Source organism: Liolophura sinensis, chromosome 12 (genome assembly GCF_032854445.1).
Source record: "Liolophura sinensis isolate JHLJ2023 chromosome 12, CUHK_Ljap_v2, whole genome shotgun sequence".
In the NCBI taxonomy this organism is placed as follows: Eukaryota; Metazoa; Mollusca; class Polyplacophora; order Chitonida; family Chitonidae; genus Liolophura; species Liolophura sinensis.
The window spans coordinates 3,640,733-3,750,366 of NC_088306.1; the positions used below are offsets into that span (position 1 = coordinate 3,640,733).

The window sequence follows — 109,634 nt, forward strand, 5'->3', positions numbered from 1 at the left end:
CGCATTTTCTGATTATTGACGTTTTCTTAGTGACATTTCCTAGAGAGAACAAAGAGAAGGCCCGAGGGAAAGAAAAGTCAACAGGATGGACACACAAGAACACACGCATGAGAGAGGAAAGCAATAGCGCGAGAGAATCAAATTATGAACCACACAAAAAGGAACGAAGAATATAGATTTGAAAAGTAAGGCAAAGAAAATGAGAAAAAAAAAATACCGCAAGGTGTAGGAATGGTCATGTATGTGAGAATAACAACTAAAGGTATGTGTTCAGAAAACTGGGAGACGACAAATAGCGAAGAATCTGTGTGGGACATAGAAAAAAAAAGAAAAGTCGGGTTAAGTAATGTGCTTTGAGAGAAAGACCTTCCGGTTTAGGTGCATGGCCCTGAGAAGGGCCTTTTTTTGTCGTAAGCCCTGGGAGGGAAGGATGCTGAGGCTACGCTCTGCTGTGACAGTCGGCCTGGTCTGGATTTTTAACTAGTGCCTGCGTAGGCCTACTTGTTGTTTGTCAGCGTCTTTTCGTGTGCAACTTGCATACAGGATATCAGGGTGTCGTTTGCATTGCTCGCGTCATCTTAAGCGTCGTTGCCTTCTTCCGTGTCCTCGTCGGACGGGTACGTGATTTCCCTAGCCTCGTTACCAAACATCCGCCTCCTCATGGAGTTGACAATGACCGCCTTTGCTAGGGCGTACTCGTAGTAAATATGGCGGAGTCCCTGAACGACAGACAGCTGAAGGCGAAGGCTGTTTCGCGCTGTCCTTTTCTGTTGGCGATTCGCTCGCTGATATCTCTCAAATAAATCTTCCAACCTGTTGTCCAATAAGAACACCTGGTCGCAGGCTTTTTGGTAACGATTTTCTTCGCCTTCAAGGATGTGTTTATCCATTTTTCTTGAGGGGAAAATTAGTGAACTGCAGAATTCAAGCGTATTTATCAAGTATTTTTATCTCAGCTCCCTGTCACGCCAAATGCTTGCACTTTTAGTTCACAAGCTGCTAGTAGAAAAATTTTGCAGGAGGTGACGATCGGATGGAATCGATAGATCACAATGAACACAGGAGATTGGACGACTCGGTTATGTTGACCATGCCCACCCACTGGGGCCGCCCCTGCACGTTCTCTGCACGTGCAGGCACGCTGGTCACGATGTCAGCAGGGTCAGAAACGCCTTGACAACTGACTGACTCCAGATCCAAACTGTCATTTATGTTGACTTGTCATGCTGTTATGTGATTTGACTTCGCTAAGTTGTAAACAATGAATTAGACAGAAATTCTATGTTCAGTTTCGTAAAAAAAGCTATACGGTGAATGTCGCGTCGTCTTGTAGTTAGGGCCTATATATGCGCGAGAGAATTGTTGCAGATATACGATTACGTTTTTGCTGTAATAAAGAAAACGTTCACCAAAAGACAATGCTATCATGTATTATATAAATATATTTTGTCTGCATGTCAACCTTCCATTCACGTTCCATCAAACAATAAAGTACCCCATATAGAGTTTAAAAAGAGACGTTGCATAAACGAGATATCGTAGTTCAAAGTAAGCAAGATCGCACACTCTGAGAAAAGCGAAAAGCTGCCATGTTATCAATTTTATCCAAATGAGGCGCGAGTTATTTCTATCACGTCAGGACGCACCTGTTTTCGCTCACGCCACGTAAATTCTGTTTGGTCCCTTAGCCATATAAGCAACATGGTGTTTCCGGTTTCTCTAACCATGGCCTCGTAAGAATTCCTGATTAAAATTTGATTTATAGAGTCCCCAGGCACGTCAGATCTAAATGGCTGTGCCTAGTAGAAACCCTCTTCCGAAATAACTGAAGTTAGGGCCTATATTATTTGTTACCTATTCTGTTAAAGTGAAGATAAAGTCAGCCACTAAAGCTGAATTAATTAATAAAGTAGTATTTCAGAAATGTTATAAAAATATATTTAAACATTCTGCACCGCTTATCAACAAAATAAATAGCACACAATTGTCAGTACCTAGCCACTCATTTGGTGACGCCATTTTACCATGTTATAGCTATCAGAGTGACGTCCCAAAACCTAGGAGCTCTACTGTACCATCGGTATTAAACAATGTGACAATGAGAAAATACAAACTAAAACGCCTGATATCGAATCAAAGAGTATCAGCTCTATTCCGTGCTTAAAGGGCCGATGTTTCTTTTATTTTGTTAGATGTCAGGGAGATGTTAGTGGACACAGGCGTCATGTTTTAGCGGCACTTCTCGTCCTCGTCCTGCATGGGTGTATAAGCATTTTGCCTTGCTGGCTGTATCAATTTGAGGGAGTTTAGGGAACACAGCAGGACGGTCTGTTTGATGACAAACCCTTTCATTCAGATTTTGGGAAGACATTTTCGTAATAAATCTAATATTTTTCTTCAAGCAATGATTCTCCCGAGGCGGTTTTCTTGCCAGCTCACCCTAAAAAGTTATTACAGCATCTTCGGGCAGCCGTTCTTAGTTCCCTGCTCATAAATGTGTGTTCCAAAATGCATCAGTTTATCTCTTAAACTAACCCCAGTATCCAATTCATTGCACCGATATCTGTCTATCCACTATAAGAATCACACTAACAATCGAGAGCCAATAGGTTTTTTGACGTGACAGCCAATCATCACGTGACGCTTTCAGCGCTAGTGATTTGCAAGTTCATAAGGGCTTCTTCGACATGGCGCCTCGGAGTGAATTGTCCGTCAGTGCCATATCCCCAATGCTGAACTTCATCTTCTCGGCCTTTAAAACTTTATAGAATTTTTTATAGATTTTTCTATTTTAACTGTGTCTTTCATATGTTCCGGTACTCTCTGACCGGAGTGAAGGTGAGTTCGAATTTAACCTCCTCCTCTTTTGCTTTGGTTTATTCTTAGTTAAGTCAGACGTAGTAGCCGCTTCTAATATGCTGACTAGTCGGTCACTAGTCGAGGTGAGGTACCAGTAATCTGAGCAAAGTCAGACCTATCTAACCACTCCAAGTACTGACTAGAACTGAAGCAACACTAATATGAATACAGTTTGATCCCATTACTGACTTGTCGCTATAACTACAGATCATATGAAATACCTGCATCCAGCCAGTTAGAATGAAGAAGTCAAACCTTACAGAACCAATCAGAATCGCCGTTACTTTCCCAAATGAATAAGTCGACCATACTTCTTACATTGCATGTGCCGCTCTCTACGGTCGCTTTACACCACTGCCACCACTAGAAAAGCTTGACCTTTGGTACCTCTGCGACGCAAATGAGCTTGCTTGTACTCTGTTTAAATACAGAGACAAAGGATGAGGTAGAGTGTTTCTGTTTTCTAACATCACTTCCTGCCTCATCACCATCCCAAGTAACCTTAGCGTTGCTTAAGAATTTTGTACAAAATTTGCTAGTGGTGGTAGTGTGTAATGTAGTCTGTAAGGCGAGCGTAAGGTGTGGCACACAGTCATTATGCAATGTAATGTGTTGTACTGAAAGGCCGATAGGCCATACCTGGCCTACATATATTTTTAAGGACTGCCTCAATGGAACGTCATGCGAACAATATCAAATACACCAGACAGACATAAGTGCCAAGATTGCCAATTTTAATTGAAGTCTTAGGTATTTCATGACTCGGGATTGAACCAGCGGTTAATTCTCTTGTATAATCTAATCTCTACTGATACAACCAGGTGTATTTGCAATCAAGTCATATTGTGTATATACACCTTGTGAAGCGGCCATCATGAAGTCTGTTTGAAACTATATCAACATCTCTTCGAATAATTAACATACCTACAGTACAACCAGGGATAGTTGCATTCAAGCCATATTACGTACAGTTTGCTAGGCGAATCCCGTGTAGTTTGGTTGAAACTATATATCTATATCGAATGATATCACCATGATTGACCTATCACCAATTTAATGAGGTCACATAAGGGGCGGTATCGCTGTATTTGTATGTCTGTGTGCTGTGTAGGCTAAACTCATTACTCATCATGTTTACCTCTGTCTACCTGTGTGTTTTGCTTCTCTTGTTTACGACCCGACATGCCTTGGTGTCAGGGATGCCAAAGGGTGTCAACCTAAGGGGATCGATGCCCGGAGCTCGCGTCCTGCCCCCGACAGAACGATGGGTCACTCAGAAAGTCGATCAGCTGACGTACACTGACAAGAGGACGTGGCAACAGGTAAGGCTTAGAGGATGGCTGTGGCAGCGATTAGATTATGCTTCGTTATAAAAAAAGGACTGCAAATAGTATAGCCCATTTTAGGAAGAAGGAAGAAAAAAGGCCTAAATCCCTGGACACAAAAAGTCGCAGCAAATCCCGCGGAAACAGGATTCGAACTCGCGACCTTGAAATTTGGGACCAGGTTAGCTTCCTTATTTAGATATCTTATATCAGCAGAGCTATAGCCATTTCCACATTTGGTAATTCCCACTTCCAGCTTTTTCCTCCGCTCAATAAAGCTTTAGTGTGATAACATTCCAGTCCACTTCAATACGACTATATATGCCCAGTGTAGAATACACCGAACAGTTTTGGGATTCAGTTTTACTGAACTGATTACAGCGGTAGTTTTCACTCCTTAATACTTAATTCCAGCTGCACTTTCACAGTTCATTTGTCACTTACTCGTACATGAATTAAATCGTCAAAAATAGAAAAGAAAATATATATGCTTTGGGTTTTACTTCGTTAAAGGAAAATATAACACTAGACTAAATGTATATATGCATCGATTAAGTATCCCACATTTAATTTTATGATGTTGCATAACCGAGATATCGCTTTTCAAAGCAAGCAAACTCGCACGCACTGAGAAACCCGACAGCGCAGCAGTGTTTCCAATTTTGATCAATGAGACGTGAGTTATTTCCATAAACCCGAGAGCGCTTACGTCACCTGAACCCTGGTTTGCCTTCTAACCATACATGCGTGGAGTACGAGTGAGGCGAAATCGTGTTTAAGGCTGTTTTAACATGGCACATCCCATGGCCTGGTAAGAATTCCAGATTAAAGGTCTATTTATTTATTTATTTATTTATTTGGTGTTTCACGCCGTACTTAAGAATATTTCACTTATGCGACGGCGGAGAGCATTATGATGGGAGGAAACCGGGCACAGGGGGAATAAAGTTCTATTTAATGAGCTGCCCAAAAAACACTAGCTGGGCACAGCCGTTTAGATCTGTTACCGCTTCATGTGTAAGTCAGTTTATATTACTTGTTGTCTGATCTTTTAAGTGGTATCCGAGGTGGTTATAGTATATTTCTTTTAGAGAGTTTTCTATATTCAGCTGTCTGTAAAATCAGTCATATTCGCTACGAAAATTGCCTTTAGTCAGTGATACGTAACAACAGAAGATCTACACATTGATATGTTTTACGTTTACATTATTGTAAGGAAAAGGAAGCTTTTTATAATTCATGATGTTAATGTCCATAAGCTTGATTTCGACGGCAAGAACGCATTGCTTTGGGTGACGTCATAATTATTCAAAAACCACTGGCATGCTGGATATTGGGTGGAGTTCAACATGTTTTGATGGAGGCCGGCACCAGCCTGTCACCTAAATTTCTATCGATTTTACTGTAAACCCTGTTTCTTACACTGTCATATTTGAAATTGTTCACACATTTGAGTATAATATAATCTTAAATAAATGAATCTTATTTTATCTATTGTAATATATAATCTCACGGCATTATTGTTTTAAAGCTGGATGTTAGGAAATTTTGTTATAAGAAGCAATTTAGTCTATGCCGTGAGCGTGCAGTGTAGGCTGTGTTACTACGTGGAGTTTGTTCTAACCGCATGTTTGCGCACCTATTGTAAAACAAATTACTCTTCACGCCCATTCCCCAGCATGCAACTGTTTTTTTTTTTTTGTTTTTTTTTAAATAATTATGACGTCACCCGAGACAATGCGTTCTTGGCGTCGAAACTGAGCTTATGCAGTTTAACATTATGAATTAGAAAAAGTGTTCGAATTTGATTTTCTTTGCAAGAATATGGACTTTCAATATATCCATGTGTAGAGCTTGGGTTGTTACGTGTCAATTACTAAAGGCAATTTAGATACCAACTATGACTGATTTCACAGACAGCTGAAAAGGCGGCTCTCTAAAAGAAATACACTATAGCACGCCAGAGCGGCGCAATAAACCAGGAAGTATCACTATGCGGTCGCTGTGAGTTCAAGTCCAGCTGATGCTGTCTTCCTCCCCGACCGTACGTGGGAAGGTCTGACAGCAACCTGCGGATGGTCGTGAGTTTGCCCCGGGCTCTGCTCGGTTTCCTCCCACCATAATGCTGGCCACCGTTGTTTAAGTGAAATATTCTGGAGTACGGCGTAAAATACCAATCAAATAAGTACGTTTAAGTGGTATTATCACTATGGTCTCAGCTATAACGCAATAGCCGTAACCAAGCAACCAACCACACAACCAGTCAGTCATCTAACTAGCGAACCAGTCAATCAATATATCAATCAATGAATCTATCAATCAATCAATGAGACAGTTATCCGATCAACCTAATGGTTATTTTCCAGCGTTACTTTATCAGTGAAGAACATTACACAAAAGGTGGACCGATCTTCCTTATGCTGGGAGGGGAAAGGGAAGCGAACCCCGCGTGGCTTCAAAATGGGCAGTGGGTGCGGCAAGCTCTGCAACATAAAGCCATGCTTATTTACCTGGAGCACAGGTATTACGGCCAGAGCAGACCAACATCGTGAGTTTCCGACATTTTTGATCTGTAGGTGTCTGGGTTTAATATCCTTAAAGGGAAAGAAAAAATAAAGTAACCACCAGTACAAAAATTGTGTCTTTTATAGCTTTTTTTTCCCAGATTTTGTTCTCACTTAATTAAATGCACTCAGTTGTTTAGATTCTGAAATGGACTTTGTTGACCGTATATTGTCAATGACGTCACACAACTTTCTCAACACCTTTATGTTCAGGGCTGAATAAGATCTTCATGTCCTTACCCATACAGTGAGTGCTTGTGCCCGAAAAAAAACGGGTCAGATATTAAATTCCTGTTCGATAGATAGAGAGAATTAGGTGTGATAGTAATGGACATTTGTGCTGTAACTTATCTATTGATCCTTCAACTGGTCATTCGATCCGTCAACTGGTCATTCGATCCGTCTACTGGTCATTTGATCCGTCTACTGGTCATTTGATCCGTCTACTGGTCATTTGATCCGTCAACTGGTCATTTGATCCGTCAACTGGTCATTTGATCCGTCAACTGGTCATTTGATCCGTCTACTGGTCATTTGATCCGTCTACTGGTCAGTTGATCCGTCGACCAGTCTTTTGATTCGTCAACTACTCAAGTGGGTGCAGACTACTGTTTTCCCTAAAATGGTCAAAGCGACGGCCACTCATTCAAGTTCCCCACACACTCAGAGACACATGAGTAAAACCACTCAATCTTGGACCTAACCAGCCTCAAGGCATGTCCAAATATTGTTAAAACTGAAATGCATATACAATTCCACGTCACTATTAACTATGTGATTGTGTTATTTAGTTTTACACAGCCTGAATTTGCTGAAAACAGACAATTTCCATCAAAGAATTACCAAATTTTGGCACTCGGAGCATGTTTATTTTCTTCTCATCTATCACATAGCCTAACCATTCATCAACCCGAGGAGGAAAAAGATGTCTAGCACCTGACGAATGAAAGACCGTTAATGCAATAAAACCATCAAGCTTGGCACTTAAACATGGATTCACTCTTTGCTTATGGGCAAAGCTAGCAAAGCCACACTTGCCACGTGCAGGCTTGGCACAATTTGACGCCGGCTACTACTGCAATGAAACCAGCACAATAGATACAAACTTCTGAAGAGGAACCTTACCTGCCTGTGTGCTTAAGCCCAATTAACCGCCCCCCACCCCCTCCCTCCCAATTTCTCCCCAGGTCCCAACAGGTACGAAACTGTACTGATCTGCTCATGCACTTCTCTACTAATCCGTAAACCCATCTTTTCTTCATCAGGGATATCAGCGTATCAAACCTCCAGTACCTTACCGTGGAGCAGGCGCTAGAGGACGTGGCAAATTTCCAACGATACATCTCAACCAGCCTCTCACTGGCTAACGATACCACGTGGATTGTTTTCGGCGGATCATACGCAGGTAATAGCTGCGCTGGTTTTGCTGTTTTCAAAACGAAGACCAATGCCTGGGTAAAATAATGCCTCACTGGACGATGTATTGGTGTTATATGTATATTAATTAGTTACAACCATGCAGGAGGACAATAAATCACACGTTTAATGGCGACTCGGGTCCAAGCTGTACTGGCCAGAGTTCACGTATATATTGATACAAGGGTACGAGTTTGCACACAAATCGTAAATTGATTTATTTATTTGATTCGTGTTATACACCATACTCAACAATATTTCACCTATACAACTGCGCCAGCATTATGGTAGGAGGAAACCGGCCAGAGCCCGGGGGAAACCCAGGATGAGTTGGACTTGAACACACAGCAAGAGCATTGGTGAGAGGCTCCTGAGTCATGGTGCGCTAACCCCTCTGCCACAGAGGCCCCTCTCACACCCCACCCCCGCCAAAACGTAAAGACAGGATATGACAATGCGTTATACATAATTCGGACAAAATACGCTGAATAGGCATTTCAGGTGTCTCTTGACTTCCCGATGGTTTGGTCGAGATAAGGTGAGATGTCTCAAAAACGACGCGGCTAACGTACGTGATTTTACGACAGTTACTAGATAGAAAATACATTATGCATAATCCGGTCTGCCAGTTAAAAGCGCCAGCGGCTATTATGGCGTAAAGTCATGTTTTGAGTAGTTTGAAAGTTCCCCACACCTTGTCTCGCCTTAATCTGCGTGAAATTGCGAGACTCCTAAAATGTCGATTAGGCTGGAAAGGTTCCATGTTCTGCCCTATGAGATTTTCTCCATCCGGAAACCAGCTCTCGTTGTTTTGGCCACAGCTTTATGTCGGGAGGTTTGTCAGGTATATACCTGGCGAAGGGCGATTGTTGAGTTATGTCGGGTACCCCGGTTTTCTCCACCAAAAACCCTGAACACGATCGTAAAAGTGATACATTCTTGACTAAGACGTTGAACGCCAAATCCACAAACAGTATACACCGCTTTGTAAACAGCATGGAGAATAATCGGAAACGAATTCAGAGAAACAGATGAAGCGTTGTTTTGCGTACAGCGTATATTACTATAAGACAACCGGAAGTCTGATTGCGCATGATTCCTGCCATAAATATATCGGTACTTCTGTGTGTTGATTACCTTCTGCATCCACAGGCACCTTGGCCGCATGGTTTCGGCTGAAGTACCCGGATCTTGTGAACGCCGCAGTGGCCTCATCTGCTCCAGTCTTCCCGACAAAAGACTTTAAAGGTATGGTACATCTGAAATTTCTGAGAACCAAGTCATAGAAGAATCTCTTGAAGCATTTCCATACCTCCATCTTATACTTTCTTTATTAATTGTTTAAATTCGTCCCCTCCAGTTCAAGGTTCCACGATTGTCTGTGAAGAAAACGCTTTTTTAAAACCAAATTTGCTTATACAGACCAATAAATCCTGATTGTTTCTTGTTGCTTCACAGAATGCATGTACTAATTTCAGTTGTTTCATATTACCTCTCAGACTACTAAGTCCGGTTGGTTCCTGGTTGCTTCACAAACATCTAAATCCATTTTGTTTCATGTTGCATCACAGACATCTAAATCCATTTTGTTTCATGACATCTAAATCCATTTTGTTTCTTGTTGCATCTCAGACTTCTTAACCCCATTTGTTTCTTCAAAGGCCTCAAAGGCGTCTATATCCATTTTGTCTCTTTTGTCTCTTGTTGATCCCCCAGCAGACGTCTAACCCCAGTTTGTCTCTTGTTGATTCGCCGACTACTAAATCCAGTTTGCATCACAGACTTCTAAATCCATTTTGTTTCTTGTTGCATCTCAGACATTTTAATTTATTTTGTTCCTTGTTGTATTACACAGTACTAACCACTTTGTTTCTTGTTGCCTCGCAGATTTCTAAACTCAGTTTGTTTCTTTTTGCCTCACAGATTTCTAAACTCAGTTTGTTTCTTTTTGCCGCTCAAATTTCTAAACTCAGTTCGTTTCTTGTTGTCTCAGAGACTTTCTAATCCATTTTGTTTTCGTTTGACTCACAGACTCCTAAATCCAGTTTGTTTCTTCTTGCCTCTCAAACTTCTAAACTCAGTTTGTTTCTTGTTGTCTCACAAACTACTAAATCCAGTTTGTTTCTTCTTGCCTCTCAAACTTCTAAACTCAGTTTGTTTCCTGTTGTCTCACACACTACTAAATCCAGTTTGTTTCTTCTTGCCTCCCAGACTTCTAAACTCAGTTTGTTTCTTGTTGTCTCACACACTACTAAATCCAGTTTGTTTCTTCTTGCCTCTCAGATTTCTAAACTCAGTTTGTTTCTTGTTGCCTCACAGACTTCCCAATCCATTTTGTCTCTTGTTGCCTCTCAGACGCCTATATCCATTTTGTCTCTTGTCGCCCTACAGACGCCTGACCTCAGGTTGTTTCCGAATGCTTCACAGATTACAACTAAATCCACTTTGTTTCTTGTCGCCTCACAGACCGCTAAATCCAGTTTATTTCCTGTCACCTCACAAACTTCTCAATCGTGTTTGCTTCTGTTTGCCTCACAGACTACTACGTGACGGCGGCTCTCAGCCTGCTACTTCACGGAGGTGCTGACTGTTACAACACGCTGATAAACGCCACTATGACGATCCTGAACTACACCACGACAGACAGCGGCAGAGAACAGCTACAATATATAATCACGTATGTCTACAGTACCACAAAGAGTAAAATATCGAGAATCAGCCCGTTAAAAATCACTGTGATTTCTACATGGAAATTTCCCAATTTTAGAGTTCGTATATTTTTCACTGCGATGCCGCATTGCACACTTGTGTGATTATACCTATGCTTTCCAGCGGCGTGATTTTCCAGCTGCGTGATTTTCCAGCAGCGTGATTTCCCAGCAGCATATTTTCGGCATAATGGTGTTGTGGACAGCATGGTGTCTCCAGTAGCATAATGTTTCCAGCTGCATGGTTTTACCAGTAACAACGTGTTTCCTGTAAGACGATGCTTCCAGTGGTGGCCATTATAACATGGTGTTTCCAACTAAACAATGTTTCCAGCTACATGGTGCTTTAAGCAGCTTGGTGTTTCCAGCTGCTCTGTGTTTTCAGTGGTACGATGTTTCAAGCTACATGGTGTTTCCACTCAAAAATGTTAAAGTATCCCAGAATGTGCTGGTTGCATTGTTATTGTCACGTGTTACAGAATAGGAAAGATAGTACAATTTCTTTTATGCGGCTACTATATTTTCAATACACTGTCCGTATGTATACCCGACAGTCTTTAGATATGGAAACCGGATGAGTATATATCGTCCCGCGGATTGCGAGGCAAGGGAACGAGGAGAGTCACCGTTCGCGCGCGAACCAGTACCATCCTCGTCCCCTCATGTCACGCTCATGGCGTCCCCTCATGGCGCGAGGGTGGTAACATTCGCGCGATTTACGCCGCCCTAGTACCGTCGGCTGCGACCCGCCAGACGAGATGGCCTCATCCAACTTCCATAGTTAGAAGTGAAAAGAGGGAAAAATACAACTTATAGATGCAGAAGTTCAATTGCAAAGGTTGAACGCTTTCAGTAAATAAAAGATTACTAAAATGACTCCAGACTTCGTATAAGAATATCCCATAGGAAGTGAATTCGATGAGGCAAGATGTGAATCTGTTTTTGTTTTGTTTTTTCTGAGGTTATGCGAACCGATGACAACTGTGAATAAGCAGGACATTGCTAATGTGTTCTCCACCATGGCCTCGTACGTCGGGGAAGTCGTGCAGTTCAACAACGGCGCGCGCCAGTTTGAGGTAAGTCAAAGGTCAAGAACGTATACAAAAAACAAGTTGAAATAAGTGCCAGTTTTGACAGAAAAACGATGTCTGAAACAAAAGTTTACAAATTTTAAAATAAAACATGGTCATTTTTTTTCAATGGGAAAATTATTTCAAGCGTTGTCAATCTTTGTTTTAAATGTATTCAACAGGATTATTTCAAAACTTGTGAAGTTTTAGTCCAGAATTTTTCAGGTATTATTCCATGGGCTATTTCATTTAAAAGGTAAACTTAGTTCCTTCAGCGTCATTTGATGGACAAGATAGCTTGTGTAAACGTAGCCCTATATCACGCACTTTGTACAGCTCAGTTGCGCTGTTCCCGGGGACCTAGTTAAACAAAGTTTTAGGGACTCCTTTGCGCAGTTCCAAGCACCCCAAACCTCCCCAATGGCCGATTGCGCAGTATGATCATTCCAGATTTCAAACGATAGTATCAAAAGCTTAACTGGTTTATGTTCAAAGCCTTTCTTATTGTTATATCAAACACCATACCTATTGCTGGTGCTTTTGTTGTTGGTTTCATAACAAAATAAACTTGACATGAGAATGTTCAGCCTTGAATGAGTGGAAAAACCAAGGCGTCAGTAGACAAAAAAAAATAACAAAACTTTGTCAATATAAAAGCCTTATCGCATAGGGGGTATAATATCAGAGTAGTGACGACAGTATGGTAGTAGTCAAATGCTGATGATAGGTCCACTTGTCAATTTACCTCAGTTAAATAAATGCTCAGGACCCCCCCCCCCCCCCTTCCCCCCCCGGAACTAACTACAGAAAGCAGTTGTTTGTTCATAAACCCCCAATATCACAACCTGTGGGTGGTCCTGGGTTCTCCCCGGGCTCTGCTCGGTTTCCCACCAAACCATAATGGTGGCCGCCGTCGTATAAGTCAGATATTCTTGAGTATGGCCTAAAACTCCAATCAGACAAATAAATAAAATATATTACAGTCAATCCTTAAATCAATAACTTCTATCGAAATAATCATCTTGAGCCCAGTTGCTCCAACTGTCAGCGTTTTTATCGACTTTTTTCCACAGGGGATTAAAGGGTGGAATTACGGCATCAAGGAGTTTTGTACAGATATGTCTAGTGACGACCCGTACGCCGGTGATCCGATTTACCGCTACTCACGCTTCCTGTCCGCGAGACTAGGGAATTCTGGGAAGACTTGTTTGGAGCACAGGTACAGCCGAGTCCGAGAAAATCTCAAGGACACGGACTGGGATAGTGACGTGGCAAAGGGAGGTAGGTATATTTCTTTATTATTTATTTATTGATTTATGTTTCACGCCATTCTCAGTTATAGGATTTATTTATTTATTTGATTGGTGTTTTACGCCGTACTCAAGAATATTTCACTTATACGACGGCGGCCAGCATTATAGTGAAAGGAAACCGGCCAGAGCCCTGGAGAAACCCACGACCATCCGCAGGTTGCTGGTGGACCTCTCAGTTATAGGAGGGGAGTCAAGTTCAGGACTGGGAATAAATTAACAGAGCCCAAGTTAAATCATTGTACCGTGTCAGGTACCTGGCCAGTCTTCGTACATATAAATCCGCAGCTGAACCAGCCATGGTTGGATTCGATCTGCGACCTCGTTGGTCAAAGGTTACGGAATTGAGAAGCCATTCGAACATCTGCCAGCAAGGACCCCTTAGTATATGTAGACTGAGCCCATGCTGAACCAGCCATGGTGGGATTCGATCTTTCGACCTCGTTGGTCAAAGGTTACGGAATTAAGAAGCCATTCAAACCTCTGCCAGCCAGGACCCCTTAGTATATGTAGACTGAGCCCATGACACCTCCTCAATCGATATATCAAAGAATAACCGTAGAAAATTATCTGGAAATCAACAAATAAAGAAATTTACTCACGCGTGCACATTTTCTATGCATTGTTTACAGAAACGCGGGGAACAAACGATAAACTCAACAGCACCTCCTGCCCAATTCTTTTAGCCTATAAAGTTACCTCCCTTTATTGTCGTATAATATGAAACAATACGGCTCTCCGGGATCTAATATCATTTCAAGTACAAGACGGTCACGACTGATTTCATTGGACCACGTTTATACCTATTTAATAACCATTTGTATTTGTTCATTTATTTATTTATCTGTTTATTTGATTGTTGTTGAACAATCAAACTCATACTTGGAGTTAACAAGTGACTTTGCCAAGTTACTGGCGAACCCTCACTCTCACGTGCCACATACGGCATATTGAAAGAAAAACAAGTCGTTAACAGCGAACTTCATGCAATACTAAACAAGAGGGCGCTGCCAAACATGTAATACCTCCAGCCCATGAGAACAAGGGAAAAACAAAAGGGCGCTGCCAAACATGTAATACCTCCAGCCCATGAGAACAAGCGAAAAACAAAAGGGCGCTGCCAAACATGTAATACCTCCAGCCCATGAGAACAAGGGAAAAACAAAAGGGCTCTGCCAAACATGTAATACCTCCAGCCCATGAGAATAAGGGGAAAACAAAAGGGCGCTGCCAAACATGTAATACCTCCAGCCCATGAGAATAAGGGGAAAACAAAAGGGCTCTGCCAAACATGTAATACATCCAGCCCATGAGAACAAGCGAAAAACAAAAGGGCTCTGCCAAACATGTAATACCACCAGCCCATGAGAACAAGCGAAAACAAGAGCGCACTGTCAAACATTGAATACCACCAGCCCGAGAGAACAAGACCAAACAAGAGGGCACTGTCAAACACTGAATAAAACCAGCCAGTAAGAACAAGGGAAAAACAAGAGGGCGCTGCCAAACATGTAATACCACCAGCCCATGAGAACAAGGGAAAACAAGAGCGCACTGTCAAACATTGAATACCACCAGCCCGAGAGAACAATACCAAACAAGAGGGCACTGTCAAACACTGAATAAAACCAGCCAGTAAGAACAAGGGAAAAACAAGAGGGCGCTGCCAAACATGTAATACCACCAGCCCATGAGAACAAGCGAAAACAAGAGCGCACTGTCAAACATTGAATACCACCAGCCCGAGAGAACAATACCAAACAAGAGGGCACTGTCAAACACTGAATAAAACCAGCCAGTAAGAACAAGGGAAAAACAAGAGGGCGCTGCCAAACATGTTATACCACCAGCCCATGAGAACAAGCGAAAACAAGAGCGCACTGTCAAACATTGAATACCACCAGCCCGAGAGAACAAGACCAAACAAGAGGGCACTGCCAAACACTGAATAAAACCAGCCCATGAGAACAAGGGAAAAAACAAGAGGGCACTGCCAAACATTGAATACCGCCAGTCCGTGAAAACAAGGGAAAAACAAGAGGGCACTGCCAAAACATTGAATACCACCAGCCCGTGAAAACAAGGGAAAAACAAGAGCGCACTGCCAAACATTGAGTACCGCCAGCCCGTGAGAAAAAAAGGAAAAACAAGAGGGCACTGCCAAACATTGAATACCACCAGCCCGTGAGAAGAAGGGAAGCAGGGGAACAGAAGACAATTTCCTGACCCAGAGTGGTATTGCACCACATCTCACGTGACCTAGCCAATGAAAGGCAAGCATCTTAACCACTCTGCCACGGCCGGATCCCTGATGGATATTGAAATGTGACAGATGAGCACAAATATTGAGATAAAGTCATGGTAAGCAAACGTTAGCGCCGAATTGTGCCAAATGAGCTGAGAGACCCCAGGATTAAAATAAAAGCATAGTGAGTAATCGTAAACGCAGAATTGTGACAAATGCGCTGATGTATACCGGGATTGAGATATAAAGTCAGGGTGAGCAGGCGTGAACGCAGAATTGTAACAAATGATCTGATGGACACCGGGATTGGGGTAGGCCCCTATAAAGTTACGGTGAGAAAACGTAAACGCGGAATTGTGACAAATGATCTGATGGACACCGGGATTGGGGTATAAAGTCACGGTGAGCAAACGTAAACGCAGAATTGTGACAAATGAGCTGATGGACACCGGGATTGAGATAAAGTCATAATGAGCAAACGTGGGCACGGAAGTGTGATAGATGAGCTCATAATCACTGCTCTGGTTTTACTATGCTGTATATATGTCTTGCATATTATTTTCATTTTGACACTCATTCATTCATTCATCTTTACTCCTTTTAAACTTTTTAACTTAGAATTGTTAAAATTATCGTAGCTTACTGGACACAAAATTTAGCATCGGACATCTACAACAAAGTTCTATTTTCAGAACTGAACGAAAACCTGGTGACGTTTGTAATCTCTGCAATAAAAACTTCAACGTTGGTAAAATGGTCAAAATATTCTGATCGAGTTTTAAGTGGCTAAGGCAGATATGCAAATTCACAAACAAAATTATGATCCCGTGAGTAATTTGCCAACAGTCGGTAGTTTATCCCAGGTATTCGGGTTTCCTCCGCCCTTAAATTACACTGACCACAGTCGTTTCCTCCGCCCGTAAATTAAACTGAACGCAATCGTTTCCTCCCCCCTTAAATTAAACTGACCACAATTGTTTCAACCACCCTTAAATTAAACAAGGGGCCTCCCTGGCTCATGCTGGTTTCCTCTCCGACCGTAAGTGGGAAGACCATCCAGCAACCTGCGGATGGTCGTGGGTTTCCCCCGGTGCTCTTCCCGGTTTCATCCTACCATAATGCTGGCCGCCGTTGTATAAGTGAAGTATTCTTGAGTACGGCGTAAAACACCAATCAAATAAATAAATAAAAAATTAAATAAATCAAACTGACCGCAGCCGGATATAAAGTTAAAAGTCGGGAAAATGGCGTTATTTCCTGCGTGCGGCTTTGTGTCGGGAAAACTCCATGTTGTCGTTTCCTTCATACAATATACGGGTTCTTCACGGTTTTATCCCTCTCAGCGTCATATTGAGAACGAAGTTATGATGAGACAAGCGTAATAATCAAACAATCGTAAACATATACCTTTGTGTTCTGAACAGAACGACAGTGGCTGTATCAGTCCTGTACACAGTTCGGATTTTTCCAGACCTCGGAGTCGAACAACCAGCCCTTCGGCAGCAATTTCCCGGACAGGTAAGTTTCTAAACAGGAATAAGGCTCCATGGGAATGGACTTTAGCCTACAACTTGTATTATAGTTTGACATTTTGTCTTTACTATTCCGACGATATCTCGCTTAAAGCCTCTATTATCTGCCAAATACTTTACAAATATTGTTTTCAAAGATGTTTTATGTTATACAAAGATCAGTGATTCGATGTGTTTTTCTTTTTTTCTCTGTAAGTACGCAGTACGTTTATACCAATCGTTCGTATAATCATACGAACGCCAACGTCTAAAACATCGTTGTGGTGGAACGGATTCAACTGTCAGAGTTTTCTCAAGAATACGGTTCAACACCACTCCCTGAATGAATCACTGAAGCGCATACAATCTGTTTGGGTCAGATACCGGTACATATATAGATACATTTGAAGGAGCGGGTACTGATATAATTCCATGCGTACACGTCTATAACGGGGAGCCTTTCCCGCCTGTAAAGTAATATATTCGCGCCAAAGCTGCTTGTCTTTTATGTTTCATTCCTGTCTTTGCGACGACGATTTGTGGGCAAACTAGTAAAGTAATATTCATGTACAGGATGAGAACAGTGATCAATCCGTTTTGATCGCAAATCGCGATTGTGCGGGAAATGGTACCCCATGCAATGTAGCCTGAAAAAGCGAATGACCTTCAAACTAACCTCAGCAAAATTTCCTTTAGTTAGGTTCCACAGATGTATATAGAGATTTTTAATTCGTACAAAAGGTACTATGGAGTATTTTAATGTGATTGTACATTCAATGTTTTTTGTGGAATTCTACACCAGTGACGTCCAATTACTTGCAACTATTATCACTGCGTGTTTTTTTTTTATTATCTTGGTCTGATTAAACCATGGTGTTAGGGGACATATACGTTGCTACTCTTTTAAGCATTTACATGATTATTTATAATAAAAGCCTAACTGAGGTAATTTGACAAGTGGCCATATCTTACCAGTGTGACCATTTGCCAGCTATCACACTGTCGTCACAGCTCTGGTTTTCTCTCTAAGCCGTAGTCTACGTCTTTTCCGTCAGAACCTTCAAAATGAAATGACCTTCAAACTTACATCAGGAACCTGTCCTTTAGCTACTTCTTGCAGATGTGTAAAGACGTTTTCAACACAGAGGACTATGACCTAGATGAGGGTATCTACGAGCTCCAGCAGAAGTATGGTGGCTACTCCCCCAACATCTCACACGCCATCTTCGTCACTGGACAGAACGACCCCTGGGTTAGCCTGGGCATCACCAAAAACTTGCCCAATGACGTCACAGCAATAAATATCTATGGTACGCATACAATCATGCCAATAACAACGGTACTCAATCTAGGCTTCGAAACATACATTCGTCCTTCCAGCCGTCAACCAAAACAGAGTGACGTTCCGGGTCAATAATCGCAAGATCAATTTCCGAAACAATGTTCAACATAAACCACCAAAGAGCTAAGAAAGTATATAAAGCATGAGAAAAACACCCCATCGCTTATTAGATTGTGGATAAAATACCAACGTTCAGGACAAGCACAGGTTAAGCACTGTGCATTTACATTACATGCTTGAGTGAGTGAGTGATTGGGGTTTCGTTACATGCTTGAGTGAGTGAGTACTTGGGGTTTCGTTACATGCTTGAGTGAGTGAGTGCTCGGGGTTTCGTTACATGCTTGACCAACGCTGCATAGGCTTTAGCCTATGAAATCCTATCTCCACTACCCATTCCGTATGCTAATAAGCAAAGTACGCAAGCATAAAAAGCTATGTTGGTCGGTATTCTGTTATCCCTTATCTTAGTATTGAAAAAAAAAAAAAAACAACAACAAAAAACAATGGCCAGATCAAATGCGAGGAGATGACGGCTGGATAATTAGAAACAAAAATCAAAGTATTATTCACATGCTGAAAATATATTGATTGATTTATTTATTCGATTGGTGTTTTACGCCGTACTCAAGAATATTTCACTTATACGACGGTGGCCAGCATTATGGTGGGAGGAAACCGGGCAGAGCCCTGAGGAAACCCACCACCACCCGCAGGTTGCTGCAGGACCTTCACACTGACAGCCGGAGAGGAAACCAGCATGAGTTGGACTTGAACTCACAGAGACCGCATTGGTGAGAGGCTTCTGGGTCATTACGCTGAGCTAGCGCGCAAACCCACGGCGCCCCCCCCCCCCCCCCGAAAATATATGCTATACAACGTCCATCATATACATAACTTTCCGTTGATGACTGTAACAGGAGTTGATTACAGACAGAAGCAAACATGATTTTGTTTAAGTCAAAAACCAGCAAATTAGCATAAACCGAATTTACATTTTCCGGCAAAAATCAGAGCAGTGCGTAGGGACCTACATATTAAACGGACGGACGGACGCCCAGATAACCGGAGTGAAATAAACTCGATTTCGTGTACAAATTAAGCGAATGAACACAAAAATACTGTACAGCTAACTGTGTTCTGTGTAATCTCTGTAGGTGCAGCCCACTGTGCGGATATGTATCCCGATTATCCCATGGATACCTAACTGTGTTCTGTGTATTCTCTGTAGGTGCAGCCCACTGTGCGGATATGTATCCCGATTATCCCATGGATACCGTGGAGCTAGTACAGGCCAGGTTGGAGATAGACGCCATTCTAGCGGGCTGGATCTCCCGACCTTGACCTTTTCGTTTGATCTCCTGGCCTGGACCTTGGCGTGTGGACACCGCGGGTCAGCCCTGGGATAGATGCAATCATTTCTCTTTGAAATTCCCGACCTTGACCTGACAGCACCCTTCACGCTACATGTCAGCATGTCAGTCTTGGCCAAATAAACCCAAGCATACAAAAAAGATGTTAGCAATTTCGTAATTAGGCCTATATATATATATATATATATATATATATATATATATATATATATATATATATAGCTCCTGGGGCCTGTTTCACAAAGCGCACGTAAAGTTATGTGTACTTTACATCAGTGTCGACAGGACCCATTGGGCGATACCACAAAGCCCTTTATGACTTGAGTCAAAATTCAAAGACTCTGTACGACGCATAGTTTTTGGTACTTCAAGTCGAACTTTGGACACATTAGTCTTAAGGTAACAATGATGAGGGGTACAAAATTTTAATTTCTAAAACCCCAAAATAAGCTTTGAGATCGTATTTCAAATTTTTACTAAAGTCAGAAATGGCTTTGTTCAGTTAACGTGTTAATTGCCGAGTTAATACGTTAAATTTATTTCTGAGAGAAAACAATATAAAACTGCTTCGTACGTTTACAGTTTTGCTGATTAAGGTTTTATTTACTTACATATTTTTTTATTTGCTTGGTGTTTATCGACAGAGCCTGGGTAGTGCATGGTTTAACTATGTAAGTTTTCGGGTGGTGAAAACGACGGAAACCAGAACTGAGCAAACACCGCTCTCGGTCACACTATAGAGTGAGGTTTATATATGTCACATAAATAAGAAAAAACAAACAACTAAAACTAACAACATTTAGCACTATTTAGCACTGCTAGCACTATTATAATATACCAGTTAACAGATGCAAGAGCTTGGCATATTAACAACAATGAATTATCAATAGCACATGTGAAAAATGCGTGAAAACGTGTAGAGCTGATATATCATTCAAAAATATACATATAGCATCGAGACTTGCACTGCGTGCAGCTGAGAAATTATGAGATTTCTGAGAATTTGTCTTACAACCTGTTCTAATTACATGGTTACAAGCCCCATATATTTGTAGGAACAATCCAGGTGTAATATTTCTACAATAAATTAATTATGAGTACGTAAGCAATGACAACGGAAATTGTAGCACTACATTCGTATAAACAGACTCATTTCCTTCGAAAATAGGCATGTCTTTCAGCTAACTTAAAGGCATGGGCATACAAGCCTTCACCAGTTTGCCAGCTGCTACTATCTTTGAAGATGAATTTTTCTCTTTTGGACTGCAGTCATTTGGGGTATAAACCAACGACCTTGAGCAAGTTATCGAGGCCCTTTCCCACGTGTGACGTATAGACTTGCGACGCACACCGCACTGGTAGGCCTAAAAGACCTCTTCCACGAAGGTTAGACTGCGCAGACGGTCACATCAGAGTTGTCGACCACTTTTTTGTAACTAATGCTGTTCGATAATAGTTTTAGGTAACTACTAAGTGAAAAAATGGCTGTGCGACGTTAATTTAACCCTATTCAGTAAGACGGATCGGAAATTGGGGAGTCACGCGACCACCCTTTCGTGTCTAAAACAACATGGCCGTCTTGCCACTTTACCTTCATGCCTAGTTGTACAAAATAACATAACGAAAGCTCCGCAGAAATACTCAGACTATGTGGAAAGCGGAAAATGATACAAATCCAACGGATACAAGATCCGAGTTTGTACTAAGGAGATCACCTGGTCTCTAACTTCTGATCCGTCTTACAGAATAATAGTTAACAAAATGTGAATGCTACATGATAGTATCTTACAAAATGTCTGAATGATGAAATGACAACAACAACACTGCACAGCGTTTTGCTACCACATGAATGCCTGTCAACAATCTGAATATGATTCGAAGTGATAGGTAAATAAATATGTTACGATTCTTACGGCGCTATGCTTTCTTTGGAAAAGAAAAACAGAAATGCTTTCTAAACCTAAGGAATAGAAAAAACTACAAAGAACACCGCCAATATTTGAACAAATTGTTCACAACTTGCAGCTACATATATCTTTTTACACAGGAGTGTTTGTTCTACTCACGACCAACTTTCACAAAACTTAAAAAATCTTTTTCATTTTTCCAATATCACATTTAAATTATGCATTATCACCTAAATATCATTTCCAAAAAGGCAATGGAAAAACGGGCCATTCACATTGTGAAAGAGGCCTTTGGAACAAAAGTTGGAAACCTTTCCCAACTCGGCTGTTACAAATGTTAAATATGTAGAGCTATCACGTGCTTTCCATCTCATGAATCCTTTGCTCTGAATAACTTTTATTTTTATAATACAGGACTCTTCATGTTTCAATTTTCTTTACAACCGAAGATTTGTCAGGTTTCTTCAGCTACTGATAAATAAAATATTCACACGAAAAACGTACAACTGGTTTACGAGGCAATCAATGAAAAATCAATACAAACAATTTGATTCATAATTTTCCATATCATTCTAGTTTACCGCCGTTTTTACATGTACAAGACTCTTTCCATTGACGCGTTACCATTCATCTCTAACAGATGTCACCACAGAGAGACAAGTCTCTGATTACTGTAATTTTTCAACCTTTTTGCATAATTGCAAGGTGTTTATTCAAGTATATTCCGAAGAAATCATTCTGTGTAGAATGGTAACATTACACTTTTCGTGAAGCCCTTAAAGTGGCCAATCCAACCCAAGTGATTTTTATTTTCAAAATCAACTTTAAAATGTATATAAATTGGACAAAATAAGGCAATGAGGTATCCTTAAATCATTTTACAAGTTTTGTTTTGTGACTCACAACTCGTTTCACTCATGTTCGTACTATTCTATTCAGCAACACTTCGTCAATGGCTAAGCTTTCTTCCTCTCATGAGGCTTTATCATGATTTGTCGGACTGTCGGACTGTCAGACTTTGCCCATGGTAAGGCATTCAGTTTGGGTCGTGTATTCTAGTACTCAGCTTCCCTTATGACTCGAAGAATCTAAGTTTTTGGTTGGACCGGCATTATATCCCGTATAAGTCCAGTTCTTCAGAAACTCACAAAAGTTTCTTATTTATTTGATTGGCGTTCTACGCTGTACTCAACAATATTTCACTTATGCACCGGCAGCCATCAATATGGTGGGAGGGAACCGAGCAGAGCCCCGGGGAACACAAACGTTTTAAGACATTTTAGAGGTGTGGAGAGTTCACTTTTTCTGCATCAACATGAGCTGAAAAACAGTCAACTTCAACCTATTATTCCATTAACAACTGATTCTAAAATTCTTACTAATCATTTTAATGGGTTATCAATACTCTCACTGTTTACACCAACAGGGTTTGGGGGGCTGTGTGGTCAAAAAACAAACTGTCTTCATATGAGCTGGTTAGACACTTTTATAAAGTTACAAAAATTAAACCCTTCCTAGCAAACATGTGACAACCTTCAATAGTCTTCGAATCAGTTGTTGCAAACAAATGCGTAAAATTCGGTACTTCACACAAACTTAACACTAAGTTCAAGAACAAAGTTAAGCTGCCTAAAAGACCATCCACAACAACACAGAATCCCAAAAATTATCTGAGCAACAATTCAAACTTTAGAGCCATGGGATCATTTTACTCTCAGCTCAAAAAGGAGATAAAAATTTTGTGGACATTTTGGTATGGTCCAGATCAAAGAGGTCCAGTCTGCTGAAGGTTGGGTTTACATCTGAATGCAAGGGGGTCCTGTTAACTGTAGGTGAGGCCTCAATGGAACCCCTATAAAAGGAGCTTACTCCAGTTCAACCAGAATGTCATCTTCGCTCACCGTCTCGCCCATCTTAAAATTGACTTTTGCCACCTACAAAAACAGTAAACCACAAATAACAACAAAGACGTTCTACATTGAATTTATTTATTTATTTATTTGGAATAGTTCACTTATGCGACGGAGGCCAGCATTATGGTAGGAGAAAACCAGACAGAGCCCAGGGGAAACCCATGACCATCTGCAGGTTTCTGGCAGATCTTTGTATATTGTAATGTCCTAGCTATCAGAAACTTCTAGTTTCACTGTAAATAGGATGAATAATCCAAACTTACGGATAGTCATTCTATTAATCTATACATCTGATTGTTATTTGTTACTTTGCAAAAAATGTGGCGAACCAAATTCAATCCTTATCGATCACAAATTGATTTCAATGGTTTCTATTTGTCCACAATACGAATGTAGAGATTCGGTTTTTTTTTTAGGGGTTAATTTTTCGAGAATGAAGAGAATATACGGGAACAGTCCCTTACCTTTCCTGTCTTGCCAGCAACCAGACTGTTCTGCATCTTCATGGCTTCTAGAACACACACCTCCTGTCCCTCAGACACCTGTGGATTGAGAGATTGGGCATTGGCAGACCGGTTGGGTGTAGACTGACAAATAGGGCAGTGATTAACAGATTTAATTGACAAAATGGGCATTAAGTGATTGACAGAATGGGCATTGAGTGATTGACACATTGAGTGAGTGAGTGACAGACTGGGTTTTGATTGACAGACAGGATTGACTGACACATTGCATGACTGACAGATTGGGTGTTGATTGACAGACTGGGTTTTGATTGACAGAGAGGATTGACTGACACATTGCATGACTGACAGATTGGGTGCTGAGACGTTTTTTTATCCATGTTCTTTTGGCTCTGTATTCCTATCATTAACATCAAATTAAAAAGCGAGACAAAAACAATTAGCCACTCCACATTCTCACATGGACTTGCACATGAGAGGGTTTTAGTTTTGATCAATCTATTTATTTTCCCAGCAGTTTTCATTGTTTACGTGTTTGTTTTTGTCTTTCACTACACGGAAAATCAGCCAAACAATTCCACAATTTCTTTTTGTCCACATTTCCATCGGATAATATAAAATGATTTGGAGCAGCCATTGCACAAAAATCAACAACCAATGAGAATGACAGGATTTATCAATGCGCAATCCTCGGATCGGGGTATTTTCAAACTCTGAATTGAAGGAGCATGGATCTCAATTTATCTTTTTTGAAATTGGACAATATCTGGAGCAGTTATTGCATGTAAACAAAAGTGTGACAAACTGACAGACAAACAGACACAAGTGGGGGACAGACACAAGTGGGTGACAGACACAAGTGGGGGACAGAACCTGGCTTTTTTACGAGTAATGTGTGTATGAACATTTACTTACGGAGTCTCCTTCCTTGACGGACACAGACTTGAGCATGCCTGGCATGGGAGCCAACACTACATTGGCTGAGCTGATCTGAGTCTTCTCTGGCATGTACTTAGCCAGTTCGGCAGCCAGGCAAGGAATGATTTCTAATTTATACTGTGATACACGGAAAAAAACACAAATGAGTGATAATAAATTTTGAATTGTTTTACAGCGAGGACATTAATGGTGCTTCAGCAACAAATTTCAATACATCGATGATGTGAATTCTTTTCCACAACAGTTTCTTATTTTTTATTTATTTTTTTTTTTGAGGTATATTTGTTTATTTGAATAAATACCATCCTCTAGACATTTTCATGAGAATGATGGCCATCATAGGTTAGTGAAATTGGAGTGCCTCAGCAAATTAAAACTGGAGTGCCTCAGCAAATTAAAACTGGAGTCCCTCAGCATATTAAAACTGGAGTGCCTCAGCAAATTAAAACTGGAGTGCCTCAGCAAACTAAAACTGGAGTGCCTCAGCAAATTAAAACTGGAGTGCCTCAGCAAACTAAAACTGGAGTGCCTCAGCAAACTAAAACTGGAGTACCTCAGCAAATTAAAACTGGAGTGCCTTAGCAAACTAAAACTGGAGTACCTCAGCAAATTAAAACTGGAGTTTTACGCCCCACCCAAGAATAATTCACTTATACAAAGACGACCAGCATTATTGGCACAGCCTGGTGGAAATCCACAACACTCTGTACGTTGCTGGCAGACCTTCCCATGTACAAACAGAGAGGAAGCCAGCATGACCTGGTCTTGATATCACAACAACTGCATTGGTGAGAGGCTCTCGATTCCTTGTGCCGCGCTAGCATGCTACCCTCTCTGCCACAGAGAATGAATCCACACCTGTTGTGTTGTAGCAACTGACAGACGATCTCTGTAACCACTTGGCCACGGCCTGCTTCCCCAGTTCCCTGAGCCATTACCTAACTGATTTCTCAAGTCCTTTAGCTCTAATCTACAACTCAAATTTTCACTGTAATGACAGTTTTAGTGGACCACTTACCACTGTGCCCAGGTACTGCAGACTGACACTGCCACCACCATCTCTCTTAAATAACTACAACACAGAAGAGAACACAATATTGATCAATATTTGATTGGTGTTTTTGTGTCGTCCCGGTACTCAAGAATATTTACAACTATACAACAGCGGCAAGCATTAAGGTGAGAGGAAACCAGGGAAACAAAAAAGAAAAAAAAAATTTAACACATGGTTACAGCATTGATGAAATGTGCAGATCTAGCATGTACACTGCATATGTATGGAATATTTTCTGTTTGAGGGCCACAAAATCAAATTATTAGGATCTACAAATTCAGCTGGAATATTTTTGTCACTGTTAAATGACACGTGCCATACAGATTGTCAGATAAAATATGTGTGGTTTTATTTGGACCTCATACAAAAGCACTCAGCTGCAACGTCGTCATTTAGACACTGCAGTTGGAACATGGTCAAATGGCAGGTTCTCCTATGTGTACATGGTTTGGACTTGAACACAGCACTCATGTGGCTACGTTCACGTTCTTTACCATTTTTACCATTCACTGTGGCCTTCAGCAGAGGTGTGGAGAAGTTAAGGCAGACATGTTACCACAAAGCACTCACCTGCATGATGTGTTCTTTACCACTCACTGTGGCCTTCAGCAGAGGTGTAGAGATGTTAAGGCAGACATGTTACCACAAAGCACTCACCTTCATGATGTGTTCTTTACCACTCACTGTGGCCTTCAGCAGAGGTGTAGAGATGTTATGGCAGACATGTTACCACAAAGCACTCACCTACATGATGTGTTCTTTACCACTCACTGTGGCCTTCAGCAGAGGTGCGTATAAGTTAAGGCAGACATGTTACCACAAAGCACTCACCTGCATGATGTGTTCTTTACCACTCACTGTGGCCTTCAGCAGAGGTGCGTATAAGTTAAGGCAGACATGTTACCACAAAGCACTCACCTGCATGATGTGTTCTTTACCATTCACTCTGGCCGTCAGCAAAGGTGTAGAGATGTTAAGGCAGACATGTTACCACAAAGCACTCACCTTCATGATGTGTTCTTTACCACTCACTGTGGCCTTCAGCAGAGGTGTAGAGATGTTATGGCAGACATGTTACCACAAAGCACTCACCTGCATGATGTGTTCTTTACCACTCACTGTGGCCTTCAGCAGAGGTGCGTATAAGTTAAGGCAGACATGTTACCACAAAGCACTCACCTGCATGATGTGTTCTTTACCACTCACTGTGGCCTTCAGCAGAGGTGCGTATAAGTTAAGGCAGACATTTTACCACAAATTACTCACCTGCATGATGTGTTCTTTACCACTCACTGTGGCCTTCAGCAGAGGTGTAGAGGTGTTATGGCAGACATGTTACCACAAAGCACTCACCTGCATGATGTGTTCTTTACCATTTGCTGTGGCCTTCAGCAGAGGTGCGTATAAGTTAAGGCAGACATTTCGCCACAAAGCACTTACCTGCATGACATGTTCTTTACCATTCGCTGTGGCCTTCAGCAGAGGTGAGTAGAAGTTAAGGCAGACATTTCACCACAAAGCCCTCACCTGCATGATGTGTTCTTTACCATTCACTGTAGCCTCCAGCAGAGGTGTGGAGACATTTCACCACAAAGCCCTCACCTGCATGATGTGTTCTTTACCATTCACTGTGGCCTTCAGCAGAGGTGTGGAGACATTTCACCACAAAGAACTCACCTGCATGATGTGTTCTTTACCATTCACTGTGGCCTTCAGCAGAGGTGCATATATTTATTTATTTATTTATTTGATTGGTGTTTTACGCCGTACTCAAGAATATTTCACTTATACGACGGCGGCCAGCATTATGGTGGGTGGAAACCGGGCAGAGCCCGGGGGAAACCCACGACCATCCGCAGGTTGCTGCGGCCTTCAGCAGGGGTGGCCTTCAGCAGAGGTGATTAGAAGTTAAGGCAGGCATTTCACCACAAATCACTCACCTGCATGATGTGTTCTTTACCATTCACTGTAGCCTTCAGCAGAGGTGTGGAGAAGTTGAAATCATCAGACACAGTTACTGTTTCGCCATCACATGTCAGCTGATCAAGAACAACAATTCTGTGATTAATTCTGAATTTATTAAACAAATGAGGAGATTTGAGTTCAAACTCATTGGTTGTTAAAGGTAAAAACAGTCTTACTGTATCGTGTGACTTGAAACTATTACTGGTCCGTAAACACTATGTCTCTTATGTCACTAGCGAGGCATACTGACCATTAAATTCCCCAACGTTTCACACTTGCTTGAGTTGTGCTGATGTTTGTGCTTTTTAGCTTTTGGAAACATTTGGCCGTGTGACTTGACGGCCATAATGGATTTTGTGAGAGACCAACCAAAATCTTCATCTCCAGGACAACTAATGCAATTGAGTTGAAATTGAAACTTCCCTTGCATAAAGCCTTGGCATGTTGAGTTTGTTCGTGTGGAATTTCTCGGTTGTAAATTGTACAAGCTCACTACTAGGTGGAAATGTCATGTGACCAAAAACAAATTCGTATTATGCTAATAACTTCTAAACTTCTACAGATGTCGTTCAGCAAAAACTCCTATCTGATGCAGTCTGTTTTGGACGCTGATTCCAAAAATACAATATTGCAAAACCAGAAGTGATTTTCACATTTTTTAAAAGTTAAATGCTTCTACAGCTAAAAAGGCTAAACAGAAATTCATGAAACTTAGCTATGTGGTAGAACCGAAGATGTGCTCATGCGAGTAAAACTTTGTGTCCTCTGTCAAGTGACCTGGTAGCCACAGTGGGTTCAAGTGAAGACACTGGAGAGTCATTTTTCTCCACAATCACGTCTCATCAAATTTAGCACACATATTAAATGTTCCCAGAATGTTATTTGGAAGGAGAAAGAATGCAATGTTTATGCAAATTAGGTTGTAACAGCGGAACTGATTTCATGTGAAAACGAAAAATTTGAATTTGAGGATTCTTAACCTGTTAACGTACGTGGTTTGACATCCTGATCATGAATCCGGACTGTTTTTTTCTTGAGATACATACTTTTGACGCAAATTGTGAATAAATTGGGAAAAGCTGCAATTTGCCCCAATGTGGACGTCACGTAACAGAAAACTGTTATGGATGCAAATATGAAAATCGCTGTGTAAAAATATATGTACTGTATATATCCTGTAAATCCTTTATCATTGTTAAAAACCACAGGACATCCGTGGCTTCCAATACTATCCACAGGTTGATTCACTACATTTGGCACATATACATTTAGATGTTATATAGTGAGCATACAATCCACTGATAGCTACGAAGATTTCATTTGATTGGTGTTTTATGCCGTACTCAAGAATATTTCACTCATACAATGGCGGCTAACATTATGGTGGGAGGAAACTAGGCAGAACCCGGGGGAAACCCACGACCATCTGCAGGTTGCAGACACACCTTCCCATGTAGCTACGAAGAAAGTAGGCTTTCTAAGTAAGTTGGTTATACATATCAATGCATAGACACCGTTCAGTTCACCATAAGTGACACCACATAGGCTAGAAATAACAGCCTGAACACTGGCATGTTGTTTTAGCGCTACACCTTTGTTTGTTTCTTTGTTAGTTTTTCTTCTCCAACATGTGCAAGTTTGGGGACAGACAATGTAGATGATATCATCTGTTTCCCGAAATACTGATTTGAAACTATTCATGTAGGCAATTATTTCAAATACATACTACATGTATGATAAACATGTTTTTCTTGCTTTTTTGTGGTAAAAAGAAACTACCATATTTTGTGACCACTATTTTACCTATTGCCTATAAAAAGGCAAAGATAAACTGGCCTGAGTGACTTCCTGTTTGTCACCTCACCTCAAACTGGTGGCTTTCAGGTCGATAACGGAGAATGCCGTTGAGTTTTTGATCTCCCAAGGTCACCTGAAGGTCCCATTCCTGTGGCAAGCTCGGGTCAGGCTGCAGTCTAAACAACAACAACAGCAAAAACAATTTATTTATTTCTCTGACTGGTATTTAATGCTGTGCATCTTAGAATGTTTCAATTCCCCGAAATGAACATAAATTTTGTCCACTAACTAATTTTAGAAAGGTGTTTTTAGGTTTGCTTGGAACATGGGATGATATTCTACTGGAAAATTGTCATTTTCACCACCAAAAATTATATTCTGTGACATTTATTTGCCTCTGAAAATGCACTTTTGTGAGTGAAATTTGGGTCATATAGGGTAAATAAGGTACTGTGAAGTACTTTATTTCCGCTTTTAACAAAATTTCGCAGATTTTGCGGTCAACAATTTACCACAAAAATTAATTCCAGCGAAAAATATCCAGTATTGAATCATATACTACAGCTAGTAGTAATAATGAACTGAAATTTTTTGAAAGCTGTTGGGAATTGCGCTAAGAAAGTCTGATGAGCAAGCCGAATGTTTGAACAGCAGGGAAGGGAAATTATGGCTTAAATGTATACAAACTCTGGTGCTTGGTGGGTATAAAACAAAGTGGGAGTTTATTCGTCTTTAGTTTGATTAGTCTTCACTACATCAGTAAAGAGAAAGAAGAGTATATAACCATCACGTGCTGGCTTCTAATGAATGTTGCTCTGATACACGCTATCCCATTGGCTGTGTCTCTCCTGTGGTCCAATGAGTGAGCTTCTAACAAACTGTGAAGTGTGTACAACAACAAAGAATGACCGTTTGACAGCTATGGCAATGTTTGTAGTTTCTGACCATCTGATTAAAACCAGTCATGATAATACCTGTTTGACGTGCTTGAATGATTTTGGACATATTACAACTTGGAAAAATTTAAAGATTTTTTTTTTCATTATTCTATTAAATATGCCAAAATTAATTCCCATGAACATATTTTTTGAGAAAATCTGTGAAAATAAATTCCAGCGAATATTAAGTACTTTACAGTATATGGGTTGCACAAACTGCTTGGAGTAACCCGTCCTCCTTCCACGTCCCTGGCCATTGTGTCCCGCACATACACAACACACCATTTTGGGGGTGACCATAGTGTAAAAATATTCCAAAACAGAAGTTGTTTTTCTCTCTCTCTCTCTGTCTTCTTTACAATTCATATCTTTTTCATCAAAGAAAAAATTTAGGTATGAAAAAATAAAGAATCCCAAAAAGATCCCCTTTTCTAAAGAAAAATAGAAAGAATGTTTCAGGAAGGCCTCAATTACAGCAGTGTGTGTGTATTACCTGTCTTACCTTGACACGTTCAGGTATTGTCGTGACCTAAACATTACAGCAGTGTGTGTATATGTTACTGTCTTACCATGACATGTTCAGGTACTGTCGTGACCTAAGCATTACAGCAGTGTGTGTATATGTTACTGTCTTACCTTGACACGTTCAGGTACTGTCGTGACCTAAGCATTACAGCAGTGTGTGTATATGTTACTGTCTTACCTTGACACGTTTAGGTACTGTCGTGACCTAAGCATCACAGCAGTGTGTGTATATGTTACTGTCTTACCTTGACATGTTCAGGTACTGTCGTGACCTAAGCATTACAGCAGTGTGTGTATGTTACTGTCTTACCTTGACATGTTCAGGTACTGTCCTGACCTAAGCATTACAGCAGTGTGTATATGTTACTGTCTTACCTTGACACGTTCAGGTACTGTCGTGATCTAAGCTCATTCTTGGCATACACTGTGCATGCCACGGCCATTAACTCGTGAGTCTCGGGTTGGGTCAACTGCTTACCTGTGTAGTGAGATACAAAAACTTGGGGTTTTACAGTCATATAATGAGGAGGAGTCTCTAGATGTGTGCACATGTAGTGGGTCTTTCTGTGGCAGGTTGAGTCCGTGCTGCTAAAGTTATTCTGCCACAACATTAACATGCCAAAAACACCAGACATCCCACATCAAATGGACAACAGGCCTGGTTTCTTTGCTCTAGGCTCTCAGTGCTGAGCGCCAAGCGATGTGTCAGCAAGTACTATTTTTAAAGTTTTTGGTATGACACAACCGAGCTTTGATCCCCAGTGATTGAGGTGGACACTCTAACCATGAGGCTACCAAAGCCCTCTGTTGTTTAAAGATTTCTCTTCTGCAAAACGACCATAGCTGTCACCAATGTGCAGGAGTTGAAGCAGATTAACACTAAAACTTTGTGGCTGCATCAATTTATTCATTTACTTGATTGGTATTTTATGCCGTACTCAAGAATATTTCACTTCGATCCCCAGGTTGCTGGCAGACCTTCTAACGTATGGTCAAGATGAAGTCAGCGTGAACTGGACTTGAACTCACAGCGACCGCATTGGTGAGAGGCACCTGGGTCATTAAGCTGTGCTAGCGTGCTAACGAACTGAGCCCCCTGGCTGCATTGAAAACATTGCAAAGCACCACCATTAATTAATGAGCTATCCTCATTCCTCAACCTTGTCACATATGGAAGAGCAACTGTTAGTGCCTCTTATGTACATTTTAAATTAAGGCACAAAACTCCATTGATCGGATTGGCCAATTTCGGGCTTCATAAAAAGTCTACACAGAATTATGCCTTCAGAATATGCTTGAACCCCCACTGAGTACTTTCAACCCCATGACAGATTCCACTGAGCCATTTTTATAGACATCCACAGAGTTTCAGTACATTTACAACTACACTCCAAAGAGGGAATCAAATACTGCCATTCACATGCATGGATTTTTTATGCTTAAATAGTAATAGTGAGTATGATGAAAACTGAAACAACTCACAGCGATTACAATAAACTTTCTCACCAATTGCTAGATGTACGTACTGACTGTAACGTTTTGGAGTGCTGACCATCAACAGAATGAACGCATGATTATGGCTTAACGCCACATCAGCAATATTTCAGCCATATCGTTTATTTATTTATTTATTTGATTGGTGTTTTACGCCGTACTCAAGAATATTTCACTTATACGACGACGGCCAGCACTATGGTGGGTGGAAACCGAGCAGAGCCCAGGAAAAACCCACAACCATCCGCAGGTTGCCGACATATCTTCTCACTTATGGCAGCCATATCGTGGTGAGAACAAGGTTTTCGATATGTTGGTGAGAACATCAAAAATGAAACATAAATGTTCGGAGGTGTTTAAAAATCAGATAAGAACCACCAAAACAGTTAAAACTCGGCATCAATGAAGGTTCGAAATGAGCAACATTTAGTCTGGGTGTACACTGAGTGCCCCTTTGGAATTTCTGGATGTACTGACTGACTAAAAGGTGGATAAACATGGGCACCCATATAGCCTTCATTTCAAACCCTGATTAAACATTCACATCCTTACTTACCTTGAAATCCATCTGGATAGACCTCAGTCAAATACTTAGTGGTTATATCCCCCGAGACAAACTTCGGCTCCGTGATAATGTCTCGTAGCAGTGGAATGTTGTAGGTGACGCCTACGGATGGGGAAACAACATAAATAATAGTAAAGCAATCTAGAAAACCGTGTATAAATAATTACATCATTAGTTGTTGTAAAATTCCACAAAATTCTTTGGTTTTATATTTATAGTTTTATGTTCTTGGTTTTATATTTATAGTTTTATATTCTTGGTTTTATACTAATAACAATAAATACAAAGCTACACAATCATATGGAGACATCTTGGCTGTGGAAACATCATTCAACACAGGCGAGTCGAAGTGTCAGTACCGTAAACGACCTAAAGTTTCGTCCCTGGATTTGTAAAGTGTATCCCAGGATTCAATGCATCGATTGTGGTTGTTACTGACTGAGCATCGCAGGAGAACATCAGGGGCGCTCAGGGGATTATAATGACAGTTCAAAAATGTAATAAAGAGGCTCAGGCTTCACTGAGCAGTTAGTCCATGCTCCTACCACCAACAGTTCACGCTTCACTGAGCAGTCAGTCCATGCTCCTACCACCAACAGTTCACACTTCACTGAGCAGTCAGTCCATGCTCCTACCACCAACAGTTCACGCTTCACTGAGCAGTCAGTCCATGCTCCTACCACCAACAGTTCACGCTTCACTGAGCAGTCAGTCCATGCTCCTACCACCAACAGTTCATGTTTTCCTCAGGTTTAGTCATAATGATTTTAGTACATGCAATTCGCAACAGGTTGATTGTTTTATTATTGTTTTTCGTGATAAATGGAAATTTGGGAGAAAACTCTGTGAAAATTAAGCGTGACTAACCAGTGCCTTAATTTGAAATACCGTCAACTTCCAACTATTTTTTGTAAACATAAATACTTAATTTGCTTAATACTTAATCAAATCCCCCCGGTTGAAATTTTAGTCATACAAATTGCTTTTATAAATTGGTGTAGATACAAGCCACTTACATTCACAGGACTTGAAATTTACACGTGTCTACCCATCAATCATGTGATTTTTGCTGGAGAAAGGCTAAACAATAATCTTATCTGTTGCCGTTGACTTGTAAATCAAGTCTGGGCAAAACTGTACACCGAAAATCAGAAAATATGCATTGCCTGGAGACTACGAGTTTTACAGCCGTGAATTAGTGAATAAAGGACAAAATGATTACAGCACGCAAAGAATAATTAACAAAATCAACGAGAAATACATGAGAACACATAAAGTAAGATTTTCCAACATGAACACTTTTTTACCTCTAATGACATAAGAGTCGAGAGCGGCAGTCATTGTTGCCAAGGCTTCATCTCTGGTATCTCCATACGTTACCAACTGTCGGGGAAAAACACACTTGCAAAAATGTAGAAAACTTTAAAAGGTTTTAAACCATTGTGAAATTTGCATACATGAAACCCAAAAATTTACCCCCAAAATAGTAAAGAATGACAAAGACACTTACTCTCTCATTATTTAAACAAAAAAATGGGCAAAAGTTGAAGTTTCGAAAGCTTCAAGAAGAGGCAAAATGCATTCACATACCTTACATATCATGGGGTCATAGTAAATGCTGATTTCGCTTCCCTCACGAATACCACTGTCACATCGAACCTGGCCAAGACAAGTACAAATGTAATTCTGTCTGTAATCCCATGTTGGCTGAGCTCCCAAAGGGAGATTCATTGTAAAACAAAAACAATTGAAAAATGTGGGTTTTGTTATCTGGGACTATTTCAAACTGGAGCTTCTGTTAACCTCAAATGATTTCCTTTATGTAAATCTTTGTAGCTTCGTAGTTACATCCTAAATTTATTCATTTATCTGACTGTGGTTTTAACTCTGTGTTTAAGAATGTGTCACTATGGTCAGGCTTATGGCTGAAGGAAACCAGCAGAGCCCGGAGAAATCAGTAGAGCCTGGAGAAACCAGCACAGTCCAGAGAAATCAGCAGAGCCCGGAGAAACCAGCACAGTCCAGAGAAATCAGCAAAGCCCGGAGAAACCAGTACAGTCCAGAGAAATCAGCAGAGCTCGGAGAAACCAGCAGAGCCTGGAGAAACCAGAGAAATCTGCAGAGACCGGAGAAACCAGCAGCGTCCAGAGAAATCAGTAGAGCCTGGAGAAACCAGCACAGTCCAGAGAAATCAGCAGAGCCCGGAGAAACCAGCACAGTCCAGAGAAATCAGCAAAGCCTGGAGAAACCAGCACAGTCCAGAGAAATCAGCAAAGCCCGGAGAAACCAGTACAGTCCAGAGAAATCAGCAAAGCCGGGAGAAACCAGCACAGTCCAGAAAAACCAGAGAAATCAGCAGAGCCCGGAGAAACCACTGAAAAAAGCTTTATCTGAATGTGTCAGTGACCGCCCCAGGTACCACTGGAACTTAGTAACATGTTGTGATAAGTGAGAAATTTACCTTCTTAATATATGGATCAAAGTAAACAGAAAAATGCTCCCCAGAAATCCTGCAATAAATTTTTACACTTATATCCATATGGGAAAAAAAATAAAATTTTTAGAAATGGCTTAAGGAAATCTCACATTCCGAATGTACGTCGGCTCCACATAGGTAGACAGTCTCCCAATTGATGGCATGCCAAAATTTTTGTATGGGTCCTGAAAAATAAGAATAAATATTTACACAATAACTGATGTATTTAACTGATTGATTGATGCGGAATGCCCTTGTCAGCAGAACTATGGTTGCTTTCACCAGACACAGCTTTCTTTACTCGTGAAAAGGTACATGCACTTCCATGTTCCACATAATTGTCTCTTCTTCCGGGGCTATTTCCACAAAACTTTATCAAAGACTGTACATATATGCAATGTCATACGTGTAATGACATACACATAATGACATTTGTAATTACATACGTGTAATGGCATACGAGTAACATAGTGTTGGCTGGGTTACCTCCCTTGTTCTGCTCTTGCTGCTTTAGAGGTCAATTTTGGGGAGAGCAGAACTCCGTGCTGTTACTGGCGGCTTGGGTGGTTTACAACTGAGGGGGATGTTTTACTGTAATTCTTACGTGGTTTATGTGATATCGATATGTTGTATGTACATAGTGACTCTGATAATGTATCAGACGTCCGTTCAGCACCCTAATGAGGAAAAGCAGTTCATTTTTTTTACGTGCCATAATGAGCTGTTGAAAGCCACAGCCATAATGAGCTGTTGTAAGCAGCAGCCATAATGAGCTGTTGTAAGCAGCAGCCAAAATGAGCTGTTGTAAGCCACAGCCATAATGAGCTGTTGTAAGCAGCAGCCATAATGAGCTGTTGTAAGCCACAGCCATAATGAGCTGTTGTAAGCAGCAGCCATAATGAGCTGTTGTAAGCAGCAGCCATAATGAGCTGATGTAAGCAGCAGCCATAATGAGCTGTTGTAAGCCGCAGCCATAATGAGCTGTTGTAAGCCGCAGCCATAATGAGCTGTTGTAAGCAGCAGCCATAATGAGCTGTTGTAAGCAGCAGCCAAAATGAGCTGTTGTAAGCCACAGCCATAATGAGCTGTTGTAAGCAGCAGCCATAATGAGCTGTTGTAAGCCACAGCCATAATGAGCTGTTGTAAGCAGCAGCCATAATGAGCTGTTGTAAGCAGCAGCCATAATGAGCTGATGTAAGCAGCAGCCATAATGAGCTGTTGTAAGCCGCAGCCATAATGAGCTGTTGTAAGCCGCAGCCATAATGAGCTGTTGTAAGCCGCAGCCATAACGAGCTGATGTAAGCCGCAGCCATAATGAGCTGTTGTAAGCCACAGCCATAATGAGCTGTTTTAAGCAGCAGCCATAATGAGCTGTTGTAAGCCGCAGCCATAATGAGCTGTTGTAAGCCGCAGCCATAATGAGCTGTTGTAAGCAGCAGCCATAATGAGCTGTTGTAAGCAGCAACCATAACGAGCTGCTGTAAGCCGCAGCCATAACGAGCTGCTGTAAGCAGCAGCCATAACGAGCTGCTGTAAGCCGCAGCCATAATGAGCTGTTGTAAGCAGCAGCCATAATGAGCTGTTGTAAGCCGCAGCCATAATGAGCTGTTGTAAGCAGCAGCCATAATGAGCTGTTGTAAGCAGCAACCATAACGAGCTGCTGTAAGCCGCAGCCATAACGAGCTGCTGTAAGCAGCAGCCATAACGAGCTGCTGTAAGCCGCAGCCATAACAAGCTGCTTTAAGCCGCAGCCATAACAAGCTGCTTTAAGCCGCAGCCATAACGAGCTGCAGTCATAACGAGCTGCTGTAAGCAGCAGCCATAACGAGCTGCTGTAAGCCACAGCCATAATGAGCTGCTGTAAGCAGCAGGAAAAACGAGCAGCTGTAAGCCGCAGCCATAACACGCTGCTGTAAGCCGCAGCCATAAAAAGCTGCTGTAAGCCATATCCATGAATGTCGTATTAAATTTTGCACAATACATGTATATTTTTCTTACATATATTTATTACACTAAATGATTGGGAATGGAAAGTGACCTGTGCAGTACTGGAAGCCTCTAATACGCAAATGCATTGTGTTCCTTTGTAAGAGTAATGACTGTTGCATGAGACATACACTATCCAAACAATATTATAGTCAAGTATGCAATCTATCCAGATCTATGGCCAAGAATCACCTCACACATGTCCATGGTCTGCAGTGAATGTGACACGATTGGTCCATCACTTACATCTTGGTTATTGTTTTATTAGTTTAGCAGGGCAGGTATTGTGAGCAATCTGTACAGGGGATGAGAATGAATGTCAGTTATCACAACAAATCTTTGCGTGTGGGATTCTGGGATGAGATAACAGATGACTGGTCGTTATTTTTTATGTCGTTATTTATTTATCCTTGTTTACTGAATCATGTTTTATTCCCCATTATACATGCCCTTGTTGTTGTTGTTGTTGTTGTAGGACAGATATCTTCTCTAGTTACTGCATTGTACTGTTTCATCTGCATGGTTGTCCCTGAGGACATTATGGACTCAGGGCAAACGAAATAAACAACTGACATTCCTAACTAACTTCTTTGGCGTTACTATACAAGGATTAATATTCAGGGAATACGAACCTTCCGTTCAATAAAGTAAGATGGGTATGAAGTTTTATACATGAGGGTTTCAAATACTGACTGAAAACAATACTCTTGGTACAAAATCTTACAGAACATTTTAAGGAAAATGTATTAAAAGAGGACAAAGGAAAAAAAAAAATCTCGTACAACTAAAACATGAGTTAATATTTTGGTATGATGATGTGAAGCCATTAGGTGTGTGTACATGTAATGTGTCTTGTGGCAGGGTGAGTCCACTGAAGTATCATGCTGAAGACACCAGACATGACACCCCATCCAGTCACATTATCCCAACACCGGGCCAAACCAGTGATGTTTCCTTGATCTAACAACTCATTGCTGAGCACCAAGTACCATTTTTAAAATATTTGATAAGACCTGCCCCAGGTTTGATCCCAAGCTCTCGACTTTGACTGAAGCAATCGATTTTGACTGACTGACTGATTGAGTGGTGTCTACAACACAGTGCTTAATATTTTATATGAGTGAGCCCCCTTTACCTGTGAACACATAAGCTCATTGGTCAAGGGCTTGATGGTCACAGGGGGGACCTCCCTAGCTAAGTTGGTTAGCGCGCTAGCGCAGCGTAATGACCCAGGAGCCTCTCACCAATGCAGTTGCTATGAGTTCAAGTCCAGCTCAGGCTGGCTTCCTCTCCAGCTGTACATGGGAAGGTCTGCCAGCAACCTGCAGATGCTCGTGGGTTTCCACCCACCATAATGCTGGCCATCGCTGTATGGTGTAATATTCTTGAGTACGGCGTAAAACACCAATCAAATAAATAAATGATTGTCACAGGATGCTAGAACTTTAAGTATCTAAAAGGGCCATTGTTGCCAAGCTGTTAGCATCCTTGAGCAGCATCATGACCCAGGAGCCTCTCACCAATGCAATCTCTGAGAGTTTAATTCCAGCTCATGCTGGCTTCCTCTCCAGTCATGCACGCTACAGTCTTCCAGCAACCTGCGGTATGCCCTGTTTTCTTCCACCATGATGCCAGCTGTTGTTGTTTAAGTGAAATATGCATGAGTATGGCGTAAAACACCAATGAAATAATTAAATAAATCCAAGCCAGTGCTTGGCCCTGATGTTAAGGATTCATACCTCAGCATAGACACGGCACTCCAGGCCCCAGCCTTCCACCGGGATGTCAGTCTGACTGTGCACCAACTTGTGGCCTGAAATACAGGATGTGAAAATGGCTATACCTCAGCAGGTTGTGAAGAAAAGATCGGTGAGGATTATTCAAGTCTTCTTTCCATCCCTTACCCCACTCACCAGCCCACACCCACCACGGCCAACCAATGCAGTTGCTGTGAGTTCAAGTCCAGCTCATTATGGGTTCCTCTCCGGCCATACATGGGAAGGGTTGTCAGCAAACTTGAAGATGGTTGTGGATTTCCCCCCGGGCTGTGCCGAGATTTACTCCAACCTTAATGCTGCCCGCTGTTGTATGCATGAAACATTCTTGAGTACAACGTAAAACACTGATCAAATACATAAATAAATAAATCAATGACAAAAGACCTCGATGACAAAATCTCACCTTTGGCCACACGAATCATCTGATGAACAATGTCAATACCAGTGATACATTCTGTTATTGGATGCTCCACTTGAAGTCTGGTGTTCATTTCCAGAAAGTAGAAATTCTTCTTAGAATCTACCAAAAACTCCACTGTGCCTGTAACAATAAAATATGGAAGACATTTGTGTGACAACAAACTGTAAATGTTGGATTTGAACTGGTGACTTCTTTGGTTGTGGTTTAACGATCTTAGCTGAGGCAATCTACACTTACTGCATACTAGAATGAAAAAGGTTATTTTGCATTTGGTGGATTTGAACTGGTGACTTCTTTGGTTGTGGTTTAACTATCTGAGCTCAGGCCATCTATACTTACTGCATACTAGAATGAAAAAGGTTATTTTGCATTTGGTGGATTAGAAATGGCGACTTCTTTGGTTGTGGTTTAATGATCTTAGCTGAGGCAATCTATACTTACTGCATACTAGAATGAAAAAGGTTATATTGCATTTGGTGGATTAGAACCGGCGACTTCTTTGGTTGTGGTTTAACGATCTTAGCTGAGGCAATCTATACTTACTGCATACTAGAATGAAAAAGGTTATTTTGCATTTGGTGGATTAGAACTGGCGACTTCTTTGGTTGTGGTTTAACGATCTTAGCTGAGGCAATCTACACTTACTGCATACTAGAATGAAAAAGGTTATTTTGCATTTGGTGGATTAGAACTGGCGACTTCTTTGGTTGTGGTTTAACGATCTTAGCTGAGGCAATCTACACTTACTGCATACTAGAATGAAAAAGGTTATTTTGCATTTGGAGGATTTGAACTGGTGACTTCTTTGGTTGTGGTTTAACGATCTTAGCTGAGGCAATCTATACTTACTGCATACTAGAATATCAGAACAAAGCATTTAGTAAATTCATCCAAATACACAACCACAATTTACCTGCAGAGTCGTAGCCCACAGCTTTTGCCAAAGTCACAGCCTGATTCCCCATCTTTTTACGCATCTCAGGGTCAACAAACACACTTCAAAGACACAAAAGTAATCATTAAAAGCATAAAAAAAAATTTAAAAAAATATTGTTTACTTAAAGAGCTGATCTAGTTCTGAAAAGTCCTGGACTGGTTATTGAACATCACAAAGATTTATTATGCAAAACATCTTCTCAGTGAATGATGAACTGTCATAAAAACATTTGGGCTATGATGTGACATCAAATAAAACACTTTTTGGTGATGTTTTTTCTATTTATTTCATTAGAATAATGATTAAAACCTTACCCAAGAATTTTTTTTTTTATATGAAAAATGACCTGAGAAAGTTATCTGCCCTTACCTGGGTGCCTCTTCAATGACCTTCTGGTTCCTCCGCTGAATAGAACACTCTCTCTCATTCAGGTACAGAGCATTTCCATGCTTGTCACACAGGACCTGTTCAGCAAGGCATTGAACTCATTGTTTCTATTTAGTTAAGCCCTTGACAGGCCGCTGGGGATTTATTCACTGCTTCTGTAGGACATGTAGGATTTTACCCCATGACCTCTGACAACGCCCACAGGGTCTGGGTCACAGGGTGTATACAGTATCTATCGGAACACAAACTAACATCAAACACCATGATGCTAATTCCTCAACCTTTTAGCACATAAAAGAGCAACTTATTGACCGCGAAATCCGTGAAAATTAGTTCCACGCGAAAATTAAGTACATCACAGTATTCAAAAAGTGTACGGTAATTGTTGGCTTGACTGTTTCGCCAAGTAGACAGCTGTAGCTCGCACGTACATGTGCATTGTTCAATAGAACAAGAGTAACTTCCCTTGGAGAGAGAATGCACAATGTAGACGCGTTATTCTTATCCAACAGAAAAACAGAAGAAAGACTTTCATGTCAATATAGCGCTTCTCAAAGCAAGAAACCAAACGTTAAGAAAGTTACCTGCATTTCAATATGCCTGGGATTATCAATGTACTTCTCAATCAACATACGATCATCTCCAAAGCTCGACTTTGCTTCTTGTGACGACAGTCGGAAAGCGCTCCTAGAAACGGTAAGAATATGACTCTATTATGTGCCCCTACTACTCAGACTCAAAAGGCATGACGCGAGCCTTGCATGATTGAATGATTTAAATTACAAAACAGACCCCCAGTCAAATTACTGATTTTTGATTGGCTACTTCTTTAATAATATAAATAATAATATATAATAATATGTATATATATACAGACAATTTGAATGAAAGCTACTTACACCATAGTCTCATCAACTCTCTTCAATGGTTCATTAAATATGTGATAGACTCGTGTTCACTGATTTGTTAGATATATCTGATTGACAGGTAATATACACGACAAGCCCCACCATTAGTCACACTGGAATTCACTGATTGGTTTGATTTCTCTGAATGACAGCTAATTTACATGACAAGCCCCACCATTAGTCACAATGGTGTTCACTGATTGGTTTGATTTCTCTGAATGACAGCTAATTTACATGACAAGCCCCACCATTAGTCACACCGGGGTTCACTGATTGGTTTGATCTCTTTGAATGACAGCTAATTTACATGACAAGCCCCACCATTAGTCACACTGGGGTTCACTGATTGGTTTGATCTCTCTGAATGACAGCTAATTTACATGACAAGCCCCACCATTAGTCACAATGGTGTTCACTGATTGGTTTGATTTCTCTGAATGACAGCTAATTTACATGACAAGCCCCACCATTAGTCACACTGGGGTTCACTGATTTGTTAGATATATCTGAATGACAGTTAATATACATGACAAGCCCCACCATTAGTCACACCGGGGTTCACTGATTGGTTTGATTTCTCTGAATGACAGCTAATTTACATGACAAGCCCCACCATTAGTCACAATGGTGTTCACTGATTGGTTTGATTTCTCTGAATGACAGCTAATTTACATGAGAAGCCCCACCATTAGTCACAATGGTGTTCACTGATTGGTTTGATTTCTCTGAATGACAGCTAATTTACATGACAAGTCCCACCATTAGTCACACTGGGGTTCACTGATTGGTTTGATCTCTTTGAATGACAGCTAATTTACATGACAAGCCCCACCATTAGTCACACTGGGGTTCACTGATTGGTTGGATCTCTCTGAATGACAGCTAATTTACATGACAAGCCCCACCATTAGTCACAATGGTGTTCACTGATTGGTTTGATTTCTCTGAATGACAGCTAATTTACATGACAAGCTCCACCATTAGTCACACTGGGGTTCACTGATTTGTTAGATATATCTGAATGACAGTTAATATACATGACAAGCCCCACCATTAGTCACACTGGGGTTCACTGATTGGTTTGATTTCTCTGAATGACAGCTAATTTACATGACAAGCCCCACCATTAGTCACACTGGTGTTCACTGATTGGTTTGATTTCTCTGAATGACAGCTAATTTACATGACAAGCCCCACCATTAGTCACACTGGGGTTCACTGATTTGTTAGATATATCTGAATGACAGTTAATATACATGACAAGCCCCACCATTAGTCACACTGGTGTTCACTGATTGGTTTGATTTCTCTGAATGACAGCTAATTTACATGACAAGCCCCACCATTAGTCACACTGGTGTTCACTGATTTGTTAGATATATCTGAATGACAGTTAATATAGATGACAAGCCCACCATTAGTTACATTGGTGTTCACTGATTGGTTGGACCTACATGTACATAATCTGACAAACAGCTACATGTAATTTCCATGACAAGCCCAACCACTAGACGCACTGGCGTTCACTGATTGGTTGAATCTATATGACTGACAATTTGACTGATAATTTACATAACAAGCCCCACCTCGCCTCCTTGTCATTCCAGGCAATCCTCATCCCCTTCCCACCTCCTCCAGCAGAGGCCTTTATCATCACAGGGTACCCTGAAATAGGGAGATGAAACAAGATGCTGAATAGCTACATCTGCCTTAGACACAAGGAGAAGTTGGGAAGACCTGGAATCCGAGTCAGATCACATCAAAGACCTTAAGAACATGTTGGTTCACTGCAAGGTTGCAGCAAGGAAACAGGACTGGCTGGCAGTGTGTCAGCATACTGTGACAGGGTGGCCTTGTGTCAGTATAATGTGACCGGTTTGCCTAGTGTAAATATAATGTGACAGGGTGGCCCAGTGTCAGTATGATGTGACAGGTTGGCCTAGTGTCAGTATAATGTGACTGGTTGGCCCAGTGTCAGTATAATGTGACAGGTTGGCCCAGTGTCAATATAATGTGACTGCTGCTGGTTGGCCCAGTGTCAGTATAATGTGACCGGTTGGCCTAGTGTCAGTATAATGTGACAGGTTGGCCCAGTGTCAGTATAATGTGACAGGTTGGCCCAGTGTCAATATAATGTGACTGCTGCTGGTTGGCCCAGTGTCAGTATAATGTGACCGGTTGGCCTAGTGTCAGTATAATGTGACAGGTTGGCCCAGTGTCAGTATAATGCGACAGGGTGGCCCACTGTCAATATAATGTGACTGGTTGGCCCAGTGTCAGTATAATGTGACAGGTTGGCCCAGTGTCAATATAATGTGAGTGCTGCTGGTTGGCCCAGTGTCAGTATAATGTGACCAGTTGACCTAGTGTCAGTATAATGTGACCGGTTGACCTAGTGTCAGTATAATGTGACAGGTTGGACCAGTGTCAGTTTAATGCGACAGGTTGGCCCAGTGTCAGTATAATGTGACAGGTTGGCCCAGTGTCAGTTTAATGCGACAGGTTGGCCCAGTGTCAGCATAATGTGACTGCTGCTGGTTGGCCCAATATCAGTATGACGGTGTCATGTCTGGTCTTTTCGGCATGATATTTCAGTGGTGGCAATAATTTGGCAGCATGGACTCTCTGCCACAATCAGACACAATATTTGTATGCAGAAAGAATGACTCTTCATCGTCACAGGATTGAAAGAGTTTTATGAATGGACCAAAGAAAATGTTTGCAATTAACTTTCACAAAACATTCCTCCTACGGTGGGGACATAAGAATGACTCGGCATCAGGTTTTACTGGATTGCTGTATTACCTCTGCCAAAGGAGGTTATGAATTTCCCTGCATTTACTTCTCTGTCTGTCTGTCTGTCTATCAGTAACAATTCGGATCAGCTTCACACAGTGGTTAGCATCCTGCACAACCCCATCATGGCCAGAAATCATGCTGACCTTACCTTTGGTGGCGATGTGTTTACTCGTGGCCTACTGACTACTGTAAACATGCTAAAACTCACCTATTTCGTTGGCCAGCTTCACACAGTGTTCAGCATCCTGCACAACCCCATCATGGCCAGGAATCATGTTGACCTTACCTTTGGTGGCGATGTGTTTACTCGTGGCCTACTGACTACTGTAAACATGCTAAAACTCACCTATTTCGTTGGCCAGCTTCACACAGTGGTCAGCATCCTGCACAACCCCATCATGGCCAGGAATCATGTTGACTTTAGCTTTGGTGGCGATGTGTTTACTCGTGGTCTACTGACTACTGTAAACACACTAAAACTCACCGATTTCGTTGGCCAGCTTCACACAGTGTTCAGCATCCTGCACAACCCCATCATGGCCAGAAATCATGCTGACCTTACCTTTGGTGGCGATGTGTTTACTCGTGGCCTACTGACTACTGTAAACATGCTAAAACTCACCTATTTCGTTGGCCAGCTTCACACAGTGTTCAGCATCCTGCACAACCCCATCATGGCCAGGAATCATGTTGACCTTAGCTTTGGTGGCGATCCGTTTACTCTCGATTTTGTCCCCCATGGCATTAATAGCGGAGCTGCTGGGGCCGATAAACTCCACACCAACCTCAGCCTGGTAAGCAGAGATGAGATGATAAATTTAGTTTTGTTTGACTGTTTTTGGTTTCCTTAAGTCATAAATAAACAGACCTTCATTTTTGTTTTAGAGCAGCTACGTAATTGCCACACCCCTTGCAGAAGACGAAGGGTGCGATTTGCACACCTCTATTCAGACTCCCCAGATTCTTGCTTATATCAGAATTGAGTTATTAGCACACCTAAATTTTGTTACATGAGAGTGGAGGTGTGGGAGTGTAGTAGCATGTCTAAAAGTGCTACAGTATGTCTAGAAGTGTAATAGCATGTGTAATAGTGTAATAACATGTGTAATAGTCTTACGGTATGTGTAATAGTCTTATGGTATAGGTAATAGTCTTATGACATATGAAATAGAATGTGTAATAGTACAGTAGCATGTGTAATAGCATGTGTAATAGTGTAATAGCATGTCTAATAGTCTTATGGCATGTCTAATACTTTTATGGCATGTTTAATAGTCTTGTGGCATATGTAATAAACTTATTGCATATTTAATAGTCTTATGGCATATGTAATAAAATGTGTAATATTGTAATAGCATGTGTAATAGTGTAACTGCATGTGTAACAGCATGTGTAATAGTGAAACAGCATGTGTAATAGTGCGACAGCACATGTAATGGTGCAATAATATGTGTAATAGTGTAATAGCATGCCTCAAATTGGAAGGCCGGAATTAAAAGGAAGCTTCACAAAAATCACACATTCAAGCCAACCTAGATTTAAGAGGAAACAGTCCACCAAACTGAGAAAAGCATGTATCAGAAATGTATATGTATCAATATCAATGTGTTCCCTGAAGGTGTACTAGTACTTAGTAAACAATAAGTCATTAAAAAACATTTCAAAAGAAAGAATGACACACCCCTGAAAAGTTGAAGAACATCCGAATAAGAAGAGTATCAAAACACAAATGTGAATACCTACCAGTCTGGCAGCAAACACAGTGTTTTCTGAGAGAAACCCATAGCCAGGATGTACCTTCAAAAGTGGAGACAAAACACCTCTGTCAACTCAAATTAATGACTGTCAGACATAACTGGTACATTCGAAGTCAAACACTCTGGTTAGAAGAAAGTTTATGATCAGTGAGACTTACATGTAGTATTACATTTTGCCTGAAAAGTTCACTTGTATATAAATGTCACAAAATATCACTTTTGCTGCTGAAACTTGCAATTTTTCAGTCAGGATATCAACCTAGCTTCCAAGCAAACCTCAAACACAGTTCTAAAATCAACAGGGCTTTCAGAATCTGGCAAAATGAGTAAGTCAAGGGTGAAAGTTTAATACCATAGTGGGCAGGTGACCCAACGGGTGGAAATTGTGACGAAAACAATTTGTCCCTACCTTATCTGTGATTCTCGATTGCCAGTGTCTGATCAGGTGGGTTGAAATGTTGACATACACGTCAGAGCTACAGGCCACACCCAAAAGGGGTACATGAGATTTACACCCTGCACAGCTGAATTACTGCACAGAATGACGCCATTTTTATATGCGATGCTAAATTTAAACCCTGCGCAGCTAAATCACTACCTCGGCTGATGTCCTTTTCCTATGTGAGGCCGCATTCTGTGGCGTGTCAGGACGTCACGCCACAATACCAGCGCTGTATGCAGTTGACATAGCTACCATGACTTTTTCTTAGCTTTACAGATACGTGAGACTGGCTTCTATTTGATAAATGTTGTTGGGACAAAATTGTTATCGGCATATCCGTTGAGAAGGGTATATCGGAATTTAAACCCTCGGTGTAAAATTTTTAACCCACACCTGGGGCTCAGGGTTAAAATTTCACATCCAGGGTTTTAATCCCCAAACACCTTTCTCAACCTGCGGATAACTTATAATCTATTATAACTATTAAGGACAACTAATAGTTGGTTCAGATGAAAAATAAAAAAAAAACTTATGTTTGCTCACTAACTAGGGGAAGATACAAAAAATTCAAAACCTGATCAAAAAGGAAGAAATTTAATTTCCTTTGCATCTGATTCTTCGCTGATTTGAATCAGCTGCAAGCAGCATGGCCCATGAACAGATACATGTAAACTGCTTATCTTAACGGGCATAGGCTGAACTTTACGGATTATAGGCAGCATGTTTGGGAGTCATTGTTTTAATCATTGGAGGGCCTCCGTGGCTCAGTTGGTTAGCGTGCTTGCGCAGCATAAGGACCCAGAAGCCTCTCACCAATGCAGTTGCTGTGAGTTCAAGTTCAGCTCATGCTGGCTTCCTCTCCGGCCGTACGTGGGAAAGTGTACCAACAACCTGCGGATGGTTGTGGGTTTTCCCCGGGCTCTGCCTGGTTTCCTCCCACCATAATGCTGGCCGTCGTCATATAAGTGAAATACTCTTGAGTCCAGAGTAAAACACCAATCAAATAAATAAATAATGAAGAGATGAAACTTATATCAACCACTGTACAAAAAGATGATTTAAGCAATGGAAAGTGAAGCTTCATCCACCCTAGCAATGGTTCAGGTTATTCCAAAATGGTGGTTGATGAAGTTTGGAATCATGCAAGTTGATGTAAACACTAGCATTGGCTGTGACCCGGGATTAAGACAGACACCCAGCTGTGACATTATGATCACACTTATTCGATGCCGGACAGTATTATGGTGGGTGGAAACCGGGCAGAGCCGGGGGGAAACCCACAACCATCCGCAGGTTGCTGCCAGACCTTCCCACGTACGGCTAGAGAGGAAGCCAGCATGAGCTGGACCTGAACTCACAGCGACCGCATTGGTGAGAGACTTCTGGGTCATTACCTTGCGCTAGCACGCTAACCAACTGTACAGTTAATGAGGTGACATAAATTCAGGAAAACCTGCTTTTAAGGCATACAGCTTTGGCTACTTGACCACAACTCAGGCAACAGCACCAAGTTCCAGGTTAGTGATTTAATGTGGAAACTGATCTGTGAACACAGACAACCGATCTCCATACTAATATAGCCGACACTTACGGCCTGAGCTCCTGTAGACTTTACTGCAGACAAAATGGCTTCCATATTGAGATAACTCTGACTGGATGGAGCCGGTCCAATACACACTGCCTCGTCAGCACTCCGTACGTGAAGCTGTCATGACAGAGAATGACAAACATCATACGGTGGAATCTCTGAAAACTTTGTGAATAGGGACAGACATATGTGATAAAGTTTTTATCACCAAAGGCAAAAAAACTTAAGCCAACTTTTACAGGTCATATATACTATAACATTTCTGAAAAAACTCTCACAAAAAGTTATTTTGAGAAGGATAACAATGGATAAAATAGAAAAAGTGAAAAGTCTCTGAAAGAATGACGTGTCATTTCTGCCCATGGACACAGTGAGACAGGTGACTGGTAAATTTATGTCAACAACTGTTGCTTAACATTTTTTACAGGCCACTTGGCGTATGACCACATCCTTTTGGTGGTATGAAACTGGGCAGATCCTGGGGTAAACCCATGACCATCCACAGGGTGCTGAAACCGGGCAGGCCCTAGGGCAAACCCACAACCATCCACCGGCTGTTGAAACCGGGAAGGCCCTGGGGTAAACCCATGACCATCCACAGGCTGCTGAAACCGGGCAGGCCCTGAGGTAAACCCACGACCATCCGCAGGGTGCTGGGAGATGCTACACGTGAAAAGGGTTAAATAAGAATAAATGGGATGAAGAGTTACAGTATGATTGAGTGACTGATTGATACTTACAGCCATGGAGTCCACATCGCTGTGTACAGCTACCGTCTTAATGCCCAGCCTCTTACAGGAATTAATCACCCGACAGGCAATCTCCCCACGGTTAGCAATCAAAATCTTATCAAATTGCTGCCAATGACAATGGAAAAAAAAAAATGACCCAATGATCTGAAATAAGGCTCTTTTTCAGCCATGATATTTCTGGTCCATTTATTTAATTAATTTGGAACTTTTGAGATATTACGACATTGGGAAGACGTCACTTTGTGATGTGGGGTCATCACTTATATATATACAATAATTAATATCATCCATAATATTTTTAACATAATGTTTAACTGATATTTTACTAACACCCTAATTTCTCAACCATTTCACAACAGGAAAAAACAACTTTCAGTGCTATTCATGCACATTTTCGATTTTTGGAGACAAAACTATATTTACGTAGGCTAATTTCAGGGCTTCAAAAAAAGTATAACTTTATCAGACTTCAGAGGATAATGCCTTCAGAATATGGTTGAATATACAACATGTGAAATAGAAGAAGAATTACAGTATGTAAGACATTTCTGTACTGATTATCAACCTCCAGGGCCTTTCCCATCCAGAGATGGGGAATCAAATCAGAACATGATTTTAATCAATGTTCAAATGATTATGGCTTATCGCCACATCAGCAATATTTCAGCCATGTTGGGATCAGGAAACAAGCGCAATGTTAAGCCTCTCTTAAATGATTCTTGCCATAATGAGAATTCAAAAAGTATTTTGTTTCATTATCAGATTTGAATGGCAAACATGTGAACATTAAACTTTAAAATTGTGTTCTCGTCTTGCACTTACACTCTCACTGGGCTGGGTCTTGTCATTCCAATAGAAATCCTCATGCCTTAAAGCAGCAGATGTTGTGGAGATATAACAAGCCCGAGGCGAGTGTGATGCCTGAAACAAGATGCCACTTTCAATTTATTTATTTATCTATTTGATTGGTGTTTTATGCCGTACTCAAGAATATTTCACTTATACGACGGCAGCCAGCATTATGGTGGCAGGAAACCAGGGGGAGCGCAGGACCATCTGCAGGTTGCTGACAGACCTTCTCACTTATGGCCGGAGAGGAAGCCAGCATGATGCCACTTTCAACAAATTCTTAAGAGGAGTTCAGGTGAACACAACATATGCCTCAATAAATGCATCTGTTTAAAATGAATAATAGAATACCAGAAGCACTGTCGTGAGTATAACCCCTGAGGGGAATCTTCATCACAAGTGGACAAAGGTGTGCACCTCAAATCCAAATTTTATGCAGAAAACTGTTGAGTTATAGCCGGGACACAAAATCATATCTATTTATATAGTATACATAGGGAAATGGCAATCTGGTAAGCATGACAACTGTGGTAATGGACAAATGTGAGCTACGACACATTGTCATCTATGTATGTATCACACAAATATCAAAACTCTACACAGGAGTTACACCTCAGACACAAAATCATATCTACCTATATAGTATAGACAAGGAAAATGGCTATCTGGTTACCATGACAACTGCGAAAATGGACAAGTGTGTGTCACGACATGTCATCTGTGTATCCAACAAAAATGGAAAACTGTTGAAGCTATAGACCGGACATGAAATCATATCTATTTATATAGTAAATATAGAGAAATGGCAATCTGATAACCATGACAACTGCAGAAATGGACAACTGTGAGTCGCAACACATTGTCATATGTGTATGTACATATTCAGCAAAAATTAAAACTCTAAGCAGAAAACTGTTGGAGTTATAGCCCGGACATGAATATGGACAGACAGAATGACAAAATCGCCAGAACATAATGTGCTCCGCTTAATGGCCGGGCATATAAAAATGGTGAACTTGTCAAACTGCCCTAACCCATAATTATGTCATTGCTTAAAATTTATGCCAGTGAAATCTCAAGGATTGCCTCCGATATTGCAAAAAAAAATTCCTGACCTTTTCATAACCAATTCAGATCAAAATTCCTGACTTAATCTCACAAAATTATAAATATCATATTTGTTTCAGATCTGGTTTGTATAATGTGCAGCTTTTAGGACGTTTCAGGAAAAACAGCGGACACTTGGAGAGCTGATGCTGAATATCAAAGCAACATTATTCAACAACAATACCTTATGATAAACAGCTGATGATGTAACTAGGTTTTAGAGCTATTTTATAACAACATCTTTGCAAGTTTTAAGTGGTGTTAATTGCAAATTTATACCATTCTGGTGAATAACCTAGGACCTCATCCACGACTAAAATTGGGAACTTTTCCTGAGTCTGAGATGTCTATGATCTTAGAAATAATAAATTATAAAATTCAATTATTTGCAAATTATATTTAAAAATCGAAAACTGTTTCTAGTCAAAATGTATAAAAGAGATCAACCTCCCTTTTGAGCTCGACTCACAAATGTTGTCATGTCATCATTTTACGCTTTCACACGTGCCCCTCGCGCACCTGTGGTTGGTATTTTGGAGGTGAAGAAACTATAACTTGATGTCAAAACGTCAAATTCTTGTCATTATAAAAGCATCTGGCACTTCATACTTCTATTTCAATCTAGACATAACTTTCAAAACAAAACTGTTGCTCACCTTTGTGTGGTGAGCTGTTCTACTGATTGGAATACTTAAATAAGCTTGTGATCTGGATAATTTAGATGATGTCAGTTTCTCAAAGTGATTGACCTATGGTACCGATTGAATGAATGAATGATTATGGCTTAACGCCACATCAGCAATTATTCAGCCAGCTGAGGTCAATCGGGTAGACATGGTGTCAGGCAGAGAGCAACTCAAAACAGACCTTATTTTTGAGCTCAATTGGAAATGTCTGATACAGGTCAGTGTCATTGGTTGCAAAAGGTACATACATGTTTCAGCTTGTGGACAAACCATATATTAAGTGAACTTGGATGTTAAGTATCGCATATGCTACAAGCTTTCATAATGGGGTATCTAAATACAGATACAATTTGATAATCAGTTGCTCATGTTGCCCTGGCTAAAGATGGCAGCGGTCTCCTCTTATCACTGCCTTTATCTGTATGAACGTAAGCCATTCCATGAATTTTCGGGCTAGCAGTTGTAAAGACTTGAATGATGTTTTCTTAGGATCTGAGCCCCTTCTCAGATGTTGTGAAAAGCAGGTTCTTTAAGGAATTGACATCACTATGGCCTATGAGAGTTCTCTGAAGTTCTGCATGGGGGCACTTGCACATTTACCAGAAATTCGGGTTAGATTACATGTTTGGCCCTATGGCTGTGTGTGTTACCTTGTAGCCTGTTTCCAGACCCACACGCTGTAACCTTACATTGTGACACGTGGTGGTTAATGCTCAGTTAATCCATCTAGATGGATTCAGTGTGCTATTTTAAAATTCTGACGTTCATTGTAGCACAAGTCCATTGCCGCCTTTCAAACAATTCATGGCACATCTGCGAACACCAACTTGATGGAACCAACTTCAGTGAAGTCTGCGCTGACGGAACCCAAATTTACCTACTCTAAAAACACAAATTCTTTTTTATGCCTTTTTCGATTGAACTGAAAAGGTTGAAGCCCTTGCAGACGGCAGTCAAAATATAATAGTTATCTCGAGGATTTCAATGCCAAACCCAGTAGTAGGTCAAATAACACTTATAAATGGCTTCCAACGGCGAGGTACTTTGTACCCCCGAAGCTCTATCAGTCAATGTGACCACCACAGAGCAAGATCATTGGTGAGGATAGTAAATTAAGACATTCAAACATAAAATTACATATAAATGAGCAGAGTAGGTGAGTTAGATTCCCATAGGTGGGAAGGAGATGCGAGTCTGAAATCCACGCCATATTTGTTCAAAGGCATTGATGGACTCAGTGTTACAATGATTGTCAGAATTTAAAAATAGCACATCTAAATGGACAAATGCTAAGTGTGATCTAAATAAACTAGTGACGTATGTATGAAGATCACCACAAGAAAAAAAAAAGAAAATAAGTGATAAGCAAAGGTAGAATGCAGATTTTTTTTTTTAATTCATAAAATGCTCCACTCGCCCAGCACTCATATAAGCAAAGACTGTGTACCGCCAGGGTCCTAACCCCAAATTTCGGCATGTGTGCGAGCGCCCCCACGTGGAACTCCCGAGAACTTGCATCTCTCATAGGCCCTATATATTAGTCCACAGTTGGTAGAGCATCCGCTTCGGTAGCGGTAGATGCAGGGTAAATCCTGGGTCGAGTCACACGTAAGACTTTAAAAGAGGAAGTTGCAGCCTCCTTGCTTGGGGTTCAGCATGAAGGGGATAGTGCAACTACTGGTTGACCCGTATCAGTATAATGGTTCAGGCGGGGCACCTTACTTGCCTTCGGTAAAGCGTCTCAGTGAAGCAACACTAGATAGGAGAGCTGTGCAAATCCGTCCTGCAACAAGGAGGCACATTACATGCATTCTACGGATTCCTTCGTCGTCATACGACTGAAGAAATTGTTAAGTACGATGTTAAACCCCCAAGCACTCACTCACTCACTCAGTCCCGCATCATCCTTGTCTTTTCAACTGCATAGAGGATGTCTTCCAAATTTAAAAGTTAAAATTTTGAATTTTTAAATGTTTTGAGTTGACTGAAGGATATTTTACAACCATATACGTGCGTGGGCGTGGGCAGAAAGCTGCAGTCTTTATTTGTTTATTTACTTTCATCCTCACGGTCAGATAAGTTGGACTACCTGCGTGCAGTTGGAAGGTCATCGACCGGCAAAGAACTTCCGATGACCTTCATAAACAAGCATCGTGCCAAAGATGCAAAGTATAAAACAGCGAGTGCCAAATACAAAGTTCATGACAGCCACGTCTTAATAAAAACACTACCTGGAATGAAATATCTGCTGTAGCCCTTTTTAGGCCCGCCAGCAAGCCAGGCGCCCGTTTCGACATGGAGGCTGACATCTTGTATCCCGTTTTGACAGCCTGCGAGGCTGATGAGTGATGCAAAACTGTAACCCAGACGGAGAAACAGTTCCAAGGTATAAAAAAGTGAAAATCCACCGTTCGTATGACTACTACAAAATCAGATCGTGGAACGTTAATTGTCATTGTGAAGTAAAAATCATTTTATGGTTGTGACTGATACTTAATTCTCTTAGAAATATATTATGCAAATTCGAGCTAGTCCACACACCATTTCGTTGGAGGATAAATTGATATTTTCTGATGAAAACAAGTTTCCTTTACATTCCACATTTTTTGTATAAAATAATGTATAAATGGACAGTTTAACACTTTGCTATTAACTGTTTTCATTTCTCTGCTTATAAATTTGCTCTTTTATCAATTTCTTTTACAATTCCTGCTTTATTAACACAGCTTATGGCAATGAGGAACTCAAGGACGAGCTCCACAGCCGGTCAAAATGACAGTAGAATGCCACGTTTTCCTTTCTGACTTTGCTGTGCATATGTTCTTCATATAAGTTTTATGACCACACATACGCCGATAATTGTGACATAATAAAGAAAAGAACAAATAAGTTTACAGCTTTGAACCGACTTGATACAGGCGGGAAGGAGTTTTACGAGTTCCCCATTAAATCTGTTAAAACCATTAAACCATTATACTTGTTTAAATGAAATGTTCAGTTTTCTTTGAACATACCTAGCATGAAACAGTCAAGAAACCATGAGAAAGTTTCAAACAAAAAAGACACTGTCTGAACACAGGAAAAATTTCTTGACAAATTTTAATTGCCAAGTGTTCATGACCAAATTGTATTTGGAAATGTATTGCAAATTTGTCCACTTTCGAAACATTTTTCAGGTTATAGTATTTGTTCATGTCCACAGATTTCTTATTCTCGCGATAGCTGACAAAAAGTGCACGGGAATTGTTAACAAAAATAGTTCCTCAATCGCAATTAAATCAGAACGGTGCACATTGGTCTTTAAAATACATCATTATTATATAAGTGGTGTGATATTTTCTATAGCCTCCTCCCATACATATCTGGTATATTTCACAACATTTTTTCAGATTTCTGACAGACAGCTGAAACCTCATTACCATAATATTGTAGTCTTTCGCCAGACTGTGTTCATGTTTTCGAATGAATGTCTGCATATTTGAAAGAAGCTGGCTGTCTAAATATTTCCAAATGACAGTTTTTGGAAACGAGAGGGAGAAGAAAATACCTTGTTGATACGATTTCTGAGGTCTACCTCAGAGGAAATTTGTAAGTGGCCTGTCATTCATTACTCTCAATCTATCGTAAGTTTCGCTACTCTGAGGCAGCCATGTTTTTGGCATAGACAGTTTCGTGTGCATGTTTTACCTGTTTATGTATCATGGTTTTATCAGAAAAATGTGACCCGTCACGTATGTCGAGTGTTATGTCCATTATGCAATAAAACCTGTGGATTGTAGATCTGCTTAAGTTAAACGCTGAAATGAGAAAATTCCTGTCAAAAGCAGTGTTCTTCCGTAATGAGTATGGAGGGACAAAAGACCGCGTTCGACTGTCAAAATGCAACATGCGTGGGTAGTCATTGTCATACGGGGAACAAATAAACATCTAAATGGGCGAATTCTGGTAAAACAGTTGTCAAGCTCAGAAGTGCTAACTAAATTATCTTTGATTTTGACATTTCTTGTGGCATAAGACAACATGACAGATGCATGCATGGCATAATTGCATATCTGTACAGGAAGTGAGACTACACTAAATCATCACCACCCTACCCTGCTCACCTCCATCCAAATCTTCATGCCTACCTTAGACTACTCCACCTGAAGTCCCAACCTCCCCGTGACCTCCTCCTGATCACATAGCTCCTCCTGTACATCTGCTTGGAAAACATACCAATTTTGAATCTACAAAGTATTTGGGTGGAAAAAAAAAAGGCCAAGGAAACGTCATTTGATTGAGAATAGTAATCCTAATTGGCATATCTTTGCATTGTAGCTGTTGTTATAGGTCACACATCTTTAGCTCTGGAAGGAAGCAAATTCTGGCATGGTAATTGGTTACTAATGGGCGCTTAGGGATTACCCATTGAGTTCGACGAATGATCACAAGTTAGAGCAAGGATTGCAAGTTACTATGAGGAAATGTAATGAAGGCACCATCATAGATAAATATACAATAAAATTGTTTAGGCCAAGGGTATTGGTTATTGCATATTCTGATGTGTTTAAAGTTGCCGAAATAGGCTATGATTGTCATATTGATGAAATTTTCCCCCTTGATGCTGGCCATTTTGAAAATGCTAAGGGAGATAACTTAGTCTCATTGTCCCATCGATAAGGCAGATAAACCATTGTTGAAATGTTGAAAAAACAACACTTCTGAGTTTACACATTTAAGGTTTTGTTGACAGCCATTATGCTTTGGGTAAAGATGCAGTGAAACCAGGAGCCACATGTTATGTAACGGTTTTCAGACACATTTTATGTAATGATTATTGATTCTTTTTGTTGAACTTTCCAATGCGTACAGGATTAAGTCCAGATTTTTTTTTTTATAGAGTATTTCTTTTTTGAAAAAATAAAATCAAATTGAAATTCAATATGAGAAACTATAGGCATTTTGGGAAGACTTGTCACTTCACGTTGGATTTGTATTGATGACAGTTGCAAGATAGGATTACTATGTCTTTATTTTGACACTTATCTAGCAGTGCGTGACAGCATTAAAATGCATCTGGTACTTTATAGAAGGAAAACATGATTTATTTTCAGATATCAGTTCTTAACTGGTGAGTAAAATCTCATTAAATTGTGATATCCAGAGTAAAGTCACAGGCCTTCCTGAACGTATACAATCCTGTTGATTTTATGAGATTTACGCAGAAGTTGAATACTGCTAATTGTCATTTTTGCTGTGGCATAACTAATACTGGATTCCATGGCCAAAGTTGTTAAAATTTATGTCAACCCTAACCTGACTAGTTCACATTTTCAAAGGAGCACTCTACACTGAATTTTAATTGTCTATCAATTCTTCAGCTATTATGTTAAAGTAGCCTGCTATAAGCACCACAGAGCAGTAACCATTAAGAGGCCACTTGCATGTTTAACCCTTCGACCACCTTTGCAACCAATATTTTGAAACACGGTGAGCACTGTGGAGTGTAGAGAAATAAGTGGCAAAATTTTATGAAGCTTGCATCTTCATTGACAAAGAAATCATTTTTGTGTCATCTTTGTAGTAAAGTACAGCTTGTTGGACCTCAGCTTATTGCACGTACATGTACTGTTTCTACCCTTGGATCCAAAATTCTGCTGAGATCACGGGAACATGCCTAGCCTTATTTATCTCTTGAGGAACCAATCTCAGGGGATGCCATTAGGATGACAACAAATATAATTGTGGCATCAGCTACACTGAGCTTGTTTACATACATGTAGTGATAAGGTATTGATGGTTATATTCATAAAACTACAATTATATCAACTTTTTCACCACAAACCTGGGGGCAAAAGCTGAACACAGTTGAGTGACAACAACCCTGGTTTGTTTTTAAACAGCTGCTAAGCATTCATCACGGCAACAAGGAAAGAAGATCTGTTATTATGAGTACTATCATGCTTTTGGCAACCCAGTATTGTCATATTATATGTATAACTGTTATTATGGCAGTAGTGAAAAGTGGAACTGAATGTGACCAATATGGGAATTCCCCTCGGTTTTTCCAGGTCAGGCTAACTGAGCATAATGAAAGGTCAACAGGATGAGTCCTATATGTAAGATTTATTTACTTATCAGATGTTCTCATTGAACGATTCTTGCACCATGTGCTGAAAGGTTAGTCCCTAGTTATGATAATGAAATTTAAGAGTTGCTGTGGACAGAAACACTGGGTTTAAGTTGCCATGCATTTCAAATGTTAACTGAGCATAATGAAAGGTCAACAGGATGAGTCCTATATGTAAGATTTATTTATTTATCAGATGTTCTCATTGAACGATTCTTGCACCATGTGCTGAAAGGTTAGTCCCTAGTTATGATAATGAAATTTTAGAGTTGCTGTGGACAGAAACACTGGGTTTAAGTTGCCATGCATGTCAAGTTTTTTGCCATTTTACCGTTATGCCAAAAGACTTTTTCATTCCAATGAATATAATACATACAGGGCCATCCTTTCTGTTGGGCATTACCCAACCATATCAGAAAAAAGTGGGGAAATTTTGTTTTTATTCTGACCAGTGAAAAAGATAGGGATTTTAAAGAAAACTCTGATAAACAGTTGGGACGGTTGGCCAGGTTACCAACTATCAAGGCTTTTACCTCATACATGAACATGTAATTTAATAGGGAAAGCATATGGAAAGCCAGCAAAGCGTGATATGTGATGTTGCCAGTATAATGTAAAGGTCCTTGGTCTGTATGCTTTAGAAATTTCGATTTATCCCGTGTGCTCCTCTAAATGAGTAACGTAGCTCAAGGAATAAAAATCTGTTTTGTATGTGAGCACTATGTCATTAACATACGTCAGCCTGAGTACTATATGGGAGAAGTTTAAATAATTTATATAGGAAAGGTCTAAAACAAAAAAAGAATTCTATGTTTCTCAGGTTTCGTAAACTGGATGTGAATACTAGCTAGTATACTCGATCTTGTTACCATTATCCTGTGATTTTCTGTTTTTGTTTTATTGAGGAAGAAATATCCCACAAATGTGGGCGTATTGCGACCTGACAGAGGCCCAGCAGCAAGGCTCATATGCAATTTTATTGACAAATGTTCCTTTCCCAGCTGATCGTAATGCTATCACAAGACAGTATGATGGTTGTTAGAGTAGAAACTGATATATTGCAACATTATTACGCTAAAATCAATTTTTGATACAGCAAGTACTTAAGGTGCTGCTTCACGCCAGTGCCACCTCACAGAATTTTAAAAATACGCTACCTGCCTATTGAAGCTGTGATTGTATACAAAACAATATATATTATAGTAGTTTAAAGACTTGTGGGGTTCTGGTTCAAAGCCTGGTCTCATTCAGGGAATTTGTAGATTCACTCACTCTCAGTAGTTGTAGGGGCTTGATGACTCGTGTGGCTGTTTACAGTTTACGTTGTCTAATGTTCATTGAAGACCAGTTGTCCCCCTCAGCCATTCCATGGTAAAGCTACTTATCAGTGTTAATTTTTCAAACCTGTTACTGTCACAAAAAACTACTTTTTCCAGAACACTATTTTTTAAAGTTTGAGTCAACATATGTTTTATAAAGATGGGTAATCTAACATTAGCGCTGAACAAATATCAAACCAGTGATTTCCATCAGGGTGAAAATGTCTTTGTAAGGTTTAGTCCTTTGTGACTATAATGTAAATCTGTACTCTGTGGCAATAAAGGCTTGATAAACTGTGAGTGACGCTGTTTTCCTCAGATAGGATGGAACGTTCATCTTAAATTGTCATCATGGGAGTCACATATATGATTGCCAATTTCTGCTGCACAGAGAACTACATATACAGTAGTCATGGGCATATCCTTTGTGGTTGTAAAACTTCTGTTGTAACGCTGTCTAAATCCAAACAAATATGGTATATAAATATGTCATGCTTGTTTCATAATCTCTCCCAAAGGCTGTCACAGGAGTCACGTTTTAGTGTGTTGCATGAGTCACAACACACTAATGTTTATGTAACTTATGCAGACTAAAGGTTTAACTCTGCTACAAGCTTGGTATTCTATCTTTACTTCCTTTCAATAAGTTAAATAAAATGCAGCTGTCAGCTGCTGAAACATTAATTAAGTATTAATAGGTAATGAAGAAATTTCATGAAACCAGTAATATCCAGTCTAATATTGCGATTAATATATAGCACTCCACTTCATCTTGCATGGTGCTTTATGTTATGATTATTGAATATTAACCATTTGTGCATAATTAAAGAATCTTAACATTTTGGTTGTTAGAGGATGGAGATATATACATGTATCAAACAGACCCAGCGAAAATATCTGTGTCACTCTGTCTACCAGTGGTCAGTTGATGATAAACTTCGTAGAAAATGCATTAAAGATATACTCTGTAAAATGCCAAATTTTGACCTGTTAAGTAACAGGGCAGCTATACTTCATACCTTATCACCTTTAATATTGGGTATAGGAAGAAGGCACTGAACATTTCATAGGTTGAGGACTTTTTATATGAAATAGATATCTTAACTATGCCACATCCCCATAAGGTCCTCTGTGTTAGAGCTCACTAATATGTATATTACCATATTTGTTTGGTATACATGAAGGCACATACATCTATTACATAGATGGCATCTATTACATAGATGTCTACAGACATCAATACAACAGTGTATTTGATTAATTTTACATTAGAATTATATATACAGATCCATATATACAGATCAGTATCAGAATATTTAAAGGTGAAATAAATAGATAGTGAATTTGCTACTCGTCACAGGAATGTCATTTTCCTGTCAAAGGAGTCACGTCAGATCAACAATCTGTAAAAATCTCCAGCTGTACAGTTTTCCCCTGAAACATCTTATTGCAAACCTTCAAGCATTTTTCGAGGCAAATGTGCAAGACCAAATTGGTTGGTGCCACAGTGAGGCTAAGAATTAGATAATATCTATAAGCGGTCAGAATGTTTTTTTATTGTAGCTGTCACTGGAGTCACGGTTTACCTTATCAAACATCAATCAAATAAATAAATCAAAGACACGGAGACAGCCCTCTGGTTAAGCCTGCATGCTTGTATTGTTTTTTGACTGTTCACAGGAACAATTTTGATGCTCATGTGACTTCATATGCAGTAGTCTGTCTCATATTATTTGTAACGACCTGTAGTGCCTGTATATCTGAAAGAGGTAATGTTCTGGTTTGGATTTTATGTGAAGGGCTGGTCCAGATTTTCTTTCACCCATCCATATTTCTCAATGTATTACGAAAAGATATATCATCACCAAAATCTGATAGGAGTTATGATTAAAATCTCTTTAAAAAAAAATCTATGGAAATTCATAGGTACTGACTACAGTTACCTGGAATTTCAACTCATTGCCTTTAGGCAGTGCCTCTAGCAAAGTAAAAATGTGATACATTGACAGGCTTTGCATTGATAAAGAAAAGAGTTAGACAAGTACATGTATAGACATTAAATAGACATGCAGTGAACGAGATTATAAAAATAAAAGTAAATCCCTAACAAGTACAGGTGTTGGCTAGAAGAGTCCTACCCTTTGACAGTGGTTACAGATGAAACCATCCCCTGTAATAAAACAAATGTAAACATACTACAAACATGTATCTTTACACTGTTCAATTCTGAATAAAGCTGCTTGCATTGCTTTGTTTATATTTTAGCGTCGGTATTTTGCACATGTGGAAGGGTCTGTTAAAAAAATTTGGACTTGGTCTGCTTTTCATACAGTAACAGTCTTTGTAGTAATATGTCGGTCTTGTTGGTTCACAGGGTAGCCTAGGCTACTCCAAGGACAATGACCATCGCTATGCAGCGTGCGCCAGCGGGAGGGGAATCCCCGCCAGACAACCACCAACAGCCTCCCCTGCAACCCGGTCAGCCCACAGCTCAGCCCAACCCACAGGGACAACAACAACAGCAGCAGCAGCAACAGCAGCAGTTACCGGGTGCTCAGAACCCTCCTGCTGAGGGCACTGTCCAGGTACCCGTGGGTCAGGCGGCAGAGGCGGGGCAGGGGGACGGCAGTATAGACATGAGTGATGACCAGGAACCAGACTTCCCCCACGCCGAGCTGGCCAAGCTGGACGAGATGATCAACCGACCGCGCTGGGTCGTGCCCGTGTTGCCCAAAGGAGAGCTGGAAGTGCTACTGGAAGCTGCTATAGACCTCAGCAAGAGAGGTAAGACTGTTCTACTTGTTTTTGTTCTAGCGCTAGTAGATCTCCGAGCCCTAACTATGTAAGAAATTCAGCTGGTTTAATATTTCATGCCATCCCCTGACAGGCACTGTTTAAACAGATAGGCAAATTCAATGACTGCTACCCCTCCCCCTGTTTCTGCCACTTCTCTTTTAGGACTAGGTGATCTTCAAGCCCTACTTTAGGAAGGTACAGCATACAGCATCAGGGTCATTTGTGTTCCCAAACTTTTGGGAGCCCAAACTACTGATTAGCTGTGTTAAAGCTAACAAGTAAAATTGAAGAAGAAAATGGTTTAAAGAGTTAAGTTTTCATAAAAATTGTTTTCAATCACAGACTTAAAAGCTCTCAGAAAACATGGTTTTGGGTTACATTTATTAAAATGTCTTTATGCACAGTCACAATGTCACCTTTAAAGTTTGAGATCAGAACCTTGCATTTTTTTTCTGGATATCGACCTGCCTTTTTCTGATGGGCACAGTTTAAGAATAGAGGCAAATTGGTCAGTGATAAATAGAATCCTGCCCTAGTTTTAATGAAGTACTATACATGTAACAATTGTCTTGATTTCTAGTTAAAGACCTTTTAGGAGTACGTGTATTACAGCCATTTCTGTAAGTGTTCAGTGTAGTTTTGATCTCAAAGCACTATTACAGGTCACAGGTCACAGCGCTCACCGAAAAGTCATGCCAAAGGTGAATTCCTAAACAGGAAGGAGAAATGATTTTTCTGAAAGAACATGTATATTGCACACATGTATCTTGGGTGTTGAGTAACATATATAGGTAAACAGTTTTGTCTTCCAGTCATGTCATCTTTAATCAAACGAAAAAACAGAAAACACTTACACTTAATTGGATCATTGAGAAGTTTTTTGTTGCGGGTTACCTGAACGACCGCTAAAATCGGGCCAACTCAAACTTTTTTTTTTTTGGTCTTTACCATGATTTTGAATAAAACATTGTTGAACATGTGCCTTTGTACTGCTCCGACTTACTGAGATTAGGCTCAGCATTACAGGTCTGCTCTTGTAAGAAAATCCATTTTTATCCAGCTTGTTCGCATCAGAACATACACGCCTTACCAATGTAGGCTGTAACGATCTAACAATTTGGAAATTCTGGTGATGATATGTTAAGCATGGTTGACAGAGTGTATTTAAATATGAACAGCTATCCCAACTTCGCACAGTGCTGGGTATAGCCTTTGAAGTTCCAACATTGTTTGTGGCACCCTGTCAATCACAGCAGAGACCTGATCAGACCACCTGTTGTTGAAGTAATTGTCTTCTTCTTGCAGGTAAACAGATAAAGTGTTGTGAACATCATTAAAATAGACCTACCGATGCATGACTTTATGATAGCTTTACTGAAATGGTTTAGGAACAAGAGCAAACTCAGTCTCAAGAAAATGTACAGACTTCACTGATCACGTGACATTGTGTAAAATTTCCCATCTTCTGGTCTAGATTTGGCAGGAGATTTCACAATCTTGATGAATCATTATTCCATGGTAGGGGCTATTTGATCTAATTGGTCAGTGTTGAATTCTATAAGCTGTCAGTCACCAACATATGTATGATTACATTACACCTGTCTGTGAGTTCTCAGAAAATGTGAGTAGGAACGAAAATAGCCTTGCACTAATACAATGGTTAAAATTGTTGCAAAGTGAAGCTGATAATAGGCATCAAATACAATATTCAACCGGTGCATTTTGAGTTTATGATCACTATTTTATGAAAACGTAATTTTAAGCCGTATACAGATTCTGATCATCTTCAGGAATGGAGTAGGATGCCAAATAATGCGTTTTAACTGCGGAACACTTTGTGTTTAAAGCTATAACGGAAAGGTTTAACTCACAGAAGATCCGTGACTTGTAAATTACCAAGAAATTGTCAATTTAAATTTAAAGGCAATACATTTACGCTTGCTTTAGCTACACTGCCGCTAAAATAACTTTACCGGTCGTCAGGATCTAATCTGATTCTCTGCCAACTTGGGTTAATCAATGCCATAATTTGTAAACAGAAGTACTGTGATGAGTTCTTTAAAAGGAAAATGTATTCATGCAGTGTCGTAGAAATACAAGCCATTTGCTATCCATTTTCAGCATACATTACACATACATGTATCTCATTTGTGTTTTAAAATTGAACTCATGTACATGTATGTTTCTCTTCTGACTTTTTTTTTTTTTTTTTTTTTGGTAGCAATTTTATTCTAGAAACCACCAACTATAAACTTGCGCATGGTTTGAAATACATCAAAGTCGTTCATTGCTATTGTACTGATGCACTTCTGATCTTTTCCTTTTTCTGTCCCCTCACCGCCAACTTAGGACAGTGTGATAATAACCAACTTTACCAGGAAAAGAAACTCTAATCCATTTACCATAATTTATTTCACGCGACCAAACAAAAAAAAAAAATGTGCCAAATGACTGACCAACCCACAACTTTAAAACAGTGGCTTGTTACCAGACACAAACAACTTTTTAATGATGGTGTTTTTTCACAGAATTGGACACAAGGAGTGAAGCATGCCAGAGATTTTTCAGAGAAGGTTTGACCACATCATTTACCAAAGTGCTGACAGATGAAGCAGTCAATGGCTGGAAGTATGATATCCATGTGAGTGTTGATGTTGTAATGTTATCAGCGTCTGAAATAGATAATATTTGTAGTAGTTTTTAGTGTGTTTCTGTTGTTTTCTTCAAAAGAATGTGAGTTTAGTTTCTGGAGGGTGGTAAAATCATTGTAAAAATGTCCTGATGAACATTATAAAACTCTTTAAAATTAGGAAAAATATTCTGATCAGATGACCTAATCTATCGAACTGACAGTATTCGCTACAAATGGAAACCCATATGCTGTCTGTTTATAAGGGTTTCTTTGCGTCGTTTTTCAGAAATACATTTTACGCAACGCTGAGAAGCTGGTAGAGCTTTGTGTAGCTAAGCTGGCTTACGACTGGTTTCCCTTGTTAGAGTTATTGGCCATGGTATTCAATCCACAGTGCAAGTGAGTATTCTGATAGCTAAGTTGATCTAACCCTGTAATGCTAATCCTAATTATAACCAAACCTAAGTTCATGGCACTTAATCTTATTCCGCAAACAGGGCCAAAGACAGCTTTCAAATTTGAGTACCAATGAACAGTAGGAGTTGGGGATAGAATTTTTAGTAGTATACCCTGGCGCTGTTGAAATGCAGAAATGAACAAGAAACAATCTAATCAGTGATGTTCAGTCAGATAAATTAAAAAGTAAGAAGAGATTTGTCAATAAAAATTAGAAACTAATCCTGGGATTTAGGGATGTACAGCAGTGTTTCAGAATTTTCAGAATTTCTCCAATCTGTAAGTTGGAGTCTGTATTTGCCCCAGCTAATTCACAAGGGATTTCATCAAGGCACAGACTTGGTGTGATATCAAACAGCTTTCGTGTATAAAGAAAGGTAAATAAGTTTGTTTGAAAGATTTTGTTTCAAATCTTGGTGATGACATGACACATTGTGATGTTTTTTTGCACCAGGTTCCATGTGTACAATGGCACCCGACCCTCGGAGACTGTCCCTGCCAACTCCCAGCTGGCTGATGATGAACTGTTTGCCAGACCCCCAGATCACAGAACCCCACGGGTAAGGCACAATCTAGATGCACCTATCGTGGGGACACTTCGACCGGGAAATTAAAACGAAGAACGACTGGTTGAAATGAGTGGAATTCTTTTGTTGCCCCTCTTCTCTGGATTTTATTCAGGACAGGGTGGCCTGAGGGGGCAGAAAACAAAACTCATGCAGCCAAGTAATAATGAGTGTCCGCCAGAAAACTATTGCCGAATAGACAATATGTCAAATGAAATAAGGCAATCCATACAATGGCATACGATACCACAGGGGGCAGAAAACAAAGCTTATGCAGCCAAGTAACAAGGAGTGTGTGCCCTGAACATCCCTCAGGACTAGGCGTAGACACCCTAACAGAACACTGCAAAGCTTCACAACCAATCAGCATCCAGATTCACAAGTCCAGCATCCATGTAATAAGGCACAAAACTGTTACCTCCTGCATCCTTAGACTTTCATGTATTACACCGCGAAATTGCAGCTAGATCTTTCAGTGAACATTAGTCAAAATTACCAAAGAGTGGTAGGAAAAAAGAAATTTCAATAGGAGCAAGATGAACTTGTGAGACATAAATCACAACATAGGAGAACAATGGGAGCCTGCATTAGTCCTGGCCATTTTGATGCTTTTAATTCCCATCAGCTGGACCACCAAATTCTTGAGTCCGGACTCTCCTGCATTGGTTTTTGCCTCAAAAAAAGTATCGCTAAATTATTTAATGAGGAAATCATGATGAGGTTAAGGTGCCGGTTAAAAGTTTATGTGTGTTTTAGATGCCTGCTCATCCCAATACGTGATATATGATTACATGTAATGCGTTGTTAATACAGGCAAGTGGGTATTAACTTCGATACCAGGTTTGTGACATAGATCCAGATGTATTTGAGAAATGTTGACATGACACCTTCTGTACAGTGGATGAAACTTGTTATTTTCCCTGAATTGATGCCCTTTTTTACAAAATGTTGTAGCATCAACACACACACATATATATATATATATATATGGAAGAGTATTTTGAGACAAGGATCAGATGTTGTTGGTGGTGGCCATTCAAAGGCTTGCAGTTGCCACTCATAGTACATGGATTGCCAAATGCAGTTTGCGATTTGCATAGCAAAGACTCCTGCGGTAAATTTGTCCACAAACTCTTCACAGTGTCTTTTTACCACCACAGTGATTTACGACTCCATGAGTCACTGATCTGCAATCCTTACACATACAATAAACACGTATAGTTGTAACAGTATAGTAATTTTGGTCTTTTTGTTGATTTATTGACAAGATCTTAGCACTATCTAATTAAAGAATAATGCGTTTGTATCCCATGTCAATCATTCCAGTTTATTTTGGTTTGAAGGTCAATACTTGAACAATATCACATGAAAATTATGCAGTTTAACGAAATGCTCAATCAGGCGAGCTACTGATGTTCCCTGAATACCTTATTTTTTTTTGTTTTCGAAAGCCTGCAAAAGTGAAGTGTTTTATGCAGTTTACACATGCCAAATTGATGACTGTTGATATTCTTTGATAATTGTCTCTTTTTTTTGTTTTTTGTTTTTTTGATCTACATTTCAGTGATGTGCATGGGGATAAGCTGTACTAACATGTAGAAGGTTTAAGTTTGTTTTTTAAAGTTGGTGCTTCTGTTTTTGTTTTGTTTACTGATGTGAGTGTTTGTTTTTGTTTCCCTAGGGTTGGTTGGTAGATCTTGTGAATCGGTTTGGAGACTTGGATGGTTTTCAGATATTGCTGGACAGGTTCCTTCAGGGCCCACAACTCTCTGTTCCAGTCATAGCTGCTCTTATCAAGTAAGTTATGAAATATATCCTTGTCGATGGTCATCAATTTAACTTGTGCTCTGCCAAGTTTTGTCCTACCATCACGCTGACAACTGTCACATAAGTAAAATACTCTTGAGTTCGGCATAAAACACCAGTCAGATAAATTATATGGTTTTCAGTTTCATGATCCTCATTAAAAAGAGGATCACTGATTGATCAAAGTCTGATATTACTGTCCTGTTGTGTTATTTCTCTCCAGGCCATTTGGACAGTGTGCTGAAGTTCTAACGCCTCATACCATACAGAAATACTTCATGCCTATCGTGGTAAGTGAGCACTGTCAGACATGTGCCGATCATTTCATTCTGAATGTAGCTGTACATTTCCTGTGATATTTAAGTCATGTTTTTGTGTTTTCTAAAGCCCCTTCTAAACTACCCAACATCACTCAACTTTTGTTGGCTCAACAAGAGTAAACTTGAAGTTGAGTCAATAAGTTGATCTGTGTTGAGCAGTCTGGACGAGTTCTTCAACTTCATTCAACAACACTCAACACCGTCCAACATTGTTGAATCGGAAATGTGCATGTGTATTTTTTGAACAAGTTGAGTCTAGTTTAGTAAATGTAGCTAATCAGCAGGTGTGTTGAAATAATGTGACCATCTTAAAGCACCTCTCCCGGGCAAAGTGGCGGCGCCAAAGGCGAAGGAGAGAAACTGGCCTTAGGGTCAGACAGTTTCGTTGATACAGGAGAATGACCATGGCAGTATATTCAGCCAATAAACCCATGGCAGGATTCTTCGGGCTGCTTGTCATTGTGTCTCGTGTATTGCAGAGAAAGCTGGAAATTTCCCTCCAATTTATCGAAGGTTTCGTAAAAAAAACACAGCTCAACACGGTTCACCACACAAGAACAGTGTTGGACAATGTTGATCTATCTGATTTTTACTGTGGATGGGACAATCAGCTTACCTCAACAGCATTCAACTTGCTGTTGAGTCAACAAAAATTAAACCATGTTGGATGGTCTGGAGGGAGCTTAAAGCTTCACAACCAGTTGTGTGCATACCAAGCTGTACTACGCAATTAGACTTTACATATCCACATTAACTGCTACATTTTGAGATCTACATCTGCAGCTGCCCTAAATGACATAAAATTTTGCAGACAAAAGTACATTGTTAGAGGCATATAAATGTCACAAAATATTATATTTGTACTGAAACTTACAATTTTCCAGTAGAAAATCATCCCATGTTCAAAACAAACCTCAAAACGCCTTTCTAAACTCAATAGAACCCTCAGAATAAAGAAAAATGGACAAGTTAGTCATTGACAAAATTTATGGTTTATTGATAAACGTCTCTCCCCAACTGTTTTGAAGGAGACGTGTAGTGTAGTGTAGTTTGGTTTGAACCTTGGACTGATCAACTTCACATGAAATCTGTCCGTCTGCTCATTTATTTGTTTGTCAGTATCTGGACTTCGTAGCAGACCTTGACTTTCTCCATGTCATGGCTTTCTGGAGCCTGTCAAAACCAGTGGACACAAAGCAGGCTTACTTTTCCCAACACCCTTAAATTGGGCCGCATTTGTTATGGAGGGAATACTTTGACTAAAACAGAATTATTTTAATAAATGTTTTTTGTATGGAAGAATATGACTCCTGTAGTTACCGGCTGCTGTTGGTTTATTTGGTACTATAAATATCTGGATTGTTTGTGAAAATTTCTTTCTTTCTCTTGTATGAACACAGGAAATTGTACCAGAGTTTTTAGATTCTTTGACTGATGAGGAGCTGAAGAAAGAGTCGAAAACGGAAGCGAAGAATGATGCCCTGTCAAGTATTGTGAAGGCCTTGAAACAGCTGGTAGCCAGGGTTCCGAACCAGGAGGAGACTGTGAAAAGTTTGGAGATCTTCCGCCTCAAAATGATCCTAAGGTCAGAGTTGTCTCCCTTTGATGTACATTCATTCTCATACTGTTACTTGTCAAACATTTTTTTGTTTGTTTTTTTTTATAACCTGTTTATGTGGATATTTTTGAACATGGCTTAATACACTTTATATCTTTAGAAATTTCCGGCATTATGTAATATTGTAATCACTAACATGTTTAGACGTGTCAATTGTGTGACACTAAGTAAATATGATGTCCGGAAATATTTCCCAGTCGAGGAGAGGATATATTTTTTAATTTAGTAAAGTGTGAAGCAGTACATTGAATCATTGTTATGTCAAAAATTGATTGTAAGGAACGTCTATAGTGTTACAATGCATCTATTTCTGCTTTCATGCTTTTCTGCTACATTGTGACAAGAACGTGGTGAGCTGAGAAAGCAATGGTTGAAGTATTTAGAATGGCCTACTGAAGGGCCAGGTGCCCAATTGGGTAATGTAAACAGTAGGCAAATGGGTCATTCCATTAGAATGATTATGTGCAAATGAACAGTTCTTTGTTGTTGTTTTTTTCAGGCTTCTACAAATTTCCTCTTTCAATGGCAAGATGAATGCCCTGAATGAGGTGAACAAGGTAATAGCCAACGTCTCATTCCACGCCAGTAGACAGATTGAGGAAGATGAGTGGTTGACAGCTGTTAAAATGGCGGTATGTAAAGAGTCATTTCAAGGTTGTATTTGGTGATCCCTGGTTAAAAAGATTTGGAAATATTTTTGTTATGTAGCATAGTTCAAGCACAGATCACATCAGTTTTTTGCTTGCCGTTCATAAGGAAGCAGAAAACCTAAATATCGTGATGGTTACGAAAGTTTCACCGTCTGTATCTAGTTAGAGGTTTTTGTTGAGGTACGTACATGTATGAATGTATTTACTGTGGATTGTTTTGTTCCGGGTCAGAAGTATATCTTGAAGGCTGGCCTGCCCCTTGTATTATATTTATCAACCATTAAATCTTAGATGTAGAAATTTTTAGGTTGAAATCAAGGTGTGTCACATTCTCCTATATTGCCCATGCCTCCTACGTTAACTTTGCTAGATGGCTAGAACATTGGCTATAATGGCAAGTGTAATTGTGTATCTGTATGTTTGTATGTAGGAGTGGATCCAGGAAAACAATGTGCTGTCGATCGTGTTGCGAGACAGCCTGCACCAGCCTCAGTATGTGGAGAAGTTAGAGAAGATTCTCAGGTTTATGATCAAAGAGAAAGCTCTCAGTCTACAGGATCTGGATAAACTATGGGAAGCTCAGGTAAGAACAACTTTTACTCAGTCTTGTTCTCCTGTTGGTCAGCCTTGAGTATATTAATGGTCTAGTTTAGACAAATACCTACTCCTAGACCCTATACCTCATATGCTGTAGGTTTTAGGCCCTGTAGATTACAGGTGAGATATAGCTTACCAAATTACAGGGACATTCACTATACAGATAAAAAAATGAAGCATCGGTGACACTCTTATAAATGATAATCTAGAGATAAGATTAATCATATGCATTTACAACCGTGATTTCAAATTCCAATTTTAAAACAGAGTAAGACATGTACGTTGTAGCCATTGAAAGTTTTTCCTCCTCTCTTTTCAGTCTGGCAAACATGAAGCCATTGTGAAGAATGTTCATGACTTGTTAGCAAAGTTAGCCTGGGACTTTTCCCCAGAGCAGCTTGATCATCTCTTTGACTGTTTCCAGGTTTGTATGCTTTCCTTATACTTCTTGGTCAAGCTGTTTATTCATTGGACTTTTGATTCAATAAAATCCCTGAGAAACTAAATCCAACTTTGTGCTGACTTAATTGGTAAAAATGTGAGATTGGTATTTATGATATTTTTGTTACAGGGAAGTTGGGCAAATGCAAGTAAAAAACAGAGGGAGAAACTGTTGGAGCTGATCAGGAGACTTGCAGAGGATGACAAGGAAGGCATTATGGCACACAAGGTAACTCTTTGAAGAGAGCAAGCCACTGCCTTTTTGTTAGTGGTACGTTTCCTTTCACTTGCTGGAACACATCAAGTGGAGGTTTGAACCTGGCCTTGGGAGAAAATTTGTAGGTTCCCCTGTGTTCCATCAAGCAACAATGAATTAAATATATAATAATGGTTCGTAGGGATATTCTCAAACAGGCAATCGGATCTGCTGTACGCTGGAAAAAATTTTAAGCCTTTAATGGAAGAGCTCTAAATTTGCAAACAGGTCTTCTAGTGTCAATATACAAGGGTGTCCACCTATCTTGGACAAGCTGTTAACCGGTTAAACAAAACATTAACCAACAATACACAATCCACACAAATATAATATAAGAAGCTGAAATGTAACATACGAAAGCAATATTCAACTTTATTGTGAATCTCTGTGATTGTTGGTTTAATGTGTACCTGAGCCTCTATCCATATCACAGGTAGATCTCTTCCACAAGGGAGATAACCATGCGTTGAACCTGTGTCTGCTGTGTGTTTCAGGTGTTGGGCTTATTATGGAACTTGGCCCACAGTGAGGACGTACCCACAGATATCATGGATCAGGCCCTCAGTGCTCATATCAAGATTTTAGATTACAGTTGTTCTCAGGTTTGAACAAAAAACAGCAGTTGTAATACATTGAGATGGAAATAGATTATAATGTTGTGGACATGATAAAGGGGGGCTTTTGTTTCCTAGTGGCTCATAGCCTACTAATACAGAACAGTGACCCAGGAGCGCCTCAGCAGTGCTATCACAAAGTCCAGCTAATGCTGACTTTCCTCCAGTCGAACGTGGGAAGGCCTGCCAGCTACCTGTGAATGGTCTGGCGATTCCCAAGCTCTGCCCGATTTCCTCACATCCTAATGCTGGCCACCGTTGTATATGTGATATATTCTTGAGTACAGCATAAAACTCAAGTCATATAAATAAACAAATAAATAAATAAAATATGGCCATGATGAGATCTGTAAAAAATGGTTAGTTTAACTTGCTTGTATCATGTAAATTGTAAAATGTATCAGTTTTAACTGGTGTGTTAACGACCAAGCACTTGCTGTGGTTTGGTTCCTGCCACCCATAAACCTATGGTAACCATGAATAGAGCGGAATCTCATACAGTTAAATATATCAGGCTGGTGTCCATTTCTCCTTAAGGATCGAGATGCTCAGAAAATCCAGTGGATAAACAAGTTTGTGGAAGAACTGAAGAATGACAAATGGGTTCTACCATCTCTAAAACAGATTAGAGAGATCTGTCAATTGTTTCAAGAGGTATGTAGCCCTTCCATGATATGTATGTATTGACTGATCTCTGTGCTGTTGCCTTCAAAATAATTTTAAAAACATCATAGAATCTCACAAGTTTTTGTGGCATTATTTAATAGCCTAGACCTTATTTGATAGATTAGATTTAACATCAGATGATGTAATTTAAGTTAAACAAAAGAAATCTAGGAAAAGATCACAATTTGCAATACTAAGTTTCAGTGCAAGTGACTGTAGAGGGTTAAAGGAAAATACCTCTAAAAGAAGTAGGCATCACTAATAAGACCACTTAAAGCTATACATAAACATACTTTCATTTATTTTTTTAGATTTTTGTGAGTTACAGGCGCACAAACATTTCAGTTTTAAGGTGGGCTATATGGATCCTACTGCCTGATGTGACAGGAAGTTTTTTCAACTCAAATTACGATACTGAATGTTGGAATAACTTTTTTTAACCCAGGAGTTCCTAGATACCATCAGTATGGCTCATAAGGCCCACCATAGTTTTCAAATATTTGAATGCCTTTCAACACTGAAAAAAATCTGAAAAAGAAATGAAAGTATTTTTACACATATTTTTCAGTTGTCTGTATGATGAACTTCATATTTTAGCTTTCTTTTACTTTAAATTTTCTATTTGAATTTTCAATTCCTAAACTTGTGATGTCAAAAAACATATGTGTACCCATGTCTCCAATCTTAAAGACCAAGTACTTTTCAATTTATGCAGGTTGTAACTTTTTATGGGAATGCCCAGGTAGGAAAAGTCTTCAAAATAATGTATACCACACATAAAATGACAGTCATCAGTGTCTCTTCATGTTCTGTGGTTGTCTCCCTTTGCAGGCCCCTCAGAACTTCCCACACACCCAGAGGACTCCCCATGTGGTGTATAGAAATCATGTAATAAGTCAGCTTCAGTCTCAGCATGCAATTGTCATGCTGGTGGCACAGAATTTGGCTGGTTACATGAACAAAGCCAGGATCTTTGCCAAAGGTGAGCCAGCTGTTACTTTATAGATCTAGGATGTTGCCTTAGAAACAAAAGCTGAAAAGTTGCATTGCATATCAAAAAGCAAAATACTTACTGAAAAAGATGCATAAAAAATATAATCATATGATAATAACTTAATTAATCATGATAGTCATGATAGTTTTAAGAAACCTTGAAGTCAATATATTTTTGTCTAGTGAGCTTTTATGTCAGTTTATGTTATAAACGAAAAACTTCAATTTCAAGTGCGTCAAGTCGTAAGAGTGCCTATGTTATGTTTGTACAGATCATGTGGACTCGGAGCCCAACAACATTTTACCTGACGGCAGGTTTAACCATGTTCAGCAGGTGCAGGAGCGACTGCGCTTCCTCAGGTGTGTCAGTTTGTTAACAATGGTTACTTTTATTTCTGAGTTGATCATAATTTTTGTTTATTTTCAGTACAAATAGTGCCCTTGATTCGTGGAATGAGTAATAGTGTTTTGCTCAAGTATTTAAATGTATACCCGGGCTTGTGGTGAGTGCAAGAATAGCATCTGGCACACCTGGGACTTCATGTCAAAGTATGTGGTGTAATCGACAAGATACTGTGATCTCCATTGGGGTCTGTCTGGTTTCTCCTGGGCTCTTTATGGTTTCCTTTCCGAATACGAAAAATGAATCTAATAATTGATATGGTACTGTAATTGAAGGGCAGGTTGTCAGTTATTCAACATTATTGCCACAGTTTATTTATTTATTTATTTCATATTTTTACTGAGTTTTATGCCGTACTCAAGAATATTTCACTTATACGACTGCAGACACTATTATGATGGGAGGTAACCGAGCAGTCGTGAGAGAGCGTTTGTGGAAAATACTTGGGCAAGAGAATTGAGTGTTCCTGCTTAAGCTTTGTAGTATGTTGAGTGTCATGAATTAAATAAGGAGAAATAATTGAACTGTTGTATCCTTTTTGAATTTAAGAACAGTAATATTGCTTTGTGTTTTAGGTTCTTGTTAAAAGATGGTCAGTTGTGGCTATGTGAACCTCAGGCCAGACAGGTGAAGTATTTTTTGCTTTATCCTCAGTATATTTTGTACTACTTAAATGTAAATGAAAGTTATTGCTAAAAAATGTAGTTTTGTTGTTTCGAACTTGGAAAGGTGTATGTCATAAGAAAAGGTTGTGTATAAAGTGTTAGGAAACTATTCATGAGAAATTTTGTAGTGATTGCCTCAAAGTGGGGAGACCAGGGATCAAGCCCAGGTCAGGTCCTACCAAAGATAACATACTTTGACATATTTGTTGCTGCCTCGCGGCACTCGTCACTGAGAGATTAGATGGAATGAAACATGACTGGTTGGCCTAGTGTCAGTATTATGTGACTGGGTGGGGTGTTGTGTCATGTCTGATAAAATTGTAAGCACATACCCTTCAGATTGGGTAAGAATTTCTGATGAATTATTGAACTGTGTATCTTTTTTCTCTTCCAGATATGGAATTGCCTGGCTGAAAATGCTATCTACATCACAGATAGAGAATCGTGTTTTAAATGGTTTGCAAAGGTAAGAATTAAGGCTATTCTTTGTTTAGTTTTGAACTTGCAATGAGGTCACTACATATACTGGTCAGCCTTGTGTTTGTAGAGGCATACAGCTCCCGTCAAAAAATCAATTTTATTAATGGAATGAATACGGAATGATTATGACATGTTATGACATCTGTGACATCATTTTTTTACAGCACTTTAGAGTTTATCGATGTGGTTTAGTATGGGTGGGTATATACCTTATTGGAAATTATCCACGAAAGATCACTTTACTTTTTTATATTATCTTAAAAATCCATTGAACTAAATATTTTGGGAAATAAGTCATCAGTCATGGATAATTTGAATTAATATTAATAAAGTTCTGTTAAGTGACGACATCATGGCACAAATGGAGCTCATTATGATGTTGTGACTTTGAATCTCGAAAATCCCTTATTGAACTGTTCAGCTTGACAATTGTTTTTCTTTTTCTGTATCTCTGTATCCTGATCATTATCTTGCGGCATCCAGTGATTAACTGCTTGATTGTTTTACTTACAGCTCATGGGAGAAGAGCCAGATTTGGATCCAGAAATCACTAAGGACTTTTTTGAAAGCAACATCCTTCAGCTAGATCCGTCACTTTTGACTGAAAATGGCATGAAGTGAGTCATCAGTTCAAGACTTTGAAACCTTAGGAAAACCTCGAATTGTAATGTATGTCATAGTGGACCACAGTACTTTATACAAAAAGTGTTTACCATTTGAATATGCAGGACCTGTTGCTAATTTAGCTGAAGAGAAATTGCATAGTGAAAATGAAGAAAGTAGGCATAATGTTGGTTATGTTTTTAGTAAATTTTGCTCTGTTAATTGAAGTACTTTGAGAAAAGTAGCTCTCTAGAATGAGGTACTGTATACAAAAGTATTTGAAACGTCACACATTCAGTGGCTCAGAATTCTTCAACAGTTTTATGTATCCACAAGCGAAATGGTTTGAACAGTGATGCATGTGCCTGCAAGATTACAGGATTAGGATAAGAAGTATGGATTACACGAACTTTCCTTTCTTTGTTTTAGCTGCTTTGAGAGGTTTTTCCGACATGTAAATGTCAAGGAATCCAAGCTGACAACAAAAAGGCGTGGAGGACATGTGATGAATGATTTGGAGCTGATTGGCATGGAGTATTTATGGAGGGTAGGTGGTGCTTGTTGTTCATGTAGGGAACACACACTTATGTATATCTTCACAATATTTGTGTCAGTGATAAAGTATTAATGAACACATTTCTTTTTTTTTTTTTTTTTTTTAGGTGCAACCGTGCAAATTGACTTTATTTTTTCAGGTCCAGTAAAGATCATTAAATATTCCTTGGGCACTGAAATTTGCATTTTTCTAGTAAGACGTCATATTACCATACAAAAAAAGAAACTCAAAACACCTTTTGAGGATCAGTAGAACTCTCAGGTGAAATAATTAACTTAGTCTTTGACAAATTTTTAGGTCCAATTCAGAATACAAAGTCATTGGAGATCCATCGCAGGCTCAGATTGAAAATACACTGGCAGTTGTGACTGTCAGACCCTTAACCAATGAATAGGCATGTTCATATCCAGCTCAGTCTGCTTTTTCTGTGGCTTTAGGTTAAGCTGTTCATGGAAGTACCTAACAATGTTCATTGGTTTCCTCAGGATGCTTCGATTTCCCTCTTGCGGATGGTTGTGGGTTTCCCCCCGGTCTTTGCCCGGTTCCCTCCTACCATAATGCTGGCCGCCATAGTATAAGTGAACTGTTCTTCAGTATGGCGTAAAACACCAATCAGATCAAATCAAATCAATTTTACCCACCCTTAAACCTAACTGCTATCTTACATTAAACCAAAAAAAATGTTTAGTGTGGCATGAACAACAACAACAACATATAATATGATTGACTTTCCAACCAGATTTTACAGCAAAATACACCAGCCCTTCGTCAGTTAATGTCATTGATTTATACTTTGTTGCAGGTTGTGTTGTGGAGTCCAGATGAAGTATCAGGGAAGGCCATAGCATTACTGAAAGACACTTATACTAATCTGGGTCCAAGATTGCAATCTAGTCAGGTAAAGCTGGGAGATCAAATCTGACAAGTGAAGTTCATTCTGGAAATGGTCGTAAAGATATAGGAGTGTTTTGAAGTATTATGTTAAATGATATTAAAATAAATCCAAAACTTTGGTTGCATTGATGAACTCTTGCTGTTATCTGAAAATTTATTTATAACCTACCAGGTTATGTTTGTGCTCAAGCTAAAAATGTTCCCTCTATTACAAATGATAAAAAAATATCTTGGTAGACACAGAATTTTTTGTATCATTGTAATCACGGCTATGTCAACTCTTTTATTTCACACCTGATTGCACACAAATGGCAGGGTTGGAAAAAAGCTATTTATATATTGACAGCGGTTAAGTTGTTGATTGAAAACAGTTACATTCATGTATCACTGTGAGTGAAACAAGAATGGAAGCTCTTAAAATGTTTGCATGCTGGATAGCTTTATCTTACTGCGACTGCGATCTCCTGTCTCTATACCAAAGGTTGATATCCATGAGGATTTTATTGGCACTTGTGTGGATCGATTAAAAGCCTCATACGACACAATCAGCATCCTGGACAAGGAAAAAGACAGTACAAACCGTGTGATGCAGGAGGCGACTAGGATGGTGCGCGTGATCACCGTCCTGAAGGAGTATGTCGCTGAGTGTGATGACGCGTATGGTGAGGAGAGGTCCATCCTGCCACTGAGCAGGTGAGACTTGGACGGTATTTCAGTCAGGCCCTCTACCACTGTGTAAAGGGAAATAAACCTTGTAATGCTTAAAAGTGAAGTGCCCTCCGCCCTTTTGTAGCAGTACAGGTAATTTCAATAGCAATACAATTGGTTTTGAATAATTTTATCTGGTATTGTTAGTCACCTGAGGTTACCTTTGTAGATGACTATTGATTTACTCATTGTCTGTCAGTCAATGAATAATTTTTGGAAAGTTTTGTTTTTGTTAAAGAGTATGTTGTATGGAATTGAAACTTAGTGCATGCCTTCACAATGATGATGTTTTTCAAAGAAATGGCTGTTTGTTCATTCTCACAGTTTTCTGTTCTTTTATTCACCATTGTTCATCACATTCAATTGAAAATTGGCATGTGATGTATGAAGTTATGTACGAAGTGTGAGCTTTGGGCCGTTTCCTCCATTTTCAACTAAGTTGTGTCTTGTTTTGTTGTGTTGTGGTTGGTTGAATGAATACTCCAGGGATGAAGACTAGGAAGATTGTCATCTTTGGTAAGACAGGGTAGTATTTTGTACCATAAGGATGAAAGAAACAGATACGCTAATATTTGATTGTGTTTGTCTGACAGGGCTTGTCGTGGTAAGCTGGTCACGCTCATTGTGCGGTTCCCAAGTCAAGGAAGACAACTGGAGGATCTGGACGTCTGGTCACATACAAATGACACTATCGGTTCTGTCCGAAGACAGATTCTACATCGGGTCAAAGCCAACAATGTTAACATCAAAGTAGATCTCTACATCAATGGAGAGCTGTTAGATCCAAGCGAAGATAAAAGACTTATATTACAGATGCAGCTGAGGGATAAAACGGTGAGATTTCTGTGATTTTGATTGGCTGAAGCTTGTTAGTCTGCCTGAGTGGCATTCTCAGACAGTAGTTAGAAGCGGTTCTAAAATTTCTTTTTGGCAACATTATCTGCTTTCTGTTCATGAATTTTGTAAGGCAAGTTGATTTAAAATGATTACTTGTATGTTCTTTTTTGAAATCGAAAAGAATGCATGATCATTACCATTTCAGTTTGAAATCAAAACTGGTAAGCTAGGTTATACTGCAACTTGAAAAACAATCACCTCAGCGTTCTCTAAATTGCGTGTCATTGCATAGATCTAAATGTGTTTTTGTGTACATTGTTTCCAGATGATCACAGCCAAATTGGTGCAGGTGGGCAGTAACATGCCATCTAGTCCAGACAGTAGCTCTGACAGCTCAGCAGGGTCCCCTCACAATGCCTACGATGGACCGAATAGCGAAGCTGAGAGTTCTCTGCCTGGAGTGGTGAGTTGTTGTGATGCTCAGAGCAAATCTTATTCACTTCATGTCCTTACCACCAGAGCAGAAGCTTATTGGGAACAAGTCAAATCACTTTCAAAATTTACACTGTTATTGTATGCCCTTTTCATGATATGGTAATTTTTATGTCAACATTTGAAGAACTTGTTCACATAAGAGTTTCAAGTAGGACACTCCCATGTTTTGAGCATTAACACCTAGCAGTATGGCATTGTCTGTACATTTTGTTCATGTCTGTTTTAGATTATTTCCGTAAACCTGTTGGTACCAGATGTGCAATAATTTTGGTCAGAGGTAGGGTTTTGATAAGACATTTTGAGAGCTGATAAACTTTTTTACTGACAGGTCAAATGCCTGATATTCACTTAACAAAGCACATTTGGTGTAAGAAATTTTCGTTGAAATATTTCTAATTTGTTTCTCCCTAGCTGATGTCTATGAATCAACGGTATGCCCAGTTTCTGTTTCAACTGTCTGACTTGGGCTGTCGTCTGTTGTTGCCAAAGCTCCGTGATACAGCCCGACAGCTGCTCAAGTTGATGCCTGCAGGTAAGATTTGTCTGTGAATTTTGTGTAAGATATTTCAGAGAAGTACTATGATGCGTTGAAGTGAAATTGTGTGATTATTACTTTTAATTCATGTCATTTTAATGTGAAGGGTTAAATTTGTCAAAATACTGAGGCTTCTGCTTGTGGTCCTAGGCTTAAGCATAACAAATGTAGCTGATGAAATTCTGACTTCTTTAAAATGTTCTCACAAACTGATTGGATTTGTTTTCATTTGTCTTTATTTTAGACAAGAACATTGTGGACAAATTACGCAACATCTGCTCAGAATCCCTCAAGTCTGATTCCAGCTCAACAACATTAGAAAGTCTCTTCTTTGGTCCATCACCTACACAAGTTCTGTACACATTAGAGGTAAGACAGCCGTTACCTGTGGTGTGAAGAGGTGGGAAGTCAGCCCTGTTATATAAAATGTCTGCATTTCTGGTAATGGTGAGATAGACATGACGAGAGAGATCTAAATTGTAACTGGCCACGAACAGAGTGACCTCCCTTTGTAATTGCTCATTGATAGCACCTTTTCCCTGGCTTGGCGTTTACACATAGCACTTGGAGCATTAAACTGGGATCAAGTGGGAGGTGCACACTTGGATTTAACCCACTATAGACTCTCAATTCATACAACACATTAATGTGTATGAAAATTTGAGCTGGATATTGATTAGTAGATTGCCTTGTTTTAATATCAGACTAATCTGGATGAATAATACCTAAAATTGATCAAGTAAAACAATGCAAAAGAAAAACATCGTGAAACTATTTTACAGAAAAGATATTCAAGTCAGACGGAGAGTTTTGTTGGGTTTTACTTGACACAAGAGTTACGTGTCCTTTTGACCCTTTGTTATTGCTGTTGTGTATTTATTGTTTCTCTTCTTCAATCCTCACACAGGTGTCGTACAGTATGTTAATGCCGGCCCAAGACCCACTGTCAGATGATGCCTTCGACTTTCAGGTGTGTTGGCTTTCTTGGTTTGCAAAGTCTGTCACTCCCTAGCCATATCGTATGCCTCATTTAGCAACTAATGTACATGATTGATCGTTTTGAATCGTCGTATAACAAGGTATTTGTGGCCTGAGCTGTGTGCATGTATTTGTTCATTCATTATGAGCTTTGGTGTATTTATTTATTTCATTGGTGTTTTTTGCCATACTCAAAAATATTTCACTCAAGCATTGGCATTATGATGGGAGGAAACCAGACAGAGCCCTGTAGAAACCCACAACCGTCCGTAGGTTGCTGAAGACCTTCCCATGTACAACAGGAGAGGTTATGAGCTTTGATGGAAAGATTTATGTGAATTTAAAATGTAAATATTTCTATTTCTCTTTGCAGTATAACTTTGTTCGAGCAGGAGGGATTTCGCTAGCCCTGAACATGTTGACAAAGAACAACTTTTTACCAACAGCAGACTTGCCTACAAGACGGTTAGTTTTTATCATACATGTACAGGTTTATCTCACCTTAAAATATGAGCAGTTAAAAAAAAATTTTTTTGTGGTGGCCACCAGTTTAAGAATGTTCAGGTAATTTATGATAAACACACTCTTTTTGCTCTTTCTATCCCTGAAAGTGTCAATCTTATTATGTTGACAGAACTGCCTATGTGACCGTGTTAAAGATCTGCAAACTCATGCTGACGACAGTGGGGCATGCTAAGGTACAAGTGGTGGCTGAGGCGTGTCATGCGGATTCCCAGGGTCCACCCATCACAGCGTTTGAGCACAATCACGCAGTGATCCTCCAGCAGGCTCTACACAGCATCCCTAACCCTAGCGCTGAGTTCACAACAAGAAACGTGGCCATGAGGCTGGGACAGCAGCTCGGAGATCAGGTGGGTGGATTTCGTCATTTGACGCTCTGTCCGATAAGTTGTTGCAGTGGAAAATGCTGGACGAGAACTTAGTATTTAACAGGACGCACAGTAAATTACCCAAAATTTCAGGCAATTTTCACCTATGTATCACAGCTATGTGAACAGTAGTACAAATTGGTCCCCGATGCTGGCTTCCTGTCTGGTGTCAAGGAGTCAAGTCAAAGTCAAGGAGATATTTGTATTGGTTGGCAAGTCATTGAATGCCGTCTTGATATGTGTAATGATCCCTCCCCCAGTCTCAGTGAAGTAGTGCTAGATAAAAGGAAATCCGTCCTGCAACAAAGAGGCACATTATGTGGACGCTAAGGACTCCTTCATCGAAATATGAAATAAATAAATAAATTGTTGAGTAATTAAACCCTAAGCACTCACTCACTCACCCGTATGTATAATGTAAAAAATTCTTGAATACTGTGAAAAAACATTTATGAAACAATCTGTTAAGTGCAGAGCATGGTAACAGCTCCTATGATCTCCTTACTTCCTCTTGAGTACAATATCTGATGAGTTTAAAACTGCACAGCATGCGATGTGTTGAACTTTATCTGGACTTCTCGGGGGTATGTTTTCAGGCTACAGGTGTAGTGCCTAACCTGGACACAGTTGAAGGCTGTACAGAAGATAGCCTGGTCAGCCAGCAGTGGCTCTCTACATCTGGTCCATGCCTCTAATGAGGATATTCACAAAGCATTTGAAAAGGTCAGTCTCATTAGTTTTTGCTTTTGTTACTTTGCTTACCTTGTTTGCTTTATTTATTGATTTATTAAATGATTTTAATTTGTTGTATTGTTGCCTTATGGCTGGTTGACATGTTTCTTCATCCACACTGCGTTTTTTTTAATGAAATATAAGGAATATGTGACAAGTACTTAAGTATGTAATGCAACACAAATGTTATTTGGTGTTTTACACTAAAATTTAAAAAAAAAAAAAAGAAAAAAAAAACAATAAAACTAAAGATTGAAAATTCATGGTTCATTTATTGACAACAACAACTATAAGTACATGCACGTGTCATTGTGTGATTATATAAGCCGACACGAAACCCTGGTGACATGCTAGCCCGAAACTGTGGAAATCTATAGGTGCTTAAAATAAAGTTATCACTGTATATTACCATTTGTAAAGATGTCAGAATTTAAAAAAAATTTAAATCAAGAAGAAAACAGAATCATTTACATTCCTGCTGTGTGATATTGTGGTCCTGATTGTGTCGCGACTAGTAGTTCGTAGTGGGAATGACAACAGAGAATGAAGCATGTTGTATTTCCCGGACGTCATGGACTGTTGTTGGAATGTCCAATGTGAATTGACCTTCAGCGAGATTTGATATGCCCATGCTTTGTGTAGCTTCAGTTTGTACGCGATTCATAGGGCTGTTATTTTCATGTGTTGACAGTTTAAGAGAGCAAACCCAGGAGGGTGAGGACATGTCAGTGGCCAGAGAAGCCATGGAGGTACTGACCATCTGCTTAGCCCTCTGCCCTTCAGCCCTAGAAGCCCTCAACAACAACAACAAGGCCTGGCAGTGCTTCGATAGTCGACTTGCTCCTACTCTGTAAAAATAGGTCAGTATGTGTAAAAAGAAAATTTTAATGTGTAGAAAGTAAACCACTTGTCTTTCACCAGTATGGTGTGCGTATCATTTTGTCACATGTGGAAAAGTTTGTCATTAACTTACCAATGCTTGATGGTTTTAATACCTCAAGCACTCCAGTTTCCTCCACATGTACAGCATTAAACAATGAAGTAAACAAATAAGTACAAATAATATGCTGTAATTATAGCTTTCTTATTTTCATAGCATAATGCTCCCATGTATAAAGTGAAAGGATGTGATGCAGCCCATGTGTTGGCCACTTAATGAATTGTTACTTTTTACATGATTGAAATTTTCTGCATTTTCAGAATGGTGAGAATGGCTGCCACAGAACAGTTTTTCCTTGTGGCCACCAAGTGTAGTTCTGGAGACAGACCTCTTATCTTCTTTATCCTTCTTCTCTTTACCGTTTTAACGGTGAGTGCTTTATTAACCAGTATTGTTTTCATTGGAAGTGGAAGGATTGTCCCGGAAATCATTGTTTCTCACCAGGAATGATATTTTTTTTAAGGAGGCATGTGTATGTTGTTCTATGAGGCAATGCCATTTGTCTAAAGTGTTAAGTACACCATTTGCATTAGACAGCCTGTTCAGTAGTGACAGACCATCTAAAAATTCATCAATTACCTGGTGGAAGACAATTTTTTGTGATATGTTTGATTTATTATCTGTTTGACTTTAGCCTATAAGTCAAATTATGCATGCTCCCATATTAACTACCTATCATGGTATGTGGAAACAAGGTTTTACCATATTGAGTGGATAGGGCACCCGGTATGATATGGAGGGTAATTGACCAATCAGATACATGTAGCAAACTCTTCTGACAAACTATAAGTAATATTCATATATATTATAATAATTATGGAGGAAAAAAAGGTCGATACGACAATCAGAAATGGCTTGCGTTATGTTTTTCTCCTTAGCCATTTCATGGTTTTTAATTTTGATACCAAAAATACAAAGAATTCTTGCTGTTTATTGCTGTTACATGTAGCATGATCACAATAACCAATCACAGTAAATCTATATCCACAGGGAGTGCTTAAAGATGTATTTGAATACAGTGCCCTTTAGTTATTGAACTTGGTGTAATAGTTTTTTTGTTTTTTGTGTGTGTTGACAGAATACAGCTGTAGAAAATCCAAAGCAATCCCAGGAGTATTTTCAGCTTCTGTGTAGGTGAGTGAGAACGAAAACATCAATATTTTGATCATTTCTGTTGAACTCTGCGTGTGTAAAATGGTCTGAAGGATTCTTCAGCATCATCTTAGACACCGGTCAGAAATGACCTTCATTATTAAAGTCCCAGTATAGAGAAAAGGCTTACTCCTTCTCCATGTATTAAACTACATGCCCTCTGAAAAAGTCTTTTGTTTATCTTTCTTTTCTTTTCCTTTCAGGTTATTAAATTATGCTTGTGCCAGTGAAACCCGGCTTCCCAATGCTGAGGTTCTCCTCAACAATGAGATCACATGGTTGAAGAAAATCAGGGTAAGTAACCCTTGCTTGGATTAGTGATTAATTAAAATACAGCTGGCTTTGATTGAGTTGAAAATGTGGAAATTTGTCAGTTACGACTAGATTGAGCTACGTGTACATTTACATATTAGAAAGAGAAAGCAGTCCTACATTGTTGTTTCAGAAGATCTCAGATTGGCATGATTACCTAAGTGTTAAACCTGTGAAACATAGCGCTTTGTGTTTGTTTAGAAGAAGAGTCTTTAATTTTTCCAGGTATATAGTGCATACTAAGACACATTACTGATGGATAACAAAGCCCTTATTGCTAGTGACTTTTAAGCAACATCAAAACAGTTCCTTTATTGGTAGTGATGTTTGGAATTTAAAGCTACATCAAAATGTCATTAAATGAGGGATTTTTTTACCCACAAAAAATAATATGTTCGATGCTAGATGCCATTTGTAGAAGGTAGATTATGCAGTTTTTGTCTACGGTGAAATGATGGACATCGGTGTGATTTTTGGTTATAACAGGATCAGGTGCTGACATCAAGTGATAACCAGATTGAGGAGGCCATCCTGGAGGGACATCTGGGCCTTACTCGAGAACTGCTATCATTCCAGTCCTCAGAGAAAAAGTTCCACAACGGATCGGAGAAAGGGGGTGCAAATCTGATCAAGGTTTGCCATCCAAAGTTCCATGTTCTTGTCAGTTTCTTGTAACTGCTGATGCTAATTTGTCAAGTTATATTTGTAACCCAAACAACAGCAGATTTGGGATAAAACTGGTATTGTTCATTTTCACACATCAAGAGAAAGTTCCATCTAAACTTTATAGTTTTGTAGAATAATAAAAAGTGTGTAAGCATACATTTCTTAGGGAAAGGGTTACAGTTTCACTATGTTGAAGAGGTTGGATTTTTTTCTTTTTTTGAAGAATTTCTTTTTTTTTGTTATGCTTAAAATGTTCAGAAAAATGCTCTGGATATACGGTAGAAGTGCTAAAAGTGCAAAAATTATGAGATGTGTTTCCCATTTTTCATGCCAGTATCCTGTCTCATCACTTCTTGATTTTGCATATATTTACAGGAGCTAGTAGAGGACTTCATATTTCCGGCATCAAAGATTGTTCTTCAGTGCCGCAAATTGAATGGGGAGTTGCCTTCTGAGAACGCTGTTCCAGTGTGTGCGACTCCTATGACTGTGATAGCTGCCTTTGACCTCCTGGTCTCCCTGTGTACGGGCTGTGTGCAAAACCTGAAGTGTCTGGCTAACATGCTGATAGACATGTACTACAGAGGTTAGTCTGCTAACAGCTTTTCATGCGCCTATGTTACATGTAACATAAGGGGGCCTATGTGGTAGAGATGTTTAGCACGCTAGAACGGCGCAGTGACCCAGGGGCCTTTCACCAATGAGGCCGTTGTGAGTTAAGTCCAGTTGATGTTGGCTTCCTCCCCGTTACTCCCCGAAGGTCTGCAAACAACGTGCGAATGGTTGTGGTTTTCCCCCCGCGGGCATGGCCTGGTTTCCTCCCACTGAAATGCTGGCTTTTGTTGTATTAGTAAAATATTCTTGAGTACAGTGTAAAACAGCAATAAAATAAATGACCTACAATTACACCCAAAGAAGTGCATGTTTAGAGGCAAATACATGTCACAAAATATTATTTTTAGTGCTGAAACTTAATTTTCCAGTAGAGTATCATCCCATGTTCCAAGCAACCTCAAAACACCTTTCTACAATCAATAGAACTGTCAGAATCAGGAAAAATGAATATGTTAGTCATGGATGAAAGTTATAGTCATTTAGGGTAAGGAAATAAGTACAATTGGCATTATGGTAATCAGATGTAAATTTTCTTTTGTGTCTGCTTATTTTGCCTGATTCTAAAAATTATTCATCATGGAGAAAAGTTTCTTTGCGTGTGTTCAGAAGGTAGGGTGATAACCTGAAATTTCGTTTATAGCAGAGTTTTCAAGATTGTTGGGAAGGTAGGATAATTTCCTTCTTGGGGAAACTTCAGTGGGATTGCAAATATAAGATCAAGCACCTGTGTTGGTTTGTAATTAAGTGGGCTCCAGTAAATTGATTCACTGTCATATTTGTTCATAGTTATGACACCCTTTTCTGTCTTGCTTCAGATGAGTCTCCGCTAACAGAGTGGGAGTACCTTCCCCCAATTGGTCCTCGCCCGTACAGAGGGTTTGTGGGGCTGAAGAACGCAGGAGCCACGTGTTACATGAACTCAGTCTTACAACAGGTGAGGTTAAATCTATCCTCATCACTGCTCGTGCATTAGAATGATGATTGCTGATTCATATGTATAGGGTTGAGATGTAATGAAGGGAAACTTTGTTATAGCGCCATTAATATCCTGTACTTGTTAGAAACAAAATTCTAAATGTGATCAATTGGACATGTATTAAACAATTTCTGACATTGCAACACTTACCAAAGTGCAACAGAAAGACAAGCACATTGGTGAGTAAGTAAGTATTCATTCCTAGGTTCTTCACTCCTGAAATTTCTAAAGAAGACAAACACATAGTTTCTTCGGCCTTATGAATATTAGTCCTCAGACTGATTTCGAACTTTCAAAAATGGAAAGCCATCCTGTGTTAAAAGTTATGTAGGATCAGGTACATGTATGTGTTAATAACGTGTAATTTCATGATTAATTACCTGAAAGATTAGGCATTTTCCGCAAAGGCTTTGGCCACGCCTCACCCTATCATTGAGATCATAGACTCCAGGCTAGTTCTCTGGGCTTAAGACAGTAATTTTGTCAGGTGCCTTTTGAATGGCATTGATGAACTGTCAGCACTGGACCTTCTCTACTAATAAAGTTTTCTCACTTGATCAAAGCAAACACCAGTCTGTGGATAAATAAATAAATTCAGACATATTATTATTATTGTGAATGAGTTTTGGTAACCAGTTTCATAGCTGGTAAGCAGTAACTTGCAAGTTACGTGAATTCTGTGGTGTTTTGTAGTTGTTCATGATTGAACCTATCCGTATTGGGATACTAGCCGTGGACGGGGCGGCCGATGACATCGAGGAGGACTACATTGATGATAAAGCCGAGAATGAGGTAGGGCAACATTTCTTGTCTTTATTGAATGTTTTACTTGTATTTATCCACCAAGGTTTCCTAATGCAACACGAATACCACTAATGTGGATGGTGCTCTGATTGGTTTTTACTATATAAAAAAAAAGTTGAAATGTGTCTGTAAATTGCAGTTGTAATTGGCTTCATATAGTTGTAATGAAGTTAAACTGAAGCTTTTTCGACGAAAGCCGCATGGAGTATACATGATAGTATTGAGGTGAACCCAAAAGAGGTTCATTGAAAGCTGATCATTGGCTAAAAGAAAACAAAATAGTTGATTTAAAGTGGATGCATTGACATTGGTCACTGATTTTTAAATCAGCTGTCAGCTAAAGGTTTACCACTGAGAGTCTTCCAGGTACCTGAACTTGGGAGGATTAACGGTTTCTACAACGAAATTTCTCGCACGGCCATAAAAGGGACAGTCTTGAGTATCACAGAAAGCAGCTGGCAAAAGTATTTAGATCAAAGCTGTGTAGCATGGTAACACTCATTGCACATGTCATTTATACCTGTCCTTGTGATAGGGCTTTGTGGGTTAACTGGTAACACACATTGCACATGTCGTTTATACCTGTCCTGTGATAGTGCTTTGTGGGCCAACTGGTAACACACATCACTCTTGTTGTTTATACCTGTCCTGTGATAGTGCTTTGTGGGCCAACTGGTAACACACATCACTCATGTTGTTTATACCTGTCCTTGTGATAGGGCTTTGTGGGCCAAATGGTAACACACATTACTCATCTTGTTTATACCTCTCCTTGTGATAATGCTTTGTTGGCCAACTGGTAACACACATTGCACATGTCGTTTATGCCTGTCCTTGTGATAGGGCTTTGTGGGCCAACTGGTAACACACATCACTAATGTTGTTTATACCTGTCCTTGTGATAGGGCTTTGTGGGCCAACTGGTAACACACATCACTCATGTTGTTTATACCTGTCCTTGTGATAATGCTTTGTAGGCCAACTGGTAACACACATTGCACATGTCGTTTATGCCTGTCCTTGTGATAGGGCTTTGTGGGCCAACTGGTAACACACATCACTAATGTTGTTTATACCTGTCCTTGTGATAGGGCTTTGTGGGCCAACTGGTAACACACATCACTCATGTTGTTTATACCTGTCCTTGTGATAGGGCTTTGTTGGCCAACTGGTAACACACATTGCTCATGTTGTTTATAACTGTCCTTGTGATAGGGCTTTGTAGGCCAACTGGTAACACACATTACATCTGTTAATACCTGTCCTTGTGATAGGGCTTTGTAGGCTATCTGGTAACACACATTACTCATCTTGTTTATGCCTTTCCTTGTGATAGGGCTTTGTGGGTCAAATGGTAACACACGTTACTTCTGTTGTTTATACCTGTCCTTGTGATAGGGCTTTGTTGGCCAACTGATAACACACATTGCTCATGTTGTTTATACCTGTCCTTGTGATAATGCTTTGTAGGCCAACTGGTAACACACATTACTTCTGTTAATACCTGTCCTTGTGATAGGGCGTTGTGGGCCAACTGGTAACACATTTTGCTCATGTTGTTTATACCTGTCCTTGTGATAATGCTTTGTAGGCCAACTGGTAACACACATTACTTCTGTTAATACCTGTCCTTGTGATAGGGCTTTGTGGGCCAACTGGTAACACACATCACTCATGTTGTTTATACCTGTCCTTGTGATAATGCTTTGTAGGCCAACTGGTAACACACATTACTTCTGTTAATACCTGTCCTTGTGATAGGGTGTTGTGGGCCAACTGGTAACACACATTACTCATCTTGTTTATGCCTTTCCTTGTGATAGGGCTTTGTGGGTCAACTGGTAACACACATCGCTCATGTTGTTTATACCTGTCCTTGTGATAATGCTTTGTAGGCCAACTGGTAACACACATTACTTCTGTTAATACCTGTCCTTGTGATAGGGTGTTGTGGGCCAACTGGTAACACACATTACTCATCTTGTTTATGCCTTTCCTTGTGATAGGGCTTTGTGGGTCAACTGGTAACACACATCACTCATGTTGTTTATACCTGTCCTTGTGATAGGGCTTTGTTGGCCAACTGGTAACACACATCGCTCATGTTGTTTATACCTGTCCTTGTGATAATGCTTTGTGGGCCAACTGGTAACACACATCACTCATGTTTTGTGAGAGATCAGTGGTCAGTTCAGTGTGTTGTTATTTGACTGAGAACTGTTGCCATTGTCAGATCAATGTGGACCTGGGTGAAGAGGAGAGAAAAGATGAAGAAAAGCCTGTGATATCCAAAGTGGAGGAGAGGAAAGATTATAACATGGGAGTGCTCAAACAGATACAAGTCATCTTTGGTCACCTGGCCAACAGCAAACTACAGTACCATGTGCCCAGGGGCTTCTGGAAACATTTCAAGTCAGTACTGTATATGTATTTGTCTGTATTATCATTCTGCGTGAATGCCTGTTGTTCCATCATTGTTTTAAAAGCTGTCTATTGGACTTCATACATCTTTGAGGCTCCGTAAATTCAGTTATCAGGGTTCATGCAGTGCACCGAAAGCCTTAAAAAGCCTGGAAAATATTTGAAATGGAGAATCATTTTGGCACACTTGGAGCCAAGCCAAGCCCCACTAAATGTGCATGCAGAGGCAGACTGAAATTCTATGGGAGAAATCTGTTTTCCAGTATCTTTCCACATTATTTTATTGGAAAAGGTTAGTATGTATGAACCCCGAATATTCAAATATCTGATCTTAAGATGAAGGTTAAACATCATTCTCGCGACAAGTGCAGTCAACTGAATAAATAAATAGATGTGTACTTATACAGAAATGAATTCAGAACATATCATGAAAGTACTGGAAACACATCCTTTAAGGTTTTTTTTTGTCTCCTTTTTTTTCTGCAGATTATGGGGAGAGCCTGTAAATTTACGAGAACAGCATGATGCCCTGGAATTCTTCAACAGCCTGGTGGACAGCCTGGATGAAGCTCTTAAAGCACTAGGCCAGCCCACCATTCTGTCTAAAGTTTTAGGAGGATCATTTGCTGACCAGAAAATCTGTAAAGATTGTCCCCATAGGTGTGTGAATAATTTGTGTTTGTGCTTACAAATATGTGACACAGTTTCCATCTAACTTGAGAAACCGTCATGGCTACATATGGAGGTGATAGTTTCTTACTAAACTAAGTGGTGTATCCAATTTTAGATGAATGTCCAAGTGTATCTTAGCATCTTAATCTCTCATTGTTAATGGATGTAGACAATGTTTTGATGGAACTTTACCAGCTTTCATTTATAGCCATGACAGAATTGGACAAATTGTGTAACATTTCTGGACTCATACTGCGAAACAAGATATCAAAATTCCAGTGACAAAATGTTTCATGATAGGATATGTAAAAAGAGAAATGAGATGACAGAAGCGAATTTTATCCCTTCATCCAGTCCAGCTGAAGGCAGTGGCAGTATAAATACAGGCAGGCTGAAGTAAATCCACATTGATGCTTCATGATTACAGGTATCAGAGAGAGGAGTCGTTCACGACTCTGAATGTTGACATCCGTAACCATCAGAATCTCCTGGAGTCACTGGAGCAGTACGTCAAGGGAGACCTGCTGGAAGGGGCGAATGCTTACTACTGTGAGAAGTGTGACAAGAAGGTAAGCACTGGTCGTCGCCTAGTTTGTTGGATTACCAGCTGTCAGATCTGCATTACATGTTTGCATGGCTGGAACAGATGGGCATGATGAGGGACAAACGAAAGGAGGTCTGCGTGGAGCTGTGACAAATACTGGATACACTTTGGTCCAGATAATGTCATTGACTGACTCAATGGAGGGACAACTGGTTTGCCTGTTGTCTCTGTAAAATTGGTTGTCAGGTTGTGCATATATTGAGGTACATGATTAGCCTAACATTCTTGAGGCCTGAAGTATTTGACAGGCAGTGTGAAAATGTCTCGTTTGGGATTTTAGAGAACTTTCAGTATTTGAGCTGTTCATGGTTTGTGTGGGGATGAATATCAGACGACAAATTGTGATAAGGCCTTCATTATCAAATAAATAAATCAACTGATTCCTGGTTTATTCTAGGTTGATACTGTGAAGAGATTAGTGATAAAGAAACTTCCCAAAATAATGGCCATTCAGCTGAAGAGATTTGACTACGATTGGGAAAGGTGAGTACAAAACCTGGATATTTATCCCACATCTTTGGTTTCTATGAACTAGTTTGGATGTTTTTCCTTGTGGTTAAGTATTTTACTTTTTTTAACTAAAGTGTTTTTTTTTTTACTTCGTTATTTTTTTGTCGTCCAAATATGGAAGCTTGTGAATGAAGAAAAAATTAAACTAATATACACTAGTGTTGACTTGGACAGATTTGTAACGAGGAATGAGTTAAATATTTAGGTTTTTATCATTTTACTTCAGTTCATTCACTTGTGCTCCTAAGTTCACACGCTTATACATGTGCATTAATCCATGTATATATTAAAGCTTTTGTGGTGTTCTGACTTCAAATGTTTTTTTCTGTTTTCAGAGAATGTGCAATCAAGTTTAACGACTACTTTGAGTTCCCTCGGGAATTTGATATGGAGCCATATACAGTGCATGGACTTGCCAAAATAGAGGGTATGTTGTTTCCTGATAAAGTGACTGCTGAGTCAAACATGGCATACAGTGTACATTGGACTTGTATTAAGAGTTATTTCTTTCATCTTAACCTTTAATGAAAATTTAGAATCCCTACCATGCTAAAAGCCACACAATAGCGGTCCTGGCTGGTTCCTGAAATCAGGTGTTGAAGTAGAAGGCATGAAGTACGGAAGTTGATGTTTTTGCCTGTTAGCAGTAGTGCATTTGTTTAAAGCTGATCTGTTTTGATATAGCCTGAATGATGATGTGTTTTTTGTGTGCCACCTAAAATTTGTAGATAAAATTTGTGGTGTCGATTTGAAAATTTGAAATGATTATTTAGATAGCTTTCTTGGATTTAGGTCTTCACCATTTTATTTTAACTTATTAACCCATCTCCTTGCGTGAATGTGTCTTTGTTATCCAGGAAGATTTGCTTTTGGTAGAAAATTATAGTATGCATCCATCTTTTTTGATATCATTTCAGGGGAGATAATCGACGATGACGTGAATGTAAAGTGCACAAGCACAAAGTTCCGATTGACGGGTGTCGTGGTTCACAGCGGGCAGGCCAGTGGCGGACATTACTACTCATACATCTTACACAAGTAAGATTCTAAAATTTTGTCCATGACTAAGTTACATTATTTTAATTATTAATTTTGCCTGATTTTGAGATATCTTAATTTTAAAAATGTTGGTTTAAGGTAAAGGTAAGTTAATACTAGTCTTTTGCAACATATTTGCCCCCAAAAGTTTTAGTTGAAATTCAGTATTTTCAGATTACAGTAAATGGAATGAAATTTCACTCCAAAAAGAACATTTTTAGAGGCAAATAAATGTCAAAGTATTTACTTTTGGTGCTGGAATTTACATTTTTCCAGCAGCATATCATCTCACCTTCCAAACAAAACCTATAAACGCAGTTCAAAGACCAATGGAACTTTAAAAAATTAGGCAAAATGTTCATCCTAGAAAATGGGTCATTTACGGTATGTTCAGCTGTACAGTTTTGTTTTGTCCAGTAGGTTTTATTCAGATTACTCAACATCACATTGAATACAAGCCCCCACTTACTCAAGTTTTTTGGAACTTCACTCTTGTGTAAAAACTAAAAAAGTCATGTTTATATGATCAATAAATGACGTAAATGAATACAGCAAAAATCACAATTTACTTTGTACTGCATCATCCATAAAAGACCATTTTGTTACCAACTACACATTCTCCCTTGATCTGTAATCGCCTTGAATTGTAGACCACCAGGAGAGCCTGTGGCTAAATGGCAGAAGTTTGATGATGGAGAGGTGACAGAGTGCAAGATGGATGACGAGGAGGTAGGATTCTCGCGCACAGCAGCTATGTAGCTAAATGATGTATTGGTATGAAAAGAACGTACATGTAGTACAGATCTAGTACAAAGGCAAATGTTAATTCATCAGATTTGGCTTGCTTGGCAGAGAAATTCTTTTAACCTTTAACCTTTTTAACCTGTTCTAATAAAAATAATAAGTTTATTTCAAAAGTGTGACATGTAAATGTTGCTAGGTAAGCTAACTGACTTCTAGAAGTGCTGATCTTCATGCCTAATCTAATCACTGGAAGGCCTGTTTTGTGTAATTTGTCCGGTTTTGTGTTGCGTACAGGAGATGAAAAACCAGTGCTTTGGCGGGGAGTATGTAGGGGAAGTGTTTGACCACATGTTAAAGAGGTAGGTGAATACTGGAGGTTAAAAGCATAAAGTCTTCTCTCAAGTAGATGAAAGTTCTCATGGTTAAACTTGTTAACAGCTGCTGGTAATGTAAAGCCTTTCAGACTTAGCCTAGTTTCTATGTACCATTCTCTTGGCAAGCTATTCTCCTCGAAAGGCAACATGCCTCCCTTTGTATATAGGATTGATCTTGTGTTTTCCCTTTTATATCAGCCAGAACTAAATGACTGAGTATAGAATTTTGTGAAAAACAATTGCTGGCTCAGTGATTAAGGCATTCTTTGTTTGAGACAGTTAGCCTTGGTGTGTGAGCTTTCATAAGCTTTCATGTGAGATTGGCTGAGTGCATGAGACCAGGGGAGGTTTACAAGTGAGATTGCATGAGTGAATGCCTCTGCCTTTTACATGTACTGTGGTTTAAAACATTGCAAATTGCATTGCAAATCATAACTCTTATTGTATTAGTAGAATGACTCCCTAGTGGTAATTTGGTATTTGCTGCTGTTTTCAGGATGTCCTACCGGCGCCAGAAGAGGTGGTGGAATGCATACATCCTGTTTTATGAGAGGATAGATGAAGAAGACCCTGTGGAGGATGTGAATAAGGCTGTACAGGATCTTTCCATAGGTGAGGCAAACATTTTAGGGACGTCATTTTGTAAGCGATGGCTAATTTTTTATGTAATACTGTAGCTCTTTATTTCTCTACATAGCTCATTTAGACTGTTAATGTGTTGACTCAATCAGTGAGGTCTCAAGTCCAGCTTCTATTGCTGCGGCTGTAGCATATGTCTTGAGGTTTGTGAACTCCTGACACTCCAGTTTCACAAAGAAGTATTCAAGCTTGAACACTGAGAGTGTTGTGCATATATGTAAAATTTTTTGTTGAGGACATTGAATGTAGCTTTTGTCAACCCAGGTAGCCTATTAACGCATATTTAAAACTGCCATGGCCTACATATGATTATTAAAGTGAATAACTGGATTCTGTCAGTTTTTGCAGCACAAAAGAAGTAAAAAGTTTCAGGTGTTCATCTAGATGACCAGAATACGTTCAGAAATTACATATAAAATAGTACACATAAGTGTTTTTTGCTGTTTTGGGGTTTGTCCCCTAAGCGAAAAGCAGCTGACATGTCAGCTTAACACTGTTTGATTCTGTTTTTGTTTGCAGTGCCAAAAAGCAGCAGTCTCAAAATGCCATGTACGATCGAGAGATGTGTGAGGAAACAGAACATACTGTTCATGCATGACAAGAACCAGTTTTCTGTGGAGTATTTTCAGTTCATGAGGAAGTTGTTGTTGTGCAACGCCCAGTATGTCAGCTTGCAGAGCGCACAGGATAAACTGGTATGTTGCACGACACGCGACGCTTACAGAAAGTACGGTAGATTCTATGCATAATAGTCCATTGTCTGTCTGTCTGTCTGTCTATCTCCCCGCCCAAAGTAAATTTGCCTGCACTGTTTTTTTTCATTACCCTTTTAAGAATTTTAGTTGAAGGTTGGCACATGTGTTTAATATACTATAATACAGGACAAGTTCAAGTTTGATTTATCACGTTTTTTTTTTTTATTTTAGTCAATTTCACTTAATATATTAAGACGCTAAGGGTTAATGAGTGTTGCATATGTACTTGTGTCAAATCTCTTGCAGTCTGTGGAAGCAGAAGACCTGGCTATGATTAGCGTCCAGCTGGGCTCAAAATTCCTGTTCAATGTGGGATTTCACACAAAGAAAACCTTAAGGTAACCTTGATGGTTTTGCAGTGGTTACGTTATTATGAGTTAGCATCTTAATCTGTATGTACGTGTACTATGTTTATTGAATAGGGTCACATTTGAGTCGGCTATATTCCATTGTTGATTCAGTTCATACATATTAAATACCGTAAATTACTGAATTCCTGGCTTAGTGTTTTGTGTATGGGAATCAATGTTAAACAAAGTGTTAGGGGTGGTTTCTCAAAAAGCACTTGCATGTATTGAGCTCAGGATTGGCACACATGTAGAGCAGAATTGCACAGGGAGGTATATTGTATCGTTGATTCAGTGTGTGCATATTAAATACCGTAACTTATTGAATTTCTGACTTAGAGTATTGTGTGTCAGAATCACCATTAAACAAAATGTTAGGGTTGTTGTCTTAAAAAGTATTGTATGTATTGACCCAAACTGTTACGTGCATATAATGACACAAGGGGGATCGCTGATGCTCCGTGAACATATCAATTACCTTAAATTACCAAATTCATGATTTCAGTTCCTTGTGTGCATTGATCTAAAGTTTTGCATCCATGTGTCTCATACAGGCGAGCTCTTTGCTGGCTTTGCTACCAATTCTAGGTTTCTGAAATTGCTTTGTTTTGTATGCTAAATGGTTGAAGGGTTTAGTTTTTGAGGAGTTCTTGAGGGAGACTGAGTGAGTTGTTACGCAGGGCACTTGTAAAATGTATCAAACACAATGTACATGATTAATGGCGCCGGTCATAAACGGACACCTTGCTCCCAGTTCATTCTTGCCAAAACTTGGAGTATACTCCAGACTAAGTTGGATGACTCAAGTTGTCATACTCTTGCTGAGCTGCAGAATTGAACGCACCTTGAGGAATTAGAACTACTTTTGACATCTTACAGTGTTCCACTCTTCAAGCATAACATTCCCTCACATTTCATGAAGCATTCATACACAGCAGGCTTTGGCTTTGAAAATGGAATAAGAAGCTTTGGACAACATTTTAGTCATTGTGTGTTATACTGTTACATGAAAACCCTCACGTTTACAGAGGCCCAGCCAACGAGTGGTACGACGCCCTCAGTATCCACCTCCGCTACAGCAAGACAGTGCGCAGCTGGTTTGCCCACAATGTTCTGTTTGAGCCTCCAGGGAGGTTTGGAGAGTACCTGTTGGAGTGTCCCAGCTCAGAGGTCAGTATACACCAATAATCTGAGTTCCAACTAGTCGTTAAAATCCTTGAAAGTACTCGAATTTTGCTTAGATGTTTTTATGGCTTTGAAAACCCTTGTGAAAGAGTTTATTTTGTGTGTGATTGAAAGAGTTTGATTTTTCTGTGTTCAAAATTGGATAGCAATATGTGTGAAGTGAACAACCCAAATAGTATCTCTACATGAAGGTTTGTATTTGAACTGAATTGAAAGTTCTGGAAAACAAAGGTCATTAGGCCTTTACAATAATATTTGCTGGTTTGGAATCCTAAAATACATCTGAAGGGATTTGTTGTCCTACCCTCTTACATAAACACAGGATCTTTGGTCGAATCTCTGTCAGACAGTCTTTTTTGAAACAAAACTATGCTGTGATCATGTTGCAGAAGAAATCTATGTTATTGCATTGTGCATAGTTAGGGGCAATCATGTATGTTATTCATTAGATGTAACCTGACTGACCCTTTCCAAAAAAGGCAGTCTAGTTTTGTGATTTTGATAACAGTTTATTTTTATTATTTCTCTCTTTATTTTTTATTTAAAATAATTAAAATTTTCATAATGAAGAGAAAATTCCGACCTACTCTGCTATGGTCGGGTTACGCGCAACAAAGAATTTTTGAAAGATGCCCTGGCGGCTGGAATTTTTAAGCCTATGCTAGTTGCACCAGTACCTTTTTTAGGCATTGTTGCATTTCATTGTTTTCCTGTACACATGAAGTACATACTACAAATGCTAATGTGAGAACTAATTACTGATAAGATGATAATAGTCTTGTAATGAGGAACGAGACTCAGACTTGGTTGGTTACAAGGTTTATAATCTCCGTGTAGTACAGCCATGTTGAGCCTGTTTATGCTTTCCTCCAGGTCAGAAGTGCCTTTGCTAAGATGATCGTGTTCGTGGCCCACTTCTCCCTGCCGGATGGTCAGTGTCCACCTCCCCTCATCTCAGCAGGTATGTACATTACTTGTTATTGATCAGCTTGTGTACTCCATTGACCATGACTGCAGTGGATCAATCCCTGACCACTAAGGTCACAGGATCAAATCCAGCCCTTACTTGTTGGGCTGCAGCTGGAAGTCAAGAGGTTTGTCCGGTACCTGGCGAAGTTTGGTGGTTTACCCTGGTTTCCTCCTCTGGCTCTTGGCAAAGGGCAGCTGTTCACACCACGCACTTCAGATTCCTCTTCCCCTAAACCTGACATCATTCACAGAATAAAGTGAAATTCTTCAGTGTGGTATTAAACAAGTGAGTTAGATAAAGTATAAGGCGCACTGGGAGTGCAAACTTCTGCCACAACTAAATGTACAAATTCCCTCACTACAGACAAAGTATTGATACTGTGCATTTCTTTGAATATAAAAGCATACCCTAAACAAATCCCGGCCGCGTTGGTGGCTTATTGGTTGGAGCATCCGCCTTTAAGTCGGGTGACCCAGGATCAGTTGGGGCCTTACCAAAGACTTTAAAAATGGTACTAGCTTGCTCAGCACTGAGAGGTTAGAGCAAGGAAACAGGACTGGTTGGCCCGGTGTCAGTATAATGTGATTTGGTGAGGTGTCGTGTCTGGAGTCCACAGCATGGACTCACCCTGCCACAAGAAGACACAGTTTATGTACACACACCTAGTGACTCTTTGTTGTCAATATGACTGAAAAAAATCGGTAAGTACGACTTTAAACCCCTAGCATTCATTTATTCATAAAAAAATCTTGACCCGAAACCTGACCAAAATTTAATGGATTTTTCCAGATCCCATGACCAAAACTATCATTCAAATTTTTGCCCAACCTTTTCTGTTAAGTTTCTGACTGTCCGCCAAAAAAAAAAAAAAACAGGCAGAAACGCAAGCTTTCTGTGGCAAAGGTAACAAGTTTTGTACTATTGTTTTGTTTTCAGGTCAAAGCACCGAATCTAGTGCCACCCTCTCTGATCATTTGCTACTGGCTGTGCTGAATCTGCTAAAGAAGGAAGTCTCGGAGCATGGCCGGCATCTGCAGCAGTATTTCCACCTCTTCCTGATGTATGCCAGTCTCGGCGTGGCAGAGGTTAGTGTGTTTGGTATTTGTTCATCTTTGCTCTGCGCACTGTGTTCACCTTGACCAATAGGCATAACTTCTCTGATACAATTTCTGAGCATGGAGATGCAACACCAATCAAATAAAAACATAAATTGAACTGTAAATGTGTCGGTTGTCTGTAGTAGACAGTTTCAGAATGTAGCAAACAACCACGGATAGTGTTAGTGTTTTATGTAAAATAAAAAAATATATGTATATATGCATATTTATATTTGCATTATATCAGTCTGAAAAGTATGAACAGGTACCAGTAGTCTATTGCGGAGTAACAAAAGAGTTTTCTGATCGCATGTTTTTGCAGAAAGTGGAACTCCTGAAGTTAAATGTGCCGCACATGTTCATGTTGGTGGCGCTAGACGAGGGACCTGGTCCACCAATCAAATACCAGTATGCAGAGCTCAACAAGCTGTACTCAGTTGTCTCCCTTCTCGTGCGTTGCTGTGATGTGTCCTCACGTTGTCGGTCGTCTGTAAACGTGAGTTCTGGTTAACGTCTGTGAGATAAAAACCCGAGTTGCGTCCACAGTTAAAATGTGATCAACTATTTAAGTGTTTATTGGTTACAGTAATGGCTTAAAATTTCACACACAAAAGAACAATTTAGAGCAAACAATTGTCAGAAAATTTTACTTTGTGCTTATACTTATGTGTTCCCAGTAGGATATCATCCTACTTTCCAAACAAACCTCAAAAATCCTTGTAAAATCTCAGAAATAGGCAAAATGTGCAACTTAGCCATGGGTGAAATATTGGGTCATTTACTGGAAATATAGTTTCAGAAAATATCCATTTTGTTGAGCTCCTAGACATGTTGTAACCAATACTTAAGATAAAATCGACCAAGGATGAGTATAGACTGTGCAGTTCTTAAAAACATTACTTTTTTGGTGGAGTTTGAATGAAGCGTTTTCATACAACGCCACAATCATGTCAAAGACATGTTAAGTTCAGACGATGAAGTGATGTGTGGCCGTGTAAATATTAGCCTTTCAGGGTATTTTAATATGAAAACGCTCCAGACAAGAAGTGATGAAACTTGACCCTTACTATCACTCTCTCATACTGTCCTAAAATGCTGGTCTCCGAGGAATTACCCTATGTCTGTCTCTGAAATGAAGAGCTGTTGTATCATCCATGTTTGTCGGATTCTAACGAAATATTTGAAAGCTTGGTGTATAGGCTGACAAGTGTTGTGTTGTTTTGTTAAAAAGGGAAAGATCAAATGCCTATATAGATGCATATATCATCCTACCTTGCAAACTAAGAACATCAGTAAAACTGTTTGGTACATTGCTGCAGTATGGGAAGACAATAATTGAAAGGTTTTGGAGGACTCTTCTGCTACAAGGAGGCTTCACGATTATTGTGATGGAGTGACAAAATTATCAGGGTACAGGTTGTAGTACAAGGCAGGCTGTAACTCTGTCAGTTAACTAAAACTGTTCTCCCCTTTGTCTCCCTGCCCAGGGCCAACCTCCGATGCCCAACCCCCACGGTGACCAACAGTGTACTCAGTACCTGATGCCCATACAGAGCCAAGTGGCAGAAATCCTCTTTAGCAGAACCAGCTATGTGAAGAAGTTGATAGAAGACTGTAACAACTCTGAAGACACCACCAAGTTGTTACGGGTAAGGCACTTGTTCTCTCGAAAATGGTACGGATATTTCCAGTATGATTGTAAAATATTTACGTCATTGCTGTCTTGTTGTTTTGTGTCATATTTACGTATTTGTCTTTTATGGTATGGCATTCTTTGTCTGTGTGTCTCTCCGTTTATAACCATTGTAAGCATTGTTTATGTGATCAGCCCCTGACAATTGAGGTTGCTGGGCTCCCGCTAATTGCACTGCAGCTTTAAATAATCGGATAAGTTTCCTGTTTAAGAAAACAGATCAAGGAATTAGTGAACGTCTTCCAATCTGTTTGTCTTTTCTGTCGATTGTCCCACTTTTCAGGGTACATGTGCTCATTAAACCCTCAGTGTAGCATTGCATGATTACAACAGAAAGCAATGTATATGTACTACAATTTGGAATGTGAAATCTTCCATTTGCATTCTGTCAACGATTTTATCTCTCTGTGTGTTTTCCAGTTCTGCAGTTGGGAAAATCCCCATTTCTCCTCGACAGTGTTGAGTGAACTCTTATGGCAGGTAAGAGAACCACAGAGTGTTTCATTCCTCTAGCTGGTATGTGAGTGAGGCTTTACACAGTATGAGGAATTGTTGTCTAATCCATTTCTATTAAGTGTTGCTGATCATAGGGATAAATACTGTCTCTACCCGAAAAGTTCGCCTGAAAAAAAGTTTTTTTAAACGGAAATAAAGGTAATGAAATAATACTTTTGCTGAAATTCACATTTTTCTCCAAAGTAACCATAAAGCATCTTCTTACAAAGAACTCTCAGAATCAAAGTGACTACTTTAGTCATTGTTGGATTTTTTTCCGTAAGTACGGTGTACAGCCAAATTGTGGCATACGTTTGTGTGAATACTTATGTGATTTGCAGGTTGTTTTGGAAAGTTCGGGGGTTTGGGGAGGGTTCAGTTTCAAGTGTAGACTTCAATTTGTACCTGGGCCTGGTTGTTCAAAACTGTTTTTAGACCTGATTTAACTTTAAGCCAAAAGCTCAATTTTGTACTTAGCCTAAAAATAATGGCATAACAGTATCTTAAATGTAAAGTACATCTGCTGCTTTTTTTGACATCTGCACTAGCTGCTGAGTTTGGCTAAAATTTTGAATTTAAAATATGACTTAATACCGGTATTAGCTAATACACTTTCAGCAACTGGGCCCAGGTGTACAGATTGTTTATCTTAAGTTGACCAATAAGGCTTGTATAAAGTCCCAAAGGGTCCTCATAACATGCACAGGTCAACATTTCACGTCATGAGTCAAACTCACTTCCTTGGTGTGCATTTTTATTTTTTGTTATATTGAAGTTATAGGTTTAGGCACAGGTAAAGAATTTCAATATTTTGGGGGTTCCGAAAGAGAAAACCATGAGAAAATAAAAAAATGTTGTAAAATTAATGCTCGTTTGTAGGTGGCGTATTCATACACCTACGAGCTGAGGCCCTACCTGGACCTGTTGTTACAAATGCTGCTATTGGACGACTCCTGGCAGAATCATAGGATACACAACGCTCTCAAAGGTTTGTCTACATTACATGGTGTTCTTATCAAATATTGAAACAGATCAAAGTTAGAGCTTATCATGTCTGTATTTTCTTTCCCAACTTGGTTGAGTGGAAAATGCTAGTTGGTAGAAGTTTATTTATCAGCCATCGAATCTCGCTTTTGCTTGTATCAGAAAGTGAGAATGCAGGTATGGGTAGGCCCTATGGCACAACAAACATCATGGACCAGTATTTAAGTGTTTGCCTTACTATACCCAGAGAGATGGGCAGTATAATAACTCCTGTATCTTTACTCTTATTTGGCTCCTTCTGTAATTTCTCGTCACTTCCATTTCTCATTATGTTTTTAGTATGTTCTTTTTTTGTTGTTGTTGTTTTACAAGAATGTGCAAGTGAAGAGAATGTCTGTCTATAAATAAATCAATCACAATTTGTTTTCTCCAGGAATCCCTGATGACAGAGATGGACTGTTTGACACTATCCAGAGGTCAAAAAACCACTACCAGAAACGAGCATACCAGTGTATTAAGATGATGGTGACCTTGTTTACACAGTGAGTACAAGCCCAAACGAATGACACAATTTCTAGGGTTTTACAAGAACTAAACAGTTAAAATTGTATCGCCCAGTTATTAGAAGGCTTTTCGTCGCAGAAGAATGAACAGTGTATGAGTCTTTTGTCTTCTTAGACTTCATTGAAGAGCACTCACAATCCAGTAATGTGAAATAAATATTGTGTTTAATAACCCTGTGAATGAAGGTCAGTTTGTCATGTGAGAAAGTGTTACAGACTGCTTTCTAGTTTTGGTCCATTTTATATGGGCATGTATTGCCAAGGCAGTATTTCAAGAATGTTTGAACGATAAAAAATTGAAGTGTTAGGATTACTGTCAGTTTTAGAAAGAACATAAACATAAAGGATGGGGATAGTTTTCAGCAGGAATTTGCAGTTTAGTCAATTGTGTGTCACGTCCTCAAATTCTGCTGCTCAGATCACTATTCATTCTCCCTTCACAGCTGTATACCAGCAGCCCAAATGTTACAGACCAACGGAGATCTGAAGAGGAAGTGGACCTGGGCCGTGGAGTGGCTCAATGATGAGTTGGAGAGGGTAGAGATCCTTTACACACACAATATCTGTACAAATGGGTTTTACCCATGGCCATCTTTGTTCAAAGAGTATTTTCCTACTTATGCATGCCAGTGTGTCAACGAAAATTTGAGCTCACACTAGATATCATGAACTCATGTGTTTATAAAATTTAGTGAACTTCATATGTGTGTGAGTAGAAAATGTTTGATAATAGCACTTTACTCCGATATTCGTTTTTAGTTTCTTTATGATCTACTGGGCCAAATTCTATGCCACTTCATAAATGAACTTGCTGGGAGGATTATATTTTGGTCAGTGGGACTTGCTCCGCTGAGAATTCATGTTTGATTTGTTTCTTCAGGGCTCTTGCAGGGGCTGAAAAAAATTGGGAAATATTAAAAGACAAACCCTGATTCTTTTGAACGCTAGATTTCCCTAAAACCTTCTTGCTGAACTATATACATGCAGTACATGTATGTGTAATTTAAAATTATTGTATGTTTTGTGATTTTTGTCAGATGAAGTTTTTTTTATTGACTTGTAAGTAGTTTGTTGTCAGTAAAAGTTTCACACCTGTTGTTTGTTGATTACTTCAGAGACAGTACCCAGGTAACACCCAGTACACTTACAACAACTGGTCACCCCCGGCCCAGTCCAATGAGACGTCAAATGGGTGAGTACAAGGAATTTGACCATTTTAAACACGGGCATCAATTAGTAGCCTTAATAGTTGAAGAGTTTGTGGGTGCTAGATGTGAAAAAGTCACCCAATTCTTACCCATATCTGTCTCTCTGTAATCCGTTTGTATGTGGAAAGGTCTGCCAGCAATGTGTGAATGGTCGTGGTCTTCCCCCGGACTCCGCCCAGTTTACTCCCACCATAATGCTGGCCGTTGTCAGAATAAGTGAAATATTCTTGAGTACAGCGTAAAACACCGAACAAATAAATAAATAATCTGTGTGTAATCTAAGCTGGAACTTGTTGAGCAACATATTTCTTCTATTAAATTCTCACTAACCTGATATAGATTACATTTGTGTTTTTAGCTTAAAACAGGATGACAAGTTGAACACCCTAACTTCAAACTCCGGTCTCGGCGCATGAATGTCAATTGGCCAAACAATGTACAACAGATGTCGCATGTTGTACAGACCTAAGTCTTCATTGATGATAGTCATTCATTTTGGAAGTGGTGAAAGTCACATTTTGTGCCTGAAATAAACGCATTACAAGAAACCCACTGAAAGCAAAAATAAGATTCTATTAACTGGGTCAGTGGCCCTTTGATGTTACATGTTTGAAGTAAACGTGATGCTCTATCACTTTCATTTATTTTATTTATTTATTTGATTGGTGTTTTACGCCGTAGAATATTTCACTTATACGACGGCGGCCAGCATTATGGTGGGTGGAAACCGGGCACAGCCCGGGGGAAACCCACGACCATCCGCAGGTTGCTGAAAGACCTTCCCACTTACGGCCGAGGAGGAAGCCAGCATGAGCTGGACTTGAACTCACAGCGACCGCATTGGTGAGAGGCTCCTGGGTCATTACGCTGCACTAGCGCGCTAACCGACTGAGCCACGGAGGCCCCGCCATCACTTTCAGCTGTGGTGTGTATAATTTCCATTCTGACCAGGAACATTGTTTGTCTTTCAGGTATTTCCTGGAAAGGTCACACAGTGCTAAGATGACGCTCACCAAAGCTTATGAGCTCTGCCCAGAAGAGGTGAGTGCGAAATGAAGTACAACTGTGTTCTTCATCCATTGGTTTCTTTGGGGTCATGCCATTGGATATTTGTATGATAGGCTCTTGATACGCAGCATGTTCAAATGCAGTTCTTGCTGTTTTGCCTGAGGCTGTAAGTCAGGAGGTTTGTCAGGTACCTAGCGAAGGTTGGTGGTTTACTTCAGGCGTGGAATACCAATTAGTCATGCACATTATTTGGATGAGACTATAATGTAACAGAGTGAATGATGTTGAATCAGTTAGATAATTAGATAAGGAGAATGTTGAATCGCTTTTGTCCAGTATTATTAAATATTCTTAAAGTTGTGGCTGCGTTTACATCATCCTGACAGAAAATATAGAATGCTCTGGATGTATACATGAGCAAACAGTGTTGCCTCATACTGTGATACTGTACTGTAGCTCTCACTTTAGAACATAAACGCACTCTCAGCATGCTGAAAAGATGTAGAATTGGCTAAGGCAACGCCCACACAACCAAATCCCACTTGCTGAATGGTCAGCAGTACCACATGACTTTATTTACATTTCAGACGCGATAATTTTCAGAATTTAAGTTTTTTTTGGAAATAAGGAAAGTTTTGGATACAATTTGATAGCTGTCTGCTATTGTACTCTTTGTTCATTGTGGGCAGTGTTTATGTGTTTTCAGGAGGCTGAGGACGGAGAGTTGACAGATGAACAGGACAGCAGTCCGCAGCCCGAGGACAGCGTCCCTGGCTACAGCCAATCACCTTCCTCCTCCTCACAGAACGGTCAGCCACGCAACAGTGGGGGCGGAGGAGGCGGTGGTGGTAGTAGTAGTGGCGGCAGCGGTGGTGGCAGTGGGCAGGTCCAGAACAATCAGGTGACCATGCCAGCTACTCACCAGCCAGTCCAGCCAACCAATCAGATCAACAACCAGCTGAACCAGGCGGAGCCCAAGTCACGCCTCGAGCTGCTCCAGCCGCAGAACTCTCCACCTCTGGATACAGACACCTGCGAAGAGGAGAGCAGCAACAAGGGAACTAACTCTGACTGAACTTGTGCAGCATAGTCAGTCCTGCTTTTTTCCTGAGTTAGTGATCTACCTGTTACACTGGCTGTCTGTCTGTGACTGCTTTATAAGACGCCTACCCACCCACACCCCCCCCCCCCCATCCCCTCTCAGCTTTGCTCATTTTATCTGCCACGCTTCAAACTCTCTTTCTCTGAGCTGTATATACAGAAGCACTCTTCTCTCGCCTTTTTTTCTAACTGATTTACTGACCGAATTCTTGTTAATTACACATACATGTGTGCACGTGTTTTGCCCTGGTATCATATGTGGCATTATCTGATTACAGAGCCATCCACCCAGAACCCTGTATATATGTGTGCGTCAAAAAAGGATTTTATCCTGTGTGCACGCTCTAGTAATAGTGTAGTGTATTGTTTTCTTTTGTAAATATGAAATCAGTGCTGATGATTAGCTTTTTCCCATGTTTGCATATGTTGCCTGGACTTTAGTTTGGGGCTGCCAGCTGTGATAATTTTATTTTATATCATAACATTGGGCTGTTTGGATTTGTTACTCTTGCTCCGCTGAGCAAGCTGCTTACTTGTAGCTTGGGTGTTCTTACGTCTATGTTTGTGTACTGTCATTAAATGTCACTGAGTGATATCCCTCTGCGCAATGCTTGTGTTGAAGTGCCCTGATTTTGTCTCGCGCTTCTCACGTAAAACATTGCATATTATTGTCTAAAGAAACACAACTGTGTTTGGTTACTCGATATGGCTGGCATTATGCAAAAAGTATTCACTAAATACTGAATGAGGAACTAACAGGTACATGAAACACCATGGGAAATAGACCTGGCGTCTGAAAATCGTTGGAGGAAGTGTCAGTTGAATGGCGAATGGCGAACTCGTTACAACCACTAAACAACTTTGGGCGATGTGCTCTAACTTGTTTCAGACGCCAAAAGATTGAGTGCAAACACAAAAAGATGATGTACAACATGCTGCACTATTACAGAATGCATCATTTGTGTGTAACATGCTAATTTTTTAAAATGACAACAATTAGACGTGTTCTGACGTATTCACGTAACACAAACTGTGTTACATCCACGTGTACCAAAACCTCCTGTGAAACACACTGGATGTTATAGAAAGTACAACGTTGTTGGTAATTCTAGTTTCCTTGGTTACCGTTCAAACAAGCCTCACAGTCTTTGTTACAATACATGGCAAGCCACGAGTTTGTCCTACATATAGTGCTTCAGTGAATTTGACTGCATACCAAATATAGTAATAATTTATTTGTGCGAAGGGAGACCTTGTGGGAGTCAAAAGTGTAGATACGGATTTTTCGCGATTTGGTCATGTCTTCATGGAGCACGCGCAAGAAGCTTGTAAGGTGATTCTCTGGGCACATTATGTGAATGGGGTGCAGTATTTGTCAAGGGAGGCAACCCCTGTTTTAAAGACAGACACTAAGATGAGCTTAATTGTAAAGAATAAATATATATATATATATATAATTGTATATAGCTGCTTCACGTACCATGAATTGTGGGAATCTATTTGTAAGCCTTATATTTTGCTAAACCTATTATCAATTCTGTTTCTTTTGTCCACAGCCGTTAACATAAGCTTACTAGAAGGTGTGTTATTGCTGTACAAATTTTTTAATTTCCGATGAGCATAATAAATAGTTAATGAAATGTTTAGTATTCTGTTGTCATCCACATGGTGTACACACGGCGTCTAGCCTGTCAGTTGCTTTAAAGTAAACAGACTTGAAAATGAAATACTTAGGTGAAGCATTGGGGTGGGTCGTACTGACAGATTTCAGGCAATAGCATTAGTGTCTTGAGTTTCAGAGTTTAGCTGTTCAGAGTTTATGAACCTTTATTTCTCTCTCTCTCAAGACCAGTGAATTCTTCAATGTGGAGATTTCCCCAACAGCTAACCTTGTGTGCAGACTGTTTGCATTTCTAAATGACTTCATTTCATGTACAAAGCTCTGTCATTGCCCTGTTTGAGGATGATTGAATTCACGGTTAATGTGAAATGGGTCTGCTCATCTTTGTTGACGTTTAGAAGGAAGTTGTTTTACCAACAGGAGAGTTTTCCTTTGCTGACATTTAGTTTATACCTGTATTCTAGGCTGTACATTTCTTTTTCAACTCTGCTTGTTGTTCCCCGTGTACCTATTTTGTACATTTGTATGTATAATTTTTGACTCTGCTCGCCGACATTAGTGGGGAGCCCGAAGCTGTGCTTGTCCTATTATCTCTGGTACATACACGTAATGGTACACGTCAGATTGCATCCGATGCCGTTTGCCGGCTCCAGTCCTGTCTTGTGTGCGCTTAGCTTTGTACTGTTCCGTGCTGCAGATGTGTCACATATCCCCGCCACACAAAGTGCAATGGTTGTCGGAAAGACGAGGACTGTTTCGGCTGGGCATGGCAGGCGGAAGCACATTTTGTAACTGGCTTTGGGAGGGGACGTGTTGTGACGCACAGCTCGGTGAACGCCGTGTGGATAACGCCGAGTTAACTATCTTGGAGGATTTTATGGGGGTTATTGAACGATATTGTTTACATTTGTACAGAATGCTCTGTAGCCGGTGTCTTCCCGTCGTATGTATTATGCGATGCGCAGAATGACTTGATTACTGTGTTTACTGGTACTGTGTCCGTCTCTTGTAGGGAGCAGCTTGTTGGGAACCGTTTGTATTGTGTTGTTTACTCGACTTCTATGTTGGGTGATTTTACCAGAATAGGACAAGGGCTTAAATTAATTTGTACTACCCTGTATTCTTAAATTGCCCGGCTTTTCCCGCTCGGATCAACCAAGGTTTAGAAAGTGTACAGTTGGAAATGTGAGAAAATAAATCTTATAGTTTATGAATTTCAAGAGGTTGAGGAGTTCGTCTTCATTTGTGTTGCCGAAAGGCCCTTGATGAATGAGGACCCATGCTCGAATCAAGCTCTCGCTGGTTCGGCTGCGGCTTTGAGTGATGAGATTTGAGAAATATCTATTAGTAAAAGGGGTTATGGTTTACTCT

At 39.8% G+C, this 109,634-nt stretch overlaps 3 protein-coding genes across 3 annotated transcripts; 2 read left to right on the forward strand and 1 right to left on the reverse strand.

Moving 5' to 3' along the window:
• Positions 1-4,013: 4,013 nt before the first annotated feature.
• Positions 4,014-19,846, forward strand: LOC135479620 (thymus-specific serine protease-like). The gene is made up of 10 exons (XM_064759510.1): positions 4,014-4,181; positions 6,551-6,732; positions 8,014-8,153; positions 9,317-9,412; positions 10,703-10,841; positions 11,834-11,948; positions 13,016-13,223; positions 16,922-17,015; positions 18,116-18,318; positions 19,579-19,846. Exons 1-10 carry the CDS (start codon positions 4,059-4,061, stop codon positions 19,689-19,691), a joined length of 1,413 nt encoding a protein of 470 aa, XP_064615580.1. The 5' UTR covers positions 4,014-4,058; the 3' UTR covers positions 19,692-19,846.
• Positions 19,847-21,315: 1,469 nt separating this feature from the next.
• LOC135479197 (propionyl-CoA carboxylase alpha chain, mitochondrial-like) lies at positions 21,316-54,473 on the reverse strand. The gene is made up of 23 exons (XM_064758982.1): positions 54,386-54,473; positions 50,335-50,433; positions 49,501-49,617; positions 48,764-48,877; positions 46,717-46,770; positions 45,596-45,764; positions 43,761-43,839; positions 41,851-41,953; positions 41,249-41,343; positions 40,856-40,938; positions 39,925-40,062; positions 39,483-39,556; positions 35,868-35,942; positions 34,872-34,940; positions 34,589-34,664; positions 33,273-33,383; positions 31,598-31,700; positions 29,827-29,935; positions 27,938-28,036; positions 25,962-26,015; positions 24,920-25,060; positions 24,005-24,082; positions 21,316-23,561 (listed from the first exon to the last, which is right to left on the reverse strand). The coding sequence occupies exons 1-23, from the start codon at positions 54,461-54,463 to the stop codon at positions 23,493-23,495; spliced, it is 2,187 nt and encodes a 728-aa protein (XP_064615052.1). The 5' UTR covers positions 54,464-54,473; the 3' UTR covers positions 21,316-23,492.
• A 1,131-nt stretch (positions 54,474-55,604) lies between these two features.
• On the forward strand, positions 55,605-107,596 carry LOC135478985 (probable ubiquitin carboxyl-terminal hydrolase FAF-X). Its single transcript, XM_064758675.1, is given in 63 exon segments — positions 55,605-55,742; positions 61,957-62,366; positions 64,907-65,019; positions 65,297-65,409; positions 65,921-66,026; positions 67,714-67,829; positions 68,062-68,128; positions 69,559-69,743; positions 70,276-70,408; positions 70,857-71,009; positions 71,343-71,447; positions 71,595-71,693; positions 72,215-72,322; positions 72,872-72,988; positions 73,832-73,982; positions 74,266-74,353; positions 74,972-75,023; positions 75,456-75,527; positions 76,055-76,158; positions 76,574-76,691; positions 77,503-77,598; positions 78,076-78,287; positions 78,896-79,136; positions 79,465-79,602; positions 80,046-80,166; positions 80,414-80,538; positions 81,077-81,139; positions 81,521-81,612; positions 81,782-82,019; positions 82,634-82,666; positions 82,668-82,764; positions 83,469-83,596; positions 83,598-83,629; positions 83,970-84,078; positions 84,788-84,843; positions 85,065-85,155; positions 85,660-85,806; positions 86,215-86,425; positions 87,270-87,388; positions 88,124-88,222; positions 90,468-90,646; positions 91,142-91,315; positions 91,755-91,896; positions 92,329-92,414; positions 92,777-92,868; positions 93,359-93,479; positions 94,130-94,208; positions 94,518-94,582; positions 95,094-95,209; positions 95,756-95,931; positions 96,238-96,329; positions 97,367-97,508; positions 98,397-98,484; positions 99,430-99,578; positions 99,913-100,086; positions 101,078-101,239; positions 101,704-101,763; positions 102,658-102,766; positions 103,196-103,304; positions 103,769-103,862; positions 104,441-104,517; positions 105,505-105,574; positions 106,248-107,596. Coding segments are annotated over 62 exon segments (7,758 nt in total). The 5' UTR covers positions 55,605-55,742; positions 61,957-61,981; the 3' UTR covers positions 106,617-107,596.
• The last annotated feature ends 2,038 nt before the right edge of the window (positions 107,597-109,634 follow it).

Coding starts and splice junctions, on each gene's coding strand:
- LOC135479197 (XM_064758982.1), bottom strand. CDS start 54,463: ATGTCAGCCTCCATGTCGAAACGGGCGCCTGGCTTGCTGGCGGGCCTA. Junction 50,434..54,385: donor CAGCAGATATTTCATTCCAG/GTAGTGTTTTTA, acceptor ATCTTGTTTCAG/GCATCACACTCGCCTCGGGC. Junction 25,061..25,961: donor TGCAGTACCTGGGCACAGTG/GTAAGTGGTCCA, acceptor CGTGTATCACAG/TATAAATTAGAAATCATTCC.
- LOC135479620 (XM_064759510.1), top strand. CDS start 4,059: ATGCCAAAGGGTGTCAACCTAAGGGGATCGATGCCCGGAGCTCGCGTC. Junction 11,949..13,015: donor ACGGCGCGCGCCAGTTTGAG/GTAAGTCAAAGG, acceptor TTTTTTCCACAG/GGGATTAAAGGGTGGAATTA. Junction 18,319..19,578: donor CACAGCAATAAATATCTATG/GTACGCATACAA, acceptor TATTCTCTGTAG/GTGCAGCCCACTGTGCGGAT.